Source organism: Quercus robur, chromosome 10 (assembly GCF_932294415.1).
Source record: "Quercus robur chromosome 10, dhQueRobu3.1, whole genome shotgun sequence".
Lineage (NCBI taxonomy): Eukaryota > Viridiplantae > Streptophyta > Magnoliopsida > Fagales > Fagaceae > Quercus > Quercus robur.
In genome coordinates this window covers 51,379,046-51,489,706 of record NC_065543.1, presented here as the reverse complement: position 1 = coordinate 51,489,706, position 110,661 = coordinate 51,379,046, and the positions used below count along the sequence as shown (strand labels likewise).

The window sequence follows — 110,661 nt, the reverse complement described above, 5'->3', positions numbered from 1 at the left end:
TTTTGAGTTTATATATATGTTATCATTTATTCTCTGCAGCCTGCAGGCAGGAAATATTAGAAAGAATCATGTGTTGCGAAAAATGTTAATATTTTAAAGCTTCACCACTTTCCATGGTGCAATTATATAGTCTATTCGACGATATATGTACAACATGGAGATTGGAGCCCAATATAACAACTTACTTTTTTTTTTTCTTGCATTGAAGTGAGATCCACGGAAAGTGAACCTCTATTTTGCACTTATTTTTATAATTATTTAATATGACTAATTATGAATGGTGGATTCATAAATAAAAAAATGATAGATAATTAGTTACATTTTATCATATAAAATAGTTGTAAAAAATGGCATAATAAAGGTTAAAGTCTTAAAATAAGTAATAACTCAAAATCCATGAGCATAGAGCATTTGATCACAAGCCAGACTAAATTTTTCTCTAAACTTAGTGTCTGTTTGGCACCACTTATTTTTGCCAACTTATTTTACTATTCAATTTATTTTTGTTACTATTCATGGGTCCTATTATACTATTTTATCTAATTTTTATCATTATTTATAGTACTTTCAGCAAAAGTTTTCAGTTTCAACAAAATAAGTGGATCTCAAACAGACCCTTAGATTAAACATTTTCTTAATTAAGTAGGAATGTTGGATTAGCAGTCTACCTCATTATTTTTGCTCATGAGTTTATAATCCTTTCTCTTAATTAGCAATAGTCCAGACCCACCCCACATTTCATTATGGTTGTGTTCATTATTAAAGCAGAGTGATGCACTGATATGCTATAGCTAGGATTAAAAAAAATTGGGTCTGACTTCCCTCCTATTTCCTCCCACTTGATTATCACAAATGTGTTTCTCAAAAAAAAAAAGAAAAAAAAAAAAGAAAAATGATTATCACAAATGCCTATCAATAATTACCATAGATAGTCATGGACTCTACGTGTTACATGTAATAATACTTTAAGGGTGGTCTCATTAATTTTTTATTTTTTTTTAATTTGGACTAATTTATAATTCATAATTATATTTTCATATATTATAGGGACAATCATAAATGTAATATATATAATTTTTGTCGCAACAAAATCAAAACAATACAATCAAAAACACCGAGAAATTTATCTAAAAAATTAATCAAAACTCAACAAAATTACAATTCAAAAAAAAGGGGGGCGGGGGGAATAAAAGATTGTAACTCTTTTTCCCTAAAAAAAAAAAAAAAAAAAAAAAAAAAACCAAGAGTACAATTCTAAAAGGAAAAAAAAGTAGAGAAATGTTTTTGAAAAAAGAAGAAGTATTGTGTTAATGTTGTTGTAATCTAATATAACATCTAATCCAACATGTGAAAAATGAATAGATAAATAAATAATTTTAAACACAAAATTGAATTTGTTTACTTAAAAATCTCAAAGCATACATTAATAAGATAAGGAAGACGAAGAACAATATAAAACATTCGTAAATACTTAAAACAATTACTTAAGTATTTAAGAACATCATATAATAAAGATATAACAATTTGCCACTAATTTGTTAAACAAAACATTTACAAACAGTGAAAGGAAATTGCACTAAGTATTCTTCATCAGCTTGTCCAGACTATTCTGTTGTTTTTCAAACAAACTAAAACCTGACTATAACACAAAATATGACATATTATAATATGATTTTTTTCCCAAATTAGATCAATAACAAATATCATTCATCAAAAGTATATAGTGTTGTAGAGATGCAAGAAAAATTAAAAAAATTCAACAAAAAATGAATATATATATATATATATATATAGAGAGAGAGAGAGAGAGAGAGAGAGAGAGAGAGAGAGAGATAACATTTTTTGTTTGGGAAAAATATACATAGAATGGGACAGAGTGACAAATTTATAGTAAGAGGATGAGAATAAGAAGAGCTAAAATAAAGAAAAATAAAGGGGCAAAATAATATTTAAAGTTAAAACCACCTAAGAGGGATATATATATATATATATATATATAAACAACACTTTTGTTTGAATTTTCTATTGATTTATTATTTAGTTATACATCAAAATTAAAAGTAGATGAATAAGTAAAGTTAAAACCGCCTATAATGAATTTGTAAAACCAATATATTTTTATATTTAATATTGTAAAAAAATTAAAGGTAAAAAATAAATTTGGAAAAGACTAACTTTGCAGATGAGGTGGCTCAATAGAAGTATAGTAACAATAAATGCGATGCTTTACTTTTAGATTTAAACTAGTCGTGGACCTGCTCGTTGCGTGTGATAAATTTTTTTATGATAGTGTTATTATTTTGAATATTTTTCTATGTAATACTACTTAAGTTGCATTATATGTGTATGACCAATATATTGTAGGATTCATACATAAATTGTAATCAACTGGTAGAAAATGTGAACAACCTACACAACCAAAAGAAGATGTAAAAACTATTTTAACATAGTCTTTTCATTTTATTTATAATTGAGAGTTAGAAATACTTGAAGAAACAATCCAGCTTAAAAACATGTAAATTAACAGGTAACCTGTGAGCAACTAGTGGGTAAAATAGTAATCAAAATGGTGACAAGTAGAAATACTTGAAGAAATAATCCAGTTTAAAAACATGTAAATTAACAGGTAACCTGTGAGCAATTGGTGGATAAAATAGTAATCAAAACGGTGACAAGTGTCCACATCATTGAACACCAAGACCTTTAAAAAAAATTTGATGAATGAACACAAACACTCACAAGCAAATACACACTCACACTCAAAAAACTATAATATTTTATGTTTTGGGGTGCATTGATTTTGTTGTCATCTATCGATAGTGTCTTCCTGGTTGGTATGTAAGTTCACACAAGTATCATGAAGACCATTTTTCTAAGACTATTTGGAGTTTCCTGCCTTTATGCAATTCCATTAAAAATGAGAATATCACAAGGTAAGACCTAACCCAAATACTTAAACCAACATCGTTTTTTAGACCAACCTCATTTTTTTAATCTCCCTCCGTTTTTGCTTTTAATCTCCCTTTTTTTTAACTCTTTCACTTTGTGTTAAAACCTTCCATTGCCCATTTTATTCTCCCTTTTTATATGGTGGAATTAAATAGTCTGAAATTTTAATCAAGCATGTGAATTTGGGTCGAAAATTCATTAAATAACTTATTGCTCCACAATTGATTTTCCAACTACTATAATTGCAGTTAATGCCTTCCCTTTGAATGAGATCAATATTGTTGGCCTAAAAAGTATGAAACAAAAATGCCACAAGCGTAGCAACAGAGATGTGCCTAGTCCTTCTCTAGTATTATTGCTCAAGGCACCGTTTGATAAAAGTGGAGACAAACAACAAAATCAAAATTCTAATCCAATTACCGTGGGTATTAATACATACACAGATTTCTCATCCCACAATCACAAAGGAAAGCTACTAAAATATTCAAAACTCCAATCGAATTACCTTCAGTATCAATCTACACTGACACAAATATTTGATACAGATTTTTAAAATTTCAATACATACACAGATTTCTCATCCCACTATCACAAAGGAGAATTGCTACAATATTGAAAACTCTAATCGAATGACCTTGGGTATCAATCTACACTAACACAAATATTTGGCATTGTAATACATACACATAAAGTTGCTTCAGTTGCAACACTATTGCCTTATTTTGCACAGACTACACGAATTAATCTGAGTTGCATCATAGCAATCAAGAGGCAGTAGGCAATAACAAAATGTAAGAAGGGAATAAAAAACATCAAGCAATCAAGCAAAAGAATAGAGTACAAAACAAACTGGGATTTAGAGATACCTCAACTGAAGCATCCAACTTCTGTCAGTATTTATATATTGTGAGGAGAGAAGAAAGGAAAAAAGATAGAGAGGTTGCCGTTAGAAGGTGGGGAAGGGGAAGGAACACGTTTTGCGTGAGAAATCTGTCGTCAGAATGTGGGGAAGGGGGAGGAACATGGCTTGCCTGAGAAATATGCCATTAGAAGGTGGGGAAGGGGAAGGAACACGTTTTGCGTGAGAAATTTGCCGTTAGAATGTGGGGAAGGGGAAGGAACACGTTTTGCGTGAGAAATTTGCCGTTAGAATGTGGGGAAGGGGAAGGAACACGTTTTGCATGAGAAAAAAAAGGAAAGGAAATCTAGGAAGTTGTAACTGTGATTTTCAAAGGGTTTTCTGTTGAGAAGGCTTGGGTTTTGGCTTTATGTTGGAATTAAATTTAGAAGAAGTGGGCTGATAGAATTAAATTTATAAAAAGTAGGCTTTATGGTGGAAATAGGCTGGAAATAATTTTAGTTTTATTAGTATTTTAAAATTGATAAAAACTATTTTAAAATTGTAGGATAAATTTAGGAAAGATGATGAAAATAACATGACTGCTGACGTGGCTCAATGTGAGCGTAGCAACATTAAATGCTACGTTTTAGCTTTTAGTAATATATATATATATATATATATTTATAACTATAGATTATCAAATTTTATACTTAGAAAAAAAAAAATCTTATTTTGTTAAACTTTTTCATGTATTACATAGGTTATCGACTAACATATAAATATTAAAGATTCGAAAAAGGTGGCTGACTTTAGACCCATAAGTCTTTGTAATGTTATTTATAAACTTATTGCTAAAGTGGTTGCTAACCGTTTGAAGAAGTTTTTAATCCAAACAATTCCAGATTCTTAGAGTGCTTTCTTGTTGGGGCGTCTTATCTCTGACAATATCTTGGTAGCATTTGAAACCTTGCATTATCTCAAAAGAAAGACCACCAGTAAAATGGGATACATGGCTCTCAAGCTCGATATGAGCAAAGCCTATGACCGAGTTGAATGGGAATTCTTGGAGAAAATTATGCATCACTTGGGGCTTGATGAAAAATTAATCCGAATTATAATGTCGTGCATGAAGTCGGTCTCCTATTTGGTTCTTCTAAATGGGCAGCCAGTGAGTAGAATCAAACCTTCAAGAGGTTAACGCCAAGGTGACCCATTATCCCCTTACTTATTTTTATTATATGCCTTGGGATTGTAGAGTTTAATTCAAAAAGCTGAAGTGAATGATGATATTAGAGGTGTGGCTATATGTAGAAATGGTCCTCGGGTATACCATTTATTTTTTGCAGATTACAGTTTGCTTTTTTGCTATGCTATAGAAGCTGAATGCCAAAGAATATTGGATGTATTGGCTATTTATGAGAGGGGTTCGGGGCAAAAAATTAACCTAGAAAAGACCAATATTTTTTTCAGCTCAAACACTCAAGTCCAAGTGAAGTTTTGGATCCAAGCTCTATTGGGGGTCCCTGCTATTCGCTAGTATGAGAAATACTTGGGGTTGCCAGCTCTTGTTGGTTGGGTCAAGAAACAAAGCTTTGTCTACATCAAGGAAAGGGTTTGGAAGAAATTATAGGGTTGAAAGAAAAAACTCCTCTCACAAGCCGGAAGGGAAGTTCTTATAAAGGCAGTGATTCAGACCATCCTTACCTATACCATGAGCTGTTTCAAACTTCTGAAATGTTTGATAAAAGATTTGGAGGTTTTAACTCGTAAGTTTTGGTGGGAATATGGGGACGGTAGTAGGAAGGTTCATTGGGTCCATTGGAGGAAACTTTGTCAAGATAAAGATATGAGTGTCATGGGGTTCGGGGAGATAGAAAAATTTAATGATGCGTTGTTGGCCAAGCAAGTATGGAGGATGAAAAATAATCCTAATTCCCTTTGTCATTGGGTATTCAAAGCAAGATTTTTCCCAACATGCTCAATCTTGGAGGCAAAGGATTCGGACTTGGGGTCATATGCTTGGAAGAGTATTCTTAGTGCAAGAGATGTTATTCGGAAGGGGATGGTGTGGCATATAGGGAATGGGCAGAATGTTCGGATAAATGGTTGCCGGGTAGCCCCAATAGCCTCATCATCTCACCTCTGCTCACTGTTGCAGCCAAGACAAAGGTTCAAACTCTGATTAATCTGGAGTTGGGAGTGTGGAGATCGGACCGTGTAAACCAACTATTTTTGCCGCAAGAAGCTTCTGCCATATTGGGAATTCCTCTGAGTCACCGATGCCCTCCAGACAGAATAGCGTGGGCCTACACTCCTTCAGGTATCTTTAGCTCAAGTAGTGCTTATAAGCTTCTGGCTGCTGGTGTGGATGATAGTCAAGCTGAAACTTCAAACTGGTCAGCTCAAAAACAATTTTGGAAGGCAGTTTGGGGCCTTCGGGTTCCTAATAAATTCAAGCATTTCATTTCTCGAGTGTGTAATAATGCTCTGCCAACTATGAGCAACCTGTTTCGGCAACAAATCACACCATCCGACAAGTGTGAACTCTGCAACCTCTACCCCGAAGACCCGTTGCATGCCATTTGGTTGTGCACTGAAGTGGAGACAACTTGGAGCTCGTCTCATTGCTTCAACCAAGCAAATCTCCCCCACCCCCAGAGCTTTAGCGACTTACTCTCTCTTTTTTTGCAGGTGAAGGATGACTATAGAAGGAAGTTCTCTATATTGCAGCTTGGCTTTTGTGGAACCGGAGAAATGCCATTCACTTTGGCAGACCTGTGCGACCTACGGCCCAAATCCTATCAACGGCAGGAAACTTGCTGCAATACTTCCTGGCAGTCCAGCAGATAGACACGGCCCCGCCTCCTCCCCCCATCACGCACCATTGGAGCACACCTGACTTAAACTACCACAAAGTCAACTTCGATGCTGCAATGTTCAGGGACTCTCATTTGGCTGGAATTGGAGTCGTTGTTCGAGACTGGAGAGGTGAATTTGTTGGTGCATTATCTTCCCCAATACCGCTGACTCACTCAGTTGCTGATATGGAAGCTCTAGCGTGCCGGAAAGCTATTGAATTTGCAGCAGAAATTGGACTACAGAGAGTGATTTTTGAAGGGGATTCAGCAATGGTTATCACTGCTTTAAATCAAAATAATGCTGGCCTTTCATCTTACGGTGTCGTCATTGAAGACATCCGCAGTCAAGCTTTGGTTTTTTAGACTTGTGCATTTACTCATACTAGTCGATCTTGTAATTGTGTGGCTGATGCTTTAGCAAAAAAAGCAAAAGATTCTAGGAGTGCTTGGGTTTGGTTTAATTCCCCTCCCGAGGGCATAGTTTCCTTATTGTTGTTTGATGTTCATTGAACTCTTGTTTTTCTTTTCAATAAAAGCCCAGGCTTGTAGTCTGGTTTCTCAAAAAAAAAGACTAACATATAAATATATCACAAATGCCTATTAATAACCATAATTATCAAACTTTAAATTTAGAAGAAGAAAAAAAATCTTATTTTGTTAAAACTTTTCCATGTATTATATAGGTTATCAACTAATATACACATATTTGAGGCACAAGAGACCTTTTTATAAGCTTTGCTATTATTGCATTTATTTTAGGAAATCCTTCAACCACAAAGCAGAATGTTTGGGAATGCGCTTCAAGTTGTACTTGAAATCAATGTAGTAAAGCCCGTATCTCACACTGTAGCCCTCCCCCCATTCAAAGTCATCGAATATAGTCCAATGGAAGTATCCTTTAACATTCACACCATTCCTGTAAAAATGACAGTGTGAAATCAAGCAAATTGATGTTTGTATGAAGCAAACATAAAAGCATAATTATGTCAATAAACCTGATAATACATATCACATCCAATTCCAGCTAAAGAGAATAAAGAAATGCATTCTTTTGTTTGCTGTTGTTGTTGGTTTTTTTTTTTCTTTTCTTAATTCTATGGAACTAATCATTCATTTCATTGAAGATTTTGATTAAGAGTGTGAAAAGAGAGCAAAATAAAATTGATCCATGTGTGTATAACTGTACAACACAAGATATTTATAGGAAAGCAACCTTGGAATAACTTTATTTTATCTGTAGCATGATTAGCTTACTTGTGTTGCATGTAAAGTCAGATTACTTGTTCTACAAGTTTAGACTTAGGCATAGTCCTAATAGGTCTAACAAAAATTGTACTAAAACATCAACACAAGCACAAAGGATATTCTGGTTCTTAGTGTTGCAAATTAACTAAGGCTAATGACTTACTGCATTGCAGCATGGATCTTATGAAGATGTTGGATAGTATTGTTGATTCGATGTGGATCCTTTAGTGCTTCAGTAAGTTCAAGGCTATCGTCCCTTTTTTCAGGAATTCCTATAATGAAAAATCAACAAGATATTATTAATATCACAATGAGTATATATATATATATATATATATATATATAGGGGTAAACACATGCAACAAGCTATAACCATTTTCAGTAATGTATATTGTGGGCTTTCGGTACTTATGATTCACAAACTCCAAAAGTTTCTGCAGCCCTATCGGATAAAGGTAAATATAAGAGCTTTCAGTTGCCTGCAATTCAAGAAATTTATACATTATTAGCAAATATATGCAATTCAAGATGGATATTAAACAATGATTGACAGATTAAGCCTACTTTTGTTCAATTAATGATGACCTATAAATGTTAATTCTTTGTGACACTATCTCAGAGGAATGTTTCAAATAATGATTTTCTTACCCTAGGACCAATAGGAACTCCATCTTTATAAGCTGCAGCAACCACAAAACGAGCAAGATCACCATTAAGTAGTCTTCTTAACATAATAGTATTATTAAGTTTACATGTGGTAGTCTATAAGTTTACCTGTGGTATTTGTTAAGTAGTCAGTACTGTATTCGGGTGTTGCATGTAGATCTGGTAGGAGGTTTTTAGCATACCTTGAAGTATAATAATTGATGCCAATAAAATCAAAAGACCCCTTGATCATTTTTTTCTCTTTTTTTGTGAAAGTGGGTAGCCTGTCCTTCACCAAACGTCTCATGATTCTTGGGTAATGACCAAACGCTAATGGTTTCAAGAACCTAATGATAAGAAACATTACGATCAAATTTCTTTCTGATTTAGTGTTACACAAGAACAATCTCTTAATCACTACATATCTTAAAGTCTGCAAGACAAATCATAGTTATATGTGACAATAACTTCTAAAATGGAAGTGTAAATAGCCTACTTCTCAATGAATAGTGGAACATGATTCTCTCCATTTCACTGGGAATGCAGAGAGTCAATTTCATGCTTAAGGTTTTGTTTCTTGGATCTAACGGTGAACAAAGCATCATAACATTTAAAATTTTAAATAACGTGACATTGGATTCATCTTTAGATTTGTAGAATTTAATATGAACTATTAAATGGTTTCATTCAACTTAGTTTATTAAGTTTTGAGCCTTTTCCAAGGAGAATCCATTTCCTGCCCTTTTAAGTATTTGATTAGTCACCTATAAATTTGAGCCATTTCATGCATGTATTGACTGCCATAACAATGTTAAAAGTAACAAAACTCTGTACATAAATATGTGATTGTGCCTGAGGTGCTTTACTAACCATCCTAAATTGAAGTCAAGAGCTCTTTTTGCTGCAGCTTTATCCTCTGATGATTTTGAATATGGCTCAAAATATTGTCCCACAAGACTAATTCCAATTTGTCCTCCTTGTGTTTCCTGGAATGTATCAGTTAACAAAACACCTAATAAAGATAGTCTTAAAAGTGAAAATCAATAGATCAAATCATTACAATATTAAGTCATGGAGAATGGAGGACTGTTTCTCACCTGGAACTTGTTTTTGTAGAGCCTAGCAGCTGCAGTATGGGCAAGGAGAAGGTTATGGGCCACAATGTAAGGTTCTGTAGATGAATTACCGGCTGGACATGGACCAGGTGGCCCTGGTAGAGAGCACCTGCCTGGTGCAGCAAGCCCAAGATCATACCCAAAATAAGAGATAATATATGGCTCATTGATTGTAATCCAATGTTTGACCCTATCTCCAAATTCTTTGTAGCAAATTTCACTATAGGCCTTGAAGTCATCACTGGTGAAAAAGAAAAAAAGAAAAAAAAAAAAGTGGAAACATAATTAATAGTCAATCACATTGATAAATCCATAATTCTTCTAGTAGAGATATGTAAACGAAAAAAAGGTGCTTACATGATTGAGCGGCTTAAGAAGCCTCCATACTTCTCTTGCAGGGCTTGTGGCGAATCAAAGTGAAATATAGTCACAAAAGGTGTAATGCCTACATTAGAACATAGATTGTAAGAACATGTCAGTTTTTTGGAAAATTTTTGAGTGAAATTCCCTGTAATTTAAATACTAATGGCTTCTTACCATTTAGTAGCAATTCATTGATCAGGTTGTTGTAGTGATCAATACCCTCTTGGTTTATTCCACCACTCAAAGACCCATCTACAAGAAAATTTTAAAGTAGAGTGGTTAAACGAAAATGTCAGGCTGCAGTGGTAAATAAACTTAATCAACTTAGCACTATATGTATTTAAAGGCTTTCATGGTTTATTAGCCCTTGAGTTTTGAATAGGCAAGCAAAAGAGCCTCAAGATCAAGCAGGTTTATTAACCTAACATACGTTCCCTTTAAATTTTAGTCTTAGAAACTGCATCTAAGTCTAGCAGGATTCATTCTCAAAAAAAAAAAAAAAGTCTAGCAGGATTTTACGACATTTTCACAGATACAAACTCAATTTTAAACCATATAATACAACCATAAAATTATTTTTAGAACATGCAGTACTTTTATATAAAAATGAAAAGAGAAAAAAAAAAAAAAAAAGTTCTTGAAGAACAAAAATTTAGATACAGAACTTACTAGGCAAAATTCTGGTCCAGGAGATGGAAAATCTATAAGAATGCACTCTAAGGTCCTTCAAAAACTTCACATCTTCCTATAATCCAGCATTATTCCATAAAGATATATGCCAGTTAGTTTCATTTCTTGAGCAAATAACACTCTCAAGATTATTGTCTCTTGGTAAGAGGTCTTGAGAACTTTGTTTACTCACCTTGTATCGCTTATATGAATCAATTGCTGTATCCAAATTTCCGCCACCATCAATTTTTCCTGAAATGTAAAAGAATATCATTACCAGTTGTTAGACTTTCCTACATGATTACGCATAATTATAAAAAGAATGCATATGTTAGTCATACATGATGAAGAAAGCATAATCAGGGTTGTTCGAACCTGGGAAATCTTTAGCAAACTCATCCCATATGCTTGGTCCCCTTCCTCCTTCTTTGGCTGATCCTTCAATCTACACCAGATACAATAACACGTAGTCATTGATATTAAAAAACATGACCATTGATAATCTTAGAGGATCTAGTGTCATATATCATGACAAGTATAAATGTACCTGCGCAGCAGCAGTGGCAACTCCAAACACAAAATCATTTGGGAAGTCAGCTTTCTTAATAAACAGTTCATTAGCATCCCTTAAATCAGGCCTGCCTGTCACATTTATTACAACAATCATTATTCAGTTTGATGAACTTAAAATGAAAATAATTTGAAATAATATGAAATGTTCACAAATCACAATGCAGGGATCCAAGAAGAACATATCAAAGTCACTTGAATTGAAAACTTTCTACAAACAATCAAGAGCTGAATCAAATCAATCTTAAGATTCCAAGCACATCTAATCTGTGCTGCATTAATGGCCTAGTTAAGATCATATTATAATATGAACTGAAGTTCATCAATGGTTCAGATTTTTTTAGGCAGAACCATTGCCATTGCCAGAGAGCAGAAGCCATGATTTGCTTAAGCGTTCCTCTAATTATCAATGCTCAGAAATTTGGTTAATGAGCTGACTTTGATTTATTTACATCTAGTTTAAAATTGGAAGCACATATATTCTAGTGTGCCTTGGGATTGAAGCTGCATATATAATCTCATGGTACTCAAAATGATCACCAAGAAAATTTTATTAGAGCTGGAAATAAGTACTCAAAAAGTACAAATATATGCTTAAAAAAAAGAAAAAAGAAGAAGAAGAATTTGTTACTAATTTCAACTACGTAAATCATAATCTTTTTACTATGAAAACAATTATCTTTCTTGAAAAAAAGATAAAGATGACAAACCATGAACATGTGCAGACAAGAAGACAAGCAAAACGACTGTAGAGATTCCAACAAGGCTCTCTAATAGCCTAAATGATAATGATGAAGTCACCATGGCTTCTAAGCAAACTCTAGAATTCAGCACTCTTTTCGTTTGTATTTGTAGCTCTTGGTTTCATAGGGTGGAATGGAAACTGTTGCTGGTTCATTTAACAACCTGTTTTTTTTTTTTTGGTAACCTCTTCAGAACAAGGACAGCAAAAATTGAACAGTAACTATTCCCTTTTTTTCGGGTAATCACAGCCTAGCTAACCTCTCTATACGTACTATATTTTGACAAAAATTTCAGTGCAAATTAATGCTAGAAAGCAACAATGCTAGAAAATAGTAGTAATATCTAGTTTTAAATTATGTGACATTGTATAGTTTTAAATTTACAAAAAGCTAAAATGGGTTGTATATGTGTTTAAAAACAAATGAAAAAAATCCTAATACATGTGTCACGTAGCAGGCAGGATAACCCCAAGGGGTTACAGGTTTTTTTTTTTCCCTGCCAATTGGGGCCCTCCCTTCACCACCCCCATGGGGATGGTCTACATGATCAAAAGATTTCTTTTCTTTGGTTCTACATTCTTATCCCGAAATAATGAATTAGGTTTCCATCCCCTAAACGAGTTAGGCCACCGTCTATCTAATTAAGGCCCTCAAATAAAAGAAGGCTCTAAAATTTTAACTAGTAAGCTTATTTCTTTATCTATAATAAGAGTATTAATTAAGTTCAATTATTAGTCAATAGGAAAAAAAAAATTATCAAGGAAAAAACAGGAAAAAATATTAAGTAAAACTTGAAAAAAAAAAAAAATATATATATATATATATATTTTGGGTGGCTGGACTTGGACTGTACTTCTCCATCGCTTTAAAAAATATCAGATCTGTGTTAAGCATCAGACATCCTTTGTTTCTATCCATTTATTATGTTTTTAAGCCGTTGCTTTTCTTAGATCAGTGTTTGGTTCATTGACTCATTAAATGAGGTCTGGACCATATTCAATTTCTACCATTCATTTATATATTTTTCAATGTGGAATGTGCGGCTTGAAAAATTGGGGTATGATTGTACGATTGCAACAGTCCATTGTCAAGTTTCGGATGAATGTACTGTTAAATTTTTTTCACCCTTTTTAGGTAGGTGAAAGTGACAAAGTAGAACAATTAAAAGAACAGAGCTCAATTGGTATTTTTGGTTATTTTCAAAGGAGACATCCAGATACAAATCCTCTTATCCCAACTATAAGAGAACAGTGTATGTATATATAATATACTACTTTTTTTTTTTTTTATGAGAAATATATAATATGCTAATTGGTTTGTGGCTTTACAAAGCCACGTACACTGTCCCTTTAAAAAAAATGATATCTAATTAATTTCTTTGTGATATATATATACACACACTAGTTGTTAAAAAAAAAATCATGAAAAATAAAACATCTAATAAATATATAATTAAGTATTAGTATATAAATTTATAATCAAAAAATTATTTTGAGAAATCAATAATTTCATTAATTGTTTTTAGTATTTGGTTGCTTTACCCAACAGATAATGTTTCTTTTAGTTATATTGTGTTTCTTTATCCAATTCACTAAGTAATGTAATATATACGTTTTTGTTTGTGCAAGTTGATCAGATCATACTAGCCTCATCACACGTGCTTCGCACGTGCAATAAGGCCTTACTCAAAAAAACAAAAGAAAATAAAATAACCTGCCACCGTAATAAAGGAAGCAAGAAGTTCCCTAATACATCAAAGTATATTTATATTTTTTTATTTTTGATCTGGACACATCAAAGTCAAAAGGACTTCTAACTTTTTGGCTTGTCTCAAATTTTCACTTTCACAGCAGTTCTACCTTTTATTTTTTATTTAATTTATTTACATTATAAGAAACACAATAATTTTCACAATAATTGGGTTAGTAAATTATTACTTATTTTTATTTGGACCCATCTTTGACATTCTTATTTATTTACTAATTAACAATTAACCACTTAACAATTATGAAAAATTTTGTGACTCTAGAATTATTGAAATTTGTTCATATCTCTCACTATTTTAATGAGTGGATCCCATATTTTACTCATAATAATAAAAAAGTATAAAACTACTTAATGTTCATACCACTAAAACTCCAAAGACATCACTATTTTTTTCCTTCTATCTCTAGGCGTTTTTACAATTTCAAACTCTAGGTTTTTGCCCCCCCCCCCCCCCCTAATTAAAATCTTAGCTCTGCCACTAACTTGATTCATGCCCAAACTAAAATTTTCCACCTTAAACTGATTAGGTTAATTGCTAATATTAAGTACTTGGCAACCTTCTTAAGGCTACAGCTCACAAAAATGGACTACTAATCCACTATCTTTGAGGAAGTGATAAAGATAAATGGTTTTATCTCATTTAGCATTGTGCAAAAGCTACAATTATATCCTTGTATTTAATTATGGCTGGATGCATGGACATGGATATGGACATAGACACGGGTACAAGTACGGGTATGATACGGTGACACAAGCAATTTTTGAAAAATTATAACACAATAGGATAAATAGGACATCGTTACAACACATATATGACGCAAATACGATAACACTCCAAATAAAGTGTCCATACAACCAAGATTACGAGTGCTTTTGTTTGAAGACCATATATCAACAAGGACTTCACAGAGCTTCCTTGGAATCTGTGTCATTACTTTGCTTACTTGCTTAGCTATAGAGAACCATGGTTTGTGCTCTTCATCCCTATTAATAGGTTTTGAGCAGCGGAAAAAGTGTTTTACTACTCCTTTTGGTTATCTTATACAGGATGCTCTGTTTCTAGCTACTGAATCAATGGCTCCAGTTTTCACATGTAAGAAGACCAGGTAATGTAGCAACTCATTACTTAGCTAGACGGCGAAATTTCATCCTGAGTTTATAGCTTAGATTGAGGACTTCCCTGTTGATAGTGAACATGGAAGTTTGCCATGATTAATAAAATCTGCAATGTCTTTTTTCTTTAGAGAAAAAAAAAAAAATTTACATTTATTATTTCCTATATTTTTCTCAACAAATCTTCCATCTCTCTTTAAATTTTTTGATAAATTACTTTTTAGATCTTAAAATTTTGGGTATGTTTCATTTAAACCTTGAAATTTCAAAATGTTAAGTTTTAAAAAAAAATTCTCAAAAAAAAAAAAAAAAAAAAAAACTTAAAGTTTTTAAAGATGTCTCATTTAAGGACAAAACTTAGGTACGGTACCTTAGGTACTATTCCTTAAATTCCTCTCTTAAAATTCAGTTATGTGGCTACTTAACTAAAAAATACATTTCCATCTTATGAGAAAAAATCCACATGACAGAATCTTAAAAAGAGAACCTAAGGAATAGCATCTAAGTACTGTACCTAAGTCTTGCTCTTCATTTAAACCTTTAATCACTATTTTTTTTTTTGTTAACACCATTAAACATGACATGGCTGGTTAGTTTAAGTGAAACTTATTTCAAATTTTGAATTTTAAATGAAAATTACCAAAACTCTAAGGTTCAAATAAAACTATTTGAAACTATAGGGTCAAATGAAGCATTTTAAAAACATTGACATTTAAATGAAACAATTTTAAAGTTTAAGGTTTAAATAAAACATACTCAAAACTATAAGGTTTAAAAAGTAAGTTAAGACTTAAGCCTAATATTTTTCTTCATTTACCTTTCGGTTTTCTCAATTTAATGCTGAATAATGACATTTTAATTTTTTTTTTTTTTCATTTTCCTTATTACTCCTACATTTGTTGTTTCCTTCTCCTTGCAAAATTTTTGGTTTTTTTTTTTTTTTTTGGACAAATGAGAGCATCTAGACCTCTTCGGGTATCTGAATCTCTCAAGTGAATGCAATTCCCATGTCCCATAGACACCAGGTTATTAAATGGAAAAATCCCATGAACCATGGTGATCGTTTGACTTTTTGTTTCTTTTGAAACCCCTCATTCACATTCTAATATACTACCATAAAATTTTCTGGTCCGCCTTATGTTTCAGTTTTTGGTGATTCGGTTTGAGTATCCAGATCTTCTAGAAAACACAACATTCTGAAATCATAAATAGTACACGTGATGGTGCAAACAGGGTTACAGGGGATCCAAGAAGATTAGAGAAAGGTCATTTCTTTTATCAGGTATGTAAGATGTGGGTTGTTCAATTATGCAAAAATATATGGTGGTCATTTTTTTTTCCTAATTTCTCTAACTTGGAAGCAATGGATCTCAAAAAAAGAAAAAACCATCACTATAATGTCTTCTTCATTTGTTCATTCCTAACTTGAATACTTATAACATTCTTTACCACTTCAATCCGTAATTTTTTTTTTTTTATAGTAAAATTTGTAATAACTTTAACATTTTCGCTTCTGATGAAATGATAGTTCTTTATTATCAGACCAAAATATTAATCAATTTTTGATGTAAATAAGGACTAAACCTTAAATCTCTTATTCAATTATCAGAGACTTCACCGCTAACTAGAACCCATAATACAATTTAGATTTAAATGTAGCACATATATATATATATATATATAAAGGAATTGTAGCATGTTTAAGTTTCTAATTTTAATCCATTTGTTGCTTTTTAGGCATTGAAGGTGGATATCTGATCAAGAAAATCAGGTTAGAAAGTTTTCACACAATTCACTTTCCAAACTGAGATTTGATATAAAAGAAAATTTTGTTTGTTTGTTTTTAAATGTAACTTAAAGTTCTTTTGCTGGTTTTGCATCAGGCCCAAATGGTAATCTAAACTTTGCTAGCCCATTAGCATCCTTCATTCCTTTGTCTACCATGTGTTGCCTCCGGGTTTTGTTTCCCTTGGAACATGAGCATAGAGTCATAGACATTTTTTTTTCCTTGGTTCGTTTCTTCATCCATATAAATAATACTTTCACATAGAATATTATAAAATAAATTATATGAACAATATGACAAGAATGAATTGAACTTGGAATATGCTAGTTTCAAAAAAAAAAAAAAAAAAAAACTTGGAATATGCTAAAATTACTTTTTGCTTTATTATCAAAGGTTTATAAATTGACATGGTAATAAATATGATTAATACACTTCAACAACACAATATATATATATATATATATTTTTTTTTTTTGTGATTGGTAACTGACACATCAGCTTATATAATAAAATTTATGATATATCCAAGCTTGCTGCATTCATAGGCAACTCAATGCAAGAAAATTGGGGTGCAATCAACCAATATTTAAGCTTTCAATAATTATTTCCTACACTGAATATATACATCATTTATCTCACAACATATAGACTCTATAACTATGTAAGAGAGATGATGCATATATATAAATATATATCCAATGCACAAGATACATTTTCCTAGGCTTTAGTGTTGTTGCATTAAAGGATGAAATCCTTGTACCACAAAGCTGACTGTTTGGGAATGCGCTTCAAGTTGTCCTTGAAATCAATGTAGTAAAGCCCAAATCTCAAATGGTAGCCGTCCCCCCATTCAAAGTCATCAAATAGAGACCAGTAGAAGTATCCTTTAACATTCACACCATTCCTGCAAAAATGAAAATTTTTGATATAAAACAAATAGATGTTTGTACAAAGCGAGCATAGAAGCATAATTATGTCAATAAACTTGATAATAAATATCGCATCCAATTCCAACGAAAAAGAACAAAGAAATGCATTCTTTTGTTTGTTTGTTTATTGTTTTTTCTTATTCTATGGAACTAAACATTCATCTTATTGAAGATTTTGATTAAGAGGTGCAAAGAGAGCAAAATTAAATTGATGCATATGTGTAAAACTGTACAACACATGGTATTTATAGGAAAACAACCCTGGACCAACTTTATTTTATCTATAGTCAGATTAGGTTACTTGTGTTGCCTGTGTAGTTAGATTACTTGTTCTACGAGTTAAGACTTAGGCTTAGTCCTAATGGGTCTAACAAAAAGTATACTAAAACATCAACGCAAGCACACAGGATATTGAGTTTCTTATTGTTGCAAATTAACTAAGGTTAATGACTTACTGCATTGCAGCATGGATCTTATGAAGATGTTGGAGAATATTGTTGATTCGATATGGATCCTTTAGTGCTTCAGTAACTTCAAGGCTATCGTCCCTTTTTTCAGTAATTCCTATACAGAAAAATCAACAAGATATTATTAATATCACAAGGAGTATATAAATATATATTGGGGAAAACACATGAAACAAGCTACAACCATTTTCAGTAATGTATATTGTGGGACTTTGGTACTCAAGATTCATAAACTCCAAAAGTTTCTGTAGCCCTATCGGATAAATGTAAATAAAAGAGTTTCCAGGTGCCTGCAATTCAAGAAATTTAAGCATTATTAGCAAATACATGCAATTCAAGATGGAAATTAACAATGATTGACAGATTGGGCCTAGTTTTGTTCAATTAATGATGACCTATAAACTGTTAATTCTTTGTGACACTATCTCAGAGGAATGTTTCAAATAATGATTTTCTTACCAAAGGACCAATAGGAACTCCATCTTTATAAGCTGCAACAACCACAAAATGAGCAAGATCACCATTGAGTAGTCTTCTTAACATCATAGTATTATTAAGTTTACATGTGGTAGTGTATAAGTTTACCTGTGGTATTTGTTAAGTAGTCAGTACTGTATTCAGGTGTTGCATGTGGATCTGGTTGGAGGTTTTTAGCATATCTTGAAGTATAATAATTGATGCCAATAAAATCAAAAGACCCCTTAACCATTTTTTCCTCTTCTTCTGTGAAAGTGGGCAGCCTGTCCTTCACCAGGCTTCTCATGATGCTTGGGTAATGACCAAACACTAATGGTTCCATGAACCTAATGATAAGAAACATTACAATCAACTTTCTTTTCGATTTAGTGTTACACAGGAAAAATCGCTAAATCACTACATATCTTAAACTCTGCAAGACATAAATCATAGTTTTATGTTATATTAACTTCTAATGGAATTGTAAATTGCCTACTTCTCAATGAATAGTGGAACATGCTCCTCTCCATTCCACTGGTAATGCAGAGAGTCAATTTCGTGCTTAAGGTTTTATTTCTTGGATCTGATGGTGAACAAAGAGTCATACCATTTAAAATTTTAAATAACGTGACATTTTATTCATCTTTGGATTTGTAGAATTTAATATGAACTATAAAATGGATTCATGGACTCATTTGAAGTAGTTTATTAGGTTTTGATCCCCTTCCAAGGAGGATCCATTTCCTACCCTTTTCAGTATTTGATAGGTCAATTAAGTTGAGCCATTTCATGCATGTATTGAATGCCATAACAATGTTAAAGTAATAAAACTCTGTACGGATTGTGCCTGAGGTGCTTTACTAACCATCCTAAATTGAAATCAAGAGCTCTTTTTGCTGCAGCTTTATCCTCTGATGATTCTGAATAAGGCTCAAAATATTGTCCCACAAGACTAATTCCAATTTGTCCTCCTTGTGTTTCCTGAAATGTAACAGTTAACAAAACACCTAATAAAGATAGTCTTAAAAGAGAAAATAAATAGATCAAATCATTACAATATATATATATATATATATATTTTTTTTTGAGAAATAATTACAACATGCTGCTAACCCCGCAGCTCGAACCCTTTCCCCCCTAAACCTCCAAGCACTTTGTACATGGGGAGGTGCCAATTCAGCTACAAGGCTTTTGACCATTACAATATTAAGTCATGGAGAATGTGTCTCACCTGGAACTTGTTTTTGTAGAGCCTAGCAGCTGCAGTATGGGCAAGGAGAAGGTTATGCGCTACAATGTAAGGTTCTGTAGATGAATTACCGGCTGGACATGGACCAGGTGGCCCTGGTAGAGAGCACCTGCCTGGTGCAGCAAGCCCAAGATCATACCCAAAATAAGAGATAATATATGGCTCATTGATTGTAATCCAATGTTTGACCCTATCTCCAAATTCTTTGTAACAAATTTCACTATAGGCCTTGAAGTCATCACTGGTGAAAAAGAAAAAAAGAAAAAAAAAAGTGGAAACATAATTAATAGTCAATCACATTGATAAATCCATATTCTTCTAGTAGAGATATGTAAACGAAAAAAAGGTGCTTACATGATTGAGCGGCTTAAGAAGCCTCCATACTTCTCTTGCAGGGCTTGTGGTGAATCAAAGTGAAATATAGTCACAAAAGGTATAATGCCTACATTAGAACATAGATCGTAAGAACAACATGTCAGTTTTCTGGAAAATTTTTGAGTTCCCTGTAATTTAAATACTAATGGCTTCTTACTATTTAGTAGCAATTCATTGATCAGGTTGTTGTAGTGATCAATACCCTCTTGGTTTATTCCACCACTCAAAGACCCATCTACAAGAAAATTTTAAAGTAGAATGGTTAAACAAAAATGTCAGGCTGCAGTGGTAAATAAACTTAATCAACTTAGCACTATATGTATTTAAAGGCTTTCATGATTTATTAGCCCTTGAGTTTTGAATAGGCAAGCAAAAGAGCCTCAAGATCAAGCAGGTTTATTAACCTAACATACATTCCCTTTAAATTTTAGTCATAGAAACCGCATCCAAGTCTAGCAGGATTCATTCTCAAAAAAAAAAAAAAAAAGAGTCAAGCAGGATTTGACGGCATTTTCACAGAAACAGACTCAATTTTAAACCATATAATACAACCATAAAATAATTTTTAGAACATGCAGTACTTTTTTATAAAAATGAAAAGAGAAAAAAAAAAAAAAGTTCTTGAAGAACAAAAATTTAGATATAGAACTTACTAGGCAAAATTCTGGTCCAGGAGATGGAAAATCTGTAAGAATGCACTCCAAGGTCCTTCAAAAACTTCACATCTTCCTATAATCCAGCATTATTCCATAAAGATATATGCCAGTTAGTTTCATTTCTTGAGCAAATAACACTCAAGATTATTGTCTCTTGGTAAGAGGTCTTGAGAACTTTGTTTACTCACCTTGTATCGCTTATATGAATCAATTGATGTATCCAAATCTCCACCACCATCAATTTTTCCTGAAATGTAAAAGAATATCATTACCAGTTGTTAGACTTTGCTACATGATTATGCATAATTATAAAAAGAATGCATATGTTAGTCATACATGATGAAGAAAGCATAATCAAGGTTGTTCGAACCTGGGAAATCTCTAGCAAACTCATCCCATATGCTTGGTCCCCTTCCTCCTTCTTTGGCTGATCCTTCAATCTACACCAGAAACAATAACATGTAGTCATTGATATTAACAAACATGACCATTGATAATCTTAGAGGATCTAGTGTCATATGTCATCACAAGTATAAATGTACCTGCGCAGCAGCAGTGGAGACTCCAAACACAAAATCATTTGGGAAGTCAGCTTTCTTAATAAACAGTTCATTAGCATCCCTTAAATCAGGCCGGGCTGTCACATTTATTACAACAATCATTATTCTGTTTGATGAACTTAAAATGAAAATAAGTTGAAATAATATGAAATGTTCACAAATCACAATGCAGGGTTCCAATAAGAACATATCAAAGTCAATTGAATTGAAAACTTTCTACAAACAATCAAGAGCTGAATCAAATCAATCTTAAGATTCCAAGCACATCTAATATGTGCTGCATTAATGACCTAGTTAAGATCATATTATAATATGAACTGAAGTTCATCAATGGTTCAGATTTTTTTAGGCAGAACCATTGCCATTGCCAGAGAGCAGAAGCCATGAGCTGCATAAACGTTTCTCTAATTATCAATGATCAGAAATTTGGTCAGTGAGCTGACTTTGATTTTTGTACATCTTGTTAAAATAAGCAGCACATAGTGTAGTGCGCTTTGGGATTGAAGCTGCATATATAATCTCATGGTACTCAAAATGATCACCTAGAAAATTTTATTAGAGCTGGAAATAAGGACTCAAAAAGTACAAATATATACTTAAAAAAAAGAAGAAGAAGAATTTGTTACTTACAAAGTAATTTCAAGTACGTAAATCATAAGTTTTTTTACTATGAAAACAATTATCTTTCTTGAAAAAAAGATGAAGATGACAAACCATGAACATGTGCAGACAAGAAGGCAAGCAAAGCGACTATAGAGATTCCAACAAGGCTCTCTAATAGCCTAAATGATAATGATGAAGTCACCATGGCTTCTAAGCAAAATCTAGAATTCAGCACTCTTTTCGTTTGTATTTGTAGCTCTTGGTTTCATAGGGTGGAATGGAAACTGTTGCTGGTTCATTTAACAACCTGTTTTTTTTTTTTTTTGGTAACCTCTTCAGAACAAGGACAGCAAAAATTGAACAGTAACTAATCCCTTTTTTTCGGGTAATCACAGCTTAGCTAACCTCTCTATACGTACTATATTTTGACAAAAATTTCAGTGCAAATTAATGCTAGAAAGCAACAATGCTAGAAAGCAAGGTGCACTTCGTCTATCTTTCCTTCTAATAATAAATAGTAGTAATATCTAGTTTTAAATTATGTGACATTGTATAGTTTTAAATTTACAAAAAGCTAAAATGGGCTGTATATATGTTTAAAAACAAATGAAGAAGATCCTAATGCATGTGTCACATAGCCAGCAAGATCACCCCAAGGGGTTGTGGTTTTTTTTTTTCTTTTTTTTTTTTCTCTACCAATTGAACAGTAACTGTACGTTTTTAGACCCCTTAAAACACAATTGGATTAACCTAGTTAATTAGCCAAGTTATTACTTAGTCCAAATTCCAGATCTAGGTTATCACAATCAAACAATCATATCATGCATCACAGCGGAAATATAAATAACACAATGATATGATGACCCAGGAAACCAAACCGATAAAAACCTGGAGAAGATTTAACCTAACTATCCACAAGGTAAACCTGAATACACTATGAAAGAATCGAAGTTTTACAATAGTAACTTAGACCATTGACATCCTATTGCTACCCACGAGTAGAAACTTACTAACACAACCACGTGCAAGCTCTGAGACCACGGACTCCTTCTTTCTTGGATTCTCCAGCAAGTACAAGCACACCCGCTTGTGTTTCTTTAAGCTTTTATTGCAGTAACTGAATGATCATCAAGCTCTCAATCAAATCTCCTTCTTGATAATCTTAAGCATGTGTGAAGGCAACCACCTCTAGATCTCACAAGAGATTCACACACACAGCAAATAGAGCAACAGAAAAACGTGGCTAGGGTTTCCCTTTTATACTTAGGGCAAAACATAAAATCCAACACATTTTAATAGACTAGGGCTGAGTTGGAAAAATCTGCAGAAAAAACATTATGCCCGAGATTCGATCGATCGAGCCAGACCGAAATGCACTAATACTTCTGCAACAGCTCGATTCCAACTTTACATAAAAGACACAACTTTGAGCAAGTCTAAACAAGACTAACAATCTGTTTTGATCATGGTTTGCCAACAATACACATTAGAGTTCTAAATACATTAGTTTCTAAGTCTTTAGAACCTAACAGTAACTAATCCCTTCTTTTCGAGTAATCACAGCTTAGCTAACCTCTCTATACGTACTATGTTTTGACAAAAATTTCATTGCAAATTAATGCTAGAAAACAAGGTGCACTTCGTCTATCTTTCCTTCTAATAATGAAGAGTAGTAATATCTAGTTTTAAATTATGTGACATTGTATGGTTTTAAATTTACAAAAAGCTAAAATGGGTTGTATATATGTTTAAAAACAAATGAAGAAAATCCTAATGCATGTGTCACATAGCCAGCAGGATCACCCCAAAGGGTTGTGGTCCTCTTTTTTTTTTTTTTTTTTTTTTTTTTCCTACCAATTGAGGCCCTCCCTTCACCACCCCCATGGATCTACAGGGTCAAAAGTTTTTTTTTTTTTTTTTTTTTTGGGTTCTGCATTCTTATCCCGAAATAATGAATTGGGTTTCCATCCCCTAAACGAGTTAGGCTACCGTCTATCTAATTAAGGCCCTCAAATAAAAGAGGGCTTTGAAATTTTAACCCGTAAGGCTTATGTCTTTATCAATAATAAGAGTATTAATTAAGTTCAATTATTAGTCAATAGGAAAAAAAAATTATCAAGGAAAAAACAGGAAAAAATATATATTTGTTTTTTGGGTGGTTGGACTTGGACTTAGGGATGGCAATTTTGTCCCGCCCCGCTTAACCCGCCCTTCCCGCTTCATCTTACGTGGGTTTTTCCCACCCCGCAAAGGTGATGGGGTGGGGATGGGGCGAGATTTTAGCCCCACACCGCGAGGCGGGGCAAGGATAGGTTTAGACTTTTTAGACCCAGCCTGCCCCGCCCCGCCCTGCATTGATAAAGGTTAAATTGTAAATTTTTTATATCCTAAAACCTTACTATTTAAAAAACATATCATCAACTTATTTTATTTTACTTAACAAGGTTTTTTGTTTCTTTCTTTTCTCTAGCAAGGTTGGAAATAAAGTACCAATTTTAACATTTTCTTTTGTCTTTAATATAAACAAATTTATATACTATTGAATCATTGATTTTGTATTTTTGAGATTTTTGTTTTTGTTGTGATATTTCCTTGTTAAACATTTTAATAATATTATTCAATTTTTGCTAAAAATTGTAGGGTGCACATGACACGCTTTCTTCCAGCCCACTTGCCTTGTCAAAGCTCATTTATGAGCTTGTTCCAAAAGTCTTCAAAGCAAGCTTTTTCATTTATTGAGAAGTGACCAAAGCATGGAGAGGTCTGACTTCTCTTAATGAGAAGTGTTGCAAGGCTTGTGGGACACGCTGAAGAAAAAGAAAAGAAAGAAGCAAACGCCATTCGGCCTTGTGGGGAGCTGAAGCAAAAATAGAGAGCAATTAAGCCAATTTTTGTGTGAGTTCCAGAGAGAGCAAAACATAGAAAAGAGAGAGCTTCAGCTGAGAGGTGCAGTCCGAAAAATAGATAGAAACATAGTGAGAGTGTGAGAGAGAGAAAAAGAAAAAGGAGACATTTTTCTTTACTCAAGTTACACACAAAGAAGATAAATTGGTGGAGTTCTCATGGAGTTTTTGAGTGCTACAACCATGGAGAGTTAGAATATTCAGAGGAAGATTTTGCTACTGGCTTTGTAGTGAGATTGTATTTACTCCTTAAGATTTATTTGTTGTACATCCAATTTATTGTGGATTCAAGTTTAGCATAAACTTGATAGTTGTAATCTCTATTTCATAGTGGATATTTTTCAGAGCTGCCCCGTGGTTTTTCCCTCTACACTAGAGGGTTTTCCACATAAGATTTGGCATTATTGTGTGGTTGTGTTTATGTGGTACTTGAGGAATTTTTTTTGTTTCCATAATATTGTCATTGCTTGGTAGTTATTAATTTTAATTCACACATAGACATAAAGGGGATTAGGATTTTTCCCCAACAAAAATTAGTTTGATTTGATGGGATAAATTTATTTGTAATTTCAAGTATATTTTTATTAACAAAACAGAATTTATTAAAAACAATTCTAATAATTGTGGGCAAATTAACGAGAAGAAGAGTTTTACGGGGTGGGGCGTGGCTTTGTGGGTCCGTAAGGGGTGGGGATGGGGCAAGAAAATTTTTCCCTTCATGCAGGGTGGGGCAGAGATAGGGTAAGACAAAATCATGCGGAACGGGGGTGAAGGCCCCATCCTTTGAACCTGCCCCGCCCGATTACCATCCTTGGACTGTACTTCTCCATCACTTTAAAAAAAATTCAGATCTGTGTTAAGCATTAGATATCCTTTGTTTCTATCCATTTATTATGTTTTTAAGCCATTGCTTTTCTTGGATCAGTGATTGGTTCATTGACTCATTAAATGATGTCAGGACCATATTCAATATCTACCATTAGGAATGTACTAATAAATTTTTTTCACCCTTTTTAAGTAGGTGAAAGTGATAAAGTAGAACAATTAAAAGAACATAGCTCTTGTCTCAAAAAAAAGAATAGAGCTCAATTGGTATTTTTGGGTATTTTCAAATGAGACATCCAGATTCAAATCCTCTTATCCCAACTATAAGAGAAGAGTGTATGTATATATAATATACTATCTTTTTTTTTTTTATGAGAAATATATAATATGCTAATTGGTTTGTGGCTTTACAAAGCCATGTACACCGTCCCTTTAAAAAAAATGATATCTACTTAATTTCTTTGTGATATATATACACACACTAGCTGTTAAAAAAATCACGAAAAATAAAACATCTAATAAATATATAATTAAGTATAAGTATTAGTATATAAATTTATAATCAAAAAATTATTTTGAGAAATCAATAATTTCATTAGTTGTTTTTAGTATTTGGTTGCTTAACCCAACAGATAATGTTTCTTTTAGTTATATTGTGTTTCTTTATCCAATTCATTAACTAATGTAATATATACGTTTTTGTTTGTGCAAGTTGATCAGATTATACTAGTCTCATCCCATGTGCTTCGTGCGTGCGATGAGGCTTTTTTTGTAGAAAAAAATTGTGTTTTTGTTTTATATATATAATTTTTATATTTGAGAATCTAATTTATAAGTGGATAAAGCAATTTAAAAATCAATATGAGAGTGGCCTTATTTTATAGGCAACGTTTTAGTGGAAGTTAGAGTTGTATTTTTACCGAATTGTCCTTTAGTTTTGTTTTTGCTTAAACATAGGAGTATAGGGCCATTTTTGAACAAAAAATTGAGGATCCAAACCGAGAAAGCCCCTTAAATAGTAGTATTGATGATACTTTCATAGTTAAGTGAATTGCAATAGTATGTTCTATAATCTTTTTTTTTTTTTTGAGTGAGATAAATTAGATTCTATTGCTCTATGACTCTTGAAATTATTTTAAATTCTAGTTATTATAATTTTATAGATTGAGTTTCTTATGGTTGTTAATAATTACTATACCCTAAAATGTCTACTAAAAAAATATAAATATAAATTCCACTTCTTCATGAATTCTTTTCTCATATTTATTCGAAAACTCAAAATTCAATGCATTTTAATTGTGATTATATTATTATCTCCTATAAATTAATGATATAATGTTTTTAGAACAAAGTTTTACTCAAGTTTAATACGAATCTCATTCGACCTATTATATGGCGATTTATACAACTATTGATGCTTTTTAGATCACATGATCCATTAAATTATTTGGACAAATTATATGACTTATTAAAAAAGTCACGAGATCAAAAGTACACGTAAATGGTTGTTTGAGTTGCCATCTAATGGACTGGAATTTTTTTTTCTAAACCGATTTAAAGGTAAACTTATTATTGTTTTGGGAAAAAACACTCAAATTATTTGTGCAAAACTTCAACAACCTCAATATGATTGACATGATATAGTATATTAACTTTGTATTTTGAAGGAGCGTAAACAAATTCACAAAAAAGGAAAATAATACTTGTATACCAAAGTGCATAGTGATTTTGCAGAGTACACTTACCTATATTTGGACAAATGAAAGTCATAAACAAACTTGAGCTTACTCAAAAAATTTATGAATCAAACGTAAACATAAAAATTTATGAGTATATGAACCTTAAACATAAAAATTTGAACTTGATTTTGCCTCGTGCTAAAAAGCAAAATAGAATTAAGCCTATTTTTGTTAAAAGATTGATGATTCATTTAACAACCCTATCTCTTGCTATTCTATATATATATATATATATATATTAATAGGTAAAGTTGAGAAAAAATCCAATTAGATTTCAAATTTGAATTAAATTAGAGTCTAATTTTATGCCATGTGTCCCATCTAATCTAAATTATTAAATTTTTGTGTCAAGTGAGTTAATTCAATGTAAAAATTGGATTTCAATTAGAGTTAAATTTTGTGCCATGTATCTCATCTAATCTAAGTTTTTTTAATTTTTGTGTCAAATGAGTTAATTTAGTATAAAAAACAAGGAGTCCAATATAAGTAATCCATAAAAAATATAATTTTTGAATGATTTTATATTTATGAGCATTTTTTTTTTTTGTATAACTAAAAACAATTCAAGTTTATAAGTCATATATATATGACTTTTATATATATTGATAACTAAAACTAAGAGAAAATCCAATTAAATTCTAAACTGGAGTCTAATTTTGCGCCACATGTCTTATCTAATTTTTAAATTTGTGTTTCAAGTGAATTATTAGGTGCAAAAATTGAAGAGTCTAAATTCAATTAGATTCTAAATTGAATTTTAATTGGAGTTCAATTTTGTGCATGTGTTCCATCTAATTTTTTTAATTTTTGTGGCAAGTAAATTATTGAATGCAAAAACAGAAGAGTTTAGATCTAATTAGATTCTAAATTATATATATGTAATTGTGATTGTTTTTAAATATATCTGTGCATATGCACTTGGTTACACACTAGTTTTAACTAATTTACTATATACTTTATATGATAAAAGTTTTATCAAAATAAGATAACACCCACATTGCACTCCAATATAAGGATAGATTCATGCTCAACCTGGTTGATTAACCTAACTAAGCAAACTAACAGCTCACAAAATGGTTAAGTGATAATATTAAGTTCTAATATTACTTGCCAACCTAGAACTAGATTCATGCCCAAACTAAAATTTTCCACCTTAAACTGATTAGGTTAAGTGCTAATATTAAGTACTTGGCAACCTTCTTAAGGCTACAGCTCACAAAAAAATGGACTACTAATCTACTATCTTTGAGGAAGTGATAAAAATAAATGGTTTTATCTCATTTAGCATTGAGCAAAAGTTCAACAGTAATATTATTCTATTGAATTATGACTGGATACATGAACACAGAAACAAGTACGGGTACGATACGGGTGACACAAGCAATTTTTGAAAAATTATAAAATGATATGGCAAATAAGACACTGTTACGACACAGGTATGACATAAATACGAGTTATGGCACCCCAAATGATGTGTTCTTGCAACCTATTAGTGCTTTTGTTTGAAGACCATATATGGCAATTCCATCATCAACAAGGATTTCACGGAGCTCCCTTGCAATCTGTGTCATTACTTTGCTCACTTGCTTAGCCATATAGAACCATGGTTTGTGCTCTGTTTCTAGCTACTGAATTTTAATGGCTCAAGTTTTCACATGTAAGAAGACCATAATGTAGCAGCTCATTCCTTGGCTAGGCCGAAATTTCATCCAGAGTTTATAGCTTGGATTGAGGACTTCCCTGTTGATATTGAACATGGCAGTTTACCATGATTAATAAAATCTGCAATGTCTTTTTTCTTTAAAAAAAAACTTTTTACATTTATTATTTCCTATATTTTTCTCAACAAAATCTTCCATCTCTCTTTAAATTTTTTGATAAATTACTTTTTAAATCTTAAAATTTTGGGTATGTTTCATTTAAACCTTGAAATTTCAAAATGTTAAATCCTAATGTTTTTTCCTCAAAAAAACAAAAAAACTTAAAGTTATTAAGATTTCTCGTTTAAGAAAAGTGTTATGTACACAGCATTTTTACAACACTTTCACAACAAATTATCGGTGGTAAGTTATTATTACTTTTTAGTTCTAATTTAAATTCACCACTTAAATTATTTTTTTACCGATTCATAACAACCAATAACAATCAGCCATTTAGGATATGTTGTGGCCATAACATTTCTCCTCATTTAAACTTTTTATCACTACATATATATATATATATATATATATATATTGTTAACACCATTAAACATGACATGGCCGGTTAGTTTAAATGAATTTATTTCAAATTTTAAGTTTTAAATGAAACTTACTAAAACTCTAAAGTTTAAATAAAACTATTTGAAACTATAGGATTGAATGAAGCATTTTAAAAACTTTGACATTTAAATGAATCAATTCAAAAGGTTAAGGTTCAAATAAAACATACTCCAAACTATAAGGTTTAAAAAGTAAGTTAAGCCTAATTTTTTTTCTTCACCTGCCTTTTGGTTTTCTCAATTTAATGGTGAAATAATGACATTTTATTATTATTATTATTATCTTTCCTACTCCTACATTTATTGTTTCCTTTTTTTTTTTCCTCAAATTTCTCTATCACTTTTTTGTCTTGGCAAAAATACAATTTACACCCGCTAAACTTTGCCTAAAAATCATTTTGATCCTTTAAGTTTAAATTAGTTTTTTTTTTTTTTTTTTTTTTTTGAGAATGAAGATTGCTACTTGTATTGAAAATCAGCCGGGATCAGCAAATAGTACATCATAAAGGTGCAGTGGAACATTCTCCACCCACACCTACAAACCTCTAACATGTCTTGCATGTCTAGCTAAGTTTTGGGCTACTTTGTTACCAGTTCTACGAACATGAGAGAAAGCAATGCATTTATTGGTAACTAATAAGGAAGATGGCCAAAAGAAGATAGGGAGGCTTCCTTAATTCAAAGAGAATTTATAACCATTTCCGAATCACCTTCAAGCATGAACTCTGAAATACCAAGTTCTTGTGCAAAGGACATCGCCCTTGCTGCTGCCATGACTTCCACTATGTCCGGCGAAAATGGCAGAGGAGCTTGCTCTGACAGTGAAGCTATAGCCTTTCCTTGACAATCATGGACTACCACTCCTAGACCCTCCTTGCCCAGCTCCGGAAAAACTGCCCCATCAAAGTTCAGTTTGAGACAATTTGTTGGAGGTGGACTCCATTGAGCACGGGGCTGGGGTCGAATAACTGCTGAAGGTTGACCAAGGGAGTATTAGCTAACTGCTTAGTCCAATAACTTTATTAAAATCATTTAGTCCTTTAAGGACTCAGCTAGTCCAGTAATTTTGCTCAAAAATCACTCAAAATGATCAACTTAAAGTATTAAAATATCATTTGGGTAAAATTACTAGATTAAAATGACTAATTTTCAAACTTAAAGGACTGAAATGATTTTTGGACAAAATAAACGGATGTAACTATATTTTTTGTCTCTTGTTTTCTTCTCCTTGCATATCTTTTGGTTTTCTTTTTTTGACAAACAAGAGGATCTAGACCTTTTTGAGTATTTGACTATTTCTTCATATGTATGCAGTCCTCCTATCCCATATGCACTAGGTTATTATAGGGAGGAATCATGATGATTGTTTGACTTTTTGTTTCTTTTGAAACCCTTATTCCCATTCTAATATACTACCATAAAATTTTCTAGTCCCGCTTTATGTTTTCTGGTATGCTTCTTTTTATTGTGAGGCACATCTTTTTGGTGATAAGGTTTGAGTATCCAGATCTACTAGAAAATGACAATATTCTGAAATCATAAATATTTCACGAGATGGTGCAAACAGGGTTCCAGGGGATCCAAGAGATTAGAGAAAGGTCATTATCTTTTATCAGGTACGTAAGATGTGGGTCATTCAATTATGCAGAAGTATATGGTGGTCATTTTTTTTTTCTTCCTAATTTCTCTAACTTGAAAGCAATGGGTCTCAAAAAAAAAAAAAAAAAAAAAAAAAAACCATCACTATAATGTCTTCTTTCATTTGTTCATTCCTAACTTGAATAATTATAACATTCTTTACCACTTCAATCTATAAATTTTTTTTTTTATAGTAAAATTTGTAATAACTTTAACGTTTCCGCTTCTAATGAAATGATAGCTCTTTATCATCAGATCAAGACACCATTCAGTTTTTGGTGCTGACGGGAACTGAAGACTTTACCAGTTAAGCTAACTAGACCCCTCAATACAATTTAGATTTAAATGTAGCATGTTTAAGTTTCTAATTTTAATCCATTTGTTTCTTTTTAGGCATTGAAGGTGGATATCTGATCAAGAAAATCAGGTTAGAAAGTTTTCACATAATTCACTTTCTAAACTGTGATTTGATATAAAAGAAAAGTTAAGTAGTTTGTTTTTAAATGTAATTTAAAGTTGTTTTGTTGGGCGAAAATTGGAAAATAACACCAAACTCTAAACAATTTCGTTAGTTAGTAACATTTCTAAACTATTTAGGAAACTAATAACTCGAGTGCAAGAGAGTCAATTTCGCTATAGTAAATCGAGTTTTAGAGACTTGATTTCTGTGTTTGAAATCGACCCTATAAGAATTGATTTCCTTAAAGCAAATTCCGAGTTTCCTAAAGCAAAAATTCTTCAACAAACCAACCCAGAGAAGAAAAACATCATCAAATCGAAACCCAAAGAAGAAAAAACATCATCAAATTGATTTCCTTAAAGCAAAATTCTGAGTTCCCTAAAGCAAAATTTCTTCAACAAACCCAAAGAAGAAAAACATCATCAAACAACAAAAATTCATCAAACGACCCAAAGAAGAAAAACCTTCACCTGGAGCTTCGCCCCCGCTGCCTCACCTTCGTTGTCGCTCCTAGGTTAGGGTTATCTAGGTTTGTGGGGGTTCTTCTTTGTGGTTTTCTGTTTTGTTGTTCGTGTATTTCTGATTTGTTGTTCGTGATTTGGGTTTTCTAATTTGTTTTTCGTGGTTTTCTGATTTGGGTTTTCTGATTTGCAATCTCTTTATGGAACTCAAGTCTTTAAAACTCAAGTTCCACCATTGAAATTGGGTCTCTGAAACTTGATTTACTACACCAAAATCGAGTTCCTTAAGCTCGAGATGTTAGTTTCCTAAATAGTTTGGAAACGTTGCTAACTAACGAAATTGTTTGAAATTAGGTATTATTTTCCAATTTTTCCCTGTTTTGCTGGTATTGCTTTAGGCTCAATGCTAAGCTAACCTTTGCTAGCCCATTAGCATACTTTGTCTACTATGTGTTGCCTCCAGGTTTCGTTTCCCTTGAAAGATGAGCATAGACATATATATTTTTTCCTTGGTTTGTTTCTTCATCCATATAAATAATACTTTCACATAGAATATTATAAAATAAATTATATGAACAATATGACAAGAAAGAATTGAACTTGGAAAATGCTAAAATAACTTTTTGCTTTATCCCATATTGCTAAAATTACTTTAGGCCATTTTGTAGTGGTACTCTGATTATGTAATATATTATTAGCCTATTTAAAAAAAAAATCTATATACTACTTTCGTGTTTGTGTGACTGACACATCAACTTATATAATAAAATTTACGACATGTCCAAGCTTGTTGCATTTAAAGCTAGGCAACTCAATGCAAGAAAATTGGTGTGCAATTAACCAATATCTAAGCTTTCAATAATTATTTCCTACATTGGATATATACATCATTTATCTCACAACATATAGACTCTATAACTATGTAAGAGAGATGATGCGTATATATAAATATATATCCGATGTACAAGATACATTTTCCTAGGCTTTAGTGTTGTTGCATTTAAGGATAAAATCCTTGTACCACAAAGCTGACTGTTTGGGAATGCACTTCAAGTTGTCCTTGAAATCAATGTAGTAAAGCCCAAATCTCAAACGGTAGCCGTCCCCCCATTCAAAGTCATCGAATAGAGACAAGTAGAAGTATCCTTTAACGTTCACACCATTCCTGCAAAAATGAAAATTTTGATACAAAACAAATAGATGTTTTTGTACGAAGCGAGCATAGAAGCATAATTATGTTAATAAACTTAATAATAAATATCACATCCAATTCCAACAAAAAAGAACAAAGAAATGCATTCTTTTGTTTGTTTGTTTATTGTTTTTTCTTATTCTATGGAACTAAACATTCATCTTATTCAAGATTTTGATTAAGAGGTGCAAAGAGAGCAAAATTAAATTGATGCATGTGTGTAAAACTGTACAAGGCATGGTATTTTTTAGGAAAACAACCCTGGACTAACTTTATTTTATCTGTAATCAGATTAGGTTACTTGTGTTGCATGTATAGTTAGATTACTTGTTCTACAAGTTAAGACTTAAGGCTTAGTCCTAATAGGTCTAACAAAAAGTATACTAAAACATCAACGCAAGCACACAGGATATTGAGGTTCTTATTGTTGCAAATTAACTAAGGTTAATGACTTACTGCATTGCAGCATGGATCTTATGCAGATGCCGGAGAATATTGTTGATTTGATATGGATCCTTTAGTGCTTCAGTAACTTCAAGGCTATCGTCCCTTTTTTCAGTAATTCCTATACAGAAAAATCAACTAGATCGATATTATTGATATCACAATGAGTACATAAATATATATAGGGGAAAATACATGAAACAAGCTACAACCATTTTCAGTAATGTATATTGTGGGACTTTGGTACTCAAGATTCATAAACTCCAAAAGTTTCTGTAGCCCTATCGGATAAATGTAAATAAAAGAGTTTCCAGGTGCCTGCAATTCAAGAAATTTAAGCGTTATTAGCAAATATATGCAATTCAAGATGGAAATTAACAATGATTGACAGATTGAGCCTAGTTTTGTTCAATTAATGATGACATATAAACTGTTAATTCTTTGTGACACTATCTCAGAGGAATATTTTAAATAATGATTTTCTTACCAAAGGACCAATAGGAACTCCATCTTTATAAGCTGCAACAACCACAAAATGAGCAAGATCACCACTAAGTAGTCTTCTTAACATCATAGTATTATTAAGTTTACATGTGGTAGTGTAAAAGTTTACCTGTGGTATTTGTTAAGTAGTCAGTACTGTATTCAGGTGTTGCATGTGGATCTGGTTGGAGGATTTTAGCATATCTTGAAGTATAATAATTGATGCCAATAAAATCAAAAGACCCCTTAACCATTTTTTCCTCTTCTTCTGTGAAATTGGGCAGCCTGTCCTTCACCAAACTTCCCATGATGCTTGGGTAATGGCCAAACACTAATGGTTCCATGAACCTGATGATAAGAAACATTACAATCAACTTTCTTTTTGATTTAGTATTACACAGGAAAAATCGCTAAATCACTACATATCTTAAACTCTGCAAGACATAAATCATAGTTTTATGTTATATTAAGAATGCACTCCAATGTCCTTCAACATCTTCCTATAATCCAGCATTATTCCATAAAATTATATGCCAATTAGTTTCATTTCTTGTGCAAAGAACAGTCTAAAGATTATTGTCTCTTGGTAAAGAGGTCTTGAGAACTTTGTTTACTCACCTTGTATCGCTTATATGAATCAATTGCTGTATCCATATCTGCGTCGCCATCAATTTTTACTGAAATGTAAAAGATTATCATTACCAGTTGTTAGACTTAGCTACATGATTACGCGCAATTATAAGAAAAATGCATATCTTAGTCATAAATGATGAAGAAAGCATAATCCTGGGAAATCTTTAACATACTCATCCCATATGCTCAGTCCCCTTCCTCCTTCTTTGGCTGATCCTTCAATCTACACCAGATATAATGATACGTAGCCATTGATATTAACAAACATGACCATGGATAATTTTAGAGGATCTAGTGTCATATATCATCACATGTATAAAATGTACCTGCGCAGCAGCAGTGGAAACTCCAAACACAAAATCATTTGGGAAGTTAGCTTTCTTAATAGACAGTCAGGGGCCGCCCAACATAATTTGGAGCCTAAGGTGAAAAATTTATACGAGGCTTTTAATATGTAAATATTAATTAACAAAATTATTTAATACTAATCAAATTAAGGTTAATTTGATACATTAAATACATAAATAATACCAACTAGACTAATGTTAATTTCATATAGAGAATTGAATATCATAATTAAATTATAAATATTAATAAAAAGAAATAAAAATATATTACGATTGAAAAAGATACTTTATTTTGGATATAAGACAATGCATAGTTAAATAAAGTTGTAATCTAATTTTTAATTTTATATTTTGATTTTAAGAGAGAGAGTTAGATATTATTTGGTGTGTGACTTTGTAGGATATTAGTTTACAAAAATCAAAGTCTCAAACTATCAGGGGAAATTAATCTATAATTGATGATTTAACACATTTGCAACATCTTTTTGCAATATTTTAGGGTTTCAATTGAGTTAAGGTTCTATTAGTTTCGTAATTTGAGAGTCTTAATAGAAATGAAAAAAAAAATGTTAATTAAAAGCACTATAAAATGTTCAAAATATAATGTGACATTGTCTCTCATTAATGAACTTTATCAATTTAACTAATGAATGTTTATATCACTTTTTTGTGATTAATAACATAACAATTTGTAAGTTAATAGTAAAATTTGTAATATCCTTAACATCATTAATAAAAAAAATGTACAACCTTAAAAAAAAAAAAATATATATATATATATATATATAGTTTTATAAAAATTTGAGCCTTTAACTATAGAAAGTGGGGCCTTTTTTCCTAAGAAAATTTTTGTTTTTTGGTGGGGCCTTAAGCTTAGGCCTAACTTGCCTAGGCCTTGAGCCGGCCCTATAGACAGTTCATTAGCATTTGAGGAATTTTGAGCAGGCTGTGCTGTCGCATTTATTACAGCAATCATTATTCAGTTTGATGAACTTAAAATGAAAATAAATTGAAAGGTTATGAAATGTTCACAAATCACAAGTCATTCAGGGTTCCAAGAAGAACATATCAAAGTCACTTAAAATGAAAATTTCTACAGACAATTAAGAGCTGAATCAAATCAATCTTAAGATTCTAAGCACATCTAATTGGTTCTGTATTAATCTCCTAGTTAAGACCATATTATAATATCAACTGAAGCTCATTAGTGATTCAGTTTTTTTAGGCAGAACCATTGCCATTGCCAGAGAGCAGAAGCAATGAGTTGCATAAACGTTTCTCTAATTATCAATGCTCAAAAATTTGGTTAATGAGCTGACTTTGATTTTTGTATATCTAGATTAAAATTGGAAGCAGGGGCGGCGCTACATGAATATATATATATATATATATAACTTTTACTAGTTTAGTTTCCCTTAAAAATATTTTTGCACATTCTAACATAAATCTTGCATACCCTAATCACAAATTAATCTAGCCCAAAAACAAACAACAGCAGCACAGATCAACCCATCCCAAAACCAAACAACAACATAGATCACAGTTCATAGATCTCTCTCTCTCTCTCTCTCTCTCTCTCTCTCTAATCTGATCTCTGATCTCATTCTCATGCATCTAATCTCATCTCTCTTATTTATTTGACTATATTGATATCTCCGAATATAGGAGTAAAGAGTGAGTGTTTATGAGTTTTGAGTGTCAATCTCTTTAGTATAAATTAATATTATATATGTGTGTGAGTGTGTATTTTGACTGTGTTTATTTTTTTTAGTTATAGTTGTATTTGTGTGAATTGTGATGTGTGTGAATGTGTGCGTGTAATTTAATAATTAAGAAATGTAGGGAGTTTGTTACATGTGTGTGTATTATTATTATGCTATTATAACTTTTTGTTATTAGGTTAGTGATTCAAGAAAAAATAAATAGTAAAGTTAGTGATTATTCAAGTATTTGATTAGTGTATTATTTATGTATAAATGAATCATCATGAGTGTGGTTGTGTTGGTCAATAATTAATATAATACCAGCGGATTGAGTTTTGTCATTTGGTTTAAAATATTTTTATAAAAAATGACAAATGGATATTAAAATTGCATTAAAAAAAAAAAAAGTTATGCAAACTTAACAAAATAAAATGGTCACACCTACCCTCATTGACATGCAATAGATAATGATGACGATAATGAACCAAATTGGAAGCACACCGTGTAATGTGTCCTGGGATTGAAGCAACATGTATATAATCTCATGGTACTCAAAGTGATCACCTAGAAAATTTTATTGGAGTTAGATATATAAGGACTCAAAAAGTACAAATATATACTTTAGTAAAAAAAGAAAAAGAAGAATTTCTTACTTACAAAGTAATTTCAAGTACAAATCATAAGTTTTTTACCGTGGAAGCAATAATCTTTCTTGAAAAAAGGATGAAGATGATAATGATAAGTTTTTTACTATGGAAACAATAAGTTTTTTACCATGAACATTTGCAGACAAGCAGACAAGCAAAACAAGTGTGGAGATTCCAACAAGGCCCTCTAATAGTCTAAATGATAATGATGAAGTCGCCATGGCTTCTAAGCAAAATCTAGAATTCAGCACTCTTTTTTCCTTTGTAAACCAATATTTGTATCTCTTGGTTTACTGGGGAGGGAAGGTGCCGATGCTATTAACAATGTAAGTATGTAACACATTTATATATATATACACACACACATAAAAATTCATGTACAACTGTTGAGTTGACAAACTTTTACAAGTTTTTATTTGGACTTATATCCATCACTCATGTCATTTTTTTTATATTTTACCACTAAAAATCAGCCACATCAGCTAAGTATGAGATTTTTTTATCAATTTATTTATTTATTTTATGTGTGTTTTTAGACTTTCTCTCTCTCTCTTTTTTTTTTCTTGGATCCTCTAATTGTATACCTACTCCTATTTCTGCTTCGACAAGAATTTCAGTGCAAATCAATGCTAGAAAGCAAGGTGCACTTCGTTTAAAATTTCTTTACTCCTAATAAAAAATAATATCCAATTTTAAATGATATGACATTATGTATAGTTTTAAATTTATGAAAAACAATTTAAAAACAAATGAAGAAGATCCTAATAAATAAGTCATAAGGCTAGAGCCTTTCTCCTAAGTGATCACTCAGAGCCGTACTCAACGTCATTGCTCAATTTGATCAAATTGATATGAAAAATTGTAAATTGAACCCAAATATTGATAAGAATGTAGAAAAATGAAAAAGAAATTGAAACTATTTGGGAAAATGTTACAACAAGAAACCACTTAGAAGTGAAGAATTTTCTTCAAATATTGAGCTACTATTTTGCCTTGTTAATATGGTTATAACGGCATCCTTTAGATTATATAGTCCTTATTTCTAGCCTCAAAATAGTGCATTTGACTCAAACTATATATATATATATATATTGCCCTTAGAACATGTTTTTTTTTTTTTTTGAAAATGCCCTTAGATCATGTTTGAATTGGTGACAGCACAGTGGGTTCCAATTAACTTAATTGATAAAGTCACTGATGTCTATATAACAGATTTGGGGTTCAATCCTCACCTACACCAAAAAACTAATTGGTGTTTTAGTTTGATGATAAAAAGCTATCATCAGGAGTGGACGTTATAGGTTGAAACTATCTTAAAAAAAAAAAAAAAAAAAAAAAAAAAAAAAAAAAAAAAAAAAAAAAAAAGAAAAGAATTGGTGACAGCACAATCCCAAAAATCTTTCTAGCCTAATATATGTGTTTCAGCTTACGCATATGTTTGCTTGGGCTTATTTTTATATTATTTTGTTTAATTATTTAAGTCCAACTTTTGAATGTGCTATTCTCAAAAAAATAAAATAAATAAACTTTTGAATGTGCTACACAACTTATTTTCTAATAAAAATAAACCAATGAAAATAAACTCATTCAAACTAATTGCGTAAATTATTGAAGCTGGTCAAATTTTCATGGACCAGAAATTTTTTTTTTTTTTTTGAGGAAACCTTCAACAAACTTCTATTTAAAGAGCTGGTGAATTAGCTAATAAAGCATTAAAAATATCTGGAGGAATAGACTCCATCCAAACAGAAAGTAGAAAATAAAGTCTTAACTCTCCTAGCTAAGGCATGTGCGACTGCATTACCTAACAGTGTGAGAGAATAACCAACTCCTGAGGGAGTTTACCAAGGACATAGTATCTTTTATTAGATGACCTACTGAAGAAAAAAACATATCACCATTTTTTAGAGAATTAGTGACAGATTCAGAAGCTAGACACGCATGAAAGAAATAAACTGTGTTAGTTGCCTACGAGAAAATTAATAGGGATGAAGAGCACAAACCATGGCTCTCTGCAGACAAGCAAGCGAGCAAAGCAATGACACAGATTCCAATTGATGATGATGAAAAAGCCATGGTCTTCAAACAAAAGCCCTTATAATTCAATACAAGGATAAATTGAAGATAATGAGAAGAAATGAGGTCAATATAACTACAGCTTTTGCACAATGCTAAATGAGATAAACCATTTATCTTTATCACTTACTTAAAGATAGTAGTCCATTTTTGTGAGATGTAGCCTTAAGGAGGGTTGCCAAGTAATAATATTAGTACTTAACCTAATCGGTTTAAGATAGATTTTATTTTGGGCATGAATTGCCAAGTAATATTAGCACTTAAAATTAGTAATTTTAGTTTAGGTTGTGATGAGCTGTTAGTTTTTTTTTAGTTAATTAGGTTAATCTACCAGCTTGTTGGGCATGAATCTATATATATGTGTGTGTGTGCGCGCACAAGGGCGAAGGCACACATAAGCTGGGGATCCCCCCCAAAAAAAAACACTTTTGAAACCCCTATATAATACTATATAAAAACAAGCTAGCCCTTGCAAATGTATAAATTGGCCCCTCCAAAAAAATTCACATATCTAGTCTAATATTAGTTTTAGTGGTTTCCCCTTTGAAATATGTTGTGGTTGTATGATCAATCAAAGGGCTGAGGCAATTATCTCTCAAAACTACATAGAATGACACACTATCACGAGTGATAAAAAATATTTGATACCATATGTATGTCTCAATTTTATTGGCTGCCAATTAGATGTATCTAGAGCATGAAACTATTAGGATTAAAGAAGGTATATGGAAGTAATGAAAATAATTAGCTAATTGGGGTTGTCTAGCAAATTATGGCATATAAATGACTAAAACAAGGTAAAAGTATTAGTTACCTTTTAGTCATTAGCCTTTGGTTCAGCAATTGACTGGAACAATTGTCATATGTGTTTATTTTATTGTGGGTCTTATGCATCATACAATGTTAATTTCTTTATATCATTCATTTTGAAATATAACTATTTTTACAATTACAATATTTTAGTTTCTCAAGTGGATTTCATCCAACAAAACACACGTTTACTCAAACCAAAAAATATATATAAATATATATATATATATATATACAAAGTTGTCTAGGTACTATTTACTCTTTTTTTTTTAAATAAACAAAAGTGCACTATGTTTGTGCATGTTCAAATGTGAAAGTTGCTAAAAGTTTATTGTTTTGCTTAAACTAGTGATTTTTTTTTTTTTTTTTGGTGGCATTCTTAATCTTTAAGCTTCATTTCTTTATTTCTTTTAACTCTATCTGTCTCACACATACACACATAAATATATGAGTTATGACTAATGTACAAGCATGTAATTCGGCCCCCCAAGTTAAAAATTCTGGCTATGCCCCTGTGTGTGTATGTATGTGTAGAAAATTATTTAAAAGTAGCAAGTGAAAGTGTTGTTAAATAAATCATCAATCTTCTAATAAAAATATATAGGCTATAATACTTTTTTTTTTTTTTTTACGACTTTCATTAGCTTATTAACTTGGCAAAATTTGCCAAATAGTAGCTTTTTAGAAAAAAATTTGGTGCATATCATGCGAATGAAACATTTTTGTAAGTTGGACTGTTTTTGGAACTCGAGTTCCAACCCAATTCCCTCTTGCATGAAGTCTGACATGAACCAAAAAAAAAAAAAAAGGTGGAACTCAAGTTTCCTAAACTCGAGTTCCATTTGAACAAAACTCAAGTTCCTTGTGAAAAATCTTGGAACTCGAGTTTCATAGACTCAAGTTCTACTTTTTTTTTTTTTTTTTTTTAAGTCTTACTTACTAAAATGTTTCATTCACATGCTTTTTTGCTAATATTTTTCCAAAAAGATGCTTTTCAGTAAATTTTGCCAATTAACTTTCATTTGTCTAAATATAGGAAAGTGAGAAGAAATTGCACTCTGCTGAATCACTATGCACTTGATGGTATAAAAGTAGTATTTGCCTTTTTTGTGAATTTCTTTTTGGCTTAATCAAAATACAATGTTCATATACTATCATGTCAATCATATTGGTGTAGTTGAATTTTTGTGCAATTTTTATTTTTTAATAAGTAATGTAATGTGTTTAAATAATTTAATGAGTCATGTGATTTAAAATACATCAATTATCTTAAAAATTGCCATATAATAAGTTGAATGAGATTTCTTCAAACCAGAGTCAGACTTTATTCTAAAAAATTAGATCATTAATTTATATGAAACAATAATATAATGTTAATAAAAATGCATTGAATTTCGAGATTCCAAATAAATATGAGAAAATAATTTATGAAAAAGTAAAATTAATATATATACACACAAAAGGATTACAAAGTGATAGGACATATATATATATATATATATATAGAAATTTGTAGAGTAATAGAACCTGATATATCTCACTAAAAAAAATTCCTGATTTATAAAATGTACCATTGTAGCTTGCCAGCTTCACTTGACTATGAAAAAATCAACCTGTGAAGACGAATTCATTTCATTACTCAATGAATTAGATAAAGAAACACATTACAACTAAAAGATACATTATCTATTGGGTTAAGCAACCAAATATTAAAAAACAATATTAATGAAATCTTTTATTTCTCAAAATCAGTTTTGATTATAAGTTTATATACTAATACTTAATTATATATTTATTAGATCGATGTTTTCTTTTTTCATAAAATTTTTCATGTATATATATATATGTGTGTGTTGTGTGTATTATTCTTTTATAGTTGGTTGAGAGGATTTTAACTTGAATGTCTTTGTTGAAATACCAAAAAAATACCATTTGAATTATAACATGCACCGATTTTTTAATCGTTCTACTTTGTTGGTACACCTAGTTAAAAAGGAGGAAAATTTTTCTTATTTCTTTCTTTTCTACAACTTAACAGTTAACAACGGACTAGTTGTAATTGTACAATCATACCCTAGCTTTACAAGCCACACATTAAATGGATATTTCACATTGAAAAAAGAAAAAAAAGAAAAAAAGAGTGTGAATGAACTAAACACTGGTCCTAGACAAACAATGGCTTAAAAATATAAATGGATATTAACAACAGTAATGCTTCTATACACCCAAAAAAAAAAAAATCACACTCTAGATTTTTTATTTTCTACACTCTAAAAACTCCAACATATAGAAAACAAACGATCAGGTCTCAGAGCACATCCCGCGAGCCACAAAGATTTTTCTTTTTTCTTTTGTTCCAAAAGCCATAGAGGGTTTTTTCTTTTCTTTTATTTCATTGACCAAATAAAAAATCTAATAACTAAAAATTGAAATTAGTTGATACTCTTATAGGTAAAGAAATAATCCTACAGATTAAAATTTGAGTCTTCTTCCATTTGAGGGCCTTAAATGATTGCCTAATTCAATTAGAACAACAAATCCCAATAGTCTTTGCAGTACGAAATATTGTTTGGTGGTGCTACTTCTACTCTACAGGTACACATTAAAAAAGAAGAAGGTAATATTAGGAATATTATATATTTTATTACATAAACTTTATAAACAGATGTGTCACCAATTATTATAAATAAATAAAAAATTGAACATTCATTCATGATGTTGAATTAGTATCAATAAACAAGAAAATTTATTGTCAAATTAATTTTTAAACATTTTATAATAAAATTGATAATAAATAACCTCAGCATTTTTCTATTAAAAATGATTAATGTCTATATATTGATTTGATTATCCATGAACATGTTAGTATACCCATTTATGAATGTATGCATATGTTTAATGGGTGCAGACGGAAGGATCACCCAAAGAAGGAGGGAGAGGACCAAGTGTTTATGATGTCGCCATGGAAAAGTTCCCAGGTCTGCACAATCTTAATTCTTACTAACATCTGCTTTCTTTTAAAATAGATCCATATAACTATAGCTAAAAAAAAAACCTTCATTTCAGAATAATTTGTGGATCCCAGTAAATTCCCCGTGGCAACTGATTTATATAAACGATACAAGGTAAGTTGAGAAATCTTGAAGCTCTTACTATGATTTGGACATGTCCTTTATAGTACTTAAACTTTCTAGCATATATTTCAATGAACAATAATTGCATTTACAGGAAGACAGATTTTGAAGGACATTGGTTTAAATTCTTACAGATTTTCCATCTCCTGGAGTAGGATTCTGCCCAGTAAGTTCATTATCCAAACATTTCTTTTTCTTCTTACAAAAAGTTATTGAAGAAAGAAATTTTTACAATAAATGCAGAGTTTTATTTTTCATAATTTTATTTTCAAGACGTGGCCTCACTACAAAACGCGGGGGCCTTGGGCCGCGTTTTTTAAGCCATGGCTATAAAAAACGCGGCCCAAGATAGACTGAAGCCGCGTTTCATAAAAACGGGGCCATAGACGGGTTCTTAGACCGCGTTTTTTTGAGCTAAAAACGCAGCCTAAGGACCTCAATATTTTATTTTTTGGCAAACTTTTTTTTTTTTTTTCTTTTCCTTAACTGTGGCCGCATTTTAAAAACGGGGCCATAGACGGGTTCTTAGGCCGCGTTTTTTTGAGCTAAAAACGCAGCCTAAGGACCTCCGTATTTTATTTTTTGGCAAACTTTTTTTTTTTTTTTCTTTTCCTTAACTGTAGCCGCATTTTAAAAACGGGGCCATAAACGGGTTCTTAGGCCGCGTTTTTTAAGCGGGGCCATAAACGGGTTCTTAGGCCACGTTTTTTTGAGCTAAAAACGCGGCCTAAGGACCTCCGATTTTATTTTTTGGCAAACTTCTTTTCTTTTTCTTTTTTCTTTTCCTTAACTGTGGCCGCATTTTAAAAACGGGGTCATAGACGGGTTCTTAGGCCGCGTTTTTTAAGCGGGGTCATAGAAGGGTCCTGAGGCTGCGTTTTTTTGAGATAAAAACGCGGCCTAAGGACCTCCCTATAGCTGTAGGTTAAAAATGCAGCTATAGTTTGGGATGGGGCTGCGTTTTCTAAACGTGGCTTCAGATTTTGCCTATAGCCGCAGTTAAAAAACGCGACTTTAGGCTTTGTATAAATAGGATGGTTAGAAATTTCTAACCCTCTCCCTTCTCACTTCATCAGCCTCCATCTCTCTCACTCTCTCCCTCCCCTCACCCTCTCTTCGATCTAACCCCTCTCTCACTCTCTCTCACTATCTGCCATCGCATGCCGCCGATCCTCTTTCGACGGAGCTAGCGCTAGGTTTCTCTCTCTCTCTCTATCTCTCTCTCTCTCTCTCTCTCTCTCTCTCTCTCTCTCTCTCTCTCTCTCTCTGTTTTGTGGACTGAGTAAGTTGATATTTTCTGCGTTTTTGACTAGTTCTTGAATCTTAGGGTTTGTATTTTCATTTCTCTATGCGAAATTTTCTTGAATCTTAGGGTTTGTATTTTTCAAAATTTATGTTCTATTTTTTTCCCTTCTTGTTTTTCTGGTTTGTGATTTTAGTATATTACTGTTGACCTTAATTTAAAGAAAAATCACAGTTGCATATTAATTTTGTTTTTTCTTTTCTATTTTTTTTTAATTTCTAGGATGAATAAGCTTAAAAGGAAATAGCTTTGCATACAAATTTTATTTTTGGGATGAACACGGTTAAATAAAAGTTTCCTTTGCATGTTAATTTTGCTACTTCTGCTCAATTGTCTCTTATTATTGCTTTTTTTTTTTAACCCCATTTGAGCTCTAGTGCTCAAATTTTATGACAAAAGGCTCAGCTATAGGTATAAATTTGGGTTTGTGAAGCTTTTACATTTTCTGGGTAAAGTATAAATCACTAGCAAATGCTTTGTAATTTGATTAAAATAAAGTGTGTTTATGTGATTTTTCTATGTTGGTTTGGTCCTAGATGGATGGATGGATAGGATTAGTGAAAGAAACAAGTTAGCCCCTTTCTATGTGAATGCTTGAACTTAAATATATGATTGAATCCTAGTACTATCTATGCTGTTGTAGAGTGTGATTTGCTCTTTAGTGCTGAGAAAGTCCTCTTTTTAATTAAATTTGAAGATTATGAAATTTATTTTATGTTCTTAGGAACAACAGTTGGTGCTTTCAATGATTTTTCGTATATGGATTGAATGCCAAATAGAATACTATGACTAGCCCTGATTAGTCTGCAGAGGATTCAGTGTTGACCCCAAATTTTTGGTAGTAAGGTTTGGCTGTTTGGTTGAATGCCAAATGATTGTTTCTTTGTTTAATGTTATTTGTTTTTCTTTTTTGGAGGTAATTTTCATTTTGATATATGGCCCGTTTGGTTCCATTTTTTCAGCCCAAAACGGGCGTTTTCAAAAAAGCCCAGCATGAATCTGCGTTTGGTAAGTTGAAAACGCAACTTTTTTATAAAAGTTGCGTTTTGAACTTTTAGAAATACTGAAGACAAAACGCGCTCATCAAATGGACCATCATCTGTCCATAAATCAAAACGCGCATAGCGCGTTTTGTTATATTACCGTTGCAGCACATTGAAAGACCGAAATACCCTCACTCACATTCGCCCCTCATCTCTCATCTCTGCTCTCCCTTCGCATTTGACGCCTCCATCTCTTCTCTCTGCCTTACTCTGCCTTCGTAAGTCTCTCTACTCTCTGTCTTTTTTCTTTGTCTTCCTTTTCTTCTTCCGCTTCGTCTTCCTCTTCTTCTTCTTTCTTTCTTTCTTTCTGGTTCTTCCTCTCCGTAAGTCTTTCTGTAGTTTTGGATTGTGGTTTGTTTTATGGGTAATGATTTTTCTGTGTGTTCTTTGGGTTGATTTGTCATGGGTATGGGTTGTTTTGATTTGGACCGAACCGGGGTTGATTCTCATGGGTCTGATTTGGGTTTTTTTGGTTTTGATTTCTCTGTTCTTTGGTTGATTTCTCATGGATCTGGGTTTGATTTCTCTGTTCTTTGGTTGATTTCTCACTTTTGGTGTGTGGGTTTTGATTTCTCAGGTACCAAAAACACTGATCTGCTACCAAAAACCAGGTACCAACACTGATCTGATTTTTTTTTTTTTTTACCGAGTGTGGGAAAAAAAATTTCGGATCTTGCTATGAATGGGTATTGTTCCTTTACTTGTTTTGTTATTTGTTTTTGCTGATTGGAATATATAATGAAGTGTTAGTTTGATGAATATATAATGGGTATTGTTTTCGGATCTTGCTGATTGGAATATATACATGTTCTCATGAAGTGTTTTTGTTTATTTGTTTTGTTATAACAAAATTTCGGATCTTGCTTATGTTTAATTTTGGATCCTTTGAATTAGCACTAATTGGTGTTTTGGTTGTTGTTATCTCTGATGGGTTGTGCATTTTTAAATATGCTCTAAGTAAGGTTGCTGGTTATTGATATTTTGTCATTACATTTTTGCTAAATTAAAATGCATTTTGTTTCACACTTTGGTGATGGTTGAGCTTGTTTGGTTTTCCACTGCTATCATTGTGATGTTTTAGATTGTGTTGAAACCTTTGATACCATGCTACTTGAAATACCATTGGCAACATTTCTCTTCCAAGAATTATCCGAGAGAGAGAGAGAGAGAGTTTCAAAACCCATAAGAATTATCCGAGAATAGATGTAAAACTAAAAGTTCCAAAACCCACAAATTACAACACAGTTTCGAAACTCATGAATCATAACAAGTTTATCCCCCTCAACAAATTTAAAATCCATGGCATTTAGAATCTTAGAATCAAGAAATGAAAAAGTTTAACCTTTAGAGCAGATCTGAAACCCGTTTTCTTTTTCTCTGTTCTTGATAGATCAAAGCCGATCTCTCTGATTTAGAGTTTGGAAGCTTTACACTCTGTAAGATTGAGTGTGGGGTGGTGACCAGAGTTGGAGGAAGGCAGACTGCAGAGGTGGCAACTGAAGTAGAGGAAAAAGGGAAGAGAGGTGAGGGGTTTTTTTTGGGGGGGGGGGGGGGGTTGTACCTTCTTGTGTTTGGAATTTTGATGAAATGCTTATCCATTAAGGTGGGTAAGTTATTACACTTAAGAAATAAGAGAATTTGTGTCACAATTTTTTTTACTTAAAAGGAAATTGAGATTCCTTTTAGATGTTAAAGCTCAATTCTTGGCAGTGAGCTCTAACTCAATGATGCACGAGAAGTTGTAGAATTTGTCCTAGTATGCTTGTGGTGAGGTTAGGATTCAAAGGATTTGTGGATCTAGGATTTAGAACTTTTAAAAAGAATGGTTAAGGCTCAAAATTGGATAGTCTTTGATGAGTTTTGTATGGCCATTTGATAGAGAAGTATGTGAGGTTTTAGGGTTTTGATAGACAACTGGAAGGTAAACCAATGAAACTTTTGACCTGCAATCACAAATTTCATTGTAGTTGGCACATCAAATGTCATATGGGCTTATTATGCATTGTTTGGTCTAATCATGCTTATTTAACCAAGAAAGGAGTGATCATTGTATCCCTGGAGATTTGCACCAAACAGAGAGAAATTTTGGGGTTGGCTATAGACCTTCTATAGACTATTTGGGGTCAGGCATGAGTATATTTGTCGCCATTCTATCCTGACCAACATCATACTCTCTGTCACATCTTTGATTAACATGTCTTTTCAATTCTGGTTTATTCAATTGAGAATTTGTATTAGAAGTCATCCAATTTACCTATTCATTACATATCAATCTGGTACTGTAATGTTGTAAAACCTTCTATAAAACAAAAAATGGGAGTCCTCTTGTGTGGAGGTTGGCTGTGGCACTCTCATTGTAAAGCAAAGAAATGTTTTACCCGCAATCACAATGGCATGTCATATGTCATATGGGCATATTGTGCATTGTTCATTTGTTAGGTTTAATCACACATATTTAACCTAGAGAGGAGTGATCATTATATACATGGAGATTTGCATTATGCATTAATTATGTGTGACGCACTTGTTGTTTTATGCCATGTCAAAGCTTCCTGTATAATGTATTATTTCCTATTACTTACATGAACTAATTCACTAAAAAGGGGAAAAGAGAACAAAAGAAGCTATGTTTTGTTTGTCTGTATTTTTGTTCAAATTTGAAAGGTCATCCTAGGTCTAAATGTCGTGCTCCTGATCTTTGTGGGTTGAATTTTTATTGCTTCAAGAGATATGGTGTGCAGTATTTCTGTTTTTCAAGATGCTTGTGTCTGAGTGTTTGTTCTTCCCTACTTTCATTCTTTAAGTTTGCTGCATCTGCTCTACTTTGATCTAAATTTATGCATTATTTGCTGAAAACATATCTCTAGCTTAAATAGCACTTTCACAAAAAATGAGCAAAGGGTGAGGTTGTAAGTTTAAAATTCATTATATGCATAACTTGCCAATAAAAAATTTAACCTGCTAGTCCTTGTACCTATTTGTTTTGATCTTAATAAAAAATTTATAGTTTTGCTAATATGCTTCAACCTCATTGGTTAACTTTATAGATGGGTAAAAACACAACTTCCAACCCCGAGGCAAAAAAGGCTAGAGCATTATGGGATAATAATTCAAGCTGGACCACTACTTTTTGTAATCTTTGTGTGGAACAGATTCAACTTGGGAATAGGAATAAAGGTGTTGCCTTTAGTACCCTAGGTTGGACCAATATAGTGACCAAATTTTGTGATGAAACCGGTCAAAATTATGATAGGGTGCAATTAAAAAGTAGGTGGGATGTGTTAAAAGGTGATTGGAGATTGTGGGAAAAATTGAGGATGCATGACACAGGTTTAGGTTGGGATACAGCGAAGGGAACAATTCTTGCTCCTGATGATTGGTGGGACCGAAAGTTGAAGGTGAGTTGAGTATTTTATTAATATGTAGTTAGTTGGAAATAGTTTTTTTATATTGTTGTTATCTGAGTGAAAGCACTTTTACATTTTGTAGGAATTACCCAAAGCTAAAAAATTTCGAGAGAAAGGTCTACAGAATCCAGAACAACTTGATATAATGTTTAGGGATGTTGCAGCAACTGGAGAAGCTGCATGGACCCCTTCTTCAAATACACTCCCTCCAACAATGCCACAAGAGGGTGCTGGTGATTCGGATGGTAGCTCCGAATTTAAGGATAATCAATGTGACATGAGTTTAGACATTGATAGTTTGCAACAAGGACATACTAGTCAATCACGTAGTTCAGGACTTAAGCGAACTAGTGAATTAATACCCTCACAGAAGAAAAAGAAGAAGATAGGAGGAGCTGCAATGTTGGACAATCGTATTAGTGAATTAATAACTGTATGTAAGAATAAGTCTGAAGGTACTTCTCGAGAGTCACCAAGTTCAGTTGATAATGTCATGGCGATTGTGAGAGCACTTCCTGGAGTGGATAGTAAGTTTGTGGTTCAAGCTTCCTTAGCGTTACTAAAAAAGATACATAGGGATATGTTTCTAACTTTCAAGGAGCCAGAGTTACAGTTGGCGTACCTACAAGAATTGATTTCTTGGAAGCAAAAGAAGTGACCAACCTTATGTGATACTCTATATTAGCTTAGGACTAATATTAGCTTATGACTAATATTAGCTTTATGTTGTATTAACTATGTTGTATCAACTTTAAACAATGTTATGTGATATTTAGTATTAGCTTTGGACTAATATATGTGTAATGTAAACACATTTCGACTAATATTAGCTTTTTGTTGTATTAACTTTAAACTAAGTTATGTAATATTTAGTATTAGCTTTGGATTAATATATGTTGATTACTTTGTTGATTACTTTGTTGATTACTTTGTTAATATATGTTGATTACAAAGTTATGTAATACTTTGTTGATTACTATGTTGATTTATATTAAGTATTAGCAATGGTTGATTATTTGTTACTTTGTTGTGTAGCCTAAACCAATATGGATGATTATAATGGTACTTATGAGAGTGGCAATTTTATGGAACTATTAATGGATGGGGATTACAGAAATTATTGTGATTATCATGATGCTAGTGATTATAATAATGCTGACAATAATAATGATGGTGATAACAATGATGATGATGATGATGATAACAATGATGATGATGATGATGATGAGAGTAGTGATAGTGATGATGACAGTGACAATGATTCTGATGATGATGATAGTAACGACGATTCTGATGAGTTTTACCAGCTTGTGGCAGTTACCTGCGAAGCAGTTGTGACATATTTCAATAAGTACATTAATAAGACTCCTTGTTATGATTCTGAACAAATAGGGTGGGTTTGGGTGAGACGTTGTATGGAAGGTAATGAGAAATTGTGTTACAACATGTTTAGAATGAAAAAGGAGGTGTTTCTTAATTTGTGTCAAGTTTTAGAAAGTGACTTTGGACTTCAACATTCAAGGAATATAAGATTAGAAGAGTCAGTGGCAATCTGTTTAAGGATACTTGGTCATGGAATATGTAACCGAATGGTTCAAGAAATATTTCAACATTCGGGTGAAACCATAAGTAGACATTTTGAGAAGATGATCACTCTGTTGGGTGCTCGCTTTGCAGCTGCATATGTAAAGCCTTCGGATCCAACTTTTAGTGAAGTTCCAACCAAAATACAAGACCATCCAATTTATTGGCCACATTTCAAAGTATGTGTACTATTGTATATTTGAATAAGTGTTATTGTCTATAAGATAATACAATGCATGTGGAACTGAAAACTATTAATGTTTTTATTAGGATTGCATCGGTGCGATTGATGGCACACATGTGACAGCGGTTGTACCTACTGAGAAGTCCATTCCATACTTTGGAAGAAAGGGATATCCAACCCAAAATGTGATGGCTGCATGTGATTTTGATATGTTATTCACATTTGTTTTGCCTGGATGGGAAGGTGCAGCACACGACACTCACATTTTTCTTGATACTATTCGTAAACAGAGTAACAACTTTCCGCACCCACCACCAGGTTTGTAATTGGTTAATCAATTGTTCATTATAATTACATATTATATGAGTGTGTTAAAACAATTGAATTTTTTTTTCTAGGGAAATATTATGTAGTTGATTCTGGATACCCAATGATGAAAGGTTATTTGGCACCATACAAAGGGATATCATACCATCTTCAAGACTTTCGAATGAGAGGTGGAAGCCCTAGAACTAGACATGAAAAATTTAATCATGCTCACTCATCTCTTCGATGTACAATTGAGCACACTTTTGGTGTGTGGAAGAATAAATGGAGAATTATCAGAAACATGCCATCTTTTCCATTCCATATCCAAATGCTTATTGTATTTGCTACTATGGCTCTTCATAATTTTGTTAGACTAAATGATAGGGATGATAGGGGTTTCATAAATGCCAATCGAGATTCAATTTCTAGAAGAGAAAATAATAGTGAAGCAGATAGCAGTTATGAGCAGAATTTAGGATCTTTAACAGACCCTGCGATGGTGGTTCTTCGTGATTCCATTGCTAATTCCATTTGGGGGGATAATAATTAGTAGTTGTCTTTTTTTTATAATATCATGTAGTACAATTTAAACTTGGGTTATTGGTATGTATTTTATCATCTTTTTTACATTTTTGTGTTGTACAATTTAAACTTAGATTATTGATATGTATTTTATATGTTTTTACATTTTTATGTAGTACAATTTAAACTTAGATTATTGGTGTATATTTTATCATCTTTTTACATTTTTATTTTGTGCTTCATGTTGATGGAAATTATTTAGATTTAATTAATATTGTTATTATTATTGTTTAGTAAGTATATGAAATAGATGATTTATAATAAGTATGAAATAAACTCACATCCACAAAAAAAAAAAAAAAAAAAAACAAAAAACAAAAGTTTGAAATATCTCTTATATATACATTGTCCTTTTTGGTCATTTATCCCTCAAAAAACCACTTTTAACAGTTTTTACCAAACACTCAGCTTTTTCATTATGCACTTTTTAACAGTTTTACCAAACACTCAGCTTTTTGAAACTCCACTTTTTCATTATGCACTTTTACAAAACTCCACTTTTTCATTATGCACTTTTTCAAAAAGCTGAACCAAGCTCACCCATAAGCAGAAAATTAACAGGAGTTTAGATGTTTGTTAATTTCAGTGGTTCCTAGTTTTTATGGAAACGTGTATTTGTTGTTTTATGGATTTGACAGACTACTTCAAAGCACTTTTCTGAGGCTTCACATCTCTAACTGCACACTGCGTATCCCTGCAATTATATGATTTATTTGTAGCAAACACCCAATCTTCTCTATCCTCACCATCAATTTGCTCTTCACAAAGTTTATATTGATTTTGTTCAAAGCTTTCTGACATGTCAGTAGGCCACATCCAAAGACCATTAACTATAAACTTAGACAAACTGTCAAAGCAGCAACTTGTGTCATGCATCACCCTATTACCATTTCTTTTTTCTTTTTTTTAATTTTAATTTCATCGTTTGTGGTTGAGAGAGGCAACATTGGAAGCACAAGCATGTCCAGGGATGACTTAAACAAGCTTCCTTGCAAAACATGTGGGTATTCCTATAATTTTTTTGTGTATATTAATTTTCTTTGTTGTCTGTGAAACTTACATGAAATTTGTAGTTGTTGAAATGTTTGTGAATGTGACTTGGTGCAGGTGGCAACCTCAATCTCGATCTGAATTAGGGGATGTCTCCTCCTTCACTTGGTAATGGTTCCAAGGAGAATGAGGGATGCCTTCAGTTCCACTTTGACTCATACAATGTGCAAAATGGAAGGGGTTCTAGTGTAAATATTTTAGCTTATCTTATTTTTTTGCTTGTTTTTTGTTATCATGACTCTTGGTACCAAACGTGCTCCCTTGGTATCATGACTCTTTTAAGTGTTTCACAAACCTTGGGTACCTCCACAAGCTTCAATGACCAAAAACCTTCAATTATAGTATTTATTATTTTATTTCACTTACACTAGGCTGTTTAGGCGGTTTACATTTCAACCGAGGCTTATTATCACTGCTATTATTATTATCTTATTTATATTTTAATTTTGCTACTCCTATCTCACTTAGTACTAAATTAATGTTTGTTTTAATAATGGGTTTTGTGACGTGTTAATGGGTCTAGTTTTCGATGTGTTTTGCAGGTGGAGAGAAGGATTGATTTGGTCTATGGAGGTGGGAGCGTGGGATTGATGGGTCTTGTTTCTCAGGCAGTTCATGATGGTGGGCGCCATGTTCTAGGGTTCATGATTGCAGTGTCAGTACACCCGGACTTAAAGTTAGAAAGATTGAGATAGAAAGGTATTAGAAAGTATGAGAAGTTGGAACTTGTGGACACTACTATTTTATTTAATTGAAAAAATAATAGTAATGTTTATTACATTCTTTGTTTTTGTATTTATGCTAGGTGGAAGGAAGAGTGCAGCCAAATAGTAATAGTAATGTTTATTACATTCTTTGTCTTTGTTTTTGTTTTTAACTCTTAAATTATTCTTTCAGTGGGGTGCTGCTTATCGTGTTGAGGGAGACCCTGAAAGGGAAAGATTAGCAATGGAGGTAATATTATATATTAATTTTAATTTAGTTTGTTTAGATGGGGAGTGCTAGGTATACTTGCTTTGTAGATTGCTTAGTAGTACTTTTGACAAAAATGTAAATTGCTTTTTATTTTTTATCACTGGGAATTCCTTTCCACAGAGTTGGCTTGCAATTGTTATTTTATTGTATAAGTAAACTAAAGAATCTTTTAAATGCAGTATTTGGAATGGAGGGAATGTGAATATGATCAAAAGACAGTTGTAAACTTCTACAAGGTAAGATTTTGATGTGATTTACAACCGTTGTCTCTTGGCTAGAGTTGTCATTGTCATCTTTTCTTGTTTTCCATGCCTGTATGTTTTGTTCATTCTTGTTTTTTATTTATTTCTTATTTCCTATATGTGTGGTGTCTACACTCCAGGAAGAAGATTCCTTGCAGGCTGCTTTAACAAGAGTTATAGTGTAAGTTGTCTTGTTATGTGCTCTAACTGTCATATCTTTCTTTTGTGGGAAAAAAATATTAATGGATGGAATCTGCAATGGTTTTCTTCATCAATCCGAAAAAAAATGGTTTCTCTCCCTACCTATAAATGATATAATGGCATCATATGGTGCATTTAGATATGGTATGTTTAGTGGAATATTCCTAACGGAACCTTTCTTTTATTTTTGCAATTTCACATCCACTCCAGACAAAGAATCAAACAAGTACTATCTTGGACCTGCACCATTGGAGGAAATGGCCAGGTAAAGTAATTAGTAATTAGTAATTCTTTGTTTCTCTCTCTAATTCTCTGTCTCTGTGTCTTTGTGTTTGGTTAATGCATTGAATGCATCTACTGGTTGGCACTTGGCACACGATATACATGATCATTTGAATGTACATTCTATTCTTTCGAGGTCAGGATATACAAATTTTTTTTTTTTTTTGAGAAGGAGGTCAGGATATACATGATCTTAGAACTGGTCAGCTATTTTAACATTTTGAAATTGCATTAGTATTACTAGCTAGTTTCCAAAAGAACCACGTAATATAATCACAGAGCCTAATGGTCAATGGAAACTAGCTTATTTGGTGTCATTTACTTTAGGCCGAGTTCCCATCAAATCTCTCCTAAGGCCCAAGAACTTAATAGCATTTTATGCACATTGGGCTGTTCCTGGTCTGATAACTTTAGGCCTATATCTCAAATGGGGCCAAACTTGGGTTTGACCACCTCCATAGCTCATTGAAGATGGACTACTACCCAACTTTTAATGAATAAAACTAATCACTGGGCTTATTAATTCAAACAAATTCAAATGATTGTTCATCCATATTGTTAATAAATTTATTTCAACAATTTTGATCTACGAGTTAGTGCCCGTTTGGTTCCACTTTTGGTTCCACTTTTAGCCCAAAACGGGCGTTTTCAAAAAAGCCCAGCCACGTTCTGCGTTTGGTAAAGTTGAAAACGCAACTTTTTTATAAAAGTTGCGTTTTCAACTTTTACAAATACTGAAGAGAAAACGCGCTTGGTTTATGGACCATCAGCTGTCCATAAATCAAAACGCGCATAGCGCGTTTTGATTATTACCGTTGCAGCACGTTGAAAGACCGAAATACCCACACTCACATTCGCCCCTCATCTCTGATCTCTGCTCTCCCTTCGCATTTTTGACGCCTCCCATCTCTGATTCTGCCTTGCTCTGCCTTCGTAAGTCTCTCTGGGAAGGAATAAAAAAAGGAGGAAAGAAGGATTAAAAAATGAAGAAAGAAAAAAAAAAAAAAAAAAAAAAGAGACGAAGAAGATGTTCTGGTGTTTTGGAGAAATGGCAAGGAAGGAATAAAGAAAGGAGGAAAGAAGGATTGAAAAAAAAAAAAAAAAAAAAAGAAGAAGAAAGAGAAAGAATCATGCAGACGAAGAGCTAAGAAGAAAAAAAAAAAAAAAAAAAAAAGAGACGAAGAAGATGTTCTGGTGTTTTGGAGAAATGGCAAGGAAGGAATAAAGAAAGGAGGAAAGAAGGATTGAAAAAAAAAAAAAAAAAAAAAAGAAAGAGAAAGAATCATGCAGACGAAGAGCTAAGAAAAAAAAAAAAAAAAAAAAGAAGAGGAAGAAGGAGAGCTCTCTGGGATGTTCTGGAACTTGGAGAAGTGAAATGGAAAAAGAAAGGAAAGAAGGAAATAAAGGAAAAGAGTGGCCAGTGGGTACGTGTGTGGCCTGGAAAAAAAGAGGGAAAAAAAAAAGAAAAAAAAGAAGAAAATGCGGTAAGTGAGTGGAGGAGAAAAAAAATGAAAAAGAAGGAAATATTATCACAATATTTTCACAATAAATATTAAGTAGTAGGTTATTATTAGCTAACACTTGTCGGAAAAAATAATTTTTTTAGAAAGAGAAAAAAATAATTTTAATAGTACGTTCAAATTAAAATTAGTATCAATTTTTATCACAATATTTTTACAATACTTTCACAATAAATCTTAAGTGGTAGATTATTATTAGCTAATATTGGTAAGAAAAAAATAATTTTTTTAGAAAGAGAAAAATTGATTTAAGTATGATGAAGTAATTGATTTAAGTATAAAACAAACTCACATTAAAAAAAAAAAAAAAAGTATGAAATAAATTCTCTTATATATACATTGTCCTTTTTGGTCATTTACCCCTCAAAAAGCCACTTTTATAAGTGTTAGCCAAACACTCAGCTTTTTCATTATGCACTTTTTAACAGTTTTTACCAAACACTCAGCTTTTTGAAACTCCACTTTTTCATTATGCACTTTTACAAAACTCCACTTTTTCATTATGCACTTTTTCAAAAAGCTGAACCAAACTCACCCTTAGTCTCAATGATATATACAAAAATGGAAGAAACCTATTTCCTGTGTTTTACTAAACTCATTTTTTGTCCCTAGGAAAAAAAATTAAATTTACAAAAAATCCAACTTAATATTTTACCTTTCTTTCTTTTTCATTGGATTTATCTTTTATTTACAAAAATCCAACTACTGGTCCTCCACATGTAAAATGTTTTTTAAGACTCTAGGAAAAAAAATTGGATAGTGACATTGGAATATATACATTAATTTTGATGTGGTGACTTGGGAATATTTAAGGAAATAGAAATATTTTTATATTTCATTCAATCTAGCTTATCTTCTAGTTAATTAATTAAATATTCATCATGGACCATCCAATATCCATTAGTTTTACAATGCCATTGCCTTAGGCCCTCATGTCCTTCTTATGTAAAAGTGTAAACCCTAGGGGAATGAATTTATATTTTAATTTGTAGCGCCCAGATAAGCCTACTATTCATAAAAAATGGATTATTTGCCTTTAAATTAGTAGTAACCCTCAAGTGTTAATATTATTCAATTGTATTATATATATATATATATTATTCTTTTCTAAATATATATATTTCATTGAAATTCTTCTCATTTACATTCCTTGCATAGTAAGAGGTAACAAAAATTTACATAATTATTGCAACTCAATATTGGATCTTCTATCTAAACTTTATGACAATACTGAGCAGGAATGAGTGACCTCTGCTCCCCCATGATAATTCTTCTTGAGTTTTGAAGTAGATGCATTTTGGTGCTTTGAACGGTTGATGTGCAGATTGGTACTTTTTTGCCCCATACAATTTTTTTGTGGTCGTAATATTTCACTTTAAGTAGTGTACTTTAGTTATTATTTAGATATCTCCTACTATGGCTTGCTTTGGGTGGAAAAATTTGTAGGCCATATTATTTCACTTTAAGTAGTGTACTTAAGTTAAATATTCTCTGTTTACAAGTAACCACACTATGTTCCATTCTATATAATCTGTTAACATATTGTTTTTGTTTCTAATTTTGATTCCAGTTCCTTACAGTATGTGTTCTTGTTTTAAAATTATAGCGAGGAAATTTCAAATGCACTGATAGCTCCGTTGGAGTGGAGGCACAACTTAGTAATTTGGCTGCAATTACTCAAGTTATAGATCCAAAACTTCATTAGCACTTAGGTATTGCCTTCAAATTTTGTTTTCTCATTCTTTATATTTAGCTCATAATCAATGTCATATATCAGTTAATAAAGCTTTTGTCCCTGTCAGTATAATCATTATATTGCAGTTGTTGTTTTGTAACTCATTGTTATTAATAAAAGATATAAGAGTTTGGTTAAATGAAGGAACAGTTGCTCTTTTTTGTCAATTAGTTGACTATATTTGAATATGCTTAGGAAAAAAAATATGACTTCACTTTTATAAGCCTTTTGTAAGCTGCAAATCATGGCTTCACTTTACTTAGATGTCATCATTCCCTCTTGTTTGAATGATGAAAATTTCCATAGTAGTGCTACCACTATACCCTTCAACCTATTTGTCAAAATCTTAATTATGCATTTGTACACTATGTTGTAGCAAAATATATGCCTGACATCTGCCATGTAGGATGGATTAGATACTAATCAAGAAACTTGGCATATCAAATTTTATAGTCCTCACCACAAATTTTATCTAAAGTGCACTGTGAGTTAATTGCAAGAGATATTACTATGCATGCAACAAGTTGGAATTTTTTGTATGTGTGACAGGTTTGTAAAACATAAGCAAATTTGTAAAACTCATCTACCCGGAAAAAGGGAAAAAAAAAAAAAAAAAAACTATAGCCGCGTTTTTAAAACGCGGCTATAGACAAATTCCTAACAGGAATTCAGGGGTCTTAGGCCGCACTTTTTAAATGCGGCCTAAGGGTCTGGTCTTAGGCCGTGTTTTAAACGTGGCCTAAGGTTAAACCTTGGGCTGCGGCCTTTTTTTTTTTTTTTTGTATTAAAATGGTTATGAGTACTAGTGATCTCATTTCAAAGTGATATTACTTTAATCACAACTTATAACCTTAACCAAAAAAAATTTTATATCTTAACATTATTATTAATGTTGTTGTTGTTGGGGGTATTAATAATATGCATCAAATTGTAGAGGGAACCTTGAGTGGTGGGGTGAACCAAGAAGGTATCGATCACTACAGCAATTTGATTGATGAATTATTAAAAAATGGTGAGAAACTGTGAATATTTGAAGTATCTTACTTCTTACATCTTCATTTATGTGCTTCACTTACATTTTTTTTTTCTAAATGTAGGAATCAAGCCCTTTGTTTCCCTTTTGCACTTTGACTTGCCACAAGGCCTGGAAGACAAATATATGAGCCTCTTATGTCGCTCGTTTATGTATGAACTGTTCCACTCTCTCTCTATATGGATATATGCATACATAATTGAACTAAATTATACAATATTATGTACATTTGGATGAGCTTATTTTCATTAATTTTTTATTATTAAAATTATGTAAAAATATAACCATATCTTGAAAGATTGATATTAACTTTGAAAAACTGTAATAAATTATCCAAACGAAACCTAAAAACGTATGATGCAATTAATGGTAGATAACATTCTAATATTTCATTCTCTCTTTTTCAGTGATGATTTCAAGGATTATAGTAAAATATGTTTCAAAAATTTTGGAGACAGAGTTAAAAAGTGGATGACATTCAATGAACCATCAGGTATGGCAGGAAGGGGGTACGAGTTTGGCATTGCACCACCGTTCAGGTGTTCCTATCCAGCAAAACCATATATGGGTGGAAACTCATCCACAGAACCTTACATAGTAGGCCATAACATTATTCTTGCCCATGCTGCTGCTGTGAGGCTCTACAGAGAGAAATACCAGGTGAACCACATGTGCCATGCATGCATGCACCATCATCAAATATCATAACCCTTTATCTACTTATTTAATTTTGAATTCTCTGCTAAGAAGCACGGACATGAATATGGGCTCAAAATAACATGTACGAAACACAGCGACATAACAATTCTTGAAGAATCAAATATACTACAATTAATTATTTAATTAATATATATCATTAAGAATATTTGATTTATTTTTAGACATACTTTACGTTTATCTTAAGTTTTCGAAAATAATTAATACTTATCAAAATCTTTTTTAAAAAAAGTTTTTTTTTTCCCTCTTGGCACAATGAGAACATGCATGCAGAAGTGTTGTCAAGTCCCTAATTTGTTTAATGTTATTGTTCAGCATATACACGGGCCAGCAGAATTTGGAATGGTTCTTGAAGCAAGTTACTTTAAGCCTAACACAAGTTCAGTGGAAGATAAAGCTGCAGCACAAAGAAGCAGGGACTTCCTCATAGGATGGTTAGTAAATCTAGCTTCATGCACAACCATTTGTCATGTTAGATTCTTTAGTCCTAGGACCATTGAGGGTCTTCTTGTTCCTAAGAATTCTGCATGTAATGTGTCGCTTCCAATTAGCCAGGTACGCAGAGCCTTTGATATTTGGAGACTATCCAAAAAGCATGGGAGATTTGGTGAAGAAGAGGCTACCCATTTTTTCTGAGGAAGAGAAAAAGATGATCAAGGGAACCATGGATTTCATTGGCATCAATTATTATACCTCAACTTATGCTGCTAATGCTCCTCCACCAAAACAATATCCTTCCCATAGTGTGGATTTATTATTAACTACCAACTGTAAGCTTGATATATCATACCTTTACATATACAGAATTTTAACTAACAAACAACAAGAAGTAATTCTTGCTTTGTTGTGATTATTGCAGCTACCAGAAATGGAGTTCCCATTGGTCCTTTGGTAAGAATTCTATAATTTTTTGTCACTAAAAAACACTAGTTGAGGTTTATTAAACAAAACTTATTTCATTTTCTAGAAGGTCTTGGCAAAAGTCGCTCTGGTCTCTATAAATACAAGTTGTTTTCGTTTTGATCATTGATTTTTCATATGTTTCATTTTAGTCCCCAAGTTTTTTTGAGACAATTTCATTACATCCTTACCACCATCTCACCTACGGAGATTCATTGTCGTGTCAAATGAACCAAAATGAGAATTCAGGGATTAAAATAAAAGATGTGAAAAAAAAAAAAAAAAAAAAAAAAAGGATCAAAACAAAAACATACCAAATTTATAAGGATGAAAAGTGATAATTTTTTCCTACATAATGTATATGTAATTACATATTCGATTGATAAGAATCCTTATGTTGCTCTACTATGCAGGCTCCAGGGAGCGGTTTTGTTTACATTTATCCACAAGTGCTACAGAAACTTTTGGAGAATTTGAAGAAAAGATACCAAAATCCTAAGATCTACATTACAGAAAATGGTTGGAATTTTTTTTTGCTAATGTTCCCTATATAAATATAGCCACACACACACATAATACTAACAATAGTTTCCTTTTTTTTTTTTTTCCCCATATAAATAGGTGTTAGTGATCAGCCAAGGAACGATAGTCTTCCACTTGCTAAACAGCTACATGATCCACTTCGAAGATACTATGTTAATCGACATTTATATCGCATAATTAATGCACTAATGTAAGTATCAAACTTTATTTAACATCATAACACAACATTAAATGAAACACTAAAGATGGGACGAGGGATTTTATTCCCTAAAATATGTTGGACTCTAAAGACACATATTGGTCAAAATCGTACAATAATTTCTTATGGCTATGATTTTGTTTGGAATGTTATGGTTTTGGAATATAATTAGAGTTTATTTCTGCCATTTTTGCAGGAACGGTGTGGACATCGAAGGATATTTCTACTGGAGTCTACATGACTCATACGAATAGGGAGGTGGAATTGGTGCAAGATTTGGGCTTTACTTTGTGGATTACAATGACAATCTAAAGCGCATTCCTAAAGAGTCTGCAAAGTGGCTGGTTACATGATTTCCTCCAAAGCAATGGTACCCAACCATGCTAATACATCAATTACACTGCTCAAATTTTCTTGTACAATTTTTTTTTAATTTATTAAATGAGTTAGTACAGAATTTAAACATATATGAAATAAATAAATGAGGGAAGTTTATGTAGTGAATGCATGTGAAAGTTTCATTTCTAAAAAAGAAATTATGAGAGTTTTTAACTTAACTCTTGATTTCAGCAACTACTTCACCAGCTGGTTCACCAGCCGGCTCTCCCTCAGGATCACCAAAATCTTCAGGTACAAATTACTTCGTTCTTTGTTCAATTGCATGCAAAATTATCATGATTTTGACTAATACAACCACATTTGGGATCAAAAAGTTCAATACTTTCGATAAATCTTGAGAAATAGGTAGCACAGACTTCAAAATCAAGTATTATTTTCATCTATGCTAACCTATCTCCTAATTTCAGCAATTGCTTCACCAAGTGGCTCTCCCGTGGGATCACCAGGACCTTCAGGTACAAACCACATTCTGGGTTCAAAAAGTTCAATCATTTCAATTAAACTTGAGAAATAAGTGGCACAAAACAAGTTTGATTTATCTTTTACTCATCAATGAAACCTCAAAATGATTTATTTATCTACTTTGCTCATTAGTAATGTTGATGTTCACTTATGTAGGAACTGGAGCTAATGCTAAGTCATCAGCCGGAAGTTCCATCAAGTTGTCAATTTCTCATCTCTTTTTCCATACATGTGCTGCAACAGTTGCTTCAACCTTCACAACATACTGAGCTTCTCAAAATCCCAACCAACTATTTTAAAATATTGAAATCTTATCGAAAAACTTTCAAAGTTATTGGGATTGAACTCGAGTAATAGAAAATTTGTTACACGAAGGCAAAGGCAGTCTATTCTCTTTTGGGAATTGCTCAACAAATTATTGTGATCTTTGTAATTCTCATTGTATTGTGTTAGGCTTTTAGTTTTAGACCACATTGTCTCAAATCTTAGCCAAATAAACAGAGTAATTTGTCAATTTCTGCCTATGCATCTGCGTATGATGTATCCATTAAGTCCAACATAATTGAGGCATCCCCTTGTAGATTTTTATTTTACTTTTTTGAAATCAGATTAGAGCCCCACTTGTTATGTTGTGAGTAATTGAGATTGAGACAATGTTTATTACACACCGTGTATGGAAATGAACTATAGTCGTGACTTTAAGTCATGATTTGATTCACACGCGTTAGAGGTTTTTCTCTTGAAATTGTGAATCTGTGATGTTAACTAAGGTTGGTTACTTGCTTTATTCTATTACTCATATGATAAAAATGTCGAGTGACAAAGTCAATTCGATGTGGATCATTTGTCTTCTTGTTATTTTCGCCGGATGCCTCATCACCCCTTCCTCTTTCTTTCTTTCTCCTTTCTCTCTCAAGTCTCAACCAATGACTCTGCTGTGTTCCCAACTAATTTTTCATTCTTTATGTTTATATTGGATGTCAGCTTTGTTGACTTGGCTGGTAAAAGTAACATAAATTGCAAATAAAACAAAAGAAAAAACCAATCTGATTTCGAAAGGAAATGGCATCTTGGAATTGTCCCATTTTAAAGATTCGGTATCTTCACAGCTATAATTCTTTTGGACCGTTAAAAGAATTTGTGCTAAGACAAATGTGATGGACTCCTGAAACTTCTGAGAAGGGACAAGGACTATGAGTCTGTGACAAGGAGCAAGTGAGTTTTGATATTTATCTTGGGGAAGAACACCTTAGCGTTGGGAAGTGGGGTATTAGATTTAAAAATAATATATATATATATTAAATAAGCTTTTTCTCTTGAGACGAGTTATTGGGCTCCTGTTTTTTAAATTTTAAACTACATTGCTTATTTTATATTTTATATTATTATTATTATTATAATATTTTGGTTAAGAAAAGGTTCCTCGCCTCGCCACTATGCTTGATGGCACCACCCGTCAGCCTCAGGCCTCCCGGCTCTCTCAACCTCAAAGTATTTTATCTCTATCTTAGTCTCTCTCTCAGTCTCTCTTTCTCTCTGTCTCAGTCTCTCTCTCTTCATCTCAATCTCTCTTTATGAGTAATATTTACCCTTTTTTGGCTTTATGCCTTTATCCAGTGTTGATGTTTTTTTTATTTATTTATTTTTTGTTGAGAATATCTGGTGTTGGTGTTGGTGTTGGTGTAACTCAGTAACTGTGTAAGGTGTTGGTGTTGGTGTTGGTGAGATTATTAATTGTCTTTTAGTGTTGGTGTTGGTGTCTTTTGGTGAGATACAAGAAATTAGCTTTATTTGATTGGTTCTAGTCTTTTAATTAATCAATACATTATATAAGACAAACAAATTAAATTATGTTAGGTTAAACAACAATTAATAATTTTATAATTAATAAAACAACAATATAACAATTTTTTTTTTTTTTGATAAGAACAATATAACAAATTATAGTTTATAAAAGACAAACAAATTAATGAAACAACTAAACAACAATACATTTGGGAAAAATTCATGGAACTGCCACTGGGAAAAATGATGCTTTTTAAGGAACATCCTGAGAAAAATTCCTAGAGTCGCCATTGCTCTCTTGGCTACCTTATTCTCTTTCCTTTGTGTGTGATGCGTGTATAATTGTCACTCAAAAAATAAAAAATAAAAATAAAGAAAAGATGTAGCCCTTTGCGCTCTTGTCTCACGGATGTGGGTCATGTTGCAAATCCACGTAAACTTCTGTCTCTTTGCTTTTCCCCATCATATCATAAATTTCTATGATGTTACCGTGTTGGTATATACAGTGAAAGCTCACATGAAAAAAAAAAATTAATTAATTAATTAATTAAATTAAAGAACTTGAAGGACCGATATAACATATTTGGGTCAAAATTTGTAAATTTAAATTGTTTGATTAAGTGGTATCTCTATATGTTATTTAATGTTTTTTTTTTTTTTTGTTTAAAGATGATAATATTTTTTGGTTTCAAAAAATAAATAAAAAAAGATGATAACTTTTTTTTCTTAAAATAAAAAAAAGATGAAAAAATGAAAATTTACTTCCATGATGCTGCACGCCAAGGTTTCAATCATAGTTCTTAGAATCGAACCGAGGATTCACCCAGCTAAGAGAGTGGTTCATTGGTTGAATAGTATGTTTATTAATTGAATAATAATATATTTTATAATTATAAGAAAAATAGCTTAAATAATGTTATAATATGTCATTCTGGTAAATTAATAAGTTAAAAAATGCTATTAAGTTATCTATTCCTTATCCCAAAAAAGTCATTTATTATAATATATAAAATTAAAAAAAAAGAAAAAAAAGAAAGGTATTTGCACTACAATATAATTTTGGAGTAGTTTAAATTAATAAATTGTATTACAGAATAAATTCAAGAATTAAATAAAACAATTTCATAATTTATAAAATAAGAAATATTAGAAAAATAAAAAGATTATGACATAAGAATACTACTAACTTGAATTGCATTTGTGGCTCATATAAGTACTTGAATTGTGTTCTTAGAAAAAAAAAAGTACTTCAATTGTGAAATGTTGATATGATCATAAAATAGTAAAAAAATGAACTTTTTTAATGCAAGGGGGGTGACAAATGAGAATGCACAGTGAGTTGAGGAGAAATTGACCTAAACCAATGTTATGAATACTGTTTCAAACCCATTACGATTTGTGTATTTGAACGAAATATTACAATTTGTGTATTTGAAGGAAATATTTCAATATCAACCTATTTTAGTGTACCATTTCGAGACTACCAACTATTATTTATATTTATGTATGATATTGACCAAAACTCATATAAATTATTAAGGATCTTAAAAATATAAGTCCAAATTTAAATTAATATGTCAATCTCTAAGCCCAAAACATCAATTCAATAATATTAAAATAATAATAATAATTTTTTTAGATTATAATAAGAGTATTGTGTATTGAAATTTTTTTTTCAAAGCATTAGCTAAAGGGGAAAAAAAGGTGACTATAGATTAATTGCGTGGAATGAAGGAAGGCTTAGAAGTTAGGGGTGTCAATGTTTGACATGGTTTGTGAACATAAGATGAACAATATGGGTTTTTATGGGTTAGGGTTGGGCCTAAGTAAGTTCAAGTCATAAACAGTTGACCCGAAAGCAACACGATAAAAACATGTCATAAGCAGATCAACCCGCCTAACTTGTAATTGATACGTTTAACACGCCAATTTATTCGTATCAACCCAAAATAACCCATTTAACATAACTCGTTTAACAAATAAATATTTGTTTTATTTCAAATGTGTCAAACACATTTTATATCCAACCTATATAATAAACTTATAAATAAAATAAGAGAGACATAAACTATGGTATATTTTTTATACATAACATTTGGCGAGTTATGTGGATGTTATATTTTTGTTGAACTATTTTATTTTGAATTTGGTTTGAAATGTATGCACTTCTTTTGGGCTGTAAATAACCTATTCTAGATAGATATTACGTTTTTGGTGAACTATGTCATTTTTGAATTTAGGTCAAAGGGTATGCACTTTTTCTAGGATGTAAAAAAAATTATTTTTATATGGATGGTCCCACATTATGGACTTAATATTTATTAGCTACTTTCATGTTATTTTGAACTTTTCAACGATGTGTTTCAAGTATTTGATGTTATTATGAACTTTTAAATTGTATGCTTAATAGGTATTTTGATGTTATGAGTTTGTATCAAATTTGTTGTGTATTAAATTTATAACAATATTAATAGGTGCTTTTTTGAATCGGATTAAATTTGTGTCAACTCAACCTGTTTAATTTTAAGTGGGTTGAAATGAGTTGTGTCAACCCAACATGACCCGTTTATTAAGTATGTCTAGTGAATCGTGTCATGTCAACTCATTTTATTAACAGGCCGTGTTAGGCTTAAAGGGTTATGACACAATTATTAAATGGGTTAAGTTTGAATTAAGCTATTTAGCCTAATACACCTACCTTGACATGACATGAACACAAAATAGCTCGTCAATAGATATAAATGAAATGACCTTTTTTTTTTTTCAAACGCTATGTAATGTTAGGTGTATGAAATATGGACCCAAATTTTAAATCGATAAGGGACAAAATCAAAATTAATGATCCAAAACCTTAAGGTTTAAAATTACCACTCTATTTGTTTCATAGTAAAATGTCTTCAAATGTAAAATATTTTATGCTATAAATATTTTACTTAAAAATGTTTTCATTTTACCATGTTTAGTTGTGTACATGAAAATTCACAAGAAATCATTTTTAAGTTTTTGTTTCATAGTAAAATGAGAAAAAAATCCTAAACCCATCAAAGCCAACAACCACCATCGGCTTGGCACAAACCAACCCACCACTACTCCACTGACCACCCAAGCAACCACACATCAATTCCACAAACAACAAATTCAAAAACCTTAAGCTGCCACACAACAATTCCATAAACACTAGATTCAAAAACCCCAAGCAGCCACACATTAGCACCACAAACAAACCTGAAATAAGAACAGAGAGAGAGAGAGAGAGAGAGAGAGAGAGAGAGAGAGAGAGAGAGAGAGAGAGAGAGAGAGGGGCAGAGAAGAGGTGGTGGGTACAGAACAAATTTTTTCTCCAAACTAGTTTGGAGAGAAACTCTTCAAACTTCTCATATATCTCATTTTTATGTGTGAATTTTGAAAATCTAATTGTTGGATTTTATGTTCCTTATGTTCTTAACATTCATATCAAATTTCGTTCAAATTATATGTTATTTACTATTCGATCAATAAACTTATTTTTAAGAGTAAATTCCACTAAACCCCCCTGAGGTTTGGGCTAATACCAATTAGGTCCAAGACTATTAAAAAACAACCATCTTGGTCCTTAAAATACAATTTTATCCCTGACTAGCCAAACCCTTCTCATCTTAGTCCCAAACCTTCTCTCTCTCTCAGACCTCTGGCTCCCTCTCTCTCTCTCACCCATACCTACAGCAGCTCCCTCTCTCTCACCCATATCCATAGCGGTTGAAGACTCCCTCTTTCATGGCTGAAACCCATTTTTTCCACTACCATCTTCCACTCTCTTCTCAAATCAGTGCCATGGCGACGTTCATGCTAGCCTTAAGAAGCTTTTCAAGCATGGGAACAGTACAAGATGCAAGACCTAAAGTGCAGACGATCTTGGTCTTTGGGATACGACCATCGTTTAGGAGCTCCTTCAATATTCTCTATGTCTATTTTTGTCATTTCTCTTTGATTTCAGATCAGATTAGGTTAGATTAGAAGATCGCAAAAGACTATTACAAATTAGTTTGGGAGAAACTGAGAAAGAGAAGAAATAGAAACAGAGGTTTACTTACCTACTTAGCTCAGCTTGTGCAATGCATACTTACTTTCCTCTTCTTCTTTTACTTCTTACTTACTTACTGTGGGCAAGTAAGTAAGAGAGAGATCTAGTATTTTTTTATTTAGGGTTTGTCTCAAAATGGCTCTAACACGGTGATTTTGTTGGTGTGTGCATATGAATCTGTGTATGATTGGTAATTTGGGATGATTTTTAGGGGTTTCAGGTTTTGGAATTTGTATGGCAATGTGTGTATGTTTGTGTTCTATGAGATGGTGCATCTATGTAGTGTGATTTGTGCTCAAATCCATGCTCATGTTAGTGTAATCACGGTGAATAGAAGAGAGGGTTTGAGATGAGAAAGAGAAGAGTGAATAGTGCTAAATGAAGTTAGGGATAAAATTGTCTTTTAAGGACTAAGTTGGTCATTTTTTAAAAGTCTTGGACCTAATTGGTATTAGCCCAAACCTCAGGGGGGTTTAGTGGAATTTACCTATTTTTTATACAAAATTTTAGATCACAAAAACTTAAAATTTTAACATTTGTTTAATGACATAGCAATTGATCTTTGATATTCTTGAAATTTTGCCAGTACGAAGGATATAATAAGAATATGCAATCCAACAGTTAGATTTTCAAAATTCACACTTAATATAAAGATATATGAGAAGCTTGTAAGGTTTCTTTTCACACTAGTTTAGAGAGAAACTTAGTTCGTGGGTAGAGATCCATTTTGTAAAATGTTTGCTTAGTTCATGGGTAGAGATCCATTTTGTAAAATGTTTTACCCATTTTTAAAAGGTAAATTTTTTCCAATTTTCACAAAAGGGTTTTAGGTGAATGGGAATATGTTTTAGAGTTTGACTAAATTTTACAACCAAACAAACATTGTAAAATATCGAAAATATTTTATAGCGAAAAAAATAGAGCAAAAAATTTAGTTCATAACTCCTCACGATTTCAAAGACCAAATTTTATCAAGAAAGTTTAATAGTAACCGTGTTACATCTAATTATTTAAGAGAAATTATAATTTCTCCCTAAACTAAACACCATATTTCACTTTACACCATAAATTATTCGAATGCACATTTTACACCCTAAATTTTGACATTTGCACTCTTACATTAGTTTTACTATTAAATTAGACAGAAATTAATAGCACATGAATTGCTCGTGATTTTTTGATTAAATGGCACTTTGTTTAAAGACAAAGACACCCTCTTCACAATCATGATTTTTGATTAAGTCAAATGCAAAAGCTTTTTTTTTTTTTTTCAACTCCCTTTCTCTCTGTCTTGTGCGTACAGTAGTAGCATCATCAACAAGAAGGAAGACCTTTCACTTTCAGCAAAAAAATGTTTTTAATTTCAACTAAATAAGATATTCTCAAACGGACTCCTAGAGTATTTGATGATAGAACTGTCCCACCTTCTTACACTAAGAGAGCATTTGATGATGGTACCACTGTACGCACGCGAGGGAGAGAAGGAGCTTGGGAAAAATAAAAATAAAAAGTTTTTTTCCCGCATAAAGACAACCAAATTATTGGAGAAAATCCTAAATCCCCTTAATGTCTTAATGTCTACGTGTGAATTAAAATATATATCTACCAAGTGATAGCAATATTATGGAAATAAAAAATTCCATTATGTAGTACATAAACACAACCACGTGAGTACAAAACCCTCTGGTGTAGAGGAAAAATCATAGACAATTTCGAAAAATATTCATTATGAAATAGAAATTACAACTCTCAAGTTTGTGCTAGACTTGAATTCACAATAAATTAGATATACAACAAATAAATCTCAAGAAGTAAATACAATCTCACCACAAAACTAATAGCAAAATCTTCCTTTGAACACTCTAACTCTCCATGATTGTAGCACTCAAAAGCTCCAAGAAAACTCCACCAATTTATCTTCCTTCTTTGTGTGTAGCTTGAGTAAAAAAAAAATGTCTCCTTTTTTTTTTTTACTCTCTCGCACTCTCACTATGTTCTTTCTATCTCTTTTTTTCAGACTGCACCTCTTAAGCTGAAACTCTCTCGGTCTTGCTCTCTTGAAACTCACGCAAAAATAGCCGAAAATGGCTCTCTTGCTTCAGCTCTCCACTCAAGACCGAATGGCCTTTCTTTTCTTTTCGGCTCCCTTTTTTCTGTCCAACACGCTCAAGTCAAGTCTCATTAAGAGACATGGCTTACTTTAAGACTCTTGGAGGCAGCTCATAGATGAGCATTGACACGGCATGTGGGCTGGACCCACACGGTGCTTTGCACCCAACACAAGTCTCTCTCATCTTCTTCCACTCCCACGGTCCCACTAAAAAAACTCTTCCACTTCCGTTACAAATAAAAAACAAGTACATAACCGCATTGTAAAAATAAATTAATCACCCAAAGTATGTGTTTAGTAAAAATTATTTTTGTCAATATATTTTATTATTTAGTTTATTTTTATTATTATTTATGAGTTTTACTTTACTTTTTGATATTATTTATAAGTCTCATTGTACTATTTTAGCTAACTTAAAAGTTTTCAATTTCAATCAAATAAGCGGATCTCAAACCGACCCAAAATCTTTTTTTGGTCGCTGATATAAAAAAAAAAAAGTCTCTTTTTCTCATCCATCTTGGCATCTTTAAGAGCTGTTTGTTTGTTTTTTTTTTTTTTTTTTATCACTCATCACTCTATACTCAATTTTCGTCACTCATTACGCATCAATCATCATTTAAAATACCCTAATTTCCCCAATCCCACCCGTTTGGCATTTATCACTCAATTCTGACCTGACTTTGTTTCCCAAAAAAAAAAAAAAAACTAAAAAGTCAAGATATGCGGTTGGTTGCTTTGTTTCAAAAAAAAAAAAAAAAAAAGATTTTACTAATGTGTGTCCTAAGGGCATACATTAGTAAACCAATTTTGGAAAAAGTTTATCGGAAAATAAAACTTTTCCAAAGATGAATTTGTTAATCCGGACCAAAAAAAAAAAAAAAATACCAAAAGTCAAAAGATGCTGTTGGAATTTCAAAAGTTGTGTATTTAATTATGAAAATGCGATCATAACTTTATTTTCATAACTTGAAAACACCTAAAATGTATTTTCAGTTACCATAACTCATTCCTCAAAAATTAAAAAATTGAGTAATGAAAACAAAAACTAAAAATAATGTCAAACACACTTTCCAACTGTGAGACACATATTTTGAATTATGGTAATGGAAACAAAGTAGTAGGCGATGGAAACGGAAAATCCAAGCAGCCCTTATCTTCTCTCTTCTTTTGTTACTCGTCATTATTTTCCTCCACACAGACACGTCTTCGAAGAACCAAGTCAAAAAATGCTCTCAGATTTCTGATCCAACCCCTTACCTGCCAATTAAAAAGCATAAAGTTTAGTTGATTTTTCTTTATCTTACTCAAAACCAATTCCTCTTTATCTACCCCAAAACCTCCAATATCTCTATCTCCGTAATCCAGATCGGCGATGTTGAGAGTGAGACCGGCGATGGATTTTCTTGTCCATGACCCAGATCGTTGCTCTGATTCTCGGTATGATTCTTTCTGTTCTATGGGTATGAGAAAGCCAAGGGTAATGTTATTGTGTTAAAATGGAGTTCTCATAAAGCTCTACGTCCATTCTCTTTTAGTACTCCCTTTTCTATAAAGTTTTCAATGGCTTCCGCGAGCACTCAAAAAGCCTGTACATATTCATCATCGTTATCTTCTTTTACACCACCATGGAAATACGATGTTTTTCTGAGTTTCTATGGTGAGGACACCCGTAAGAATTTCACAGATCATTTATATACCTCTTTGAAACAAAAAGGCATCAACGCTTATAGAGATAACGAAAAACTTGAGCAAGGAACATCCATTGCTTCAGGACTCATGAAAGCAATAGAAGAATCCAAGTATGCTATTATTGTTATTTCAGAAAACTATGCCTTTTCAAAGTGGTGCTTGAATGAACTTGTCAAAATTCTTGAATGCATGAAAGACAAGGGGCTGAGAGTTCTGCCTGTTTTCTACCATGTAAAACCCTCTCATGTTGGGGATCAGAATGGGACTTTTGAGAAAGCGTTCCTTAAGCATAAAGAAGACCCCGAGGTTAGCATAGAAAAGATACAAAAGTGGAGAGCTGCGCTGACAGAAGTGAGCAAGATCTGCGGGAGGCATTTAATTGATAGGTACCACTATAACTTTTCTTGTTTTGGTGATTTGGAAAATTTCTGAAAAATATTTTTGGTTTTGTTCTAATTATCTAGCATTATCAATTAGTCATTATTATCATCTACACTCACAGATGACAATTTAACGTTTTTTTTTTTTTAGGGACAATTTAACGTGTTAAGTTGAAGAGAGAGATATTAGGGGCTCAGGGTAATGGTTTCTTAGATGTGTTTAAGTTAAGAGGAATGCTACCTGCAAATTACATTCATTACTATATGTTAATAAAGCTTGTAGTACCTTTAGCAATTTTTTTTTTTTTTTTTTTTTTTTTGGTATTGGTGTTAGATTTCTCGCAAAAGATTTAATGGAGTGGGAAAGGGGTTTCAATTGTCACGGTAATGAAAGTGTAGTGTTTAAATTGACATGATTAAAAATATAGGGTTTAATTTGTCTGGAAGTATAGAACTATAGGCTTGTTATTTTGGATTTTCCGAAAGATTTTCTTCTCTCTCTTAGGGGAAGGGGGGACTGTTTTGACTGGTAAAAACTTTCTTTGTATTTGGTATTTCTCTACTGAAGCTAAACATCTTGCATTTAATGATGTTTTGTCTCTTTACACCTAGCACACCTTGTCTCATCACAATTATATTATTTTTACAGTTATGAATCAGAAGATATCCAGGAAATCACAAAAGGCATATTTGATGAATTGAATCGTGAATTCCCAGATTTTTCTGAGCACCTTGTTGGAATACACTCACGTGTGACGGAAATGATGAACTTATTTGGTACAATGTCAGATGATGTTCATTATATAGGGATCTGGGGAATTCCTGGGATTGGTAAAACCACTCTAGCATATGTCATTTATAACAAAATTCGTCATCAATTTGAAGCTAGCAGCTTTATTTGTAATGTTAGAGAAACAGTTGAAAAACATGATCTAGTTTATTTACAAAAGCAACTTGTTTCTGAGACCCTCAAGGTAAAAGAAGTAAACATATGGAACCATCGTCAGGGGATCAAAGTCATAAAGAAGAGACTACTCAATAAGAAGGTTCTTATTGTTATTGATGATGCTGACAAAGACGAACAATTACAGGCATTAGTAGGGAATCGTGATTGGTTTGGTCTAGGGAGTAGGATCATTATCACAAGTAAAGATAAGCACTTGCTAGAAAGGCATCGCGTGGTTACCATACATAAGGTTAATGGATTAGATAATGATGAAGCTCTGGAGCTCTTTAGTTGGACTGTGTTTAACCAAACCTATCCTAAAAAAGATTTTGTGGATTTGTCCAATGATTATTTGAAGTATGCTAAAGGGCTCCCTTTAGCTCTTAAAGTTTTGGGTTCTTCCTTGATTGGTAGACCAAGAAAGGAATGGGAAGATTACCTACATCAATTAGAAGAAATCCCTGAAGGAGAAATTCTAGATAAACTAGAAATAAGTAAGAGGGGATTGAATGATACAAAGCAAAATCTATTTTTGGACAAAAACCGAGTGGCACATATGGAAGGTTTTGGTTGTTACAAGAATATAGAAACTCTCAAGGACAAAATTGTTCATCATAAATCACCTCAAGAGCTTGGAAAATGTCGTAGGTTTTGTCATTGTAATAAGGATGCATTTCATGTACTAAATAATGATAATGTAAGTAGATTAGTATACATAAACTTAGAGAACTGTGTATTTGTATAATTCTAGCAATTTTTTGCTATATCTTTCCCTACCCTAATTTCATTGTTCTTGGTTAATAGGGAACAGGATCTGTAGAAGGCTCGGTGCTAAATTCACCTCTACATAGAGAAAACTTGAATGCCAAAGCTTTCTCAAATATGAATGGTCTAAGGTTTAATGATATTTGTAATGTCAACCATCCTATTGACCTCAGTTTTATTTCTAATAAGTTACGAATGATGGAATTGCATGATTATCCTTTGAACTTCATGCCAATGAGTTTTCAACCGAATAATCATGTTGAATTCATGATGCCTCAAAGCTGCATTGAGCAATTACCTGAGGAATTTAGTGTAAGTTTTCCATTAATGCGTGCTAGTGCCTTTTTTTTTTTAATCCCCCTAAAATATCAATTACGTTCTTGAGTCTTGATTACTTAATTTCCCATATCTATTTTTTATCACAGAATTTGGCCAAGCTAAGACTGCCAGATCTTAGCGACTCTAAAGACTTGGTCAAGACTCCCCACTTAGCACAAGGGATGGAGCTAGCTAAACAGCGTCAAATCCACCTCAATGCGCCATTATCATCGCATGAGACCAGTGAATTGTTAGGGGAAAATTTCTTAGCTTCATATGAAAAGGCATATTCAATGCTCAATTTGAGCAGCTCAAAGGGTGAACCACAACCCATACGAGGATCAATTGGAATGTCCGAATCTCCACCATCTCTAGCTGGCAGTCCACCAAGTGAAGATTCAAGGGAACTTGAGGATCAGGAGCACATAGATGCTTCTAAAAGGAGGTAAATTAAAGCTATATATAACTAGCTAGGAGTCGACTTTAATTTGTCTAAATGTTGGGGTATTAATGTTTGAACTTTGTGAAAAGTTAATGGGTGTCCTAAGGGCATTAATTTAGGAAACATTTTTAAATTTTTTTTATGAAAAAAGAAATAAATAATAGACTATTTTGACAACTTTTTATATTCTCTATGAAAGTAGTATTAAAACTTTTCTAAAATTGTCCTTTAATAAAACAAATGAGAGTTTTATTTTCATTGCCAAGGTGGACTGAACAAGTGAGAGTTACCACTGGGATGGGACTTGAAAGGCCTCTTGATGATGGCTATAGTTGGAGGAAATATGGGCAGAAAGACATTCTTGGATCCAGTTATCCGAGGTATGGAACATCATTCCTGAAATCTATTTTGATTAAAACGTTTGTAAATAAGTTTACGATAAGAAATTTTGGAAACATGCTGCTTTGTTTGGTTTTTGAACAATAGCAAGATTATAGTCCGTATCAATTCGAACTATAACAAGATTTTCGTTAAGTGACATGCTTGAGTTTGATGTGTAATTTTTTGCCACACCAACCAACCCAATATGATGTATTTTCACATAAAGGTTTTTTTTTTAAGAAATAATTACAACATGTTACTAATTCTGCATAAAGTTTCACATGAAGTTTAATTATACAAGACTAGCCCCGTTAAACAACACCACTTTGGTTGAAAGTAAAACACAAAACAAATATTCTATGATGTCGTTTAATCAGAACTCAAAAATCCATTCCCAAATAACATACCCAGACCTGCTGATGCTTCCCCACGAACCCCACAAACAGCCTAGCCCAAAATTCAGCCCTCAGCTCCATCATTGACGGCTCCAGCTCCACCAAATCAGGTCTAAGGGGACGGCGAGGATGAATTTATTTGGTCTTTCTCTCCAACTGCTCTCTCCCTCTCCCTTTTTATTTTTCTTTTTCTTTTTCTTTTTCTTTATTGCCATTGCTCGATTTTTATATTTTCATTTCTTTAGTGAAAAAGGGTTTCTCTTTGTTGGTCTCGATCTAATCCTTTTATGTTGTCCATATTTCGTTTTTCGTTTTTCTGGGTAAAATATCAGTCTTATCTGATAGATGTTTGGCAGAATGCCTCAAAGAGTTGAGTTTGTTACATGTTTTCCTATATTGTTGACTAAATTGAGTTTACGTTAAATGTCTTATCCAACTTAGTTTAAGTTTATATGTGTATACCCTTTGACAAATTTGTTAAAATGCTACTGTTTTGATATAAGAAATCATTACAATGGAGATCAATTTAGGGAATGTAGAAAGCAATGCACGTCGAACTCTCAAATGAACAGTGGGCCTGGTCTTTTGGAATTCAACTTGGTGTTTTGATTTCAGAGAGAATGCATAGAGCAGTTTGTGTTTTGAATCTTTTAATTATAGCCAAAATGGCGTCGTTGAGTGGCCTAGTCTTGTGGAATTAAACTTTAGGTGAAACTGTGTCATATTGGGTTGGCTGATGCGGCAACAAATTACACATCAGACTTCAACGTATAAGAACACTGACAGTGTATAAATTTTAACTTTTCAAACTTCAGGTGTAAAATTCAAGCAATTCTAAATTTCAGAAGTATATTTTGCAATTTATCCTTCTTTCTTTATTCTTTTTTAATTCTTTCTTTGTTAATAAAAATTAAAAGAGAGAGAAAGTTCCTATAAATATATATGTATATATATATATATAATAAAAAAATATAAAATAAAATAAAGAAGAGAGAAAGAGAGAGAAAGTAATAAAATGAAACCTAAATTTTTAGCACACTAGTCTTACCCTTTTAAAAGTAGAACATCATTGTAGCATGTGCCAAATTTTTAAAGCATTTGACACATCTCATGAAGTATGATTTTTGGTGTTTAGTGTACTAAATATAAAAAATTTAGCATTTGATATACTTGATACTAATGCTCAAAATATTATCTTATTTAAAAAGTCAACAAACACATTGAATTTCTAATTTACCTTTATATGAAAAGCCGACAACTTTTTTTTTATAAGATGTACAATAAGGAGCAAGGAGGAGTATGGCCTATTACTTCCGGCCCAAGTGGCCATGGAAGCAAACAACTGGTGGTTAGGAACACTTCTTTCATGTGTTCCTCATTGTTGGGGGAGAGAACACTTTGAGGAGTCTCCATTTGAATAGTTAATATAACATATAGAAATATCATTTGTCCTCAATGGCTTAAAGTCTATGGATATGAACTTAATTATGTTAGGGAAAGGATTTGTTGCAAACTCAGTTGTAGCAACTCTTGCAAAATACACATATGTCAAGTGGCTATTTGGTGAAAATTTTAATCTTAATAAGGAAGTTTTCATTTACATATAAGCCTAAAAAGGTGTCTATTTGAGACATTGACACGTGCATTTTTGTAGGAGTTGCTGCAACTTAGTTTGCAACAAATCCTTGCCCATTATGTTATATTAATCAATTACTTTTCTCATTAGTATTTAATGTGGGACTTCACTTTTTAACAAACCACACTACTCACATGAATATCACAATAAATCTCCCCTTTCACATGTGAGTTCTATAGCTACCAAGTCACTTGTGGCACTTTAGTTAGTCTCCCAACTTGAATGGAAGCAGTTTTCTTTACAATCCAAGTGTCATATATTACCATCACCAATAATATGTATGTTAATCGACCATGGGTGGTGCAAACATGGGAGTCTTCCTTGCACAACTATGAGAGTCATCAACACATACCTAGTAGAACCATTTTTCTCCACCATGGGAGTCTTCCTCATTCTACTTAGTAAAAGATCAGCTAACAAACACTTGTCTTTGAAACATTTGCTCTGATACCACTTGTTAAAGAGAGAATACATTGGAGAGATTCCAATTAAGTAGTTAATATAACATATAAGAACACCACTTGTCCCAAAAGGCTTAAATTTATGCGTATAAACCCAAGTATATTATATTACACATTATTCTCATTTGTATTTAATATAGGACTTCATTTTTTAACCAATCACACTACTCACATGTGAATATGACAGCAGTCATTTAGGGTCGGCCCTATCACTTGGCCAATTAGGCGGTTGCCTAAGACCCTCAAGTGGAACATGGCCCCCAAAGTTTAACCAACAGGAATATTTTTATACCTATAACAGTATTAGTAATGCAATGGACACAACAAAATATTACAATAATTTCACAACAATCCTAAATTAACATGCCAACTCACACATGAGCTCACTACGATCTTTAATTTAAAATCTATGCTATTTTAATTTAGAAAAGTTGTGAAATTGTTGTCCCTAGCATTACTCAAAAGAAATTGTTTAAAGTAATACTATGTTCATTTTCACAACAAATTCTTGGTGACAATTTGTTATTGATTGGTAAAAAAATGATATTAGTGATTGGCCCAAATTACAACTAATAACAGATTACCATCTCGGATTTGTTGTAAAGTTATTTTGAAAATGTTGTAAATATAGCATTACTCAATTGTTTATCAAAGAAAAAAAACTAGTAAAATGTTGGTGGCACTGTCCACTCATTTATTTGTTTTTAAAATTATTTCTTTTTAATCTTTGTAGCTTTATATATATATAGTAGTTGTTAACCAAAAAAAAAATTTTAATTTTGTGAAAAATTACTCAAGTCTCAAAAGAGTTCTTTAAATAATTTGTTACTAGTAATGAACACAATATAATATTTTTTTTTAAAAGTGAAAATCTCAAAAATGAATAACAAAATTTCAAAAAATGTTATAAAAAATCTTAAATGAACAACTCACATATAAACAAGAAATTCATTATAAAAAAAAAACTAAAAATTTGTGCATTTACAAATTAGAAGGACGGATTTAAATTTTTTTTTTAAATTATTTAATTAAATTTAAATATATAAAATGTCTAAATTTAAACATTGCATTTAGGCCCCAAAAATTCCTTGGGCCACCCCTGCACTCATTAGCTATTGATTCAAGATAGAGCTTGGGGTTGCAAAATTTTAAAACCGTAAATAAATATTGAAAGGAGCTGCCATCTCTAGCAACTCACTATAGCCGATGCTATGTTATTTTATTATTTTTTCTTTTCTCTTTCTTTCTGATCTCTCATTCTTTCTACATTTTCTCCCTGCCTCTCCGTCTCCCTCTTCCTCACTGAGCTACAATTTGACTCCCGCAACTGGTATGGATGGTGGTTTGGCACAACTGGTGAAGAAGATGAGGTCGATTTTGTGGTTTGTGGGTCTCTGCTGTTGATCGGGGTGGCTGGGTTGTGGTGGTTCGGCGAGTGTGGCTGGGTTTGAGTGGGTTTTGTGATTTGATTTTGGGTGGTTTTGGTGGCTTGATCACTACTGATTAATTCGGTTTTGATGTTTGATTGGGGTGGCTTTGGGTTGACTCAGTGGTTTGCTGATTGTGGGTGTGGGTCTCTGTTGTTGATTTGAGTGGCTGGATTGTGGTGGTTCGGCAAGTGTGGCTGAGTTTTGGCAGGTGTGGCTGCGTTTGGGTGGGTTTTGTGATTTGATTTTGGGTGGTTTTGGTGGCTTGATCGGGGTTGATTGATTCGGAGGTCCGCTGGTTGTGGGTGTGGGTTGATAGAGGTGGTGTTGGGTTGTGGGTTTACTGCTGGGACTGTTGCTGTGTTTCTTTTATTGTTATGGTTAATCATTTTATAGATTTTTTTTTTTTTCTGCAGTGTTTTCTCAAAGCATTATTTTATAGGTTTGGTAGATTATTTTATTGATTGTATATATTATTTTAATATGTTATGTATTGAAATAGAATCATTAATGTTTGGTGTATTTAAAGGTGAAATAATATAAAATGGCTTTTTTAAGATGTTAGATGATATATTTTTTTGACATGTTAGATGTGAATGCTTTTAGAAACCAAAACTTCATTATACATAACCTTTTTTTTTTTTTTTATTCTTTTCTTCTTTTGAGCAATAAGTTGTTTCAACTTGCAGAGGCTACTATAGATGCACTCATCGATATGTCCTAGGTTGTTTGGCTAGAAAGCATGTTCAACGATCCGATGAAGACCCAGCTGTGTTTGTAGTCACTTACCAAGGAAGACACACATGTACCCAAGCCTTAGCTTCCAGCACAATACCTCCATCCCCATCATTACCCGTGAGACTAGGGATGGAGCTAGCTAAACAGCTTGAAATCCATCCCAATTTGTCATCTTCATCGCATGAGGCCCGTGAATTCTTAGCGGAAATGATCTTGGGTTTATATACAAAGGCAATTTCAATGCTCAATTTGAGCAGCTCACTGGATGAGACACAACTCATAGGAGGTGCAATTCGAATGTTCGAATCTCTAGCTGACGGACTACGAAGTGAAGATTCAGATCGGGAACTTAAGGATCAGAAGCACAGAGATGTATATAGAAACAGGTAAATAAAAAATAAATAAAAAAGCTATATAACTAGCTATGAGTTGGCTTTAATTTGTCTAAATATTGGCTATTAATATTTGAACTTTGAGAAAAGTTAATGGGTGCTCTAAAGGCATTAATTTAGAAAATATTCTTATAAACTTTTTATGAAAAAAAAAAAAAAAATGGCTGACTTTTTTAACCATTTTTTATATTTTTTGTAAAAGTAATATTAAAACTTTCTTAAAATTTTCTATTAACAACACAATTGAACTTTATTTCCGGAAGAACATCGCCAAGGTGGACTGTACAAGTGAGAGTTAGCTCTGAGATGGGACTTGAAAGGGCTCTTGATGATGGCTATAGTTGGAGGAAATATGGGCAGAAAGACATTCTTGGAGCCAATTATCCGAGGTATAGAACATTATTCCTGAAATCTATTTTGATTAACACATTTGTGAATAAGTTTAGGATAAGAAATTTTGGAAACATGCTGCTTTGCTTGGTTTTTGAACAATAACAATATTGTCCATCAGCACCACCTTATGGCCAGAGTGGTCCCAGGACAACCCTAACTTTAAAAAAAAAAATTTATACATAATAATTTAAAATTTTATATTTATATACCTTTAAAAAAAAATTTGGGAACACTCTGAATTTTTTTATGCCAATAAAATTAAATTTTGCTCCATAATTTGAACAACTTAACAATATATTAGGGTCTTTCAAACAAAAAGAACCACATGCTTTTATATTCTTTTAAGCCTATACTACGACTTTACTTATAGTTTTTGCTTTACTTGACACATTGTCATTATACGACTATTTTTCTTCAAAAACATTATAATATATATTATACAACTAATTAGTCAAAGTCACGTAAATTTAGTTTTTTTCATTGTATAACTACTTTTCTTTTTTTCTTTTTCCGACAATTTTGATTAGAAAAAAATAGTAGTTTTAGTTAATTAAGTGAATAAACTTAAAAAGTTACTTAATTTTTATATAACATCAATTAATTCATTATATATATAATAAACTTTTTATTTTTATGATTATAATTAAACATGTGATTGTCCATTCTAAGGAAATTTGATTAAATTTACATGAACAGTGTCACTAAATATTATGTTTTTACATTTTGCTATCATATTATTAGTAATAAACTTATTATATTTTTATTTATATAATTTAAAATTTTATTAATTATATTATTTATGACGTCACCAATTCGACTATCGGTTGGATCTCGTTCTGACCAAAAAACCAGTAACCAATTCATTTTCTAGTTCTTTCACCATACTGGTTTATAATACCATGGAAACCCCCCCCCCCCCAAAAAAATAATAATAAAACTAGGAACAAGGTCCAAACCAAATGCTAATAGAAAAGCCCAATACAAGATCAATCTCATCTCAAACTAAGGCTATCACTATTCCAACACCAACACAATTATGTTTTTAATTCAACAAATATTTAAAAAAAAAAAAATCCTTAGTGTCTCACGGATTCACAAGTCATTAAACAATTTAAACTAAAACTTAATCAAACCTAAAGGCTAAAAGGAAATAAGAAACTCACTCTCTCCAGCCATCGTCGTCCATCCCTGTATAGCAACACTAACAACAACCATAATTGAACTCCACAATTTTATGTTGTAAAACTTTATTTATTTGTGTGTTTTTTTATTGTTGTTGTTGTTGTTGTTGTTGTTGTTGTTGTTGTCAATATATAAAATTTTCTTTTTATTAAATTGTGTAATTTGAAAAAATTTCTGGAGTCGCCACTGTTGTCCATAGTCCACATTCAATTCGAACTATATATAACAAGATTGTTATTATATGACTTTAGATTTAACGAAAACCACATTTCTCAGATTAAAAAAAAAAAAAGCATAGAAACCACTTTTTCTTGTCCTTGGGTTGTATTATCTTTTTTTTTTTTTTTTTTTTTTAGAAATGGGTTGTATTATCTGACTCTCCGAAAACCAAAAAAACAAAGGTTGTAAATCTCTGACTCTTTCTCTGGCCAAGTACTTCATGATTGCATTAAAGAATTTAGGCAATAGATATACATTTAAACATATGGTTGTGTGCATGCCTCAGTTAAGATTTAGTCGAATTGCGTACTTGGACTTGTTATTAGCCAACAGTTGGAGAAATTATAAGGTTCTCATAGTGGATAAATGATGTAATTCATCATTCTAGTAAAAGACTTCCACTTGTTTAAAATTATGGAATTTTAAATAAAAACTGAATACTGAGTCAACAATTTTAAATATGTGAAAGTTTTTTACTGAAATGGTGGACAAATAACGTGGTCCATCATGAGAACCTTATAATTTCTCCAATAGTTGCCATTGCAGAACTAGATGAAAGATAGAGGCCTAATAAAAGGGGCATGGTTCATCCTAAATTTTTGAAATTTCATTAATTTATTATTTTAATATAATTATCAAATAAAAATTTGTCCCCCATGCACTCCCAAATATGTTCCTCCCGTAATTCAAATATTCACCGGGTTGGAATATTCGAGGATGCAAAAATGATCTCATAAAATTAAAATAAAGCTATAACTTGTAAGTATATTTTTTTAAAAAATATATATATAAGTTAAATATTTGAACTCCTTAATAATGTAATCAAAAACTTTTTTGGAAGTGTAACTTTTATTTTTTTGTCATTAAAAGAATGAAGCTTTTAGTTTATATTTTCCAAATACGATTGCACTCACATATATGCAGGCAGGCATGCATGTAAAACTGTGCATGTATAATAATAATAATAATTTAAGGGCAAAACTTAGGTACAGTACCTTAGATACTGTTCCTTAGGTTCCCTACTTAAATTTTAGCCACGTGTCCAATGAATTAAATTAGCACAAACGGTGTAAAACACTTTAACGTCAAAAGAGAGCAGAAAAAAGAAAAAAAAAAACCCTTCAATTTTCTCGTTTTTGTTATAAAAAAAAAAGCTCCCGTTCTCAATCTCCTCTCATCTATTGAAGACCATGGCTGAGAGCTCTGAGCTTTGCCGTTCACCACTCATTGCTGCCAACGGTAGTGCCTTAGCTTTATCTCAACCTCTCTTCTCCCTTCTCTCCCTTTTTCTCTCTCTCCATCACTCTTTATCTGTCTCGATCTAAATAATCCTAAACTCCAAGACCGATTCAGATCTGCCACCGCTACAACCGGCGGTGGCTCCTAAAGTGAACTGGTGGCGAGGTCGATGGTGGATGCCTTTAAGTTTTCTTTCCAAACCCATAAGAATGGGAGAAGCGGCCAGCCACGAATGATGTGCTTAAAATAAAGATACAAGCAAATCCTTGCTGGCCTTTTTCCAAATCTAACTTGAATTTGTTCCAGTGAACATTACCTCTAAATCCTATCCTCTTGGTTTTGAAATTATTTGTCGAGATGGTGATGTTCCTAGTGATATCATTTGCTGGATCTATTTTGTCTATCAAATACCTCTTGTTTTAATTGGATTTAAAACCAAGTGCCCCAAATCAGTGGTGTTTTTTCGCCAATCTAAAAAAAGTGCCCCAAATCAGTGGTGTTTATTCGCCAATCTGAAAAAAGATCGGTGAGATGCAACAAGAACACAATAAGCAGGGGTGTTTTTTATGGCCAGAAGGTGTCAATCTAACGGATGGGTTTAACGGTGTTTGCTGGTTTGATTCGTTGGGCACGTGGCTAAAATTTAAGTAGGGAACCTAAGCAACAGTACCTAAGGTATTGTACCTAAGTTTTGTCCATAATTTAATTATGTCTTATTCCGATGGGTGAATCCGGGTAGTGGACTTATTGTCTTAGGGTGTGACCTAAATCTAGAGGTCTCAGGTCCAAACTACTAGACTATTGGTCAATGGGTTTTTGGGATGTCTTATAAACAGGAACTGAAACAGTCTTGCAGGATCGGAGTTAGGATTTTTTGTTTGGGAGCCAAATTTTGCTACTAATATGGACGAGTTGTGCACAAAGTTGTGCAAATAGTTGTGTCACCAGAACTACTTCTAATATATTAGTCTCGAGTTAAGATAAACCATCACATACATGCGTAAACGCACATACACAGATATAAATATTAATATTTTGATACTAGAGTAAGTCATAATTTATAAATATGTTGTATATAAAATTAACAACTTTCACATATATATATATATATATATATTCACAAGATAATTTTTTAGAGGAACTCATCTTTTAAACTTTAATACTATACAAAAGTTGTCTAGTTTGATATTAAACATGTACAAAAAATGAATTAAAGAAAACAAAAACTATCTTGTCTCTATAACTACTAGACTAATTGACAAATTCTATTGGTTTTTAAGAGCATCATTGGACTAACTCAAACATTTGGAGGGGGCAACTTCTATTTTTGTAGCTAAATATTTAAAATTTTTAATACTTACACATAATATAAAATAATTTTTTAAAATTTTGGAGGGTCTTGCTATAGCTCCGCCCACTCTTGTTGGAATACCACTTCCTTTAATAAATTTATATATATATATATATATATATATAAACAATTACGTTTTGATGTAATATACTTAATAGATAATAGATCCCTAAAAATCCTCATTTCAGCCCTTGCCCACTATTCAAGATTCTTAAAAGCATTTTGGTTAATTGCATTGATGCATGTCTTGTTGCCTTATTAATATATGGGTCATGTTAATGAGTACTCTTAGAGCAATTGTTAATAAACAATTTTAGAAAAGTTTTTATCAAGAGTTTAAAAACCGGACCGAACTGGCTGGTCCGACCGGTTGAACTGAGAATCGGCTACCAATCTGGTCCCAAAAAAATGCCTAAAACTGTCAAAACCGGTCAAAAATCTGGAAGCAAATCTGGTTTTGCCCCAGTCTGGTTTTTGAAACCATAGTTTTTATACCACCTTTATAAGAAATTGAAAAAACTGTCAAAACATTAATTGCTTTTTTTCTTTTCTTATAAAAACTTTCTTAAAATAGTTCACTAACAAATGCCCTTAGGACATTCGTTAACATCTCCCTTAATATATATTATGTTGGATAAAAGAGAATGATGTATATGCATTTATAGATTGATCAATATATATATGGGGCAAGCTGCATCAATAAAGAATGACCTCAAGCTCATTTGTCAAGCTCTTGCCCTTCGTTTTAGGTTTGTAATCTAGTGACACCACCTAAGAGCTACACATCCCTCTAATCCTTTGATGTCAAGCAAGCAAATAACTAATCCCCTATATATTTTTGTATAACTCTTTCTCATATTGTTGGTTGTGGTCTAATTCATTATGAAATATCATTTTTTATTTGAAAAATAAGAGAATTTAACAATTGAGTTAACTAAAATCTACTATTTAAAAAGTCAACGAACACATTCACATTTGAAAAAAAATAGAAAAAAAGGGAAGCCAACACCTGCTTTTTTAACAAGATGAACTAAACTGTGGCCACCAATCCATACACGATGGCCAATTGATTACCCAAAGACCCGCCTTTGAACCTCTCAAACCCAACTCCTACGAGCTATGACTATCGTTTGCGGTGATAGTAGCCCATCTCACAAACCAATTATTTAATTTTTCTTTGAGTTAAAAAGAAAATTTGTTGTATCTATTAACTTTTGAATTGCAAGGATTTCTGGGTTCAAGTAACTTCTTTAAATTAATTATTCATTCCAATAAAAGTTGCTTTCAATTCAGGCCTACTCTATATATGAACCATTTTTAATTTCTCAACTTCATATGAAGTTGTCGTCATTTTTAAAATGAATTCATGTTGTTGTCTTTTTTTTTTTTTTTTGTAATTAAATTGTTGGGGAAATAAAGATTTGAATTGTGAATATTTCTATTGGAAACATTAAAATATGTCAATTGAACTATTAGGCTCTTGGCAGTTGGCAGCATTATTAGCATTATTGTTAATGATGAGTGATCAGGGAAGGGGAATTCTTCTTCCATATGGTCTTCATTGGCAATGGACCCAATGGTTCAGGATTTAGTTAGGGTGTCCTAATTTTAATATTGTTAATATAAATAAAATATATATATATATATATATATATTTATAAACAAGGGTATTTAGACTTTTTTCGAATATCTGACTATTCCTTGAGTATGTGCAATCCCCTCGTCCCACATATATCAGGTTGTTTATAAACATTGAAAGGCTTATAAAGCATTGGACATTTACATTTTTTAAATCCAAGACTCCATTATTTTTTATTTTTTAAAATTTTTCCTGAGCAATAAGTTGTTCCAACTTGCAGAGGCTATTATAGATGCACTCATCGACGTGTCCAAGGTTGTTTGGCTACAAAGCAAGTTCAACGATCCGATGAAGACCCAACTGTGTTTAAAATCAAATACCGAGGAAGACACACATGTGCTCTCGCGCCTTCTGCCTCTAAAACAAAGCCCGTTCACAGAAGTGCACTATAGACGTTCTCTTTGGAGATTTTTTAGCAAATGTGAATCTCACCTTTGTGCGCTTTTTTATATTTTATATTAAAAAAAAAATTCCTAAATTGAGTGTTAGCCCTGAGATCTTAATATTATTGATACCACTCATTAGATAATTATACTCCATTCACTTGAGATTTGGGAATGAGTAATGACACTTCATCCCAAATTTGAAGAAAAAAAAAACACTCTCTCCCATTTCCGTTAATATTAGTAACATAATATTCTAAAATTTTTATAAGATTTTTCTTATCAAAATTTAACTATGGTTAGTAAAAAGAGCATATTATACACTCAATTTTATTTTTATTTATTTTTGAGAAGATAAACTCAATTTTATTTGGTTTGTAAGTAAGTCAACTTCATTGTTAAAAAAAAAAAGTTAAAAAGTTGACTCTTTATTTTATTTTATTTTTATTTTTATATTTATATATATATATATATATATGTTTGAGAAACAAGAAGTTGACTTAGATTGAAAACTTGGCTACATATTCAAATGATATTATTTGAGTTTGAATTGCTAAACATAGGTTATTATCATCTCAATATGTTAAGATTTGGTTGCTCATCAACTATAGTAAATCATTGTCCCACAACCCCCCCCCCCCCCCCCCCCAAAAAAAAAAAACACATACACGAATTATAATTTTAAGTTTTTAACTCACCAAAGGCAAGTTAGTTTTAGATATTATTACTTTGACAGGGATGGTGATTTTGAAAATCTACCCTTAATCAAAGAGCATGTAAGTACACAAAATTTTAAGCAAATTAAGTTTGGTTAAATGGATCTCAAAGGGGGAAATGTATTTTCTCTTTAGCTTTGGGGTGTAGTGTCATTCCTCCTAATCTCAAGCGAGGGAAATGTAATTACCCCAAAAATCAGAGTTGCAGTGTGCTGAAATATAGTTAAGCCTACCCCTTTTACCTTTACAAATTCTAGACTATTTGGGACCACATTCTCCACTTCACAGTCCACCCAACACCACGCCACAACTCTCTCATTCTCAACACTTTTTCTTTTTAAATCTTTTGTTTTCCCCCTCATTCTGAAACCCACTACCCCTCCCCTCCCCCCCCCCCCCCCCCCCCCTTCTCATCTTCTCTCTCTCTAGCGTATTCATGATCACAACCAAAAACTTGAAAATATTTTCCAGAATGTTTTCAAAAATGCAACCTAACACTTAAAAATAATTTCATCTTAAAATACTTTTTATCGAACCAAACACAGCCTAGTAGCAATTTTGATTCTATAGATGATGTGGGGTAAAAGTATAGGAAAGTGTGTAGCATCCTTTCGAGATAGTCATTAGTCTGTGTAATATTTTTTTCCCGTTTAAATTCAGATAATTAGTGAGATTAAATGATTGAATAAGAGAAAGTCTAAGGATCTAGAATAAATCACAGAATTTTCACATAATTGATATTTTCCTTGTTTTGTAGTAGGGCCTACGTGAGGAGAAGCAGACATGTGAGCGGGATGTGAAAAAATTGTCTCTAACACCTCTCATTGAATAATTACATATTTTAACTAATAATAGAACATGCACCTTTCTTCCCCCACTTATTTTTTTGAATTGGATTGTTTATTTTTTTGACTTGGATTGTTATGAAAATGGTTGGAATTTGTTGTTAATGTTCCCTATGTAAATATTGCCATACATATGCATCTTAAGGCCATGCTTTTGTTTGGAATAGCCTATAGAATTGCCTTCTAATATTTTTGGTTTAGGCCTGTCATTTGAGTTTATTATTGCTATTTCTACAGGAATGGTGTGAATATGTCAAAGGATATTTCTACTAGACTCCATTATAGAATGGAATTCTGGCACCAGGACAAGATTTGGGTTATACTTTGTAGACTACAATGACAATCTGTCTACTATGTGGTTCCATAAATTTTCTCCTATGCAAAAGGCAAGCATGCTATATAATCGTCAAATCTTGTAGGCTGATCGTACCAAAACCTTATGTAACATGGGTAGCCCTCTTTCATTAACATCATGCAGGTGAGACAGAATTGCAAGAGACCTAAAGTTATGCATGCTTTGGGTGCTTATATGGCACTACTTAACAACCACAAAATGAGTCAAAACGTTGTACAGGGACATGGATGAAAATCCAAAATTTAAAATAGGAGGCAAAATTAGAAATGACTTTAAATTTAGAGGGTGCATTTAGAATTTAACCTCTTTTCTATTTCCACCTAAACTAGTTTTCTACATTGTAAAATGAATCAAGGTTTTAAATTCTACTTTTTAAGATATTGTTTAAGCACCCTAATTCTGTTTAATGACCCTCGTGTGAGGTGGTAGACAAATTTAGGAATATTGCGTAATATATTATTGTCCATTTCTGTTGTGTTTGTAGAAAGACTTTGTTAACTAGCTAATATGAGCTACTGGATAATTTTTTTATAAAGTGCAAAATATAAAATATATTGAGTAATTTTTTTTTCTTTGAATAATTTTTTTTTACACCCCATCCTTACCAAATTTGGACTCTTTACCAAATTTGGAATCTTGTTTAAAATATATGGTCATTATCATTATTCTTTTACATTTTTTTTTTCGAAAAGTAAGAGATATTAGAGCAATTGTATCAGTGGGTGTAAAATTTTTGTCTATTTTGTATAAAAAAAAATAAAAAACTTTTTTCTATTTTACACACCCACTTTTACAAAACGCCCACATCAATTTATCTATTCTAAGCATTTATTCAATAAAATATTCATTCTTTTCATTTTTTATTATTGCCTTCACACTCCTCTCTTGAACCTTCTCACTCACTGCCTCTCTCTCTCAGACCCAACACAACCCAAAATTACCAACATCTAGCCACCATCAATAATCAATCCACACCCACCCAACCACCATCATCAACCCACCCAACCTCCATCAATGATATTAGCCACTATCATCAACCCACCCTTCATCAAGCAACCAGCCTCCAAAAACTCAAATCCAAAGAAATCTCAAACTGGCCAAATCAGCCCAAATACCCAAAACCCCAATCAACACAAATACTTATGAAATCCCAAAACCCACTTATCAAACAAAGAATAAAAAATGATCAAAACCCACTGATCAAAATCCCAAAACCCACTGATCAAACAAAGAAAAAATAGAAGAAGTGAAACCACCACAGAGGTGGCAGTGGCAAGTGACAAGAGATCAGAGAGTCTTTGGCAAGAAACAAAGGAAAACCACCATGGTTGTGGCAAGGGTGATTGTTGATCGGCAATGTGATGTTCGGCCATGGTAGCTAGAGGAAGATTATGAGATGAGAGAAAAAGAGAGCTGAGAGGGTTGGAAGTAATAATCTGCTTTGATTAATTGAGAAAAAGAGAGAGTGAGAGTGAGAGGGACCAGAGAGAAGGAGAGAGAAAAAAAAATACTAAAATATTAAATGCAAAGCTACAGTAACCATATATATATATATATATATACTGGTTATTGTAGCAGTTTTGGATATATACAAAGTTATGCAACTACTTATGTGAGTATTTTTTTTGGGTAAAATGTGTAAAACTGACTTCTTTTTCTATTTCGAAATGACTGATATGGTTGCTCTTACCTTATGTTATAATCTATAAGTAAAACCCTTCCACTAATGTGACATCTGGAATTTCTTTTTTTTTTAAACTAGCTCTTTGTTATCATTTGTTTGTTTTTCCTCAAATCATACATATTGCTACCATAATATGTATGATTAGAGGAAAAACAAACAAATGAAAAATAAATAAATAAATAAGGAGGGAGGCTTGGGTTTCAAGAAATTCTGGGATTTCAACCAAGCTCTCCTCTCCAAACTTGCTTGATGGGTGTTATTTGGGAAAGATTGTCTTTGCATTGAGGTTCTGATAGCTAAGTACAAAGCTCACCACAATTGGCTTAATCAAGCTGCCCATAGTAATGCTTCCCTTGTTTGGAAAAGTCTTGTTGGCACTAAACACCTATTATCTGAAGCGGCTTGTTTGTTGGTGGGTAATGGTGAGTCCATTAGAACTTGGTCAGACTCGTGGGTCCCAAATTTGCTAGGTTTCATCCCATCTCCCAAGGCTGATGTAAATCCTAATTTTGCTTTGATTGTTTCTCAACTCTTGAATCAAGATCGCAATGGTTGGGATATTGCTAAACTTCGGCATTTCTTTGAGGATTCGGTGGTGGACATTATTTTGCAAGTACCTTTGCCCTCTTTCCCTAGTGTTGATTGTTGGTCTTGGACCCCTACAGATTTTGGGAAATTCACAATCAAATTTGCTTACTAGTTAGGCAGAATTTCTTCCCCTCCTTTGATGACGGGCCTCTCTCGTGGTCGAGTGTGGAAGTCTAAGCTGTATGAAAGGCTGAAAATGCACTTATGGAGAATTGCTCCGAATGTTGTGCCTACCAAAGATGTCATTAGTCAATTTGCCAATGTTGAGGTGGGTTGCCTTCTTTGTAATTTGTCTGAAGAATCTTCACTCCACATTTTTGCTCTTTGCCCTATTGCTAAGACTTTTTGGTTTCACAGTCAGTGGGGTGTGAGAACTGAGTCACTTGGCCTTGCCTCCATTCATGACCTCATTAATTTTCTCTTCTCCCCCCTTTTGCCGAGGAGCTTACTGTGTGCCAAAGGGAAGTTTTCTTACTTTTTGGAGCTATTTTATGTGATGTTATCTAGAAGCAAAGAAATATTTCTCTTTTTGAAGGTGTTGCTATAAAGTTTGAAGAGCTATCCTCTAGAATCTCTAAAATATTTCTTGAACACAAGTCTACTAGGCCCTTTGTCTCAAGCTAGGCCACCTTCGCTCCTTCACAACAGTGGACCCCTCCCTCCATTTCTTCAATTAAGATTAATGTTGATGTTGTTGTGGGCCCTCGTTGTTATTCCATTGCATCTGTTGCCAGAGATTGGAGAGGGGAGCTAGTTTCTGCTTGTTCTAAGAGAGTGAATACCATCTTCTCTCTTCAGGCAGAAGCTGAAGCTATTAAATGGGCTCTAACCTTGGTAGCTAACTTGGAGTTTGAGGCGATAATCATAGAATTAGACTCCCAAGTTTGTTCCAATCTCCTTTCTAATTTGGAAGTTGCCCCCCTTTAGAGAATCAAGTCTATTTGTGCTGACTCTCGAGTTCTCTTGACATCTTCCCCTAAGGTTTCCTATTTGTTGGGTGCCTAGGTTGTGTAATGTGGCTTCTCATTCTCTAGCAAAGTAGTCTTTAGCTTGTAATTTTTTTGGTTCTTTTGATTTTAGTAACGGCCCCCCTTCTTTTGTTTCCGTTATTCAAGGTGAGGCTAGTTTTCATGTGTAGTTTGCTTTCTCTCCTAATAAAATTTCTGGTTCCTCAAAAAAAAATACATATTGCTACCACTACACCCTACTATGGTGTTTACCACGAAATAATGGACATCATGTGGAGATACTATGTACTCTAACCCTTTCTGAAGTCACTTTTTTACCATGTATTAGGTGGTAATTATAATTAAATTAAAGAATTAAAATTTTTATTGGTCAGTTTGTTGAATGATGATTTTGTAAAACAATTAATCAGGGGTGTTCACAATGCGGTGTGATTTTAAGCTATTTTTAGTATTGCATTTTGTGGTGCAGTTTAACCAAAACCATAACCGCACCACACCTCATTTTTGCGGTCACATGTGTGGTGTAGTGTACGATTTGAAGCCGATATATTTTTCAAATTTTGGGTTTTTCCTATCCAGTCCAAAATAGATTCTTCCATTTGTTTTGAGCTAAGTTTTAAACTATTGAGCTAATTTTTCTTTATTTTGGACTAGCTTTTCTAATCATGCTAGGGTTATTAAACTTTTTTTTTTTTTTGAAAACTAGGGTTATTAAACTATTAATAATATATTTAATATTAAAAAAATAAATATATTAATATATAGAAAGGGTAGGGTGCGATTTGTGCAATTTTCTTATTATAAAACCGTAAGGTCCGTAACTACACTGTCACTTACAGTACAGTGCAGGGTTCCAAAATTGTGATCCTACAATGCCTATTGTTGTTCCAAAAGTTTATTTTTAAAGAGTCTTGTTGTTCAACTAATTAGCATATAGACATCCAAAATCCAAATCCCAACTATTAATGAACTATAATTTTTTTTTTTTTTTAATCACTCATATAGCAACTAATATGTTTTATTTTTTTATTAAATACAGCAAAAGCAAATATATGAATGCACACAATTAAGACCCAACTCTTTTTTCTTTTCAAAAAAATAAAGAAAAGAGACCCAACTCTTTTTTTTTTTTTCTTTTTTTGAGAAGAAATTAAGACCCAACTTATACTATATTATTCATTCATCAAAAAACTTATACTATATTAATCAAAAAAAAAAAACTTATACTATATTATTGGAGAAAACTTGATCTTTACTTTCTTTTCCTTTTTGATGTTTCTCAATTTTATTTTATTTTTTGATAGAAAAACTTGATCTTTACCAGTATATTTATATCAGCAAACAGCCACATGGCTTCACATGATTGGGCAAAAGTAAAACCTCTGTCTTTCATTCATATTAGATCCCACAAAAAGTTCATCAAAAAAAAAAAAAAAAGATCCCACAAAAAAAAGTCATACGTTTCGTTTTACCTTAATACCCAAATTCTCTGTGTCTCTGTCTCTCTGTACCCAATCGCCGATCTCACTACTTTCCCCGGCGATTTCTCAGGTATCTCTCATTCATACATACACACATCATCAATTTATCATAATCATCATCGAATTGTTAATTGTGAATACTCTGGAAATTAGGGTCTTAGGTAAATGTGGCTCAATCTTAATCTAATTTCTCTATTTTTTTTTCTATTTTTTTGTATTAAATCTCTAAATTTAGCATCTTAGATAACTTCCCAGCTCTAATTTATTTGAAAGATTCTTATTTTGTAGTTTTCCCTATTTTTCATTTCACTTTTTTAGTACTGTAGGTTGTTACATTTGTAGAGAAAGTTTTGGTTTCAAGCTAAATTAACATGTAAAATGGTGCTTAAATTTGAAAACCAGGAAAAAAAATTATGCAATTGGGTATAGAATTTTTGTCATTCTTTGTAAAATTTTGATAGTTATGAATGTTGGGTTGTTGAATTTTTAAAAAATTTTTGACTGTTTGAGTGCTATTCGAAGCAGGGTTTGGTCATACATGGCTTCGTTCCGAGCATTCTGGAACAGTCCGGTTGGTCCGAAAACAACTCACTTTTGGGGACCTGTTGCTAATTGGGGTTTCGTCGCAGCTGTATGTTCTTGACTCCTTGATTCTGTGGGTTTTTTTTGTTAAGTTTAGATATTGAATTTTTTGTTTGTTTAGTTGATGATATGATCAAGATTGAATTTTTCGCCAAATGGGTTTTAGAGTATGCAGCAATTCAAATGAATGTTCATGTGTTCTTTTAATCGATTGAATTATTAATAGTTGTGTGAGTAGAATACACAGATGGTCATCTGAAATGCTATGCTATGTGGATTTGACAGGGGTTGGCGGATATAAATAAACCTCCAGAAATGATTTCCGGCAACATGACAGGAGGTTGAACATGTCTGTTTTTTGGAAAGAGTTTGCATTTTTGTCAGTTTCTTTTGTTATTGTCTAGATTTTGTTGTCACATTTAATGTTGGTGCTTGTAGCAATGTGTATCTACTCGGCACTGTTCATGAGATTTGCATGGATGGTACAGCCTCGCAACTATCTACTTCTAGCATGCCATGTCTCAAATGAGACCGTTCAACTCTATCAACTCTCACGATGGGCAAAGGGCCAAGGGTAAGTTTTACTGAGTTGTTATTAAAGTTGGACTACCTCTGTTTCTCTGAATAATTCTGTCTCACCAAGAGGTGTTTGAGAAAGATGTTTTTCCCATGTTATATAAGTTCTTGGTATAAATGGACATACTCTGAATGTGGATCGAATAAGATAAATATACTATTTATTTTATAAATGAGGACCCAGGGTCTGCTTAACCTGCTGGCATCAAAGTCACCATTCATTTGATAGCTTAAGAGAGACTGTTTGGAATTTGGTTTCATTATGGTGGCCCATAAAGGAAAAGATTGAAGGAAATTATAGTGGTGCCTTTGTTCTATTCTTTTTCTGAGTTACATATAATACCTTATACTTGCTTATATAAAAGAAATTTCATCAGAATCAGCACTAACTAGTATCAGTGGCAGTTGATGCCTTGATGGTCATTTCAAATTTTCAATTGCTTTACATTTTCTTGAACATTCCAAAAGATGTGGGCATTAATATGACCTTCCTCTTAAGAGCATTACCCTTTCATCATAGAAATATTTTAAAAATAATCTTGATTGGTGAAATTTGAATCTGAGTCTGAGACATATCCCAGCCTCATCCACCACTTTGTTCTGGGCCCTGGGACAGGGTATTTTTATTTTTTATTTTTGGCTTACTACAAATGGGTAGGGGGACTCAAAACTAGGTTCTCCCTATTTAGGAGACTAGACAGTACCATTAAGCCATCAGGCTCTTGGCAAGCTCAGGGACAGCTTGAATTAAACATTGTATTCATATATAACGTGACTAAATTATATGCTTATATGCATATATAATGTGATTGAGGTCAGAGTTCCTTTCAATAGTTTACTTTATCCAGCACTTTTCATGTATAAGTTAATCTGATGGTAAACACTGTTTTTACACCCTTCTACACACGTGAAAATATTCCATTCAATATGTCCAAAATTGATATTTTGTGTGCTTTCTTTTTAATAGGTACTTGTCACAGAAGAAAGAGGAATCTACATCTCAGTAATTTGATGCTGCCATCTTTTTCTCCCCTGTTTGCTTTCTGTTTTTAGTATTATTTGAAGCAATATACTCTTGCTCGTACTGCCATTGTAGCATAGCTGAGCAGTTGACTGTTCAGTAAATCATGTCTTTTTTATCTTTATTTGTACTGATGTTTTTACATGTGGAAGTTGACAAACCTTATAAGAGTAAGAGCTCCAAATTTGTAATTGGTGATGCAGCAATCATGTTATTCAAATAAATTTTGGATTGATTTCCACATTAACAAGGAAACTATTCTAGATGCTATGCATCCAAAGTGCTGTGATTAATTGCTTGTTTCTCACCCTTACCCGATAGTAAGATTCCACACCTGAAGTCAATCCTAACAAACTTCAAGATGGTGAAGACAAAATCTGTGGAAAGTGAATCCTCTGATCATCAGAGGCCTGCCATTCTTTTCCCCACAATGTGAATGCAGTAACTGATTTCAATAAATGATTTTAAGGGGGATTGTTTGTACCAAACTTGGCAAGTTTGGGAGGATTTTGGCAAATTGAAGAACTATGTAGTTTTAGCTTCAGGGAGAGTTTCTCTTTGTGGTATTTCACTATTTTGTAAATGTCTGATGAGGTAAAATGCCGTGATAATTCATATGTTGCCCCTCCAATTTGGATTAAGAAAATAATAAGAACATAAATGAATAAAGAATATTTAAATGGAATAGAGGATTGGATGTAGGGTGTTTTCAAAAGTGGTTAATTGGAATGCTAAAGGTACGGTCTAATTCTATAGTCTATATTATAGAAAATTTTGGTTAAACCAAAGTGGATGCTCAGAGTGCACATTTTTAACCCTGTTAGCAACCAATTGAGACAGATGTTTAGAAGATTCAATTTGCAGACATGCCAAAGAACTCCTGTTTAACAAGATACCCACCATCGGCAGAAGTCTAGAAGATTCAATTTACAAACATGCCAGAGCTCCTGTTTAACAAGATTCCCACCATTGGCAGAAGTCTTGTATGTGCTAGATGCATGAGGCCTTTGTCTCACTGGGGCTCACTTGTCAATGAAACAAAGGTTTCATGCGCTCAGTACATGAGATACTTTCTCCACATTTAACAAATTATCAACTTGAATACAATGGTAATGGAAAATGTCCTAAAGGAAACCTATGCATCAAACAGGTGAGCATCGCATAGTGTATTGGATATCCATTTCCAGCTGCGGGCACAATACATCACCAACCACCCTTTAACTCACTCAGTTGCTTGAACAAGTCAAGTAGTAAGAAAAGAAATTTGGATGGTGGGCATTAATAAGCAAGAGGATAAGTCATTGTTTAATTCCAATCAAAATGAAGCATTAACTTCGCCCATTAATTCATTTTCCTCATGTTAATTTGTGTTAAACCAGTCACTCATTAAGCATAACTATCTCTTTGAAAACAAAACAAAACTTCATTTCTGGACTTTCCCATGCTAGTCAGGAATAAAAGAAGTCCACAAACTGAATAAATTAACATCGTCATTTTGCTACAATTTGGTCATCTACTTGCTTCTTAGTCTCCCCTCCTAGCAGAATAAATAACAAAAACATCAGCCCTTACGTTAATGATGCATGAAGGCTTCCTGTACTCCTAATGTCTTTCTTCCTGCAAAAATAGGACACAGCAACTGCACTCCAATCCTTGGCTTCTTTCACCATACCTTCTTAGTCATAATGCATGTCAACATTTGACTCCGGCGCTTTGGATTGTACACACAAGCATACTCATGTAATAAATCTGAATCATGATTCATCATGAATCTCACATTTTGATCTTTTGCTTTTCTTGGATTTTAACTTCTTGCTTCCCTCATTTTCTTTCGATGCCTTCTTTTCGCTTCCATTGTTTTCTTTTGATGCCTCCTTGTTTCCTTCATTTTCTTTCATTGCCTTTTTCTTCTTCCTTCTTTCATCTTCTTTTGATGCCTTTTTTCTTTTCACAGGCAGTGCTTCTTCCTCGTCTACAATTTCAGTCTCATTAGCAATTTGTTCAGCATTTAGAGGTAGATCTGCTGCTACAGAAGGTTTAACTTCTGCTCATAAGAATGAGGAACATATAATTAGTAGGTGTGGATTAATGTTGACATCATAATATTATATAACTAGCTTTGCATAAGAGGAACAATTAAGGTAACCATCATATAAATTAAAAGTGTACCAAACTTCAGAGTCAAGCAACTTCAAAAACTGGAATCAGATCTCATATATCCCTATCAAATTTAAAGCATATTTGATCCCCTAAAAACCCTTTTTAAATAAAATTAGGCTAAAATTAAATTTAGTCCACCACCTTTATTTCAGTTGTCAAATTAGTCCCTAAGGTTTAATTTTTGTCAATCTAGTCCTTTCATCCAAATTTGTTACTAAATGACTCCATTTTAATATTATTTTTTTCTTCATTCAAATTTTAACTAAAAACATTCATAAGTTGCTCCATTTAATAGATCTTGTCATTTGATGAGTACTAGTTAGGAAAAATGAAATTAACACAGAAGTACCAGATTGACTCATTTTGACATAGTGAGGGACTAAAATAATAAAAATTAAATCTTAAGAACTAAATTGACAAATGAAGTAAAAGTCAAGGGACTAAATTCGATTCTAGCCTGAAAATTGTGTGTAGCATACAGACATCAATGGAAAATAAAATATTTTCATCATTTTACATTGCAGAGAAAAAAATACGAGTATAGGATCAATCTAGTCTTCACTCCTAGGCCATTAGGAGTTATTTACTTATTAGTAGTTTGAGGATAAAGACAGACTCCAACCTCCTAAGAGATCCCTGAAGTTAAGTATAAAGAATGGATCCGAAGTTATAACATCAAATCAACCAATCCAGAAAGAGGCGAAACAAAGTTTGGCTAATTGTTGGGCTCAAAGTTTTCTTTCAAAAATATTAATTCCACCTTATATAACTGCTTTCAACGATGACCCAACTTTTTGCATTGATTTTTAGTAACTTCATTATAAAGTGATAAGACCTTTTGTTTTTCTTTTTTATTTTATGACAAGGAACCCCATCAAGGTATGGGCCAGTGGGACCACCACTGAGGGGTAAACCCAGGATGCCTACATACCCCCACTGAGAAGGCATCAAGTAAATCACAAAATGCCTCAGCTAGGAGTTGAATCAAAGACTTCTGGGTTTACAGTTATCCAGGCACTCTCCCTTATTGCCAAGGCATCCCGAGTGGGGGCAAAGTGATAAGACCTTTCCTCATTGGTAAGCTATACACATCTCGAGAGTCTTGAACTCACTACCTTACCCTCCATCCCATTAATGAGGGAGGAGCATGTGTCATTTGAGCTAAAGCTCATTAGCTCCAACCCAGTGTTAGAATTATCACTCATACCATATGAGCAATAACTTGCTTCAAACTTAGACTACATTACTGGTACCTGTCCCCCCAATCATTCCTTGTTCACAAAATGTAACAACATGCCACTAATAGAATAATCATAGTACAAGAAACAATACAATTGGCTTGGTCCATAACGGACAAGACAAAAACAGAAAACTGACCTTCATCAGCAAAATTGGAGTCAAAGACAACATTTGTAAGATGCTGCTTAAGGAAAACCTACACAATGAAGACAATAAAAATAAGATGATGGAAATTTATGCAGCATAGCGCGTTAGCTTATAAAATCATAAATGAAAAGACTATCTACAATCCCTGCATGAGCTCTGTAAAAGTGTCAACCTTACAGGTGTCAGGGCCACAGATTCAAACAATGAAACTCAAAGCAATACATAGGTCCAAATAAGGGGCAGTCACTAGGCTTCTGGACCAAGATTCAGTGCATGTTTAGGAATGCTTAGGCTTCAATTGGAAAGCAGACCTTTCCAGCCAAAAGTTTAAGTGCACCATGCCCTAAGAAGACCTTTACAGCCAAGTATACGAGTGCACCATTCATAAGATTAATGCACTTAAATTTATACATTCACCATTAAACCTTTTTGCTCAATGTTTTCAACATTATGCCATCGTGTTAATTGACCATCTTGCTTTGGATTTATCACATGCAGGTTACTAATGTCCCTTTAATAAGAGTCAAAGTAATGTGCTGATGGCAGCATCTTACTTTATACAATATTCAAATGAATGGTAGCTGCAATAATTTCAGTCTATCAATGAAAGCAGAAAACAACTTCATTTTTCATTAACAAATATCCAACGAATTTGCTAAACCCTCGGAAGTGGATTTACTGATTCCTTTTAATAAAATAAAATAAAAGATCAAATGGTTAGAACAAGAAGTTTTCAGCTTTGAATGCAAAAAAGCAATATCACTGATTCACTCATCTCTATCACAGCCTAGATTTGTTCTTGGCCTCAAGGTAGAACAAAGAGTTTTGAGCATAAGGTAAGAAAATTTGAGATGCTAAAACAATGAGTAACAAGCTACAAAAATGTAACTCTACTAAGGGCAAAAAATAAATATAAGAGTTTAAAACTAGCACATATCTTGAGCCCTGTCTTTCAGCAAGAAATTCTAACAACTCTTCATAATCATAAAGTATAAGAACATACCGCAGACAGAAGTTGCCGAGTCTTTATATCCCATAAGCGTAGATAACTGTCCAGTCCTAGAAATTAGTCAAGTTCTCAGTTTTGATGGTCAAGAAAATTTGGTCCTAAGACAAACAAACTTAACCTCAAAAGGCTAAAGGATGATTCGATAAAATTAAGTGAACCCACACATGAAGTGCTAACTGCACAGACCCTTCTTTTAATTAGAATATTAATACAGGGAATGACTTTCAGGAAAGAAAAAAAAAATGAGAATAAAAGGTTTTCATTGCTTAGTAGGTAATATAGCAAGTGATTGAGTATAAACTAAGATGAACATTTCCTCCTTTTCTTTCCCACTTCTCCAGACTAAAAGACCACCCTAACTAAAAAAGAAAAAGAGAAAGAGGATATGCACACACAATACGAAACACAGACTACAGACCTCTCTCTCTCTCTCTCTCTCTCTCTCTCTCTCTCTCTCTCTCTCTCTCTCTCTCTCTCTCTCTCTCTCTCTCTCTCTCTATGTGTGTGTCTGTGTGCGTGTGCGTGTGCGTGTGCGTGCGGTGTTTTGTGAGTATGTATGTATGTCAATATGAGTTCCAATATACCTACAAAAAAAAAAAGTATGAGTTCCAATGCAAATAACATAAAGCTAAAATAATACAACATACTCACCACAAGATGCTATCACTGGAAGCTCTGGGTGCCTAGCTATAGATCTGATGCTTCCAGAACATTTGCCCAAAAAGCACCCCAATAATTTTCCTGTAAAAAAATACTTTCATCATTTATGGAGTTACAAGAGACAAAAATCTCAAATCATTCAAAAAATATGAATTAAATGCAAGAATAACATTAGCAACATCATAAATCAATTTTCACATCCACTTTAATGCAACTCAATTAACCTCAATCCAAAAATATGTAATAGTAACCAAAAATCCAAAGTAGACCTTGGAGTAAGACGGGTTCAATTTTCAGAGTTAAAAATGAATAATACCCTTGAATACCTACAGTACTTGAAAAAGGACCCATGTCCAGACATTAAACGTCATATGTCAATCAATTGTGCATTAACAATTTACTTTGAAAAAAAAAAATATTAATTTCTACAAAAGGCTTGAGCTCTATTGCATTAAAATTTCGATACTGAATTAGGTGTTTTCCTGTGGTAATCAAGCTCTTCCCAGATATGACCCCTTGACACAAAAGTTTTGATGCATGTAACATGAAGCAAACAATTGAAATGAAGCTAAAAGAAACCATCATATACTTCGTAAGTATTATATGCCTCATCTTTTGGATCTAAAACTTACATAAGAAAAACATTTTCCACAGATCAACACAAGCATAAGGGCACGTCTATCAGTTCGTATATCCCCACCCGAAGATACATAGTGGAGCCAGCATTTAGCAATATATATGAATGAACCCACGTAACTGCACACCCGCTCACACAGGAACATAGATAAACCCCGCATATAAGACTTGATCAGCTTAAATGATAATTGCCAATCTAAATTAGCCAGACAGTACCAAAGGAAGGCAATGCTCTTTTCTTTTTACCATTTTTCGTTTAAATAACGAAAGGCTTTCTACTCAAGAAAACTAATTAAGTAAATAAACAGAACATTTACACTACCAGAATACACTACAAGAGAGAGAATGCTAAATGTATCTTTCAGACTTCCACACAAATAGAATATCAAATATGTGACAACATGATGGAACTACAGTTCACCTGTGCGCATGTCAAAAGAAGCAAGGTCACCAGACCCATTCCCTACATAGACTGTATAGCCATCTAAATCTTCAGTTACTGATTTGATAGGTGTCTCCCGAAAATCAAATGAGATAACAGGTCTTCGTTGAGCGGAAATATCATAGAGGCGAACCTGTTATGAAAAAAAAATGAATTGAAGTTTTTGAGTGGCTGGATGATTACAATTACAATAGAGCTACTAGAGATAAGGTAATAAAGAAATTGTGGTTCCTCCAAGAAACCAGCAAAGACAAAATAATAAGAAAGCATTCCAAGTTCTATAAAAAATAAGAAATTAAAAAAAAAAAAAAAAAAAAGTAACTAACAATAACTTGTATATCATAAAACTAACCAAGGATACAATTGAAAGAAGAAAAAATTTTTAATTTTATCCCAGGTGTATTATTAGTCATTGTTAGTTTAATGGCTCATGATCAATAACATGTAGAACATGGGTATTTCTCTCGTGACATAACATCTAACGATATCTCAATTGAAGAGAATTCAAGTAGACAAATAAACCCCAATTCCAGTCAGCATCAAGCAACACATGCTCAAAGGACAGTAGGAAGTGAGAAAAAAATCCATAAGAATGTTGCATTTTCAGAAGTTACTAATATCCAGTTATTCATTCCAAAATGAAAGAAGAATTTGCAATGAAAGATTACCTGATGGCTGTTAGTGCCAGCCACAATTTTGCGGTGATCATCCTTACTTAGGAATGTTGATGATGTAAACCAAGTTGGGGTAAAAATATCAAGACTGTTTTTAGGAGGCTGCATAGGGTAGAAGCTATTAAATGCAAGGAAAAAATGCACGCTAAAGAAAATTAATTTGTGAATTTCTTTCAAGATTTAGCAGATAAAGGAAAGGCTCACAGATTTGGCAGCCCAGATTTTAGTACAGTTGTCAAGATCCCACACGTTCATTTCAACACCCTTTCTAAGATGGAAAGCAAGAAAACCATTATTTCATATATGAATAAGCTAGTACACACCATAAAATCCCAATTCAGAATGACAATTGACTTAATTCTCAAGCTTATAAATTCTAATTGTAAATCTCAAAAGCACTTACCCTCCAAATATAGCATATTTTTCACTTCCATCCACTTTAGAACATAAGATATTGCCAGAACCGCATACACTCCATGTGTTTGATGAACCAACAGAGGCAGAACCTGCAGGTGAATCAGTAACTTCAATGGACCTCATGCTTGTGTTTCCTTTGGTTGTACAAGTAAGCAAAGTACAAGTCCTAGAATTTAACAATAAATTCAAAGATCAGAAGTTGTATGCATATGGGAAGAATGCAGCTGGAAATCAAAGATGTAAGCACCTATGGTGGAATCAGGTGGCAAAGCCTAGAAAGCAACAATATTGCAGTACCTGGATGTCAACTCCAATTTCTGTCCGGCAAATAAATGTAACCCAACAACAGCATCATCTTCAGGTCTAGGACCATCCTCATTAGCATTAGAAACCGTGAAACGAATATCCCCATTAATTGCACTGAGAACCTCAATCTGTAGTATGCATTAAGAGCACAAATATTGAATAGGATCTTCAATAAGCCTTTAACTAACAGTCAAAATTGAAAACGGAAACATGTAGCCAGATATTCATAAGTCCTGGAGTGTAACTCACCATACCAGTTTTTCTTGCCACTGCTAATAACTGCAAGAGAAAAAGAAAAATAATTCATAAAAAAAAATTAAAAAAAAATTAAAAAAAGCACTTCTGCAAATTAAGGATTTGAGGGTCTTAATTACATTTTTGGAAAAAGATTGATGGAATATCTGAATTCATACACATACGTAAAACAAAAGGATAAATTGTCCTAGTTTAAGCCAAAAGCTTCTATTTAGGCAATTATTGAAACTTGCAAGTTGCTCTTTGGCAAGCAAGCCATTATGCATTATCACCAGATATATGCAAGGGAATGACTAGAGCATCCAATCAACTGGTTGCAACCAATATTAGAACCTGTTTCTCTTAAAGGATGATACATATAAGTTGCCTCTTACTTCTTCAGAAAACAAACAGAACATACAATGGCAATTAAGTACAATGCTTGAAGTCCCAAACTTCGTGAACAATTACAAACTCAATTCATAATACCCATCGCAAAATTTAACTCAAACTGCAAAGGCTCGTATTGTTTGTTTAACTTACCAATGCTTTATTTAAAATGAGTCTTGGCCCCAAGAAGATGGTGAATAGCAGATTCAAACTAGTGGCCACCTCTTCATGAGGCATGGCACCCAATGAATTCTACTACCCTTGGGGCAACATTAATTAAACTCCATTAGCTGCATAACAAGCATTCAAACTGAATGCATCAACAGCAAAAGAAACCCAACTGAAATCAAAACATGCTACCAAGTACCAAGATAAAGATGCTTACAAATGCAATATTCATTTCTACACAAGATCCTGTACACCCAATTCTACATTTAACCCATAGGACATGGAAGCTTCAACAAACCATACTAAACTAACAAATGGAACTAAAACCAAACAGTTTAAGAAAAATTGAAACATATTGCCAACAACAACACAGATGCTTGAAATTCAAAATTCAATAAACTCAAACTATTTGTAACACCCAACACATACCGGGTCCTCTTTACGGTCATTGATAGAAGCAGCAAGCACACATTTTGATGAGTCCAGCTCACCCCACCTCTCCACCACTCTAGGAGCCCCTCCTTGACTAACCTTAGCTTCAATAACTATTACCCCCCAAAAAAAAAAAACATAAACACCAAGCAAAGCATCAAAAACCCAGATATATAAATACAAAATAAAGCGTATAAAACCGAAAAGACAAGCTTTTTACAAAAGGGTATTGCTGATTTCGATCAATGAATAAAAGGGTGTAAGGAAAAAAAAAATTTCACCTTTGATGAGACCAAGTGCGTCGAAGGTTAGAGCTCGAAGAGAAGGGCAACCAGGGCACTCTAACGTGGTTGTACGAGGCATCTTTTTGATAAAATCTGCGTTGTCTCTCACAAACAGAAAACTAACAAACCCCTACACCAAAAACCAGGGAACAAAGTGCAAGAAACGTTAAACCCTTACTACCTCTGTTTGGGTCTGCGTTAATGGTTGTTTTGAAACCGGGCCGGGAACCGGAAGTCCGAATTTTGGGCCCATATGATTAGGCTTTAGATTTCTAGCATGGTCTCTTTAGGAGTGCAGCTAATTAGATATAATTTGGGCCTTGTAGATATTGTTTCGGTTCTTTCTTTTATTTTTGGACTTGAATGAGTTGAATCTACCTCCAAAAAAATAATAATAATAAAGAAGAAGAAAGAAAAGAAATGAACGAACGTACCAATATTGCAGCTACAACCAGAAGAAAAACAAAACACCACTGTGAGAGAACTAAAGTTGACAAGTAGAGAAGAGGTAGTAGTAGTCTACTGGTTCTGGGGTCTGGGCTTGAAGAAGACGCGGACAAAGGGAAGAAGTGAAAATAAAGATGAGAAAAATTTTAAAAGTAAGAAATGTAGAAATCAAGAGGAGTCAGAGACCATAGACGTGTGTGGATGAGAAAATGCAACAGAAAAAAAATTACAAATGATAAGAAAGTGAATCCACGGGTGAGAAGTGAGAACAAAAAAGAGTAAAAAAAATAAAAATATTGGAAATTGTAATTGGCTTGGGCAGTGTGATAGCCGAAATTCACTGCCCAGCCTTTTGCATTGCATTAAAAGAAGTAGTTGGTTTCTCTTAACAAAAAAAAAAAAAAAAAAAAAAAAAATTGAAGAATTGGTATTTTAAATAAAATAATAATAGTTTAAGTGAATTGATTAGATTGTTTCAAGATAACAGGTTTTATAATTGTATTAAAAATACTAACTTTTTTTTTTTATTTTGTTGAATTTTTGAATTATATATATACTCATTTTTTTATTTTGTTGAATTTTTTAATTATATATATATATATATTCATTTACGGTAATTTCAAAACCGTACGCCGAAATAAGTTAGTACCGAAACATTCATTTTGAATAGACAAACCGAAATGACCTTTGAAACGGTATTCATAACATTGGTACCAACACAGCAAAATCTATCCGACACAACTCAACCCAATGTGTTGGGTTGGTTTCCATAGATTTATAGAATGGGTTAAAAAAAAATATTTGTAGAGTCCATTTGGAATTCGCTTATTTTATTGAAATTAAAAAAATTTTACTGAAAGTATTGTAAATGAAGGTAAAAGTTAGCTGAAATAATATTGTGTAACCTATGAATAATATCAAAAAGTACAATGAGACTCATGAATAGTAGCAAAAATAAGTTGAATAATAAAATGAGCTGGCTTTTTAATTTGAAGCCATGTGCATTTAGCTCCAAATTTAAAAGCCAGTTTATTTTACTATTCAGCTAATGTTTGCTACTATTCATGGGACTCACTGCACTTTTTAATACTATTCATAGGTCCCACTATACTATTTCAGCTAATTTTTACTTTCATTTACTGTACTTTTAGCAAAAAAAATGCCAATTTCAGCAAAATAAACGGATTCAAATAAACTCTAATCTTAGATTGGGTTGAGTTCAAGATAATAGTTTTTTCAAACCATCTTATCCAATCCAAACAGACATCCATATAAATTTATTTTATTACAATTATTTCACTAGTTTATTTTGCTTCATATAGGCATTTTTTTTAGAATTATTTCACGGGTTGAAAAAACCCTACAATCCAACCTACCAACACAACAAAACCTATCCAACACTACCCAACACAATGCCCTGGGATGGTTTCCATAGATTGATAGATTGGATTTGAAAAAAAAAAAAATCTTGAATTGTGTTGAGTTCGAGGTTAATAGTTTTTTAAACCATCTCATCCAATCATCCAACCAAATATAGATATATGTGTATATATATATATATATATATATAAATTTATTTGATTACAATTATTTCACTATAGTTTATTTTATAAATAAACTAGCTAGTTTATTTTGCTTCATATTGGTATTTTGAGAATTATTTCACGGGTTGAAAAAAAACCCTCCAATCCTACCCATGGACACTGCTATCTTCTATGTGTATGTTTGGATAGCACGTTTAAGTGCCGCGTCTGCGTTTTTTTTTTTTTTTTTTTTTTCAGCCGCAACTGTTGATCGGTCTTTTGTGAACAGTGCATAAATGCACTGTACAAGGGTCCCACAAACTCCACTTTTTATCAACTTTTTCATTAAAAATGGGTCCCACGGTACTATTTACACATTTAAAAATTATTTTACTACAGTGTTTTCAGTTTTCAGTTTTCAGTTTCAGCAAAATAAGTTCTATCCAAACAGAACCTATAATTTCCCAAGCTTGGACAACTAGCTCTAGAATCCAGGTGCATCTCTTTGGATTGAACCAAAGACCAGCACCTCTAGCGGTCCCAAAGCCAAAGAAACATGATTCTTGAGGGAGAAATGTTGAATGTTATCCCAACTTATTCTATACTCACATGTGACATATTTCTTATAGTTTCAAAGACATTATTATTATTATTATTATTTTTTTTTTTTGAGCAAGTTTCAAAGACATTATTAGATTCTATCATTGAATGTTGTTTAATTGGTTCAGTGCTCACGTATCTCTTCTCTCACTGGTTTATATGTTTTATAGTGGAAGAAAATTCTAACTACAAAACAATGTTGTTGTACATAGTATAATTTACTTATAAATAAATTCTTTAATAAACAATGAGTACCCTTGTGGAATATTTCATGTGCAAAGGCAGGTTAACAATGAATTAATGGGCACCCCTTTTGGAATAGATTAGGTACAAATGCATTACCCAGAAAATTTGTTCATCTCTACCTTCTTATAAATGTGCTTTTCCCTGAGCAACTACCTAAGCAATGAGCTCAGCTCCACCATTCTCATCTTGGGTGACAAATAGAAACCTTTTGGTTAGAAAAATCTCTATAATGCTTGGGACCCTGTCCAAACTTCGATCTTTTACTATTGATAACTTTAAACTGACAGGAAATATCTCACCTTTCGACCTTCTTTCTGTATTTTATCCTTTCTAAAAGTCTTTTTTACACATTATAATAACTTGGGTGTACATTATTCCGACTTCTTTTGTCCAATTAACCAAATTAATATTTTTTTGTGAGTTCAAATAGGTTGTTTGGTATGATTCCTCCCTCAATATTCAATATTTCTTCATTAATAATGAAGTAGGAGTTAACCAAATCCAGGGGCATATTCCTTTGTAGATAGGTATCACTCCATCAAATATCAAAGTTATTCTTATACATTTTACAAAAATTTAAGTTAAATTGTGCAAAAATATAGAGAACATATACACACACTCAACTCTAATATAATACAAACTATAAATCCATAAATTATTAACTAGTATATTTTTACTTCATGTTGGCAAGTGGCAACTCGACCAATTAATTGGTAGTTCAGCCAAGGCTTCCAGAAGCTAGCTCACCAAATGTGACAAGGTCAAAATTCCACATATGTAGGAAGACATAATTCATATCCATTAATCCATTTACCTCTCTGGATTTCTTGACACCAACACTAATGGTTAAAAGATAACTTTGTAATAAATAGAAATATAGAATATGGATTTGATTCACTTTCCAATTGAAATATAAAAAATAGTCATCTCAAATCCTAATAGGTATGAGAAATAGTACTACTTCCTATTCTATACATTTACACTTTGTTTTCTGATATCCTTGCACTATTGATCAAGCTATACCTACAAAGCCTATGCTTGATTTAATGATTTACCATCCCAACAGCTTCATCTAATTTAACTAAAAAAACCACAGGAAGAAAATTGTATATTTTGGTATATTTATTTGTGATTTGCTGAATTTCATAGTTTTTCACTGGTTTTGAATGTTCTTTCGCCACCTTCTATGACTTATCTTTATGAAGAAAGAGAGAAGAGACGATAAAAAAATAAATAAAGATTCAGAGGGGTCCAATGCTTAAAACAACTCTAAGACATTATTGTACGGGATTAGATTACATTAAATTTTTGTATTTCCAGAATCAGTGTGACTCAGCAATTTGTTTCAATTCAACGGCCAAGTAAGGTTGCCGTAATAAATTGTAATATATTTGTTGTTACAGGTAGACAGTAGTTGTTATTGGCGTTGTCAGGAATTTTGTCTTATATTGTCTTGGGCGTGATTATATAACGTGGTAATCTTACAAGTTACAAACAACGACTTTTGTTTTTTGTTTTGGGTTAATAAGGATTATTATATTGGCAATGATATATTATATCACGCTAATGCAACAATACTTTACTAATCTACGTGCAATTATGCGTTAAAGTTTGTAGGTTCCCATTAAATTAATTGTTAAAGTTTTTTATTATTGAATAATATATTTGAGATTCAAATCTCATTTACATTAAAAAAAATCAATTAATGTCTTAACTCAATAATAATTAAAGAGAAATGTTAACCGACTTTTTAAAGATGAATTATTGTAGGGTCCAATTAAAAAAAGGTTGGCATGAATCAGGGGCGGAGGGAAGGGGGGGGCGAGGGGAGTCATGTGCCCCCTCTGAACTTTGAATTTTTTTTACTAATAATATTATAAGGACCTAAAATGCCTTATTTGCCCCCCTTGACACAAAAGACAAAAAAAAAAAAAAAAAAAAAAAAAAAAAAAAAAAAAATTATCAATTCACCGTACCTTTGCTCAGGAGACTTCTCCTCCTACTACAATTCTAATATATAATAAAACCAATGGATCCCACTTAGTAATTATTAAAAAAAAAATCTCAACATTGAATAGGATAGGAGTCTAAACACATTACACAGTAGCTTGATAGACTTAAAAAAAAAAAAAAAAAAAAAACATACAACTATAATATAAAACCATGGGTCTCACTTGGTAGTGATTAAAAAAAAAAAAAAAGATGTTTCATATCCATTAGTGACTTTGACAATGATTTTACTAGTTACAATAGCTATTGTTGAAAGAGCTTTTTCGGCAATAAACATAATTAAAAATCGATTACGCAATTGAATAGGAGATCAGTGGAAAAATGATTATTTAGTCACATATATTGAGAAAGATATATTCAAGACTATTGAGTGTGAAGAAATCATGTAGCGGTTTCAAAATATGAAAAATCGTCGAAGGCGATTGAGTAAAATAAGCTAGGTGTAAAAAAATAAATTAAAGTTTACATTTTATGTTAAATTATGTATGACAATTACATTATCATATAGTAGTTCATTTATTTTGTTATTAATATTGATTAATTTTTTTAGATTAATTTTTTACTTTCAATCTTGTCTTTTAATTTTGCCCCTCCTGACCTAAATTCCTGGCTCCGCCACTGGCATGAATTGATGAGAAGTTCTGAAAATATGGCTGAAGTATTATAGCTCCACACATTACAAAGGTCATAAAAAATATGACATAAAACAAAAAACAAAAATCTTACATAAAACAGTTTCTCTTACTGTGACAGCTAACAATTCCCATAATTAAAATTTAAAAGCCTATAACATGTCCACAAATATTATAATAATAATATAAACATTATTTTTTTATTAAAAAAAGGTTCCCCATGCAAAGTATAAACACTTCAATTTTTTATGGACAAAGTTTAATTACAAAACTAGTTGTAGTCTAAGGTTACAACCTTACTCAATAAAATAAACATTACTACATATTTTGAAAATCTAACCGTTGAATTGCATGTTTTTTACGCTCTTAATACACATATCAAATTTTGTCTCAATCAGATATTATTTTCTATATAATTTATAAGATTATATTTTATACATAATTTTAAACTACAAAAACTTGCAATTTAAACAA

General features: G+C 32.5%; 7 protein-coding genes and 1 long non-coding RNA gene across 11 annotated transcripts; 5 read left to right on the top strand and 3 right to left on the bottom strand.

The window, feature by feature from the left end:
• Positions 1-7,248: 7,248 nt before the first annotated feature.
• LOC126702899 (beta-glucosidase 24-like) lies at positions 7,249-12,187 on the bottom strand. Its single transcript, XM_050401756.1, has 14 exons — positions 11,966-12,187; positions 11,233-11,327; positions 11,061-11,130; positions 10,879-10,937; positions 10,686-10,761; positions 10,191-10,268; positions 10,011-10,098; positions 9,636-9,894; positions 9,409-9,524; positions 8,668-8,885; positions 8,542-8,573; positions 8,267-8,372; positions 8,057-8,165; positions 7,249-7,564 (listed from the first exon to the last, which is right to left on the bottom strand). Exons 1-14 carry the CDS (start codon positions 12,057-12,059, stop codon positions 7,399-7,401), a joined length of 1,566 nt encoding a protein of 521 aa, XP_050257713.1. The 5' UTR covers positions 12,060-12,187; the 3' UTR covers positions 7,249-7,398.
• Positions 12,188-14,218: 2,031 nt separating this feature from the next.
• On the top strand, positions 14,219-19,848 carry LOC126702901 (uncharacterized). 2 transcript variants are annotated; one of them, XR_007647877.1, is made up of 4 exons: positions 14,219-14,871; positions 16,025-16,160; positions 16,616-16,649; positions 19,767-19,848. It is a non-coding gene; the product is annotated as an uncharacterized LOC126702901 (long non-coding RNA). The 2 variants fall into 2 exon arrangements; XR_007647878.1 differs by lacking the exon at positions 19,767-19,848 and adding an exon at positions 18,059-18,396.
• LOC126702900 (beta-glucosidase 24-like) lies at positions 17,193-22,337 on the bottom strand. Its single transcript, XM_050401757.1, has 14 exons — positions 22,071-22,337; positions 21,339-21,433; positions 21,167-21,236; positions 20,985-21,043; positions 20,794-20,869; positions 20,298-20,375; positions 20,120-20,207; positions 19,748-20,006; positions 19,382-19,497; positions 18,646-18,863; positions 18,520-18,551; positions 18,245-18,350; positions 18,049-18,157; positions 17,193-17,568 (listed from the first exon to the last, which is right to left on the bottom strand). The coding sequence occupies exons 1-14, from the start codon at positions 22,162-22,164 to the stop codon at positions 17,403-17,405; spliced, it is 1,566 nt and encodes a 521-aa protein (XP_050257714.1). The 5' UTR covers positions 22,165-22,337; the 3' UTR covers positions 17,193-17,402.
• Positions 22,338-39,732: 17,395 nt separating this feature from the next.
• On the top strand, positions 39,733-62,653 carry LOC126704326 (furostanol glycoside 26-O-beta-glucosidase-like). The gene is made up of 13 exons (XM_050403320.1): positions 39,733-39,771; positions 43,489-43,558; positions 43,809-43,880; positions 59,066-59,143; positions 59,229-59,316; positions 59,572-59,837; positions 60,213-60,315; positions 60,437-60,651; positions 60,741-60,772; positions 61,195-61,300; positions 62,094-62,153; positions 62,330-62,377; positions 62,541-62,653. Exons 1-13 carry the CDS (start codon positions 39,733-39,735, stop codon positions 62,651-62,653), a joined length of 1,290 nt encoding a protein of 429 aa, XP_050259277.1.
• Positions 46,223-50,309, top strand: LOC126702833 (L10-interacting MYB domain-containing protein-like). The gene is made up of 3 exons (XM_050401691.1): positions 46,223-46,671; positions 49,108-49,458; positions 49,550-50,309. The coding sequence occupies exons 2-3, from the start codon at positions 49,108-49,110 to the stop codon at positions 50,123-50,125; spliced, it is 927 nt and encodes a 308-aa protein (XP_050257648.1). The 5' UTR covers positions 46,223-46,671; the 3' UTR covers positions 50,126-50,309.
• Positions 62,654-71,477: 8,824 nt separating the features above from the next.
• Positions 71,478-86,833, top strand: LOC126703399 (disease resistance protein RUN1-like). The gene is made up of 8 exons (XM_050402353.1): positions 71,478-72,414; positions 73,058-74,051; positions 74,159-74,431; positions 74,545-74,882; positions 75,146-75,259; positions 79,869-80,303; positions 80,573-80,698; positions 86,553-86,833. The coding sequence occupies exons 1-8, from the start codon at positions 71,900-71,902 to the stop codon at positions 86,722-86,724; spliced, it is 2,967 nt and encodes a 988-aa protein (XP_050258310.1). The 5' UTR covers positions 71,478-71,899; the 3' UTR covers positions 86,725-86,833.
• A 6,448-nt stretch (positions 86,834-93,281) lies between these two features.
• Positions 93,282-95,772, top strand: LOC126703069 (mitochondrial pyruvate carrier 1). Of its 2 annotated transcripts, none has more exons than XM_050401980.1 (5): positions 93,282-93,422; positions 93,878-93,983; positions 94,220-94,274; positions 94,373-94,508; positions 95,478-95,772. In XM_050401980.1, exons 2-5 carry the CDS (start codon positions 93,891-93,893, stop codon positions 95,515-95,517), a joined length of 324 nt encoding a protein of 107 aa, XP_050257937.1. In that variant the 5' UTR covers positions 93,282-93,422; positions 93,878-93,890; the 3' UTR covers positions 95,518-95,772. The 2 variants fall into 2 exon arrangements, with proteins under 2 accessions (XP_050257937.1, XP_050257938.1); XM_050401981.1 differs by having other exon boundaries at positions 93,318-93,422; positions 93,875-93,983.
• A 1,203-nt stretch (positions 95,773-96,975) lies between these two features.
• Positions 96,976-105,378, bottom strand: LOC126702634 (uncharacterized). 2 transcript variants are annotated; one of them, XM_050401397.1, is made up of 13 exons: positions 105,164-105,378; positions 104,727-104,859; positions 104,443-104,558; positions 103,471-103,500; positions 103,213-103,349; positions 102,902-103,081; positions 102,703-102,766; positions 102,493-102,600; positions 101,804-101,957; positions 100,738-100,827; positions 100,081-100,136; positions 99,069-99,126; positions 96,976-97,575 (listed from the first exon to the last, which is right to left on the bottom strand). In XM_050401397.1, the coding sequence occupies exons 2-13, from the start codon at positions 104,806-104,808 to the stop codon at positions 97,286-97,288; spliced, it is 1,365 nt and encodes a 454-aa protein (XP_050257354.1). In that variant the 5' UTR covers positions 104,809-104,859; positions 105,164-105,378; the 3' UTR covers positions 96,976-97,285. The 2 variants fall into 2 exon arrangements, with proteins under 2 accessions (XP_050257354.1, XP_050257355.1); XM_050401398.1 differs by lacking the exon at positions 105,164-105,378 and having other exon boundaries at positions 104,727-105,114.
• Positions 105,379-110,661: the final 5,283 nt, after the last annotated feature.

Excerpts from the sequence above, each read along its gene's own strand:
- LOC126702899 (XM_050401756.1), bottom strand. The coding sequence starts at position 12,059 with ATGGTGACTTCATCATTATCATTTAGGCTATTAGAGAGCCTTGTTGGA. Across the intron at positions 9,895-10,010 it reads TTCTTAAGCCGCTCAATCAT|TGATGACTTCAAGGCCTATA; the intron begins GTAAGCACCTTT and ends CTTTTTCACCAG. Across the intron at positions 8,886-9,408 it reads CTTGACTTCAATTTAGGATG|GTTCTTGAAACCATTAGCGT; the intron begins GTTAGTAAAGCA and ends TCTTATCATTAG.
- LOC126704326 (XM_050403320.1), top strand. The coding sequence starts at position 39,733 with ATGACACAGATTCCAATTGATGATGATGAAAAAGCCATG. Across the intron at positions 59,144-59,228 it reads TGATGAATTATTAAAAAATG|GAATCAAGCCCTTTGTTTCC; the intron begins GTGAGAAACTGT and ends TTCTAAATGTAG. Across the intron at positions 60,316-60,436 it reads AGGGACTTCCTCATAGGATG|GTACGCAGAGCCTTTGATAT; the intron begins GTTAGTAAATCT and ends CCAATTAGCCAG.
- LOC126702634 (XM_050401397.1), bottom strand. The coding sequence starts at position 104,808 with ATGCCTCGTACAACCACGTTAGAGTGCCCTGGTTGCCCTTCTCTTCGA. Across the intron at positions 103,350-103,470 it reads TGGCAAGAAAAACTGGTATG|ATTGAGGTTCTCAGTGCAAT; the intron begins GTGAGTTACACT and ends TGCATACTACAG. Across the intron at positions 100,137-100,737 it reads TCCAGTGATAGCATCTTGTG|GACTGGACAGTTATCTACGC; the intron begins GTGAGTATGTTG and ends ACTAATTTCTAG.
- LOC126703399 (XM_050402353.1), top strand. The coding sequence starts at position 71,900 with ATGGCTTCCGCGAGCACTCAAAAAGCCTGTACATATTCATCATCGTTA. Across the intron at positions 72,415-73,057 it reads GGGAGGCATTTAATTGATAG|TTATGAATCAGAAGATATCC; the intron begins GTACCACTATAA and ends TTATTTTTACAG. Across the intron at positions 74,052-74,158 it reads ATGTACTAAATAATGATAAT|GGAACAGGATCTGTAGAAGG; the intron begins GTAAGTAGATTA and ends CTTGGTTAATAG.
- LOC126703069 (XM_050401980.1), top strand. The coding sequence starts at position 93,891 with ATGGCTTCGTTCCGAGCATTCTGGAACAGTCCGGTTGGTCCGAAAACA. Across the intron at positions 93,984-94,219 it reads ATTGGGGTTTCGTCGCAGCT|GGGTTGGCGGATATAAATAA; the intron begins GTATGTTCTTGA and ends TGGATTTGACAG. Across the intron at positions 94,509-95,477 it reads CGATGGGCAAAGGGCCAAGG|GTACTTGTCACAGAAGAAAG; the intron begins GTAAGTTTTACT and ends TCTTTTTAATAG.
- LOC126702833 (XM_050401691.1), top strand. The coding sequence starts at position 49,108 with ATGGGTAAAAACACAACTTCCAACCCCGAGGCAAAAAAGGCTAGAGCA. Across the intron at positions 49,459-49,549 it reads GGTGGGACCGAAAGTTGAAG|GAATTACCCAAAGCTAAAAA; the intron begins GTGAGTTGAGTA and ends TACATTTTGTAG.
- LOC126702900 (XM_050401757.1), bottom strand. The coding sequence starts at position 22,164 with ATGGTGACTTCATCATTATCATTTAGGCTATTAGAGAGCCTTGTTGGA. Across the intron at positions 21,044-21,166 it reads GTTTGCTAGAGATTTCCCAG|GAAAAATTGATGGTGGTGGA; the intron begins GTTCGAACAACC and ends TTTACATTTCAG. Across the intron at positions 18,158-18,244 it reads AATATACATTACTGAAAATG|GAATTACTGAAAAAAGGGAC; the intron begins GTTGTAGCTTGT and ends TTTTCTGTATAG.